General features: G+C 44.5%; 3 protein-coding genes and 1 pseudogene across 10 annotated transcripts; all 4 read left to right on the plus strand.

Annotated features, from left to right (window-relative positions):
* The first annotated feature begins 686 nt into the window (after positions 1–686).
* On the plus strand, positions 687–29,881 carry LOC126072301 (cytochrome P450 4F3-like). Of its 6 annotated transcripts, XM_049877244.1 has the most exons (13): positions 687–3,213; positions 6,833–7,031; positions 10,727–10,871; positions 13,670–13,723; positions 13,816–13,943; positions 15,805–15,926; positions 16,715–16,985; positions 19,272–19,338; positions 19,520–19,649; positions 28,667–28,800; positions 28,892–28,956; positions 29,121–29,203; positions 29,624–29,881. In XM_049877244.1, exons 1-13 carry the CDS (start codon positions 3,176–3,178, stop codon positions 29,799–29,801), a joined length of 1,614 nt encoding a protein of 537 aa, XP_049733201.1. In that variant the 5' UTR covers positions 687–3,175; the 3' UTR covers positions 29,802–29,881. The 6 variants fall into 6 exon arrangements, with proteins under 6 accessions (XP_049733201.1, XP_049733200.1, XP_049733206.1 ...); XM_049877243.1 differs by having other exon boundaries at positions 687–7,031; XM_049877249.1 differs by lacking the exon at positions 10,727–10,871 and adding an exon at positions 12,381–12,522 and having other exon boundaries at positions 687–7,031; positions 13,667–13,723.
* A 14,193-nt stretch (positions 29,882–44,074) lies between these two features.
* LOC126072305 (cytochrome P450 4F3-like) lies at positions 44,075–65,174 on the plus strand. 3 transcript variants are annotated; one of them, XM_049877264.1, is made up of 12 exons: positions 44,075–44,856; positions 48,779–48,923; positions 50,070–50,123; positions 50,210–50,337; positions 52,158–52,279; positions 53,079–53,349; positions 55,780–55,846; positions 56,044–56,173; positions 63,961–64,094; positions 64,201–64,265; positions 64,432–64,514; positions 64,919–65,174. In XM_049877264.1, the coding sequence occupies exons 1-12, from the start codon at positions 44,659–44,661 to the stop codon at positions 65,094–65,096; spliced, it is 1,575 nt and encodes a 524-aa protein (XP_049733221.1). In that variant the 5' UTR covers positions 44,075–44,658; the 3' UTR covers positions 65,097–65,174. The 3 variants fall into 3 exon arrangements, with proteins under 3 accessions (XP_049733221.1, XP_049733222.1, XP_049733223.1); XM_049877265.1 differs by lacking the exon at positions 64,919–65,174 and having other exon boundaries at positions 63,961–64,110; positions 64,432–64,515; XM_049877266.1 differs by lacking the exons at positions 64,432–64,514; positions 64,919–65,174 and having other exon boundaries at positions 63,961–64,110; positions 64,201–64,267.
* A 48,201-nt stretch (positions 65,175–113,375) lies between these two features.
* LOC126071622 (olfactory receptor 10H2-like) lies at positions 113,376–114,382 on the plus strand (annotated as a pseudogene).
* A 24,318-nt stretch (positions 114,383–138,700) lies between these two features.
* On the plus strand, positions 138,701–139,651 carry LOC126071623 (olfactory receptor 10H2-like). Its single transcript, XM_049875835.1, has one exon. The coding sequence runs from the start codon at positions 138,701–138,703 to the stop codon at positions 139,649–139,651; it is 951 nt and encodes a 316-aa protein (XP_049731792.1).
* Positions 139,652–143,603: the final 3,952 nt, after the last annotated feature.

The following is a 143,603-nucleotide window of genomic DNA, read 5'->3' on the forward strand; positions in this document are numbered from 1 at the left end:
GTTGAACGTCTTTTCATGTGCTTGTTGACCGTTTGTATAATCCTCTTTGGTGAAATGCCTATTCAAGCTCTTTGCCAATTTTCTTGATTGGTTTTTTTTTTCTTTTTGTTGCTTACTTTTATAATTGTGTTTTAATAATAAAACTTATACTCAGTGTGAAAAACAAAGCCCTAGAGATGAGTACAAAGTTAAAAGCGTCTTTACCCAATTCTACTTTCTTGAATTCCAACTGTGATCTGTGGATTCATCTGGATCGTTTCCAATGCATATGCAGACATGTACACAGACACACACACTTATAAATTTTGTATATAGAATATACACTCATAAATTTTATATATAAATGAGGATTCACCACATGTCATTCTGAAACTGAATTTTTCTTCCTTTCTCTCCATGTGTCAGATTGAACCCTTGCAATGCCCTGTGAAGTTTTTTTTTTTAATTTTAAAACACCTGTGGTGAAAATACGACACCCATTCAACAATTTCCACACGTAGAATTGATTACTTTGATTATATTCTTCAAGTTGTGCAAGCCTTCTTGCTTTCTTTTTCTGAATCATTTCACCATCATTAACATAAACTCACTGACCCCTGGGCAATAGCTCCCCCTCTCCCCTCCCTCCCACCCCTGGTGACCACTAATAAACTTTAGTTTCTGTATATTTGGTTATTTTCATATGAGTGAGATCATACAGTATTTGTCCTTTTGCAACTGACTTATTTTGCACAACATGATGTTTTCAAGGTTCATCCATGTTGTGACGTGCGTGCATCAGGACTTCATTTCTCCTTATGGCTGAGTCCCTTGTATGGATGGATCACATTTTGTCTATCCATTCATCTGCTGATGGCCATTTTGGTTGGTTCCACATTTTGGCTATTGGGAATAGTGCTGCAGTGAACACTGCTATACAGGTTTCTCTGTGAGGTTTTAATGGCCATTAAAAGACCGAGAAGACGGAGGCTCAGGGGGTGATGGCTGTGCCTGAGGCTGGTCGCTCACAGACGTGTGACCACAGCTAATCTGACACACGTGCCCACTGCCCCAGTCCAGGTAGGGGTAGTTTGGTGCCTGGAAAAAAGACAACCTCAGTTTCCCGTGTGTGCATCCCCTGCCTCCCTACACTCCCTGGCGGACATTATGTAAGTCAAGCAGGTGTGATTTGTCAGCTTAGACGTTCCTTGTTGGATAAGACATTCTTGGAGAATCTCCTGGTTCCTCAGGCATAGATTTCCCAGAAGAGAGTTTTTCCTTAGGGATTCCTCTCCCACTAGCTTCCTTCACCCCTTTTCTGACACCTGATCTGATCCAGGAAGAAGGAGCTCAGCCAATGGATCCTGCCCTCCCCAAGGCTGCAGAGCTCTGCTGGGTTTTGTGCTCTTGCTCCTGGCTAGTGAAAGTTCATCACTGCTTTCCTTGAATGTTACCAGTTGTGCTACCCTCTTGGCTGTCCCGAGGTACCGTGGCTGCATGGTCCAGTACACTGGTGGTCTTGTTACCACAATTTTGCAAGTTAGAGCAGCATGCCACAAATAGCCAATTCTTGAGACAGGGGTGAGGTGGGCAGCAAGTGCTTTATGAGATATACTGGTATATGGAGACAGAGGGGACTGATCTCCTCCTAAAGTTGTCTGTCTCACCAGACTATCTATCAGCTGGGGTTTTTAAGGGAAAAGGGGCCATAAGTTTTAGGGACTTGTGGAGTGTGCACTCCCTTTCTTCTGTTTGGTTTTGGTGGTCATATCTCAAACATGTTGATCTTTTCCTGCCTTATCCCACTGGCTGCTGGGGGAGGGTGGCTGGTGCCATCCTTCTTCTTATTTGACAGGCTTAGATCAATATCACTTGCTTTCCACAGTCTTAGAGGAAACATTGGTTAACACTTAACCATTTGGGGAGCTAACATCAGGATCTTACTTGGAGGTAGGGGTGGGCTAGGAGAGGGAAAGGAGAGAAAGAAGAAAGACGAAGGAAAAAAAATTGGCTCAGGTACTATTCAAGATACGGCTGAGCAGCCTGTTTCAATCGCCCCTTTTTGTTGTAGGTGTCTCAATCTTGGGAAACAGGGCGTCGTGTCTCTCTAGCTGTTTCTTGCTGGATGGGGGCGTAGAGGCCTAAGGGTTAGAGAAGTGGAACTCTTGTGTTGTCTGAGTTAAACTGTTATATCTCCCTTTTATCTATAGTGGCCCTTTATCAGGCTGTTGCCTCTCTTCTTGATGGGGGATGGGTTGAAATTTCTGGGCAACCATCATTTGGAGCTGGAACTTTCGAATCACTTGAAATGACTCTACCCTTCCGGGGAGAAAGCACCAACTCATTAAGGCGTACACCAAGACACATAAGCTTGTCTAGAGAGAGGAACAACACAAGCAAAGGTTAAAATAGAAATTAGTAAAAGGGCTAGAGCAAAAAACAATTCCTAAATACTTCTATAGTACTTATTTTTATGATACTTATTTACTGGTCTTTGTTTTGTCTCTTGAATAGCTACTTAAGTCTTTTTCTGGTTCATATTTTTTAAAAAGGCAAAAGTGGGAAGCAGACAAGCGTGTTGTTAGAATCATGTCTTTTCAAGTCTTAAGAATATTACAAGGTATAATATGAGCAAAACCATTGAAAGCTTTACCTTTTCACAAATTGGCTAGGAAATGTGATCTTATATTTTGAATTGCCATTCTTAACAATCACTGGTACAGGTTTCAGTAACGACAGTCAGGAGGGTCTTTATTGGTCCAACAAATTTCTATTCACTAGACGTTAATAGAAAAAGATAAGAGTGGACAGTCTTTTGTGTTCTGGCTTATGTGAAAGGTTCTCTAAAAGACATTTTCTAAGATTATCCTATTTATTGTCTTTATACCTCAGGGCCCAGTTGATGTGTCTTTGTGAGTCCTTGTAAGCCCAGCTCTAGCTGGGTCACATTCTTTATGTTCAAGGACAGGGAGTAATGACTGTAATATTATTTCTTAAATCACTCCCTCTTTTTGATTGGAGATTGGAGATACCACATTGATGCTCAGTACCTGGACTTAGTTGAGTCCCTAGATGGCAACCATGGCAGGTTCTGTAAAGTCACGGTGCTGGTTTTCCACCGGATACCATCTGGTTCTTCACCAGGATCTTAAAAGCGATGTTCTCATCAACTGCATTGTTAAAATGAGCAAACTCAATGTACATCAACATTTTAGCCCAAGACCTTCTTTTCAGGTATGTAAGACAATAGAAGGTAAGTTTTATTATGCCTAATATTATCAGGATGTAGACTAAGAATATTATTTGTAGTAGTGTAAATAAATCTGGTGTTTGTAAGGATGTTACAGTGTGTAACCAAGTAACTTGTCCAATTCTATTTGTAGATCTTGTTCTTCTCTTGTGTTATTTATCTAAATGTAACAAGAGGTATTTGCTACAGCACATATCACACTTTCTTGGACCACTAAATAAAATCTGAGGCTATTTTGTTATTTCATGTCACCTTGGCTTAATGAGGTCAGAGATCACTGTTGTGTTTCCATCTCACTAGCAACTTTGTCTGTCATTTGTCCCGTAGTGACTGATGACTTTCTTAAAGATTTCCCTAATTCAAATATACCATAAGTGGGAATTAACGTTACCATCCATACCCTGAGTGTTAGACCAATGGGCTTTCTTCTGACTCTCATTTTACAAAGGATAACAAATTAACATTACCTTTCTAGTATTTACTATGAATATCTAAAGATAATCTTAAAGTTCTCAAAGTGTATTGCCCACCCATTTGCTAGGGATCTAAACAAGAGAATATCCATGTAAATTCACTATGAGTTAGAAAGGAATCATTTAAATTAGTATATTTGGATCCACCACACAAAAACATATTTATAAAGCACACTAAGTTTATCTAGAGAAAACAGAAGGTATGGAAAACTTATGTGTGACAGACAAGTTTCGAGTAAGAACACATGATTAGCGAGATAATACAGGATGGACTTCTGCTGGAGGTTTTTAGTTAGTTTCTTCAAAACATACTAAGTGTTCTTCTCAAGGGCAAGCTGTCCCTCTTCGGTGTACCTATGAACAGTCATGGGTCACTTTTTTAGAAGCAGAAGTGAAACCTAAGACAGAGTCATGAGGTCAATCTCTTCTGAGAGCCTGTTTTTTTTTTAAGACACAATTCTTTGTATAGTAAGAAGGTGAGAGTTTGATTACAAGCATTAGACACGTATTTCATACAGTATTGTCTTGAAGACAGATTAAACCGATTACTGATTTACCTTAAACATAAATCTATTTACTGATCTTGGAAGTCAGTTTCTCAAAACAGACTGAATTCTTAAAAAAAAAAAAAAACCACAATGCTCAGAGCCAAAATGGTCTTGGCTAGTTTATCTGGACAATTGTTTGACTCAAAGTGGCCTTAGGAATCAGTTTTTTTCCTCAAGGCTCGAGGTTCAAAAGAATACGCAAAGGTGATGGCCTATGTAGGTTACCCCAACCTCTATGAAAACCAGAAATCTGGATTCCAGGAGAATTGTATACACTTTCTCATGGCTCCCTTCTTTGGATCACAATCTTGTTGTAGAATCTTTGATCAAAAATGTTCAATAAATGGTAATTGGGCATCATCTGGTTTTTAAGATCCTGGGTACCATATAGCCTGTTTCAGTCTCAGGGCCAGTATAAAGGAGTAGGAACCCACTTGCTGGGGGTTCCACTGAGTGTCTCCCCCTCTGAACCTTGCAGGGACCCCCTCTTCATTTGGGTCCTGCTCAAAGACCAACTACTTCTGAAAGCCCTCCTTCACCCCGGCCTACGTTAGGACCCCCCAGGCATCTTTCCCACATTACCTACCACTGTATGATAGGCTCTGGATCATGTGGTCTTCCTGTCTCCCCACTAGATATGAGCCCCTTGAGGGCAGGGACTGTGTCTTAGGGGTCTGCAGAGAAGCAGAACCAATAAGGTCTATTTATATCTATGTCTGTATCTCTGTATGTCTTTGTATCAATATCTATCTCTATATAACTATATCAATATCTATGTAGCGGTAGATACCTATATTGATATCTATCTATATCTCTGTATAAAACCAAAAAATCAACCCTGTTGTGTCAAGTCCATTCGGACTCATAGCAACCCCATAGGACAGAGTAGAACTGCTCCACAGGGTTTCCAAGGAGCGGCTGGTGGGTTTGAACTGCCGACCTTTGGGTTGGCAGCCAAGCTCTTAACTACTACACCACCAAGGCTCCATATTTCTGTACAGATATCTATATCTCTAAATCTATAACTACCTCAATATCTATGTTATGAAAGGTCACAGCTTTGAAAACCATATGGAGCATGGTTCTACTCTGTACACATTGAGCTCATCATGAGTCAGATTCAACTCAATGTTAACTAACAACAACAACACATATTTGCTTATTTCATATAAGTGAGATGACAGTATTTGTCCTTTTGTCACGGAATTATTTCAGTCAATGTAATGTTTTCAGGATTCATCCATGTTGTGGTAGGCATTAAGACCTCATTTCTTTTTAAGGCAGTGTAATATTCCATTTTACATATATACTACACTTTTTTAATCCACTCATCTGTGGATGGCCATTTCAATTGCTCCCACCAGGTGCCATCCTCTTCCCTTCTTCTTTCCCTCTCTTCGGGGCTCTGACCCTTCCCACCTTCCTGTGGAGCCCTCCTCTAAGGTTCCCATCTGATGCCTCATTTCCATGGGAAGACTGAGGCTCAGGGGAGGGCCAGCACAGTTCATAGTCTGAGTAGGGACCCAGTGGACCCCCTCTATCCTCCTCTTCATCCTCCCTGAGCACAGCCTCCAGGTGTCCTGTCCCCACCTGTGCCTTTTATCCTGGAATCTGATTCCAGGTAATCCCCTTGAGGCTGGAATCTTTGTTCCTGCTACCTCCCGGGATGACTGGAGTCAGGATTGGACTCTGGTAGCATTGGGCGGACACGGCCAGCAGCATCCTGTCCTTCAGCCTCCAATTCCTGCTCCAAGAAATGGGTTCATGACCCCCTCGTGGCCCACAACGTTTACAGGAGCCCAGCAGATGTTTTTGGGAAAGAACTCGGCCCTGTGCCCTTTGTCCCTGAACCTTTCAAGTTCAGGTTTTTACCTACTGTTCCCTGGCCAGGGTGGCTACAAACTTGGTAGCTCAGAGTAACCTTTGCCACTCCCCCACAACTGCTCCCCTTCCCGTTGTGGAAGGTATTGGGTCTACAGAATCCAGCACCCTCTTTGTGTGACCTGAGCCAGCTCTTTAGCCTCTTTGGACACCCTTTTTTGGGCAAGTGCCTGGCTGGGGGGAGGGAACAAGGCTTGTGGGGATTGGCTGGCCCGGGTCAGGCCCCCCCTCCCCCCCCCGCCTAGGCTGTCCCAAGGGGGTAAAGAGGTCCCAGGAGGAGGGGAGAGGAGGTTGTGCAGGACAAGCCCCTGAGGACAGAAGGTGCCAGGCTGGCGCAGGGCTGGGAGGGTCCTGGTCCTGGGGGGAGGTGTCCTCCCCTTGGCTGGGTGGCTCCAAGGAGCAAGCTGTTTTGGGGATGGTGATTAATGGGTAACTTGAGCCTCTGACAACCTCCCTGGGGCTTCTGGAACAGGAATTCCTAGATTCCAGCCACCTCTTGCTCCATCTCTCTCTCTCTCTGTCTCCGTACCTCTTTCCCTGGACTTCCCTGGGCTTCCCTCCCCTCTCTGGCAGCTTGTTTGTCCACATTTGCCCCATCCCCTGTCCATGAAGCCCACACCTTTGGCCTTTTCCTCTACTCTGTGCCCATCCTTCCTCCACCTCAAAGCTCACCTTCAGCACCCTTTCTCTTTGGCCTGCAGGATGTCTCTGCTTAACCTATCATGGCTGGGACTCTGGCCCGGGGCAGCCTCCCTGTGGCTGCTCCTGCTGCTGGCTGTGGCCTCCTGGCCCCTGGCCCACTTCCTGGCCCAGACCTATACCTTCTATGACATCTGCCGCCGCCTCCGATGTTTCCCGCAGCCCCCCATGAGGAACTGGTTCTTGGGGCACCTGGGCCTGGTGAGTGGGGCAGCTATACAGATCTAGGGTGTCAGGACCAGGCCAATCTGGGTCAGGGGGCTGGGGTCCAGGAGTGGGTAGGCCTAGGACAGCAGAGAAGAAAGGAAAGCAGAGGAGAGCCCTTCTTTCCTTCCTTACTCCCCAGGTCCACTCCACTACTTTCTGCCCCCACGCCATGACTGAGTCCTTTCTCTCATTCTTCCCTCCCAGCCCCAGCCTGCTTTGGGTCATTTTCCTGCCTGTGTTTCCTCCATTAGTGCACCTCGGGCCCCGCTGGAAGGCTCCCAGGGCAGGCTGGACAGAGCTGGACCTTCTGACTTTCCCACAGTCTCACCCTCAACAGGGAGCTCCTCAGAGAAACAATTCAGGATCCCTCCCCTCTCCACTGGGCCCATTTCTGTTAGCCTCAGGCCAGTACCCACCCCTCTGAGGGCTGGAGTTCTCCACCCTCTCCCCCCATCCACTGGGGCACTGGTGGGCGGGAGAAGAGGTGCAGTCTCCCCAGCCCACTACTTCCTGGGGCCCCTCCTCTTCTTACCTTGCCCTCCACCCCCAAGATGTATCAATGGGCCCGTTTTGAGAGGCACTCCTTCACCTCTGCTGTGGCCCTGCTCATACTTGTAATTAAACAGTTAATTGTCTAGTCATTTTTTTTATCTTCCATCTCTCCCACGTGATTGTAGCTCTAGGAGGCAGAACTCTCGACAGTGCCCAGCCCAGGATCTGGCATACAGTAGGCGCTCAATAAATGTTTGAGGACCCAGTGGTAGAGGACACATCCTGGGCCTGGGTGACCATCATGTCTTTTGGGCATTCAAGGCCAAAGGGACAAGCCCTAGCCTCTCCCCTCCCCCAGACCAGCTTGGGGACAACCATGTCTCTCCAGTTTCCCCTTCTGTGGAGATGAGAACAGAAGTTTGAGGAAGAGCTTCCTGCGATTCTACTGCTTATCAAAACAAAGTTCATTCGGAACGGGATGCTCCCAAGTTTGCCATGAGGTTTCCCGAGATTCTGTGATTTGGGATGTCCTCAGAGAGCCCTGAAGGCCATGGGACTGTCATAGGTCACCTGCAGTCCTGCCTCTCCTTTGGATGGCTTGGTCTGGGAGGCTGATCTGGTCTGGATCACTCTCCCCTTCCTCCAGCCCCTCTTGCTGTGTGAGTTTGGCCTAGTCATTCTCCTTCTCTGGATTGATTCCATCAAACACATTGAATCCTTGGCTCAGGTCCCTTGGGGATTAGGGAGCAGGTCATCAGATGAAAGTGGTTGGAGTAGCCTGTCGGGCACAGCCCGGATGCCCCGAGAACCCAAAGGGGTGTCTTGGGGGTCAGGTGTGAACAGGGTGTCCCTAAGACTCTTGAGAAGATGTCTAAGGTGTCAGGCTTGGATAGACAGGGTGTCCCAGGATGTCCCTGCTATCATTGTGACTGGGGCTTCCCAAGGACCCTAGGAAATGTCTTAGAGCTCATGCTTAGACTGCCCGGGTGTACCAAGGACTGGAGAGATATCTCGCCAGAGACCGTTTCCTCTTCATCGTCTCTGCACCCTGAATGCCCACCCCCCACCTGCCTTTGGCACCATGTCGTTGTTGTTAGGTGCTGTTGAGCCAGTTCCAACTCATAGCGACCCTAGGAACAACAGAACAAAACACTGCCTGATCCTGCACTATCCTCACAATTGTTGCTATGCTTGAGCCCGTTGTTGCAGTCAGTGTCCATCCATCTTGTTGAGGGCCTTCCTCTTTTTTGCTGACCCTCTTCTTTACCAAGCATGACGTCCTTCTCCAGGGACAGATCCCTCCTGATAACACATCTAAAGTATGTGAGATGTAGCCTTGCCATCCTTGCTTCTAAGGAGCATTCTGGTCGTCCTTCTTCCAAGACAGATACGTTCATTCTTTTGGTTGTCATGGTATATTTAGTATTCTTTGCCAACACCACAATTCAAAGGTGTCAATTCTTCTTCCGTTTTCCTTAATCATTCTCCAGCTTTCACATGCTTATCAGGCGATTGAAAAGACCATGGCTTGGGTCAGGTGCACCTTAGTCCTCAAGGTGACATCTTCGCTTTTTAATACTTTAAAGAGATCTCTTGCAACTGATTTGCCCAATGCAACGTGTCTTTTGACTTCTTGACTGCTGCATATGTGAGTGTTGATTGTGGATCTAAGTAAAATGAAACCCTTGACAACCTCAATCTTTTCTCCATTTATCATGATGTTGCTTATTGGTAGAGTTGTGAAGATTTTTGTTTTCTTTATGTTGAGGTTTAATCCATACTGAAGGCTGTGGTCTTTGATCTTCATCAGTAAGTGTTTCAAGTCCTCTTCACATTCAGAAAGCAAGGTTGTGTCATCTGCATAATGCAGGTTGTTCATGAGCCTTTCTTCAATCCTGATGCCCTGTTCTACTTTGTGTAGTCCAGCTTCTCAGGTTATTTGCTCTGCATATATTTTGAATAGGTATGGTGAAAGGATAGAACCCTGAATCTCACCTTTCCTGACTTTAAACCATGCAGTATCCCCTTGTGTTGTTCGAGTGACTGCCTCTTGATCCATGGACAGGTTCCTCATGAGCACAATTAAGTGCTTTGGAATTCCCATCCTCTGCAATGTTATCCATAATTTGTTCTGATCCAAACAGTTGAATGCCTTAGCATAGTCAGTAAAACACAGGTAAACATCTTCTGATATTCTCTGCTTTCAGCCAGGATCCATCTGACATCAACAATGATATCCCTGGTTCCGTGTCTTCTGAATCCGGCTTGAATTCTGGCTGTTCCCTGTCAATATACTGCTGCAGCCACTTTTGAATGATCATCAGCAAAATTTTGCTTGCGTGTGATATCAATGATAATGTTCGATAATTTCTGCATTCAGTTGAATCACCTTTCTTGGGAATAGGCATAAATATGGATCTCTTCCAGTTAGTTGGCCAGGTAGCTGTCTTCCAAGTTTCTTGGCATGGATGAGTGAGTGCCTCCAGCACTGCATCACTTGTTGAAACATCTCAGTTGGTATTCTGTCAATTCTCAGAGCCTTGTCGCCAGTGCCTTCGGTGCAGCTTGGACTTCTTCTGTCGGTACCATTGGTTGCTAACATACGGAACCATGGAGGGGCAAATCTATAGGTTCAGGGAGAGGATGCTTTAGAAGCACCTGAGACCACCCAGTAAGCAGGAAGTGCTCTGTTGTCAGAGTTCACGCCTGGTCCTGGGGAGTGTGTGAGGCTGGGAGATCCCAGGTCTGCAGACTTTCCTGGGTGAAGGATCCAGAGGCCCGGTGTGTACTGCCAGGGCCCAGAGAGAACGTGGGAACAAGCCCCTGTGCTATAGCCCTGAGACCCCACTGCTGCCTTCAGACCTCCCCATGGGGACCTCCCCAGTGACTGTCCCCTGTGCTGCAGCCACACCCAGGATGAGAAAACCCATCACCTGGAGTCAAGCTTTGTGGCTAGAGAGTGTGCCTTCCCCCTCTGCTCTTGGACGCACCCTTGTACTTGGAGACTGCCACAAGGACCCTCCCAACCCTGAGGGACCATTGTTCCTTTTGACAGAGCAGGAGGAAGCAGGAGTCCATCCCTCAGGGCAGAATCCTGACAAGCATTCACAGCAGAAGCTGTGCCACCTCTGGAAGCTGAGAAGGGGTAGACATTTGTGGCTCTTTCTGGAGAAGTGACCATTCCTGGTTGTTTGCAGGTATCCCCCACGGAGGAGGGTTTGATGGAAGTGACTCGTCTGGTAGCCACCTACCCCCAGGGCTTTAAGACCTGGTTGGGCCCCATTAACCCTATCATCACTCTGTGCCACCCTGACATCATTCAGCCTGTTGTTTATGCCTCAGGTACCCATGCAGAGATTGTGGTGGTGGGCGCTGTGGCAGCATCCAAGGGCTAGTACCCCTCTGCCCCCCAGCTTCGGGTGGCTTCTGCAAGACGCCAGTCCTTTCCCCTCTTCTCTCAGCCTTCTTTCTCTTTCTTTCATGCATTCACCAGCCTCCATCTCACCATTTGCAACCTGCCTCGTGTTCTCAATCCAGTGCCCCATCCTGGAGGAACTCCCAATCAGGGGGAAAGGATCTGGACACAGACATCCCCCACCCCATGTTGTCAGGAATAGGTCTAGAGGGAGAGATGGGTGGGAATATCCCAGAGGAGAAGGAAGGCTTCTGTCTGGGCAGGCTGGAAGTTTTCCTGGAGGAGGGGTTGCTGGAACTGGGTGCGGAATATTTCGTAGAAGTTTTTAAAGCGGAGGCAGCATGGTACAGTGGGCAGTGGTGGCTTCTGAGCCTCCTCTAAGGCCTGGCCTTCTCCTTCCCACCCCAGTTGCAGCGCTGTGAGGAGGGGTCTGGGCCACTACTTCCATGATGTCCATCTCTGGTGGGTCAGTCCCTTCTACACCATCCTGTGACTTGTCCATCCTAAGTTCATTCCTTCCCTGTTCCAGACCCCAGATGTCTCTTCTATGATATCCCACCTCATCTCTGCTCCCTTCCTTTTCCCTCTGCCTTTTGCACCCTGGACAGGGGAGTGGGCAGTGTCTGACAGAGAGTTCGACTCTGTCACAAATCTGTTCAGGGATTCTGGGCAGGTATCTGACTCTTTGGTTGTTGGGATCCCTTTCAGTTATGAGTTGTGGAAACTCAACCATGTGCAGTCTAAGCAAAGAAAGAGACTCCATTGACTGAAAAGTCCCAGGAGGGTGGTCTTCAGGCACGGCTGAATCCAGGTCTCAAACAACGCCACCAGGAATCTCTTCATCTCTTCGTTCTACTTTCCTTGTCAGTTTTACCTTCAAGGAAGCTCTTTCCTCACATTGTAAACGATGATCCAAGAAGCTCCATTCCAATGAGAAAGCTCACCTTCCCCCCAGAGTGCCCAATAACTCCCATTGACTCCCAAGACAATTACTGGAACTCTGTTTGCCCAGTCTTGGTGGGTATGGGGTTCTTAGAGCTGTTGTTTTTGGGACATGAGCAACCCAATGCCTCAGAACTCAGGCTCTAGATTCAGACAGACCTGGGCTCAGGTCTTAGGCAGTCACTTACTCTCTGGGGGACCCTGGGCAAGTCACGTCATCATTCAGAGGCTTAGTTTCCTTATCTGGAAAATGGGGGTAGGAAGAGCACCGAGGGGAAGGTGGTATTGGATACCCAAAGGGGAGAGGCCATTTCTGCCCTTGTGACTGAGGGACCCTGAATGGCCATGCGTCAGGCTATGGGGCCAGGAGTGATTTTGGTACAGAGGGGACAAACAGCTGTACAGGGGTCTCATGGTTGAATGGATCTCTGACTCTAGGCCTTCTCTCTGGCACCTACAAGGGCATGAACTTGGTCCTCTTTGTTCCTCCCCAGATCCAGAGCTTGGAGGAGGGTCTCTTGTACACAAAGGGCCTCACCAGCACCTTTGTGGATGTGTGCTGCTGGTGGGTGGGGCCCTGGCATATGGTCATCCGCATTTTCCACCCCACCTTCATCACAACTGTTCTCTTGGTCCCATCTAGATGCTTGCTGCCCACAACTTGCTGGCTTGAGCCATGTGCTGTCTTCAGCTGGCATATGACTGGGTGGGCAGACAGGAGAGCTATGGAGAGGACCTGCTACCCCTGATGCACGTGGACCCAACAGTCTGACACTGGTCTTATCTGGTCATGTCTAGGGTGTGTCTGTGTGACGCCTGCTGTGTGGCCATGTCAGGTGTATATTTGCCCCGGGACCATTTGGAGATGGTCTCAATCACATCTGGGCTCAGCTGTAGCCTTGGGCATCAGGGCCTATCGGGGTCTGTCTGAGATGCCATTTGAGATTGTGTAGGTGTCCCGTGGGGGCCATGTTTGGACTTGTCCTATGTTAAGGCTGGGCTGTGTCTGGGACCCAGGGTCCTCTGTGAAGTGTTTAGGAGGTTATTTTTATCTTCTGTGAGGCAGGTCTAAGGTATGTCCTGTCACACCTGGGCCATATCTGTGGCATTAATGAGACCATATTTAAATTCTGTCTGAGGCTTGTTTGTGGTTTATCCTGAGGTCGTGGAAGATGGCTTTGGTCCATATCAGAGCATGTTATGTCATGTTAGGGACATGTTAGGGTGTGTCTGGTATGTCATGGCCATGGCAGGGCATGTTAGCACATATTGGGCCATGTCAACAATCTCAGCTCCATGTCAGAGCATATTATGTCATGTTATAAACATGTCAAGGTGTGTCATGTTTGTTGTTGCTATGTTGGGACATGTTGGTCTCATGTTAGCTGTTTCAGGTCCACGGCAAGAGATGTCAGAGGAGGTTGGGCTATACCACGGTGTCCTTGGTCCATGTAATGCACTGTATGGTGTTGGGTTGTGATCAGTGTTTCAGAAATGTTGGATGTGGAGGATACATGTCCAGGCATGTTGAGATGTGTTGTGCTTGTTAGGGTGTGTGTAGCATGTTGGGGTATCTTTGTGAGCTCTGCCTTTGCCCTATTTGAGCTGCTTCAGCTTGTTCTGGTCTTCTCTTGCCTCCTCCCTGCTCCCTCTGCCCTTGGTCCCATTCCTGCTGTGCTGGGCTTGGAAGGGGGAGCAGACCCTTGGCTGGGAGCCCACACCCCCGCCCAGAGTCCCTCCCTTACCCCTCTCCATGGCCCCTGATAACACTCATTCATGTCAGCTGCCATCGCACCCAAGAACACGAAATTCTATGGTTTCCTGAAGCCCTGGCTGGGTGAGTAAATGTGGGTAAAGGTGACTGGGAACAACCATGGGATTCAAAGGAAGGTGCTGCCCTTGCCCACTGCCCATGGTTGCCCCTACTAGGGGATGGGCTTCTGCTGAGTTATGGTGACAAGTGGAGCCTCCACCGCCGCATGCTGACACCTGCCTTCCACTTCAACATCCTGAAGCCCTACATGAAGATCTTCAATCAGAGCACGAACATCATGCATGTGAGTCCCGTGAATCCAGAGTCCCGATGGAGCCTTGGGGAGAGGGGCCACAAACAGATCTGGTCTGTGGTTCTGGATCTGCGGGGTGGCTTTGGGGCCATTGCTCTTCCTCTTTAAGCCCCAGTTTTCTTATCTGTAAACTGGGAATAATGATCTCCACTTTGAAGAGTGAACAAGATAACAAAATGGAATCATGTCCCTGGCACAGAATGTGTTAATGTCTATGTTCTCCTCTCTGAATCCTGATACAGTATTGGTGATAATGGTGAAAATTGTATAGTAGCTATTTCTGAGTAATGAACCACGCATTGAAACTCACTGGCTTAAAATAATTCACATTTGCTGTTTCTCATGAGTCTACTGGTCAGTTGGGCCATTTTTTTGGTCTTGGCTAGGTTCCCTCATACATCTATGGTCAGGTGTGGATCAGGTAGGCAGCTTTTCTGATCCAGCCTGGGCTCTTTCACATGTTCGGGGCTCAGCTGGTTACAGGCTGATCTAGGATGACCTTACCTGGGACCACTGGTCCTCTCCATGTGGTTTCTCAGCCTCCAGCTGGCAGTCCAAGCTTGTTCACATGGCTAAAGTCATGGTTCCAAGAGAGTGCTATTAAGCTGCAATGCCTCTTGAGGTCTAGGTTTAGAATTATAGCACCATTATTTTCACCAGGTTCTATTGGCTACAGCAAGTCCCATGGCCATCCCAGAATCAAAGGGTGGGGGAATAACCTGTTTATGGAAGTTGCTGCAAAGTCACATCGAAAAGGGTGTGAACTTGGGAAGAGGTAAAGAATGGGAAATAAGTGTCTGGGTTTTGCAAGCTGATAAATTAGGTTGTTACTATTTCATGTATTCTCCTAGAAGACATGAGTTTCCTGGGCCAGAGACAAAGACATTTTTTATTCACAGCATAGCAGGCAGCATGTGCTTCATGTTGGTTTGCATCCTTTCTTCAAGCCACACAAATCCCTGGGGAGAAACACAGGTGGGCCTAGATGGTTGCAGTATGTTGTAATACTGGGGAGGAACACTGCAACTTTCATAGTAAGCAGAACCATGCCTGATTCTTGTCCAAGGGAAGACATTTCCTCATCCCTTAGGTTGTTCTTTGCAAGCACATGTCCAAAAAATGGCCCAAGTAAAGAGCATAAGGGCCTTGGGTCCTTGATATACCCAGAAAGAATGTGCAGGGATGCTAAGGGCCATGGAGGACTGCCTCTCCTGACACAGGGGGCATTTTTGCAGTCAATCTAGAACAAGTATGATGATGATGAAGATGATGCGAGCTAGCATTTATTGAGCACTCACAATATGCCAGAAACTGTGCGCCATTTCATGACATATATTGACTAATTCGATTCTCAAAGCCCTATGAGGCAGAGACGGTTATTTTTGCTCTATTATAGATGATGATACTATGGCTTAGAGAGATTAGGCAGGTTGTCCATGTTCACTCAGCTAGTAAGTGGGCTAGTGAGTGGTGGAGCTAGAATTCTAACTTGCTTTTTATGACACTGAGGAATGTCGCCTTAACTGTTTAAAAAAAAAAAAAAAGGTGTTAGTGAACATTTAACAGTGGGGAACCAAGGGAGGGATAATGGGTTGATCAAGGGCACACAGAGCATAAGAGGCAGAGCTGGGACTTAAACCCAGGTCTCCTGACTCCCAACAGTGAGGTCTTTACATCTTAATAGTAACAGCTTCCATTCCCACCCAAGCCTGATCCACTCTGGAGATGGGTGCCTTGGGGGTAGGACCTGGAAGTTGGTTTCTGGGTGGAGTTCATCTTGGTGACTGGGGCTAAGGGGGAGGCCCCAGAAGAGACAGAGCTCAGCCCCAGCTCTGCCCCGTTTTCTGTGTAGGCCAAGTGGAAGCACCTGATCTCTGGTGGCAGCACCCGTCTGGACATGTTTGAACATATCAGCCTCATGACCCTGGACAGTCTGCAAAAATGTGTCTTCAGCTTTGACAGCCACTGCCAGGAGTGAGTCCTAAGCCTAGATCTGGGAACTTGGACCATTCACCCAAGGGAGTAAGTGGAGAGGGAGGACTGGCCAGGGCAATCAGAAGTGCCTTCTTGGAGGAGGTGGATCAGAGCTGGGCATTGAAGGACAGGGAATGGGAGAGAAAGAAAGGTCCTTTCAGGTAGGTGGAAATGTTTGAGTAAAGGCAAGAAGGCTAGAATGAGCACAGCATGTGCAACAGATAGTGTGGGGACACATTGGAAAAGAGGTTGGAGCGGTAGGCAGGCGCTAGATCTTCAGGATATTGAGAAACTAGGCAAAGAGGTATTGACTTAATCTTGGGGTCTCCATGGAGTCACAGAAGGCATTTGAGCAGATAAGAGGCATATTCAGAGATGAGCTTTAGAAATTTGTGTTTGTGGAAGAACAACTGTCGTGTGGACACTGGATGGTGTTGACATTGGATAGGAGATCAGGCAGGAGTCTGGGCCCATGCACAAGTTGGGAGAAGATGAAGTGTGAGCTGCATGAACTGGGAAGGAGAAGAGCCTGGTGAGAGCGATGAGCATGATGGCCAAGCTCTCCCTTGTGACTGTCCCCTGGAGGCAGCTCCCAGGGATGGTGATGCAGGGACAGAAGAAAATGTGGACAGTTATATCTCCTGGCTCATTCCCACCATGCATCTTTGGGGCCATCTTTTCCTGGATGCTCTCATCCTGAGAGTCAGAGCCTGGCTCCTAGGTGGGAGGTGCACCCTGGGCTTTAGGTATGTGAAGTTGCTGCCTTCCTTCTTGCCCTCCTCCTGCAGGAAGCCCAGTGAATATATTGCTGCCATCTTGGAGCTCAGCGCCCTTGCAGTGAAACGGAACCAGCAGATCTTATTACACTCGGACTTCCTGTATTACTTCACTCCCAGTGGGTGGCGCTACCGCAGGGCCTGCCGCATGGTACATGGCTTCACAGATGCCGCCATCCAGGAGCGGCGCCACACCCTCTCAGAACAGGGTGTCGATGACTTCCTCAAGGCTAAGGCCAAGGCCAAGACTTTGGACTTCATTGATGTGCTCCTGCTGAGCAAGGTTAGTGTCTGTAGGTTCTGGTTTGAGAAGTGGGCAAGCCTCCTATTTCAAATGTCAGATGGAGGAACTTGAATGTGATCCAGAGGGTACTGGGGAGCCATGGAAGATGCTTGAAGAAGGGAAGGCCATGTATCAGATGTTGTAGAGATGACTCCATAGAATGCAACCTGCTGGGACTGCTAAATCTGGAACTGTGGAGGGCCTGATGTTTTACTCTACTTACAAACTAGTAAGTTACAGAGCCATTGTGTGTGTGTGTGTTTATTTAATATATAGCCTATAAAAACCGAAAACCCACTGCCATTGATTCCCACTCATAGCCACCCTATAGGACAGAGTACAACTGCCCCACAGAGTTTCCAAGGAGTGCCTGGTGGATCTGAACCGCAGCTGTAACTCTTAATCACTATGCCACCAGGTTTTCCATATAACATATAATATAGTTGTTATTAGTGTCACTCCTACTCATATGTATAACCCTTATGTATAACAAAATGAAACGTTGCCCAATCCTGTGCCATCTTCACGATTGTTGGTGTGCTTGAGTCCATTGTTGTGGCCACTGTGTGTTTGGAGTGCCTTCCAACCTAGGGGGCTCATCTTCCAGCGCTGTATTGGAGAATGTTCTATTGTGATTCAAAGGGTTTTCACTGGCTGACTTTTGGACACGGATTGCCAGGCCTTTCTTCCTAGTCTGTCTTAGTCTGAAAGCTCCACTGAAACCTGTCCACCACGGTTGACCCAGTTTAGTATTTGAAATTACTGCACAGCTCCCAGCATCATAGCAACATGTATGTCACCACAGTACAACAGATTGACAGGTGGATACTGGATATACGTGTATATATATAAAATGTCAGAGTAGACCATTTATTTCACGGCACAGCACTCAGAATAGTATCATAGTGCTGGCTCCCCATTTCCAAATGATCCCAAGGGTGACATGATGTGGGCCCAATTATTTGCCTGTACAAACCACAGAGTTTGCACCATAGGAGATGGCCCCTACAGTATCGGTCTTTTAGTTTATACAGAACAGGTGGCACATCTGCCCTCTTCTCCTCCAAAGAGATAGAGGGGGAGTGACCTTTGTTCTGGAGTATAAACAAATCCTCTCCAGAGAGAAGGCTAAGTTTATAACCCCTGATATGTAAACAAATGCCTCTTGGGGAGATAAGGCTGGACTCTATGGACTTGCTACCCTAGCTTGTGAGCAAATGGCTCTGGAGCAACCCTCAGTCTCTAACATCCAGGAATAGTCGTTGTTCAATGTAACCTAAGTTGCCATCATAGCTGTACAATGAGTAAGGAAGACCAAAGAAGAACTGATGCCTTTGAATTATGGCATTGGTGAAGAATATTGAATATACTACCATGGACTTCCAGAAGAAGGAACAAATCTGTCCTAGAAGAAGTACAACCAGAATGCTCCTTAGAGGCAAGGGTGGTGAGACTTCTTCTCGCATACTTTGAACATGCAAATAGTAGGAATCAGTCACTGGGGAAGGACATCATGCTTGGTAAAGTAGAGGGTCATTGAAAAAGAGAAAGGCCCTAATCAAGATGGATTGACACAGTCACTGCAACAGTCGGCTCAAGCATACCAGCGATCGTAAGGATTGAGCAGGACCGGGGAATGTTTTGTGCTGTTGTACATAGGGCTGCGGTGACTTGGAACTGACTCGACAGCACCTAAAAACAACAACAACAACAACAGCAGGGTTTCAGTGATTTTTTTTTTTTCTCAGAAAGCCCTCATCATGCAGAAACATGAAAATACTAATGGAGCATTCAGTAAAACAGGTGGCAAGGAGAAAAGGGAGGAGGCCTGTGGGGAGCGGGCTTTAGAGATGATGAGGAAGGGGAGGACTCTAGAACTGCAGGGTGGGCTTGAGTTTCTAGATGGAAGGTGAATCTTTGGTCTCAGACAGATTGCCAGCTCCCACTCGTGGTGACCCGTGACCAACAAAATGAAACATTTCCCAGTCTTGCATCATCTTCACAATAGTTGGTGTGCTTGAGTCCATTGTTGTGATCACTGTGTATTTTGAGTGTCTTCTAACCTAGGGGACTCATCTTACAGCACTATATTGGACAATATTCTGTCATGATCCTTACGGTTTTCACTGGTTAATTTTCAGAAGTAGATTGCCAGCCCTTTTTTCCTGGTTTGTCTTTGGAAGCTCCACTGAAACCTGACCACTGTGTGTGACTCTGCAGATTAGGCTCAGGGACCTTTACAGCTGATGTGATTCAGGAATAATGGTGGTCTTGCCTTCTCTCCAGGATGAAGATGGGAAGGAGTTGTCAGATGAGGACATCCGAGCAGAAGCTGACACCTTCATGTTTGAGGGTAGGGGTTTCAACATCAGATCGCATTGGGGGCAGGTGTCTCTCATTCCCAGGGACTTGGCGGGTGCACCCCATCCTGCTCCACCCTGCTTTATCCTCCTTGAGGACCTCAATGCAAAGGAGATGTCCATCTTCTGGTGCTGAAGCAGCTCAGTGACCCAAGTCTGCCTGGCTGCCCTCAGGCCATGACACCACGGCCAGTGGCATCTCCTGGGTCCTATACAACCTTGCCAAGCACCCGGAATACCAGGAGCATTGCCGGCAGGAGGTGCGAGAGCTTCTGAGGGACCGCCAACTAGAGGAGATTGAATGGTGAGTGCACGCTCTCGTGACCTGTTCCCCAAGCACTTTTCCTTGGCTCTGGTGGGGACAGGGGAAGATCTTTCTACTGATTCTGTCCTAATTGCTTAGTAAGAATAGGAGCAGAGGCCAGATGCAAGGCCTGGTACCCAGCCTGGTCAGGAGGGGAAAGGTTGTGGCTTTCGAGTCAGTAAGATCTGGTCTGTTGGGAGAATAGTGACAATATAAGAGGGCAGATGTCACTTAGCACGAGTTCAGTAAATGAAGTCACCCTCCACCTCCCTTGTTTTTCTCCTTGAAATCACATTTTTCAAAGATCTTTACTCTCCTAGATGTTTGCCCTTCTTCGGTCCCCTAATTTCTACCCTATCGTCCAGTCCAGGGGTTTGCATGGGACATCTGGGGATGAAAGTCTTCCTTTTCTTGTCCAGGAACACCTGCATCAGTATCCATCCAGTCCTCACCCAGCAGACACTCCCTCACTGTGCCCAACTCAATCTCCATCTCTAGCGCTGTGCTCAGCTCCATTCTGTGTCCTGGAGTCCCAGGAAGGACCCATTCCCAGGTCCCGTGTTCCAAGAGTTCCCAGCCTGGTGGGGGAACAGTCCCAGGCCTGGATAGTCCCAGCTTTCATGGATAGGACTGCGGTTGAGACAGAGAAGAGGCTGGGCTGAGGGTGGAATGGAGAAGATGCCTCAACGGAGTAATCATTTAGGTGCAATTGGGAAGAGTGCTCTAGGCTAGGCCTGGCAAAGGCCAAGGAGAGAGAGACAGAGACAGAGATGAGGGGAGAGGGAAAGGAAAGGAATCTAATTAGTTAGATAAACTACCAAACCAAACAAAAACCAAAGCAGTTGCTGTCAAGTTGATTCCAACTTATGGCGACCCCATGTGTGTCAGAGTAAGAACTACTCATAGGGTTTTCAAAGGCTGTAATCTTTTGGAAGTATTTTTTTTTCAGATTTATTTATAAGAATTATATATTAAAAATTAATCCTTTTTCTGTTTTGCATTGCAGAAGGTGGCCTTTTTACTTTGTGTTAGTTTTTATGAAGTCAAATTTATCCATCTTTTCTTTCCAGTCAAACTATTCATCCATTCTCCAGGGTTTTGTGGGACAGCCTCCTTTACTGGATGTTAAGTTTATACCTAGTCATGTGTCTGTCTTCTAGCTTTCTAGTTGGCCCCTTCAACTGATAACCCTGTTCTTGCAACAGTACCATACTCTTCTGTTTACTACCCCTTTGTAACAGCTGTTAAATCTGGTAGAATGAGTTTCTTCTCTTTAATCTTTAAATTGTCCAAGCTTTTTTTAAAATTGTGCTTTAAGTGAAAGTTTACAAATCAAGTCAGTCTGTCATACAAAAACGTATGTACACCTTGCTATGCTGTTCTCCCCCTAATGAGACAGCACACTACTCTTCTCCACCTTGTGTTCCTCTTGTCCGTTCAGCCAGCTCCTGTCTCCCTCTGCCTTCTCATCTTGCCTCCAAGACAGGAGCTATCCACATAGTCTCACGTGTCTACTTGAGCCAAGAAACTCATTCCTCACCAGTATCATTTTCTGCCTTATAGACCAGTCCAATCTCTGTCTGAAGAGTTGGCTTTGGGAATGGTTCCAGTTCTTGGCTAACAGAAGGTCCAGTGACTGTAACCTCTGGGGCCCCTCCAGTCTCAGTCAAACCATTAAGGCTGGTCTTTTTAGGAGATTTTGAGATCTGCATCCCACTGTTCTCCTGCTCCATCAGGGATTCTCTGTTGTATTCCCCTTCAGGGCAGTCATCTCTTGTAGCTGGGCACCATCTGGCACTTCTGGTCTCAGTCTGATGTAGTGTCTGGTTTATGTGGCCCTTTCTGTCTCTTGGGCTCATAATTACCTTGTGTCTTTGGTGTTCTTCATTCTCTTTGGCTCTGGGAGGGTTGAGACCAATTGATGCATCTTAGATGGCCGCTTGCTAGCGTTTAAGACCCCACATGCGGAATGTTTCCTTAATACATTTTGTTATGCCAATTGACCTGGATGTCTCCTGAAACCATGGTTCCCAGACCCCCACGCTTGCTAATCTTGCCACGAAGTATTCAGTAAACTTCATTGCTTTTGGTTTAGTCCAGTTGTGCTGACCTCTCCTGTATTGTGTGTTGACTTTCCCTTCACCTGAAATAGTTCTTGTCTACTATCTAATTAGTGAATACCCCTCTCCCTCCCTCCCTATCCTGTAACCATCAAAGAATGTTTTCTTCTCTGTTTAAACTATTTCTTGAGTTCTTATAATAGCGGTCTCAGACAATATTTGTCCTTCTGCACCTGACTAATTTCAGTCAGCATAATGCCTTCCAGATTCCTCCATGTTATGAAATGTTTCACGGATTCATCATTGTTCTTTATCATTGTGTAATATTCCACTGAGTGAATATACCATAATTTATTTATGCATTCTTCCTTTGATGGGCACCTCGATTGCTTCCACCTTTTTGCTATTGTAAACAGTGTTGCAATGAACATGGGTGTGCATATATCTGTTCCTGTGAAGGCTTGTATTTCTCTAGAAGATATTGCAAGGAGTGGAATTGCTAGATCATATGGTAGTTCTATTTCTAGCTTTTTAAGGAAGCACCAAATTGATTGCACCATTTTACATTCCCACCAGCAGTGTATAAGTAGTCTCTCCACAATCTCTCCAATATTTATTATTTCGTTTTTTTTTGGATTAATGCCAGCCTTGTTGGAGTGAGATGGTAGTTTTGACTTGCATTTCTCTAATGGCTAATGATGGTGAGCATTTCCCCATGTATCTGTTAGCTACCTGAATGTCTTCTTTTGTGAAGTGTCTGTTCATATCCTTTGCCCATTTTTTAATTGGGTTATTTATCTTTTTGTTGTTGAGTTTTTGCCGTATCATGTAGATTTTAGAGATCAGACTCTGATCAGAATTATCCTAGCTAAAAATTTTTTCCCAGTCTGTAGGTAACCTTTTTACTCATTAGGTGAAGTCTTTTGTTGAGCATTAAGTGTTTGATTTTTAGGAGCTCCCAGTTATCTAGTTTCTCTTCTGGTGTTTGTGCATTGTTAGTAATGTTTTGTGTTCTGTTTATGCCATATATTAGGGCTCCTAGTGTTGTCCCTGTTTTTCTTCCAAGATCTTTATTGTTTTAGATTTTATTATTTAGGTCTTTGATCCATTTTGAGTTAGTTTTTGTGCATGGTGTGAGGTATGGGTCTTGGTTCTTTCTTTCTTTTTTTTGCAGATGGATATCCAGTTATGCCAGCACCATTTATTAAAGAGATTGTCTTTTCCCCATTTAACAGACTTTGGGCTTTTGTCAAATATCAGCTGCTTGTACGTGGCTGAATTTATGTCTGGATTCTCAATTGTGTTCCATTGGTCTATGTATCTGTTGTTGTACTAGTACCAGGCTGTTTTGACTACCATGGTGGTATAATAGGTTCTAAAATCAGGTAGCGTGAGGCCTCCTACTTTGTTCTTCTTATTCAGTAATGCTTTACTTATCCGGGGCCTCTTTGCCTTCCATATGAATTTGGTGATTTGTTTCTCCATCTCATTAAAAAATGTCATTCTTGCATTGTATCTATAGATCACTTTGGTTAGAATAGACATTTTCGCAATTTTGTGTCTTCCTATCCCTGAGCAAGGTACGTTTTTCCACTTATGCAGGTCTCTTTTGGTTTCTTGCAGTAGTGTCTTGTAGTTTTCTTTGTATAGGTCTTTTACGTCTCTGGTTAGATTTATTCCTAAGTATTTTATCTTTTGGGGGGCTACTGTAAATGGTATAGATTTGGTGATTTCCTCTTCGATGTCTCTTTGTTGGTGTAGAGAAATCCAACTGATTTTTGTATGTTTATCTTGTATCCTGATAGTCTGCAGAACTCTTCTATTAGTTTCAGTAGTTTTCTTGAGGATTCTTTAGGGTTTTCTGCATATAAGACCATGTCATCTGCAAATAGAGATACTCTTACTTCTTCCTTACCAATTTGGATACGCTTTATTTCTTGATCTAGCCTAATTGCTTTGGCTAGGGCCTCCAGCAGAATTTTGAATAAGAGTGGTAATAAACGGCATCCTTGTTGGGTTCCTGTTCTCAAAGGGAATGCTTTATCTGGGTTGATATCTGGTTGCTCTGTCTTGTGTTCTAGTCTTGGCTTGATATCTGATGTTATTGATTTTCTAACCAGAGAACTCCCTTTAATATTTCTGTAGTTTTGATTTGGTTTTTGCAAATTCTCTAAACTTTTCTTTATCTGGAAATGTCCTAATTTCAACTTCATATTTGAGAGACAGTTTTGCTGGGTATATGATTCTTGGCTGGCAATTTTTTTCCTTTAGTGCTTTATATATGTCATCCCATTGCCTTCTTGGATGCATGATTGCAGCTGAGTAGTCCAAGCTTATTGTTATTGACTTTTCTTTGTAGGTGACTTTTTGTTTATCCCTAGCAGCTCTTAAAATTCTTTCTTTCTCTTTTGTTTTGGCAAGTTTGATTATAATATGCCTTGGTGACTTTCTTTTGGGATCTACCTTATGTGGGGTTTGATGAGCATCTCAGATAGATATCTTCTTTTTCACAATATCAGGGAAGTTTTCTGCCAACAAACCTTCAATAATTCTCTCTGTATTTTTTGTTCTCGCTTCCTGTTCTGGTACTCCAATCACTCATACATTATTTCTCTTGTTAGGGTTGCACATGACCCTTAGCTTTTCTTCATTTAAAAAAAAAATTCTTTTTTCTGATTTTTCTTCAACTATATTGATGCTACGTGTTTTATCTTCCATCTCACCAATTCTGACTTTCGTTTCCTCAATTCTGCTCCTCTAACTTTCTATCGATTTGTGTAGTTCTGAAATTTTATTTTTAATCTTCTGAATTTCTGATTGCTGTCTCTCTATGCATTCTTGTAGCCTATTAAATTTTCATTATGCTCTTGAATAACCTCTTAATTTCTTCCACTGCTTTATCTGTGTGTTCTTTGCCTTGTTCTGCATTTTGCCTGATCTCCTTCCTGATCTCTTGAAGAGTTCTGTAAATTAATCTTTTGTATTCTGCTTCTGGTAATTCCAGGAAAACATCTTCATCCTGAAGATTCCTTGAATCTTTGTTTTGAGAGCTTGTAGAAGTGATCTTGGTCTGTTTCTTTTTGTTAGTTGACATTAACTGTTTTCTCTGAGCCATCTATAAGTTATTGTATTAATTTATTTAATGTTTGTTTACTGTATCCTAGCTTCTTGCTTTGTTTCATTTTGATATGCCCAGATAAATTGCTTGAGAGAGGTAGCTTGATTGTTTGCACCTTTGACGCTCTAACGTCCTGTCACCACATGGCTAGAGCTGTTACCAGGTCTATAAGCCAAGGAGTCCATTTACTTTTCTTGTATGAATTCAACTCAAGTGTCCAGGTAGTTGGTCACCAAGTGTGTGGTGGAGGCTCTGTCCTACAGTCTTAGAGGTGCAGGGGTGATTGGTGTAGGCACAGGTATCTGGTTGCAGCAGGGGTTCATACTCTGAGCAAGGCAGGGGGCTCACAACTGTTCCCTGAGTGTCTGTGAGGAAACTGCATCCCTGTTCCCTAGAGTGCAAATGTGGGTGAGTTCTGTAGCTGGACCATGGGCACCCAATGCTCTTGGTTGTAAGGACTGGAATGCACCACTTATCCTAGGACCCCTGTCATGGGTGGCTAGGTGGTGTGAGTGGAGCCACTAGTTTTCTGGACCCTGATGTGGGTAGGTGAGAACCCTGTTAAATACACAGAGTGGTGTCAAACATCAAAAACCCGCCTCTTCATTGCACAGCTGAAACACTTAATGTCAGATCTCAGACACATACACTGTTGTAGTCTGCCAACAAGGGCCTAAGCTCCTGAAATGGGCCCACACAGGTCGATGCAGGAGTGACAGGCATTCAAAGTCCATGGACAGTTTGTGCCTGGACAAGAGCCCCTTCTGCCCTGAGTTCCTAGCTTAGTGGAGTTGGCAGATTATCTTTTCCCCAAGTTAATTCATTTCTTCTCCGAGGCTGGGAGAATGGCTCAGGGCTTGCAGCAGGACCTATCTCAGCCCACTGGGGGCTGGGGACTTGGTAAATTAGATGCAAGTACTTAGCTCTTGCTGAGAGGGCTGCTCTCTGATTCTGGAGGTGTGAGTAGACTATGAGGCTCATTGTCACCCCCTGAGGAACTCACATCTCGAACATTGCAAGCCTCATCATGATCACACCAGGGGATTGTGCCTGCTGAGTCAGGTCTGGCAACTTCTCACTGCTTCTGAACCATCTCTCCCTCCCCCTGCCACTCAGTCTGATTTCCTAACTTTGCCTTGGATGTTCAGGGCTCCTAACTTGTCATATATGTAATCACTTCACTTGTTTTTTCTGGTCTTTGGTGTCAGAAGGATCACTGGAAACATCTGATACTCCACCTTCTTGGCCCTACTGTAAATTGTCCAAGTTTTTCATGATCTTTTATTCTTCCAGAGAAATTTTAGAGTAAGTTGGCAAGCTCCTAAGAAAATCAACTAGATTTTTATTTATATTGAATAGATGATCCATTTGTGGAAAATGAAACATTTTGTGATATTAACACACGCTATTACTGAAGATAGAATGGATATCCAGTTATTCAAATAACCTTATCATCTTTTAATAGAGTAGAAAATGTCTGCTTAGAGATCTTACGCATGCTTTATTAAATGAACTTTTGTCACTATGGGAAACAGTATCTTCTCTTGGTATTTCATTTGGATTGAGTGAGGTTTATAAGTGCATTTGGAATATAGAGTTTTCACATTTCTTGTCAAATTTAATCCAGGTATTTTATATTATTATTATTAGCATCTTTTGTTTTCTTTATTACTAGTTAGTATTATTATCTTTTATAACTGGTTAGTATCACACACATACCAGTTACCTATACAGAAAAATTTATGATTTATATATATAAATGTTGTGCCCAGTGAATTTAGTAAATGCTTAGAATGTTGTTTCCTATCTTGGGGAAAATATGGATCATTTAATAAAAAACCCTTGGAACTACTGGGAAGTTGCTTGGAAAAAAGTTAATTCAATCTGCTTCTCATTTTCTTATAACAATATAACATCCAGATGAATGAAAGATTAAAACTGAAAGAGGAAGTGTTAAAAGCTCTGGAAGAAATCAAGTGAAAGTTATTTTACAGTGAAGGTTCTATTTTGACACAAGTTTGAGGAGGTATGCAAGAAGAGATGGATATGCTGTCTAATGAAAAAGATACAGAGCAGTGTGTATGGTATATAGTATGCTATTACACCCTCTCCTGATCTATGAACACTGGTAGTTTCCAAAGACCAGGTCATTATGCAAAGTTGGCATTATGTGAAAATGGAGCATGACCACATCAGATCACAAAAATGGAGGATGATTACATTATTATATAACTGCTAAATTACATCATTACATAACTGGCAAACCTCTGAGAATCATGGCCCAGCCAAGGTGACACATAACCTTAGCCATCAAAACCAGTGTTACTCTTGCCTTGTACCTGGGCATTTATTACTGCCAGACATACGTTGCTAATGTATAAAATAGTCAGATAGTAGATTTTTTACTATTGTAAATACAAAATGCTGGATAATCAGATAGTCCGTAAGTGAGGAGAAGGTGATTATAGTTTTTTTGAGATGTAAAAAAAAGTATCTCTGGAAGGGCACATAAAGAAATAATAACCTGGGCAACCTGTGGGAAGGGAATGTATGCGGTGCTGGGCTACAAGGGCGCTCTTCCATAGTTTTTGGAATTCGAACCATTTGACTGTATTGGAGATTTTAAAACTTAGTCATACAAAAAGAAGGGGATTAAAAAATTTAGCCCACTTACTGAAACTTTGGACTCCCTGGGTGGTGAAAATGATTGACACACTCAGCTGATGACTGAAAGGTTGGAGGTTCAGGTTCACCCAGAGGTACCCTGGAAGAAAGGCCTGATGAGCTACATCTGAAAAATCAGTTATTGAATAGCCTGTGGAATACAGGTCTACTCTGACATACCTGGGGTCTCTAGGAGTCAGAATAACTCAGTGGCAACTGGAACTGGTTACTGAATCCTCACTGTTGGTGAAAGTTTTCCAGTTGATTCTCTCACTTTCCAAGTATAAAACCACTAATTGCCAGTACAGATACATTTTCCCCACATTTCTAATAATTATACTTTTTTCTTGTCTTTTGCATCAGCTAGTATGAATATGTTTACATTGTTTCTTACTCATTTGCCTTTTGATTTTTCTTTTTCTTTCTTTTTTTTTTTTTTTTTTTACCATAAATAGCATTTTGTTTTTCTGCAAATTTTTCTGCCTTTTCAGGGATGGCTTTTGGGTGTTGTGGTTTTCTCAGAAAGGCTGCTAAAAAACACCCAACTAAATTTTGTCTGGAACTTATGTGATTTATTGCTCTTCTAATGCTTAATCTTTTTTTTTTTAATTTTACTGTGGTGAATATATACATAAAACATACACTATCTCAACAGATTCTACATGTATAATTCAGTAACATTGATTACATTCTTCAAGCTGTGTGACCATTCTTGCTATTCTTTTCCAAATCATTTCACCACGATTAACATGACCTCAAGGCCCCCTGAGCAAAAGTTCTCCCCTGTCCCCATCCCTCCAACCCCTGGTAACCACTAGTAATCTTTGGTTTCCATATATTTGCTTATTTCATATAAGTGAGACCATACAGTACTTGTCTTTTTGTGACTGATTTATTTTGCTCAGCATGATGTTTTCAAAGTTCATCCATGTGTGGCATGCATCAGGACTTCATATCTCTTCATGGCTGAGTAGTATTCCATTGTGTGTATATACCACATTTTGTTAACCTATTCATCTAATGCTTAATTTTTGATCAATCTGGAATTTATTTTGTTGTAAGGAGCGAGGGTCAAGAGAGAGGTGGTAAAAAAGTTTCACCAGGTGGCAGAGGCCTGGGAGAGTCTTTGCTCTCAGGTAAATTGTGTGTGTGTGTGTGGGGGGGGGTTTCCTTAGGGACGACCTGACCCAGCTGCCCTTCTTGACCATGTGCATCAAGGAGAGTCTGCGGTTGTATCCCTCAGTCACTGCCATCTCGCGCTGCTGTACCCAGGACATAGTATTGCCAGATGGCCGAGTCATCCCCAAAGGTACCCACAGTGGCAAGGGGGAGGTCCCGGGCAGGAAGGGGAGCCCATCAGGCAGGGGGGATCTCCATCTAACTGCCTCCTCCTCCCACAGGTGTCATCTGCCTCATCAGCATCTTTGGGACCCATCACAACCCCTCTGTGTGGCCGAACCCTGAGGTGCCGCCCTTGCCCACCCATCCTTATCCACTGCAGGAACCTGGGGAAGGGGCGGGGTCCTGAGCTGGGAATCAGACACCGCATCTGGCACTCTACAGGCATCTGCCTTTCCAGAGTGGTCTCTGGGGAGACCTCACCTAGCAGTCCTGTCTCCCCGCCCCCAGGTCTATGACCCCTTCCGCTTCGACGTACAAAACACTGAGAAGAGGTCGCCTCTGGCTTTTATTCCTTTCTCTGCGGGTCCCAGGTAAGATCTGCAGGCGACTGAGGAAAAATGGGGTGAGGGTGGGGCAAAGGGAGGGGGGCGTGTGGGACTTCATCTAGGACTGATTGCCTGTGTGTGGGGAGAGTTTCCGATGGTCCAAGTTCCAGCCACCTTCCCTCTCCTTCCGCGGAGGTTTGGATAAAGACCTGGGGAAAAGAGGTAGGATCCAAAGAGGGGCCCCCCGGTGCTCAGAGCCCCCCCCATCTTCTGTTCTGAGTGGGCGGCTGGAGTCTGGGCCAAGCTCAGGGGACCACAGAGGCTGTCGTGGGCGTCCCGGGTTCAGTCAGCCCTCTCTTTAGCCCTCAGGCTGATCAGGGCGGGGTGGGAGTCCTGGGCCGGTTTCCAAGCGCAGAGGGGCCCAGATGGGGACCTGGGCTAAGTCAGACCCTGCCTTGTCCACAGGAACTGTATCGGGCAGACGTTCGCCATGACCGAGATGAAGGTGGTCCTCGCGCTCACGCTGCTGCGCTTCCGTGTCTTGCCGGATGACGCCGAGCCTCGGAGGAAGCCAGAGCTGATCCTGCGCGCTGAGGGGGGGCTGTGGCTGCGGGTGGAGCCGCTGGGCGCGGGCCTGCAGTGAGCTCCACAGCCGCTTAGCTGATCCCCAGCTCACCCACTTACCTTCACTGACTCCCAGGAATAAAATTCTGCTGTCACTTCTGCCTGAGTCTCCTGGGATTCAGCAAGGGTGCTTGGGGACGGCGGGATCCGGGGTGGGAGTGGCTGGGTGAAAAGGGACCAGTTTTTCTGAGCCCAAGACCCCCCATGCTGCCCTCAGGTTTTCCCAGAGCCGGATCGGATCATGAAATTAACCTGTGGGCAATAGGGAGCCATGGGAGGTGTTAGAGTAGGAGAAGGACCAGGGTTGAGGATGGACTTAAGGGATAAGATTGAGGCCCTGAGTCAGGGGAGGGAAACCCATAGTGGCATGCCTTCCCCTGGGCTGCTGGTGTTCTCCAAGAGGGAGGCCCTTCGTCAGCCCAGCACACAAGGGGAGCGGGATTACCGCACCCCACACCCAGGCAGCCTGTCCAGGACTCTTAGTTCCCTCCTTGCTGTTGCCAATCCTCATGTCTGCCCATCCCAGTCGGTCCCAGGTGACCCACTTCCCATTCCTTCAGGAGCTCTTCCTCTGGCCCCCTGGTGCCCAGGCAGCCTGGCCAATAGATATGAGCGGAGCTCCCTGTGTGCCCAGCGATCTCACAGGAGAGTCAGTGGGAGGCTCATTCAGTCCCTCACCTCCAGGTTTCTCCTTTCCCATGGCAGGATCAGCCCTGGCTCATCTTGGTGTAGCGGGGGCCGGCTATCTCGATAGTCAAAGCCAGACTGTTGGAAACAAAAAATAACCCCAAGAGCATGGGTTGTGAAGCCAGACTGCTTGAATTCAAGTCTCAACTCTGCTGCGTGACTTTGGGCAAGTGAATTTCCCTCTCTGTGCCTCAGTGTCCTTACCTGTATAATGGGATTTATAGCAGTACCTACCTCAGGTGGTCCCAGGGACTGAATGTGAAGGACTCTGAGCTGTGCTTGGCACAGTCACTGCTGAATAAACATGGCCTTTTTTGGTGCGGTTGTTAAAGCGATCGACTGCTAAGTGAAAGCTCGGCGGTTAGAAACCACTAGTTGCTCCACTGGAGAAAGACGTGGCAGTCTGCTTCTGTAGAGATTTACAGCCTTGGAAACCCAAACAGGTTGCTAGGAGTAGGAATTGACTCCACGGAAAGCCTAGATCTTGCAAATCAGAACACTCTGCCTTCTGTGACTATTATCTGTGCATGAGTTTAAAAGTATGATTGGAACTCAATGAGAAGAATTTGAACCTTGGTGCTCCTTGAGTCAGCTCTTCCCCCTGAAGTGCATATAGGATCGTTCGTTTCTGAGATGGTGGGGCACCTGGATAGGTGCAAGGGGTGAGGATGTCAGAGAAACCTCAGTTAATGTCCCAGAATAAGATCCTGCTACAAACGTTGATCTGTTTTTATAGCCTAAGGGATTCTGCATTACTGAGCCCCTACGAACCCCTCCAACCTGCTCTCTGGCTGATCTCCCCTCCCTTATTGCGCTCCACCACCTTGGCCTCAATTCTGATCTCCTGTTGTTAGCTGATGTTGAGTCAGCCCGACTCATGGCGACCCCATGCACAAAAGAATAAAATGCTGTGGGTCCTGTGGCATCCTCACGATCAGCTGTGGAATGGACGGTTGTGATCCATAGCGTTTTCATTGGCTGGTTTTCGGAAGTAGATCACCAGGCCTTTCTTAGTCTGAAAGCTCCACTGAAACTTCTTCAGTATCTTAGTTAGCAACACGCAAGCCTGTATTGACAGACGGGTGGTAGCTGTGCATGAGGTGCATTGCCTGGGGATCGAACCTGGGTCTCCTTCATGGAAGGCGAAAATTCTACCACTGAACCACCATGGCCCTCAGTCTCTTATTTAAAGCAAGAGACAGATTCGTTGTCATCCAGTCAATTCTGGCTCATGATGATCTCCTATTAGGAGAACATATATTATACCCAGTCTTTGTTCTCCCCAGGGCCTTTGCACGTGCTATTTCCTGTGCTTGGGATGCTCTTCTCCCAGATTTTTCATGTCTGAGTTTCATTACTCAGGGCTCAGCTGAAATGTCACCTCAGAGAAATTCTTCCTTGACTCTCTATGTACTATCCCCATCCCAGTTAACTTCTATCCCATTGCTCCACTTATTTTCCTTATAGGTCCTATCATCTGAAACCATCTTTTTATTTGTTCACTATGTGGAATATTTATTAAGTTGAACATAGCCATAGTTAACACTGAATCTACTCGCACCTTTGGTGCTAAGATGGCCCAGAGCCTAGAACTAGATAAAAGGCCCAGGGAATACTTTGACTCCAATTCAAAGATTCAAAACAAGATAGAAATTGCACAGACCTCTAGGGCAGAGTCTGCCATTTGGTGTCACACAAAGCCACCTATTAACAGCTGTCTGGGAAAAAAAAATGGAGCCATCCTTTTATAAGTTTGGAATCCTTGATTTAACGACCAAGGCAAACAAACAAAGGAAAAATGAAAAAAACAAAACCCATTGCCATCAAGTAGATGGTAACTGCACATGTTATAGAGTAGAATTGCTCCACAGGGCTTTCTCGGCTGAAATTCTTACAGAAGCCAATTGCCAGGCCTTTCTTTTGTGGCACCACTGAGTGGGTTCAAATTGCCAACTTTCAATTTAGTTGTGGACACAAACCATTGGCACCACCCAGGGACCTGAGTTAAGCACAAGTAAGTAGATTTCTTTCCTGCAGGACTTCTCAGAGCATTTAAAATTCTAATGTGCACTGGGTGTTTGGGAGAAGGGCCCCCAAGCATGCACTATTTTGCAGATATGGTTGGTAAAGCAAGATGGGTAATGTTTACTGTGTCTCATATGCACTAGTCATGCACTGATACATACAATGAGCTCCAGGTCTCTTAATCATTAAGTGGAAGTAGGATTTGAATGGCATCTGTGGGGAGGCTTGGTACAAAATTAGCAGTCGTGATTACAAACAGTGCCCTGAAGAAATTGCAAATGTAATGTCCACCCATGAGAAGGACAGGAGGGTGCAGTGGGGCACCATCAGGAAATTAATTGGAGGTCCCCTTTAGAACATCTGGAGTAGGTGGGCCTCTCTCCCTAGAAGCTCACCCAAGCAGACTGCAGATCCTGTCTCTGGGCCAAGCCCAGGAATTGCTCTGCAATTCTGCCTAGGTGTGTGTGTCTGTGTCTCTGTGTGTGTGCCTCTCTGTGTGTATGTGTGTGTCTCTGTGTCTGTATGTGTGTATGTGTTTGTGGTGTGTAAGGGTGGAGGGCACTTCTCAGTGGGTGTTGGAGTCTGCGAGAGAAGTTCATCACAGCTTGTGGTTATTCCAGACCTCCACCAGAAGAGAGAAAACAGAACAAAGAACAGCAGACCAAAGGAAATTAATTCACTAAAGACCAGACTCCCCAAGGAAGGTTTTCCTAAATCCAGCAACAGGGAAGGGGGCCTCCGAGTGCCTGCCAGCCCCTGACTCGTGAACATTGATATGGTTATAACCCACCAGACCCACCAATCCACAAAGAGGCCTGATGGGAACAGAAATCTACATACACCAGATAGAAGCAATGCCAACCAACATAAAAAAAAAAAAATAGCCGTTCATAAATACACCAAAAAGAACCATAGCAACAAAACAAACAAACAAAAAAGCCCAAACTTGTTTCCGGCTCATGGCAACTCCATGCGTTATAGAGTAGAACTGCCCCATAGGGTTTCCTTGGCAGTCATCTTTACAGAATCAGATCATCGGGCCTTTCTTCCCTGGTGCCACTGGATGAGTTCAAACAGCAAAGCTTCAGGTTAGTAGTTGAGGGCAGAACATTTGCACCACCTGCAAACATCCACTCATAAATAAGGTACCCCATATTCACCCAACTTTTACCTAATGGCCTGAAAGAGAAAGAGCCACATGAAACAGAACTGACACACAAGTTACAGAGACGATGCAAGAATCTGCTCACTTCTATTCTGCAGAGAGACTTGAGACATGGTGTATCTATAGAAGAAAGTGCTATTAGAATAATCAGTTATCATGAATGAGTTCTCATACATTCTAAACAGAATTACAGAAATTTAGAATTAAATAGAAGGATCCCTAAATTAACCTATAAATTAACTGCAGTAAAAAGAGACCCTAACAGGCTATTCATGGAACTTGACAAGAGGGTTCTAAAGCGCATCCAGGAGATAGAACATTTATAAAATGACAACGAAACTTTGAGAGTTTTCTTGGTGTTGTCCTTGGAGACTCCAGTTTTGCAGGCAAAAGATGGATTTCATTTTCAATGATCACTCTGTAGTGCTTGATTTCTTTGTAACCAGGTTCATATATAACTAAGAGGTCCTTGGTGGCTCATACGGTTTGCACTAGACTACTAACTGAAGGGTTGGAGGCTCGAACCTACCCAGCGGGGCCTTGGAAGAAAGGCCTGGTGATCTGCTTACAAAAAGATTACAGCTAAGAAAACCCTATGGAGTGCAGTTCTACTCTGTAATACGTGGGTCACCATGAGTCAGAATGGGCAATGGGTTCTGTGATTTTTTTTAATATGACTAAACCAAAATAAACAATTTCTTGTTGCTGTTGAGTCCATTCCAACTCATAGTGACCTTATAGGACAAAGTAGAACTGCCCCAGAGGGTTTCCCAGGCTGTAATCTTTATGGAAGTAGATTGCCAAGTATTTTCTCCCATAGAGCTGCTGGGTGGGTTTGAACCACCAACCTTTGATTAGCAGCCGAGCACTTAACCATTTTGCCACCAGAGCTCCTTAAATAAAACCCATAAAGGATAGTAATACCAAAAACCCCACTGCCGTCTAGTCGATTCTGACTCATAGCAACCCTATAGAACAGAGTAGAACTGCCCTGTAGAGTTTCCAAGGAGAACCTGGCGGATTCAAACTGCCGACCTCTTGGTTAACAGCCGTAGCACTTAACCACTATGCCACCTGGGTTTCCAAGGATAGTTATAGAACATGTTATTAGGAATAAAACTCTTGCCTGGCTTACAGATGGTTCTGTGTGATATGTAGGCACCACTCGAGAGTGAACAGTGGCAGCATTTAGCCCCTTTCTGGTACCTCCATGAAGGACAGTGGTGAAGGGACTTTCTCTCAATGGACAGAACTTCTAGCAGTTCACCTCATTGTTTACTTTGTTTGGAAGGAGAAATGGCCAGACATGTGGTCGTATATTGATTTATGGGCTGTTGCCAATGGTATGGCTAGATAGTCAAGGATTTGGAAGGAACATAATTGGAAAAATGGTGACAAGGAGATATGGGGAAGAGGTATGTGGATAGACTTCTCTGAATGGGTCAAAGAAATGAAGATATTTTGTGTCTCATGTGAATGCTCACCAAAGGGTGACCTCAGCAGAGTAGGACTTTAACAATCAAGTGGATAGGATGGTGAGTTCTGTGGAAATCAATCATCCTTTCTCCCCTGCACTCTTGTCATTGCTGAATGGGCACATGAAAAAAAGAGGTCATGGTGGGAGGGATGGAGGTTATTCATGCGCTCAGCAACATGAACTTCCACTCACAAGGACTGAGTTGGCTACAGCCACTACTGAGTGCACAATCTGCCGGCAACAGAGACCAACACCGAGTCTCTGATAAGGCACCTTATCTTGAGGTGATCAGCAAGCAGCCTGGTGGCAGGTTGATTACATTGGACAGCTTCCATCATGGAAAGGGCAATGTTTCATTCTTACTGGAATAGACTTTTACTCCGCATACAGATTTCCCTTTTCTGTACACAGTGCTTCTTCCAAAACTACCATCTGTGGACTTACAGAATGCCTTATACGTCATCATGGTATTCCACTGCCTGAGGTCAAGGGACTCACTTCACAGCAAATGAAATGCAGCAATGAACTCACACTCATGGAATTCACTGGTCTTATCATGTTTCCCATCATCCTGGAGCAGCTGGCCTGGTAGAACGATGAATGGCCTTCTTAAGACACAATGACATCACAAGCTAGGTGGCAATACATTACAGGGTTGCAGCAATGTTCTCCAGGAAGTTGCTTATGCTCTAAAGGAGGATCCAATATACTGTGCTGTTTCTGCCATAGCCACAATTCATGAGTCCAGGAATCAAGGGATCCTGAGACCATATTGGGCTAGAAGAGACAGTCAGGGGATGTGGGAGGTTTGAGGTTTCCCCAACATCCTACCAGTCTCAGAAAGATGGTCTTTGACCCACCCTCTTTTTGGGCATCTCTGCTGGAAACCGCTCCTTCAAACTTTTCCTCATTTGAGACCACTCCACAGGGCAATTCAGGACAAGGTCAAGGGAGGCACACAGCAGGCATGCTTTATGTAGCGTACCTGGTACACCAGAAGCTCGAGTACCAGGTTCCAGCCCCTTCCCTTTTCTCCCTCTCTTTGGGGCTCCTGGCCCTTCCCACCTTTCTGTGGAGCCCTCCTCTGCCTCATTGAAGGCCCCCATCTGATGCCTCATTTCTCAGACGGGAAGACTGAGGCTCAGAGAAGGGCCGACACAGTTCATAGAGTCAGGACCAAGTGGACCCTTCTCCATCCTCCTCTCCGTCTTCCTCCCCATCTTCCTGGAGCACAGCCTCCACGTGTCCTATCCCCACATGTGCCCTTTATCCCAGAATGTGATTCCTGTGATCCCTACGAGGCTGAAGTCTTTGTTTCTGCTACCTCCTGGACTGGCTAGAGTCAGGACTGGATTCAGGTAGTGTTGGGCAGCTGGGGCCAGCAGCTTCCTGTTCTGAGCTTCTGATTCCTTCTCCAAGAAATGAGTACATGACCCCCTGTAGCCCCCAATGTGTATAGGAGCCCAGCAGATGTTTGGGGGAAAGAACTTGGCCCTGTGTCCTTTGTCCCTGGACCTTTAAGTTCAGGTTTTTACCTGCCTCACCATGGACAGGGTGGCTGTAAACTTGGCAGCTCAGAGTAGCCTTTGCTACTCCATCCCTAATACTCCCCTACCACTCATGACCTGAGTTTTTTGTGAACTGAGGAAGCCCTTCAGCCCTTCTGGACACCACTGTATCCTTCGGCCCTTCCTCCCTCCCTATTTTGGGCAGTTGCCTGGCAGGCCCAGCCCAACCCCTCCCAGCTGTCCCAGGGTCAGGGACAGGAGTAAAGAGGTCCCAGGAAAAGGGGAGAGGAGGTTGTGCAGGAAAAGCTGCTGAGGACAGAGGGTGTCAGGCTGGGAGTGGCAGAGCTGGGAGGGCTCTGATCTTGCGGGGAGGTATGCTACCCATGACTGGGTGGCTTCAAGGAGCAAGCTCTTGAAGAAACAGTGACTAATGGGTAACTGGGTCCTCTGACAAACTCCCTGGGACTTCTGGGGAGGAATTTCTGGATTCCAGCCACCTCTCTCTCCCTCTCCTTCCATCTATCTGTCTCTCTGTCCCCCTACCTGTTCCCCTGGCCTTCTCTGGGCTTCCTTCCCTTCTTTGGCCCCATGTTTGCTCTTCTTCGCCCCCTCCAAGCCTACACCCTTGGTCTCTTCCTCTACTCTGTGCCCATTCCTCCTCTGCTTCTGAGCTCATCATTAGACCCCCTCTCTTTGGCCTACAGGACATCTCTGCTCAACCTGTCATAGCTGGGACTCTGGCTCAGGGCAGCTTCCCCATGGCTGCTCCTGCTGCTGGCCGTGGCCTCCTGGCCCATGTCCTGGCCTGGACCTACATATTCTTTAACAACTGCCACTGCCTCTGATGTTTCCCACAGCCCCCAATGAGGAACTGGCTCTTGGGGTACCTGGGCCTCATGAGTGGGGTGGTAGGACAAATCTGGGGTGTCAGGACCAGGGCAATCAGTGTCAGGGGTCTAGGGACCAGGAGGGGACCAGGACAGCAGAGAAGGGAAGAGGCTGAGGGGAACCCTGCATTCCTCCCTCACCCCCAGGTCCACTCCTTTCCTCTCTGCTCCTACCCCCCATGCCTGAGCCTGTGCTCTTATTCCCCACCCCCCTCGCCCCAGGCTTGCTTTGGGTCATTTTCCTGCCTGAGTGTCAGCCATTAGTGTATTTCTGGCTCCCCTAGGGGGCTTCCAAGACAGGCTAGACATAGCTGGGCCTCCTGACTTTCCCACAGTCTCACCCTGAAAAGGGGACCACGTCAGGAAAACAGTCCAGGTTCCACCCTCACCCCCTGCACTCCGTTGCTGCTAGGTCCACCTCTGCTGACTTCAGGCCAGTGACTACCCCTCTGAGGGCTGTAACTCCCCATCCTCTCCCCCCACGACGGGGACACAGCTGGGCCAGTGGAGAGGTGTGGGCACTCTCCCTAACCCATCCCTTCCTGGGGCCCCTTCCTGTTCATATCTTGCCCTGCACCCCTGAGATATACCAATGGGCCCCATTGCTTAACCAGGATAAAGGTTGACCACTTCCCCTTTGAGAAGCCTTCCTTCACCTCTGCTATGTCCAATCGTTTGTTTATCACCCACCTCTCCCACATGATTGTAGCTCTAGGAAGGAGAACTCTATCAGCAGTGCCCAGCCCTTGAGCTGGCATACAGTAGACAATAAATGCTTGAGGACCCAATGGTTGAGGACACATCCTAGGTCTGGGTGACCATCACCTCATTTGGACATTCAAGACCAAAGGGACAGGCCCTAGCCTTTCCTCTCCCCCAGACCACCTTGGTGACAAGCAATCTCTCCAGTTTCCCCTTCTGTGGAGACCAGAACAGAAGCTTGGGAACAGATTCCTGCGATTCTACTGTTCATCAAAGCAAAGCTTATCCAGAATGGGATGTTCCTGAGCTTACCACGAACTTTTCCAGAGATTCTGGGATATAGGGTGTCCTCAGAGGGCACAGGAGGCTGTGGGAATGTCATAGGTCACCTGCAGTCCTGCCTCCATTTCTGATGGCTTGGCCTGGGAGGTTGGTCTAGTCTGGATCGCTCTTCCTCTCCTGTAGCCTCTCTTGCTGTGTTCTGTTGGCCTAGTCACTCTCCTTCTTTATAACAGTTCCATCAAACACGTTGAATCCTTGGCTCAGGTTCCCTGGGGATTAGGGAGCAGGTCATCAGGTGAAAGTGATTTATGTTCACTTGGTTGGAGCAGCCTGGGGGTTAGGCACAGCCAGGGTGTCCCGAGAACTCAAGGGAACGTCTTGGGAGTCAGGCATGAACAAGTTGTCCTGAGGACTCTTGAGATGTCTAAGGGGGCAGGCTTGAATGAATGGGGTGTCCCAGGACTCAAGTGGATGTCCCTGAGATAGGTTTCAACTGGGGCTTCCCAAGGACCCTAAGAAATGTCTTGAGGCTCAGGCTTAGACAGTTGGGGTGTCCCAAAGATCGGAGAGATGTCTTACCAATAACCCCACTTCACCGTCTCCACACCCTGAATGCTCAGTTCCCACCTCCCCTTGGCACCATTGTTGTTGTTAAGTGCCATCGAGTCAGTTCAGACTCAAGTGACCCTATGTACAACAAAACAAAACGCTGCTTGGTCCTGCACCATCCTCACAATTGTTGCTATGCTTGAGCCCATTGGCTACCACTGTGTCAATACATCTCATTGAGTGTCTTCCTCTTTTTAGCTCACTCTTTACTTTACCAAGCATGATATCCTTCTCCAGGGACTGGTCCCTCCTGATAACGTGTCCAAAGTACATGAGATGAAATCTCCCCATCCTTGCTTCTAAGGAGCATTCCGACTACGCTTCTTCTGAGGCAAATTTGTTCATTCTTCTGGCAGTCCATGGTATATTCAATATTCTTCACCAACACCATAATTCAAAGGCATCAACTCTTCTTTGGTTTTCCTTATTCATTGTCCAGCTTTTGCATGTGTGTGAGGCGATTGAAAACACCATGGCTTGGGTGAGGCTTACCTTAGTCCTTAGAGCAACATCTTTGCTTTTTGACACTTTAAAGAGATTTTTGCAGCAGATTTGCCCAATGCAATTTGTCGTTAAATTTCTTGACTTCTTCCATGGGGGTTGATCGTGAATTCAAGTAAAATGAAATCCTTGACAATGTCAATCTTTTTTCTGTTTATCGTAATGTTGTTTATTGGTCCAGTTGTGAGGATTTTTGTTTTCTTTATGTTGAGGTGTAATCCATACTGAAGGCTGTGGTCTTTGATCTTTATCAGTAAGTGCATCAAGTCTTCTTCACTTTCAGCAAACAAGGTTGTACTGTGTGCATATTGCAGGTTGTTAATGAGTCTTCCTCCAATCCTGATGCCTTGTTCTTCTTCGTACAGTCCAGCTTCTTGGATTGTTTGCTCAGCATACAGACTGAATAAGTATGGTGAAAGGATATAAGCCTGACACGCAGCTTTCTTGACATTAAACCATGCAGTATGCCCTTGTTCTGCTTGAATGACTGCCTCTTGGTCTAAGTACAGGTTCCTCATGAGCACAATTAAGTGTTCTAGAATTCCCATTCTTTGCAATGTTATCCATAATTTGTTATGATCCACACAGTTGAATGCTTTTGCATAGTCAGTAAAACACAGGTAAACATCTTTCTGGTATGCTTTGCTTTTAGGGAAGATCCATGTGACATCGGCAATGATATCCCTCGTTCCACATTCTCTTCTGAATCAGCTTGACTTTCTGACAGTTCCCTGTAGGTGTATCGCTGAAACCACTTTTGAATGATGCTCAGCAAAATTTTACTTGTGTGTGATATTAATATTGTTCGATAAATTCCACATTCTGTTGGATCACCTTTCTTTGAAATGGGTACAAATATGGATCTCTTCCAGTTGGTTGATCAGGTAACTGTCTTCCAAATTTCTTGGCATAGGTGAGTGAGCACTTCCAGTCCTGCATCAGTTTGTTGAATCATCTTAACTGGTATTCCGTCAATCCCTGAAGCCTTGTTTTTCACTATTCCCTTCAGCACAGCTTGAACTTCTTCCTTCAGCATCATCAGTTTTTGGTCATATGCTGCTTCCTGAAATGATCGAAGGACAAACTCTTTTTGGTACACTGACTCTGTATATTTCTTCCACCTTCTTTTGATGCTTCCTACATAGTTCAGTATTTTCCCCATAGAATCTCTCAGTATTGCAACTTGAGGCTTGAATTTTTTCTTCAGTTCTTTCAGCTTGAGAAATACTGAGTGTGTTCTTCCCTTTTAGTTTTCTATCTCAAGGTCTTTGCACATTTCATTATAATACTTTTTCTTCTCTAGCTGCCCTTCGAAATTTTCTGTTCAGCTCTTTTACTTGATCTTTTCTTCCTTTTGCTTTAGCTATTCTACATTCAAGAGCAAGTTTCAGAGTCTCTTCTGACATCCATTTGATCTTTTCTTTCTTTCCTGTCTTTTTAATGACCTCTTGCTCTCTTCACGTGTGATGTTCTTGACGTCATTCCATAACTCCTCTGGTCTTTGGTCACTGGCGTTAAATGCATCAAGTCTATTCTTGAGATGGCCTCTAAATTCAGGTGGGATATACTCAGTGTTGTACTGTGGCTCTCATGGATTTGCTGTAATTTTCTTCAGCTTCAACTTGAAATTACACATGAGCAGTTGATAGTCTGCACCCAGGTTGGCCCCTGCCTGGCCTTATTCTGACTGAAGACATAGAGCTCTTCTATTGTGTCTTTCCGCAGATGTAGTCGATTTGATTCCTGTGTATTCCCTCCGGTGAGGTTCACATGTGTAGTAGCCATTTATGTAGGTGAAAAAAGGTATTTCCAAGGAAGAAGTCGTTAGTCTTGCAAAACTCCATCACAAGATCTCTGGTATTGTTTCTATCACCAAGGCCATATTTTCCAAAGACCGTTCCTTCTTCTTTGTTTCCAATTTTTGTGTTCCAATCACCAGTAATTATCAATGCATCTTGATTGCATGTTTGATCAATTTCAGACTGCAGAAGTTGGTAACAACCTTTAATTTCTTTATCTTTGGCCTTATTTTTTGGTAAGTAACTTTGGCTGCTGTGCAAAGTGCTGCAATGAACGTGGGTGTACAGGTTTCTGTCTGTGTTTCTGTTTTCACTTCTTCTGAGTATATACCTAGGATTGGGATTGCTGGGTCATATGGTAGTTCTATGTTCAGCTTTTGGGCTATGTTCTCTTTTAATCCTTACCACAATCTTGTAAGCTGGGTGTATCAGCTTCCTAGGGCTGCTGTAACAAATTACCACAATGTGGGTGGCTCAAAAGTGACAGGAATGTATTACCCTGCAGGTCTGGAGGCTAGAAGCCCGAATTTAGCGTGTCAGCAGGGCCATGTTCTCTCTGAACGCTCTAGGGTAAGAGTCTTCCTAGTCTCTCCCAGCTTCTGGTGGCTCCAGGCATTCCTTGGCTTGCAGCTGCAGCTTAACTCCAATCTCTGCCTCCATCTTCCTTCTGTCTCTCCTTCTGTGTCTCTTCTACTCTTTTATAAGGACACCATTCAGACTGACTTAGGACCTACCCTACTCTAGTACGACCTCAACTGAACATCTTCAAAGTTATCATCTTCAAGGACCCTATTTCAAGCAAGTTCACATTCACAGATACTGGTGGTTAGGACTTCAACGTATCTTTTAGGGGGACACAATTCTATCTGTAACAATGGATACTACTGAAGTGCCCATTTACAGACGGAAAGTAGTGCAAGGTTAATGGTTAAGGGTGTCTCATGGGAAGCCAGGCCTCCTGGGTGGGTTTTTGGCTCCTTCATGTACCAGCTGTATGACTTTGGACAAGTTGCTTAAATATTTTTCTTGGTTTCTTCATCTTTAAAATAAAATAAGACAAAATAAAAAGGTTAATATACCTAAAATCTTAAAACAGATTCAGTGACTAATATTGGCAAACACTGGTGGTGGCCGCCACGCCAGCTATGGGATGCTTGTCCATCCCAGGTACATAGTAGGTCTGCAGTGACCTGAGCCCCGCCCAGGGGTGGGGTAGGGCCCTAAGTCTTTACCTTATGTTTCCCAGGACCCTACCTGGTTTATCAAGCCCTAGTCAGGTCCCTGCCCCAGCCCCAGATGAAGTCTGCCCATGCAGAGGGGGTGGAGATTCTGGGGGCGTCCGTCCTAGGCCAATGAGGGCTCCAGGAACAGATACCCGAATCCTGGATCATATTGGGCTGGAAGGGGCATTGTGGAGGATGAAGGAGGTTTGAGGTCTCCCCAACAACCTATCAGTTTCAGGAAGATCATCTTTCCCCCACCCTCTTGTTGAGCAGTTCTGCTGGGAACCCCTCCTTCAAAATTACCTCATTTGAGACCACCCCACAGGGCAATTCTGGAGAAAATCAAAGAAGGCACACAGTAGGCATGCTTTATGTGGAGTACCTGGCACACAGTAGGTGAGCATTATGAGGAGCACCTGGCTCACAGTAGGTGTGCTTTATGTGGAGTACCTGGTGCATGGAAGGCATGCTTTATGTGGTGCACCTGACACACAGTAGGTGTGCTTTATGCAGAGTACCTGGCACGCAGTAGGCACATTTTATGTGGAGTAGCTGGTACACAAGCAGCTTGAGTACCCTATGCCAATCCTTTCCCTTCTCTCCCTGTCTTCGGGACGCTGACCCTTCCCACCTTCCTGTGGAGCCCTCCTCTACCTCATCTAAGGTCCCCATCTGATGCCTCATTTCCCAGACGGGAAGCTAAGGCTCAGAGGAAGGCCAGCACAGTTCATAGCCAGAGCAAAGACCAAACAGACTCCCCTCCATCCTCCTCTCCATCCTCCTCTCCATCCTCCCTGAGCACAGCCTCCAGATGTCCTGTCCCAACCTGTGCCCTTTATCCCAGAATCTGATCCTGGTAATCCCCAAGTGGCTGGAATCTTTGTTCCTGCTACCTCCCAGGCTGGCTGGAGTCAGGATTGGACTCTGGTAGCATTGGCTGGACAGGGCCAGCAGCTTCCTGTCTTCAAGCCTCCAATTCATGCTCCAAGAGATGGGTACATGACCCCCTCATGGCCCACAGTGTGTAGAGGAGCCCAGCAGATGTTTTGGGGGAAGAACTTGGCCCTGTGTCCTTTATCCCTGAAGCTTCAAGTTCAGATTTTTACCTACTGAACCCTGGCCAGGGTGGCTGTAAACTTGGCGGCTCAGAGTAACCTTTGCCACTCCTCCCAACTGCTCCCCCTCCCCTTGTGGAAGGTACTGGGTCTGTAGAATCCAGCACCCTCTTTGTGTGACCTGAGCCAGCTCTTTAGCCTCTCTGGACACCACTGCATCCCTTGGCCCCTCCCCCCTCCCTTTTTTGGGCAACTGCCTGGCAGGGAGATGGGAGCCAGACCTGTGGGGATTGGCTGGCCTGGGTCAGCCCCTTCCAGTCCCCAGGGGTAAAGAGGTCCCAGGAGGAGGGGACAGGAGGTTGTGCAGGACAAGCCCCTGAGGACAGAAGATGCCAGGCTGGGGATGACAGGGCTGGGAGTGTCCTGGTCTTGGGGGGAAGTGTACATGGCTGGGTGGCTCCAAGGAACAAGCTGGTTTGGGGATGGCGATTAATGAACAAGTAACTGGATCCTCTGATAACCTCCCTGAGGCTTCTGGGACAGGAATTCCTGGATTCCAGCCACCTCTTGCTCCATCTCTCTCTTTCTCTGTCTCTCTACTTTTTCCCCTGGCCTTCCCTAGGCTTCCCTCCCTTCTCTGGCCCCATGTTTGTCCATGTTTGCCCCATCCTGTGTCCCTGGAGCCCACATCCTTGGCCTCTTCCACTACTCTGTGCCCATCCCACCTCTGCTTCTGAGATCACCATTAAACAACAACAACAAAAAACCTATTGCTGTCAAGTAGATCCTGACTCATAGCAACCCTATAGGGTAGAGTAGAACTGCCCCATGGGGTTTCTAAGGAGGGGCCAGTAGATTTGGACTGCCAACCTTTTGGTTAGCAGTCGAGCTCATAATCACTGTGCCACCAGAGCTCCTGAGCCTCCCATCAGCACCCCTTCTCCTTGGCCTGCAGGATGTCTCTGTTCAACCTGTCATGGCTGGGACTCTGGCCTGGGGCAGCCTCCCCATGGCTGCTCCTGCTGCTGGCCATGGCCTCCTGGCTCCTGGCCCGCTTCCTGGCCTGGAGCTACACCTTCAATGACATCTGCCGCCGCCTCAGATGTTTCCCGCAGCCCCCACTGAGGAACTGGTTCTTGGGGCACCTGGGCCTGGTGAGTGGGGCAGTAGGACAGATCTGGGTTGTCAGAAGCAGGGCAATCAGGGTCGGAGGTGGGAGGCCAGGGATGGGTGGGTCTAGGACAGCAGAGAAGCAAGGAAAGCTGAGGGGACCCCTAACTCCCAGGTCCATTCCTCTCCTTTCTGTACCCTCCCCCCATGCCTGAGCCCTTTCTCTCATTCTTTCCCCCCTCCTACCGGTCTGCTTTGGGTCATTTTCCTGCCTGTGTTTCCCCCATTAGTGCACCTCTGGCTCACTTGGGGGGCTCCCAGGGCAAGCTGGACAGAGCCAGACCCCCTGACTTTCCTACAGAATCACCCAAAACAGGAGGCCTCATCAGGGACACAGCCCAGGGTCCCCTCAAACCCCTGGACCCACCTCCGCTGGCCTCGGGCCCGTGCCCACCCTTCTGAGGGCTGCTGTTCCCTACCCTCTCCCCACACCCACAGGGCACAACTAGGCAGGAGGAGAGGTGTGGGCAGTCTCCCCAGTCTACCACTTCCTGGGGCCTCTTCCTCTTCTTATCTTGCCCTCCACCCACAAGATGTACCAATGGGCCCTGTTGCCCAACCTGGATAAAGGTTGGCCACTTCCCCTTTGAGAGGCCTTCCTTCACCTCTGCAGTTAATTGTCTAATCATTTGTTTATCATCCCTCTCTCTCACATGATTGTAGCTCCAGGAGGCAAAACTGTATCAACAGTGCCCAGCCCAGGATTTTTTCTCTCACATGATTGTAGCTCCAGGAGGCAAAACTGTATCAACAGTGCCCAGCCCAGGAGCTGGCACACAGTAGGCACTCAATAAATGTTTGAGGACTCAGTCGTAGAGGCCACATCCTGGGTCTGGGTGACCATCAAGTCCTTTGGGCATTCAAGGCCAAAGAGACAGGCCCTAGCCTCTCCCCTCCCCCAGACCAGTTTGGGGACACCATGTCTCTCCAGCTTCCCCTTCTGTGGAGATGAAAACAGCAGTTTGGGGAAGAGCTTCCTGTGATTCTACTGCTTATCAAAACAAAGTTCATTCGGAACGGGATGCTCCCAAGTTTGCCATGAAGGTTTCCCGAGATTCCGTGATTTGGGATGTCCTCAGAGAGCCCTGAAGGCCATGGGACTGTCATAGGTCACCTGCAGTCCTGCCTTCCCTTCCGATGCTTGGCCTGGGAGCCTGGTTGGCCTGGTCCAGATCCCTCTTCTCCTTCTGTAGCCCCTATTGCTTTCTGACTTTGGCCTAGTCACTTTCCCTCTCTGGATTGATTCCATCAAGCACATTGAATCCTTGGCTCAGGTTCCTTGGGAAGCAGGGAGAGGTTACCCAGGTGAAAGTGGTTTGTGTTCAATTGGTTCGAACAACCTGGGGGTCAGGCACAGCTGGGGTGTCTCAAGAACCCGAGGGGGTGTCTTGGGAGTCAGGTGTGAACTGGGTGTCCTCAGGACAATTAATTGAGGAGATGTCTAAGGGGTCAAGCTTGGATGGATGGAGTATCCCAGGATGCCCTGGAGGTTGGTTCCAACCAGGGCTTCCCCAGGACGCTAGGAAATATCTTGGGGCTCAGGCTCAGATTGCCAGGGTGTCCCAAGGACTGGAGAGATGTCTCGCCAGAAACCTCTTCCTCTTCATTGTCTCCGCACCTGTCAGCCCCCACTTACTCTTGGCATCATGGAGGGACAAATCCATAGGTTCAGGGGGAGGATGCTTCAGACACACCTGTGACTACCCAGCACTCAGAAGGTGCTCTGCAGAGGGGAGCTGCCATATAATGGGCAGTCAGACTTCATGCCTGCTCCTGGACAGCATGCAAACCTGGAAGATCCCAGGTCTGCTGACTCTCCCAGGTGGAGGGCCCAGAGAGGATGTGGGAACAAGCCCCTATGCTATAGCCCTGAGACCTCACTGTTGCCTGCAGACCTCCCCACGGGGGCCTCCCTCTGTGACTGTCTCCTGTGCACTAGCCACACCCAGGATGAGAAAACCCATCACCTGGAGCTAGGCTTTGTGGCTAGAGAGCGTGACTTCCCCCTCTGTTCTTGGATACACCCTTGGATTTGGAGACTGCCACAAGGACCCTCCCATTCCTGAGGGACCTTCGTTCCTTTGGATGGAGCAGGAGGAGCAGGAGTCCCTCCCTCAGAGCAAAATCCTGACAAGCATTCACAGCAGAAGCTGTGCCACCTGTGGAAGCTGAGAAGGGGTAGACACTTGTGGCTCTTTCTGGAGAGGTGGCCACTCCTGGTTGTTTGTAGGTCCCCCCCCATAGAGGAGGATTTGATAGAGGTGACTCATCTAGTGGCCACCTACCCCCAGGGCTTTAAGAGATGGATGGGCCCCGTCAACCCCATCATCAGTCTGTGCCACCCCGACATCATTCGGCCTGTTGTTAACGCCTCAGGCACCAACACAGAGCTTGTGGTGGTGGGCACCATGGCAGCATCCAAGGGCTAGTGCCTCTCTGGCCCCCCAGCTTCTTGGTGGCTCCTGCAAGACCCAGCCCCCTCCCCTCTTCTCTCAGCCTTCTTTCTCTTTCTTTCTTGCATTCACCAGCCCCCCATCTCACCATCTTCAACCCTCCTTGGTGTTTTAGATCCAGTGCCCCATCCTGGAGGGACACCCAATCATGGGGAGAAGTATCTGGACACAGACACCACCAACCCCATGTGGCCAGGAGTGGGGCCAGAGAGAGAGATGGGCAGGAGCATCACAGAAGAGAAGGAAGGCTTCTATTAGGGCAGGCTGGAAGGTTTCCTGGAGGAGAGGTTGCCGCAACTGGGTGTGGAATGTTGCGCAGGAAGTTTTTAAAGCTGGGACATGGTGGGGCAGTGGGCAGTGGTGGCTTCTCAGCCTCCTGCCAGGCCTGGCCTCTGCCCAACCTCCCCCGCCCCCCACCCAGTGCAGCGCTATGAGTAGGACTCTGGGCTACTAATTCCATGACTTTCCCTCTGGTGGGTCAATCCCTTCTACCCCATCCTGTGACTTGTCCACCCTAGGTCCATTCCTCGCCTGGTCTAGACCCCAGATGTCTCTCCTGCAAGATCTTACCTCATCTCTTCTCTCTTCCTTTTCCCTCTGCCTTTTGCATCCTGGACAGGGGAGTGGCCAGCATCTGACAGAGATCTCAACTCTGTCACTAATCTGTTTAGCGACTCTGGACAGGTATCTGACTTTTCAGTTGCGGAGACCTCTTTCAGTTGTGAGTGGTGGAAACTCAACCATGTGTGGCCTAAGCAAAGAAAGGGAATCTATTGACTGAAAAGCTCAGGGAGGGTGGCTTTCAGGCATGGCTGAATCCAGGTCTCAAACAATGTCACCAGGAATCTGTCTTCATCTTTTGTTCTACTTTCCTTGTCAGTTTTGCCTTCAAGGAAGCTCTTTCCTCACTTTGTAAATGATGATCCAAGAAGCTCCATTTCAATGAGAAAGCTTGCCTTTCCTCCCAGAGTGCCCACTAACTCCCAACAACTCCCAAGACAGTTCCTGGAACTCTGTTTGCCAAGTCTTGGTGGGTACGGCGCACTCAGACCTGTTGTTTTGGGGACACAAATAACTCAATGCCTAAGAACTCAGGGTCTGGATTCAGAAAGACCTGGACTCAGGTCTTAGGCAGTCACTTACCCTCTGGGGGGCCCTGGGAAAATGAGGTCATCATTCAGAGGCTTCGTTTCCTTATGTGGAAAATGGGGGTAAGAAGAGCACCGAGGGGAATGTGGTGTTGGGTACCCAATGGGGAGAGGCCATTTCCGCCCCTGTAACTGAGGGACCCTGAATGGCCATGTGTCAGGCTATAGGAACAGGAGAGGGCTTGGTACAGAGGGGACAAACAGTTGTATAGGGGTCTCAGGGCTCGGGTGGTCTCTGGCTCCAGCCCTTCTCTCTGGCACCTACTTACAAGGGCAAGAACTTGGTCCTCTTCATTCCTCCCCAGATCCAGAGCTCGGAGGAGGGTCTCCAGTACACACAGGACCTGGCCAGCACCTTCGGGGATGTGTGCTGCTGGTGGGTGGGGCCGTTGTATCCGGTTGTCCGCATCTTCCACCCCACCTTCATCAAGCCTGTCCTCTTGGCCCCAGGTAGATGCGTGCTGCTCACAGCTTGCTGCTCCTGAGCTCTGTGCTGCCTTCAGGTGCCGGGTGACTGAGCAGGCAGACAGAAGAGCTATGGGGAGGGTCTGCTGCCCCTGACACACCTGATCCCAACTGTCTGACCTTGGTCATGTCCGGTCACATCTAGGGCATGTCTGTGTCACAACTGCTGTGTGGCCATGTTGGGTGTATTTTTGCACCTGGGACCATTTGGGGATGGCCTCAGTCATATCTGGGCTTAGCTGTAGCCCAAGACATCAGGGCCTGTTGGGGTCTATCTGAGATGCCATTTGAGATTGTGCAGGTGTCTTGTTGGTCATGTGGGGGCCATGTTTGGGCTTGGCCTATGCTAGTGCTGAGCTGTGTCTGGGACCCAGACTCCTCTGTGAAGTGTCTGGGAGGTTATTTTAATCTTGTGTGAGGTAGGTCCAAGGCATGTCCAGTCACATGTTGGCCATATCTGGGGCATTAATGAGTCCATATTTAAATTCTATCTGGGACTTGTTTGTGTGATATTCTGAGGTCATGTCAGATGGCTCTGGTCCATATCAGAGCATGTAGTGTCATGTAATGGACATGTTAGGCTGTGTCAGGTATGTTGTGGCCATGGTGGGGCATGTTAGCACATGTTTGGACCATGTCAGCAGTCTCAGATCCATGCCAGAGCATGTTATGGACATGTCATGGTGTGCTATATATGTTGTTGCCATGTTGGGACATGTTGGTTTCATGTTAGCTGTTTCAGGTCCACGTCAGGAGATCTCAGAGGGGGCTGGGCCATGCCAGGGCTTCCTTGGTCCATGTAATGCATTGTAGGGTGTTGGGCTGTGCTTGGCATTTCAGAAATATTGGATGTGGAGGAGACATGTCCAGGCATGTTGAGATGTGTTGTGCCATGTTAGGGTGTGTCTCGCATGTTGGGGTGTCTTTGTGAGCTTGCCTTTGCTCTTCTTTCACCGCTTCAGCCTATTCTGGTCCCGACTTGCCTCCTCCCTGCTTCTTCTGCCCTTGGCCCCATTTCTGGTGTGCTAGGCTTGGAGGGGGGTGCAGACCCTTGGCTGGGAGCCCACACCCCCACCCAGAGTCCCTCTCTTGCCTCTCTCCATGGTCCCTGATGGCGTCCATTCATGTCAGCTGCCATCGCACCCAAGGACGTGGTCTTCTACGGTTTCCTGAAGCCCTGGTTGGGTGAGTAACTGAAGGGGATTGGGGATAGTCGTGGGATCCAGATGAAGGTGCTGCCCTTGCCCAGTGCCTGTGGCTGCCCCAACTAGGGGAAGGGCTCCTGCTGAGTAGTGGTGACAAGTGGAGCCGCCACCGCCGCATGCTGACACCCGCCTTCCACTTCAACATCCTGAAACCCTATGTGAAGATCTTCAATGAAAGCGTGAACATCATGCATGTGAGTCCCATGAACCCAGAGTCCCTGATGGATCCTTGAGGAAAGGGGCCCCAAACAGATCTGGTCTTGAGTCCTGGATCTGCTGGGTAGCTTTGGGGCCATTGTTCTTCCTTCCTAAGCCTCAGTTTTCTCATTTGTAAATTGGGAATAATGATCTCCGCTTTGAAGGATGTTCAAGATGACACAATGGAATCATGTCCCTGGCACACAGTAGGTGCACAGAACATATTAGTGTCTATGTTCCCCACTCTGAATCCTGTTACAGTGTTGATGATAACGGTGAAAATTGCATAGTAGCTATACCGAGTATATGAACCACTTTGAAACTCACTGGCTTAAAATAATTAGCATTTGCTATTGCTCATGAATCTACTGGTCAGCTGGGCCATGTTTTGGTCTTGGCTGGGTTTCCTCATGCATCTGTGGTCAAGTGTGGCTCAGGTAGGAAGCCCTGCTGATCCAGCCTGGGCTCTTTCACATCTTTGGGGTTTGGCTGGCCACAGGCTGATCTAGGATGACTTTGATTGGGACAACTGGTCTCCTCCTTGTGATTTCTCACCCTCCAGCTGGCAGCCCAACCTTGTTCACATGGTGAAGGCATGGTTCCAAAAGAGTGAGATTAAGCTGCAATGCCTCTTGAGGTCTAGGTTTAGAATTATAACACCATTATTTTCACCAGGTTCTATTGGCTACAGCAAGTCCCATGACCATCCCAGAGCCAAAGGGTTGGGGAATAGGCTACACCTCCTAATGGAAGTTGCTGCAAAGTCATTGCAAAGGGTCTGGATATAGGGAGAGGTAAAGAATAGGAAATGAGTGTCTGGGATTTGCAAAATGATAAATTAGCTTATTATTTTATGGGTTCTGCTGGAAGACATGAATATCCTTGGTCAGAGACAAAGGGTCTTTTTATTCACAGCACAGCAGGCAGCATGTGCGTCATGTTGGTTTACATCCTTTCCCCAAGCCACCCAAATCCCATGGGAGCAACACAGGTGGACCTAGATGGATGCAGTATGTTGTAATACTGGGGAGGAACATTGAGCTTAGGGAATCTGCAACTTTCATAGTAAGCAGAACGAAGCCTGATTTTTGTCCAAGGGGAGACATTTCCTCATCCCTCATGTTTCTCATTGCAAACACATGTCTAAAAAATGGCCCAAGTAGAGTACAAGGGCCTTGGATTCCTGACATAGCCAGGAAGAATGTGCAGGGATGCTAAGGGCCATGGAGGACTACCTCTCCTGACATAAAGGACATTTTTGCAATCAGTCTAGAACAAGGATGATGATGATGAAGATGATGTAAGCACTCACAGTAGGCCAGAAATTGTGTACCATTTCATGACATACACTGACTAACTCAATTCTCACAGCCCTGTGAGGCACAGATGGTTATTTTTGCTCCATTACAGATGATAATACTATGGCTCAGAGAGATTAGGCAGCTTGTCTATGTTCACTCAGCTAGTAAATGGGCTAGTAAGTGGTGGAGCTGGAAGGAAAGACACCTTAACTATCAGTGAACATTTAACATTTGGGATCCAAAGGGTGTCAAGGAGCTGATCAAGGGTACATAGAGCATAAGAGGCAGAGCTGGGTCTTGAACCCAGGTCTCCTGACTCCCAGCAGTAAGGTCTTCACATCTTAATAGTGACAGCTTCAACTCCCACCCTAGCCTGGTCCACTCTAAGGATGGGTGCCTTGGATGGAGGACCTAGAATTTGGTTTCTGGGTGGGGTTCATGTTGGTGATTGGGCTAGGGAGGGGGTCTCTGAGGAGACAGAGATCAGTCCCAGCTCTGCCCCCTTTTCTGTCCAGGCCAAGTGGAAGTGTCTGGTCTCTGGTGGCAGCACCCGTCTGGACATGTTTGAGCACATCAGCCTCATGACCCTGGACAGTCTGCAGAAATGTGTCTTCAGCTTTGACAGCCACTGCCAGGAGTGAGTTGAAGCCTGGATCTGGGAACTTGGACCACTGACCTAAGGGAGTAGGTGGGGAGGAAGGACTGAGCAGGGCAATCAGAAGAGCCTTCCTGGAGGAGATGAGTCAGAGTTGGGCACTGAAGGACAGAGAATGGGAGAAAAGAAGGCTCTTTTCAGGTAAGGTAGGTGGAAATGTTTAAGTAAAGATAAGAAGGCTAGGATAAGCACAGCATGTGCAACAGTGAGGGGACACCTTGGAAATGAGGTTGAAGAGGGAGGAAGGGGCTAGATCTTAAGGATATTAAAGAGCTAGGCAAAAAGGTATGGACTTTATCTTGGGGTCTCCATGGAGCCATGGGAGGCATTTGAGCAGATGAGGGGCATGGTCAGGGCTTAGCTTTAGAATTTTGTGTCTGTGGAAGACTGACTGTCGTGTAGACATGTGATGTGTTGATGTTGAATAGTCAGGATACCAGGCAGGAGGCTGGGCCCATGACCAGCTGGGAGAGGAAGAAAAGTGTGAGCTACATGGACAGTTTGTGGAAAGAAAAGGGGCCAGTGAGAGTGGTTAGCAGGATGGCCAAGCTCTTCCTGGGGCCTGGGGCCTGAGGCCTGCAGACAGCTCACTGAGATCGGGATGCAGAAGAGAAAGAAGTGTGGCGCCATCTCCTGGCTCATCCCCACCGTGCATCTTTGGGATAATCTTCTGAATGCTCAGTTTCCTGATGGGAGGTAGAGTCTGGCTTCTGGGTGGGAGGCGCACCCTGGGCTTTAGGTGTGTGAAGTTGCTGCCTTCCTTCTTGCCCTTGTCCTGCAGGAAACCCAGTGAATATATTGCTGCCATCTTGGAGCTCAGTGCCCTTGTGGCGAAACGGCACCAGCAGATCTTCTTGCACTTCGACTTCCTGTATCATCTCACTACCGATGGGCGCCGCTTCCGCAAGGCCTGCCGCCTGGTACACGACTTCACAGATGCTGCCATCCAGGAGCGGCGCCGCACCCTCTCAGAACAGGGTGTCGATGACTTCCTCGAGGCCAAGGCCAAGGCCAAGACTCTGGACTTCATCGATGTGCTCCTGTTGAGCAAGGTTTGTTTTCATATGTTCTGGTTTGAGAACTGGGCAAGACTTTAATTTCAAATGTCAGATAGAGGAGCTTGAAGGTGATCCAGAGGGTACTTGGGAGCCATAGAAGGTTTCTGAGGAAGGGAGGGCTATTGTACGAGTTGTTTTAGAGGATTGTATAAAAAAAAAAATTTTTTTTTTTTCGTGGAATGCAACCTGCAGGACTGCTAAATCTGGAACTGTGAAGGGTCTAAGATTTTACTCTGCTTAACGAACTAATAATTTACACTGCAGTAGAGTATATCTGTGTTTATTTAACATATAATATACATGCTGGTACAGTGGTTAAAATCTTGTCTGCTTACCAAAGTTTGGCATTTTGAATCCACCAGTTGCTCCTTGGAAACCCTATGGGACAGTTCTACTCTGTCCTATAGGGTCATTATGAGTCAGAATGGACTAGATGGCGTTGGACTTTTTATTAGTGTCACATTGGCTCCTACTCATATGTAAAACTATTATGTACAAACCCTTATCTATAACAGAATGAAATGTTGCCCAATCCTATGCCATCTTCACAATTTTTGGTGAATTTGAGTCCATTGTTGTGGCCACTGTGTATTTTTAATGCCTTCTGACCTACAAGGCTCATTTTCCAGCACTACACTGGACAATGTTCTCCTGTGATCCGTAGGGCTCTCACTGGCTGATTTTCAGAAATAAATTGCCAGGCCTTTCTTCCCAGTCTGGCATAGTCTGAACTCTTCCCTGAAACCTGCCCACCATGGTTACCCTGCTGGTACTTAAAATACCAGTAACATAGCTTCCAGCATCATAACAACATGCAAGTCACCACAATAAAACAGACTGACAGATGGGTAGTGGATATATAGATATGTGTATATTATATTATATTTGACTTCTGCGTCAGAATAGGCCATTTATTTCACAGCAATAACAGCATCCAGAGTAGCATCATAGTGCTGGCTCCCCATTTCCAAATGATCCCAAGGGCCACGATGTGGGCCCAATTATTCACCGGTACAAACCACAGAGTTTGTACCATAGGAGATGACCCCCACACTATCAGTCTTCTAGTTTATATAGAACAGGTGGCACATCTGCCCTCCTCTCCTCCAAAGAGATGGAGAGGGAAGAGTGAGTGACCTTTGTTCTGGAGTATAAACAAATCCTCTCCAGAGAGAGGGCTGAGTTTACAACTCCTGACATGTAAGCAAATGCCTCTCGGGGAGATAAGACTGGACTTCCTACTCTAGGTTATGAGCAAATGGCTCTGGAGCAAACCATAGTCTCTAATATCCAGGAGTAGTCGTTCAATGGAACCCAGGGTGCCAGTGGTTTTTTTTCTTCAGAAAGCCCTCATCATGCAGAAACATGTAAATATTCATGGAACATTGAATCCTTCCACTAGGGATGAAAGGAGAGGCAAGGAGAATGACTAGGAGGCCTGGGCGGAAGGGGCTTTAGAGATGGAGAGGAAGGGGGCCTAGCACTGCAGGTTGGGCTTGGGTTTCTGGAAGGAAGATGAATCTTTGCAGATGGGCTCAGTCAGAGTGTCGACTTCCACTCATGGTGATCCTGTGCCCCCCAAAACGAAACATTGCCTGGTGCTCCGCCATCTTCATAATAGTTGATGCGCTTGAGTCCTTGGTTGTGGCCACTGTGTATTTTGAGTGTCTTCTAGCCTAGAGGACTCATCTTCCAGCACTATGTTGGACAATGTTCTTGTTATGGATGGAGCTGTGTCCGCCAAAAGTATCTGTCAACTTAGCTAGGCCATGATTCCCAGTATTGTGTGACTGTCCACCATTTTATCATGTGATGTGATTTTCCTATGTGTTGTAAATCCTATCTCTATGATGTTAGTGAGGTGGGATTAGTGCAGCTATGTTAATGAGGCAGGACTGGATTGTGTCTTGAGCCAATCTCTTTTGAGATATAAAAGAGAGAATCGAGCAGAGAGACGGGGAGACCTCATACCACCAAGAAAGTATAGACAGGAGCACGTGTCCTTTCGACCTGAGGTCCCTGTGCTGAGAAGCTCCTAGTCCAGGGGAAGACTGATGACAAGGACCTTCCTACAGAGCCAACAGAGAGAGAAAGCCTTCCCCTGGAGCTAGCACCCTGAATTCGGAATTCTAGTTTACCGGACTGTGAAAGAATAAATCTCTCTTTTTTAAAGCCATCCACTTGTAATGTTTCGTTATAGCAGGACAAGATGAATAACACAGTTCTGTTGTGATCCAAAAGGTTTTCACTGGTTAATTTTCAGAAGTAGATTGCCAGGCCTTCCTTCCTAGTCTGTCTTTGTCTGCTGAAACCCGACCACTGTGTGTGACTCTGAAGGTTAGGTTCAGGGAACCTTAGAGCTGGTGTGATTCAGGAATGATAAACCCAGTGCATCAGGGATGATAGTGGTCTTTTTTTCTCCAGGATGAAGATGGGAAGGAGTTGTCAGATGAGGACATCCGAGCAGAAGCCGACACCTTCATGTTTGAGGGTGAGGGTCCCAGCATGGAATTGCATTGGGGCCAGGGGTTGTCTCCTTCCCAGAGCTTGGTGGGTGGACCCTAGGACCTCCCCCCGCCGCCCTGGTTTACCTTCCCCCACCCTAACTGAGGACCTCAATGCTAGGGAGCTGTCCACCCTCTGGTGCTGAAGCAGCCCAGTGACCCAAGTCTGCCTGTCTGCCCTCAGGCCATGATACCGCTGCCAGCAGCATCTCCTGGGTCCTGTACAACCTTGCCAAGCACCCAGAATACCAGGAGCGCTGCCGGCAGGAGGTGCAAGCCCTCCTGGAGGACCGCAAGCCAGATGAGATTGAATGGTGAGTGCAGATTCTCATGACCTGTTCCTTGACCACCTTTCCTTGGCTCTGGTGGGGACGGGAGAAAGATCTTTCTACTGATTCTGTCCTAATTGCTTAGTAAGAATAGGAACAGAGGCCAGATGCAAGGCCTGGTACCCAGCATGGTCGGGGGGGAAAGGTTGTGGCTTTCGAGTCAGTAAGATCTGGTCTGTCGGGAGAATAGCGACAACGTATGAGGGCGGTTGTCACTTAGCCCGTGTTCAGTAAACGAACTTCCCCTCCACCTCCCTTGTTTTTCTCCTTGAAATCACAGTTTTTCAAAGATCTTTACTCCCTTGGATGTTTGCCCTTCTCCCCCCCCCTAATTTCTACCCTAATTTCCAGTCCAGGGATTCACATGGGACATCTGGGGGTAAAAGTCTCCCATTTCTTGTCCAGGAACACCTGCATCAGTATCCATCCAGTCTTCACCCAGCAGACACTCCCTCACTGTGCCCAACTCAATATCCTTCCCCAATGCTATGCCCAGCTCCATTCTGTGCCCTGGAGTCCCAGGAATGACCTATTCCCAGGTCCTGTGTTCCAGAAGTTCCCAGCCCGGTGTGGAAACAGTCCCAGGCCAGGACAGTCCCAACTTTTGTGGATAGCACTGGGGTTCAGAGAGAGAAGAAGCTGGGCTGGGGATGGGATGGAGAAGATGCCTTAACTGAGACCTTGAATGATTGTTAGTAGCCGTTTAGGTGCAATTGGGAAGAGTGCTCTAGGCCAAGGAAACAGCCCAAGCAAAGGCCAAGAAAACAGCGGCAGAGAAAGAGGTAGAGGGAGGAAGAGAGAGAGAGGTGAACTTAATTCGTTAGGTAAACTACCCAGGAAAAAATAAAAAAGCAAACCAGTTGCCGTTGAGTTGATATGTGTATAAATTTTTGACCCCATGTGTGTCAGAGTACAAATGCTCATAAGGTTTTCAATGGCTGTAACCTTTTTTTGTGTGTGTATGTATGTGTGTGCTTTAGGTGAAAGTTTACAGCTCAAGTTAATTTCTCATTAAAAAATTTATATGCATATTATTTTGTGACATGGGTTGCAATCCCCACGATGTGACAGCACACTCCCCCTTTCCACCCTGAGTTTCCATTTGACCAGTTCCTGTCCCTTCCTGCTTTCTCATCTTGCCTCTGGACAGGAGCTGCCCATTTGGTCTTGTATATCTGATTGAACTAAGAAGCACGTTCCTCACATGTATCATTTTTTGCTTTATAGTTCTGTCTAATCTTTGTCTGACAAGTGGGCTTTGGGAATGGTTTCAGTTCTGGATTAACAGAGGGTTCCTCCAATCTCTGTCAGACCATTAAGTCTGGTCTTTTAAAGTGACTTTGAATTCTGTTCTACATTTTTCTCCTGCTGTGTCCTCTACTCTCTGTTGTGTTCCCTGTCAGGGTGGTCATTGGTGATAGCTGGGCACCATCTAGTTCTTCTGGTGTTAGGCTGGTGAAGTCTCTTGGTTCATTTGGTCCTTTAGTCTCTTAGGCTAGTATTTTCCTTGTGTCTTTCTCCATTGTGTGTTTTCTCCATTCTCCTTTGCTCTGAGTGGGATGGGACCAATAGATGTATTTTAGATATCCCACTTTGAGTATCGTCTGATTCTAATCTTTGGAAGTATTTTTTTCAGATTTACTTATAAAAATACATTATATATTTAAAAAGTAACCTTTTCTCTGTTTCGTGTTGCAAAAGATTGCCTTTTAATTTTTTTTGAACTTCTTCATAATTTTTATGAAGCCAAATTTATCCATCTTTTCTTTTACAGACAAACTATCCATTCATTCTCCAGGGTTTTATGGGACAGCCTCCTTTATTAGATGCTAAGTTTTTACGTATTCATGTGTCTGTCTCCTAACTTTCTAGTTCCTTAATTGTCCTGTTCTTGCAACAGTGCCTTACAGTGTTGTAATAGGTCTTAAATCTGGTAGAATGAGTTCTGTCCCTTTCATTTTTAATTTTTAAATTGTCCTAGGTCTTCATGATCTTTCACTCTTCCAGAAAACTTTTAGAGTAGGTTTGTCAAGTTCCTAAGAAAATCAGCTAGATTTTTATTTGTATTGACTGTATGACAGATTTCTGGACAATGGGACACTTTGTGATATTAACACATACCATACCAGAGTAGAGAATGGATATCCAGTTATTCATATAACCTTATCTTTTAATAGAGTAGAAAATGTCTGCTTAGAGATCTTATGCATGCTTTGTTAAATGACCCTTTGATACTTTTGTTGCTAGGGGTATAGTGTCTTCTATTGGTATTTCTTTTGGATTGAGTGAGCTTTATAAACGCATTTGGAATATGTTATTGTTGTTAGGTGTCGTAGAGTCACTTCCGACTCATAGCGACCCTATGCACAACAGAGCGAGACACTGCCAGGTCCTGCACCATCCTTACAGAACAATCACTGTTATGCTTGAGCTCATTGCTGCAGCTGCTGTGTCAACCCACCTTGTCGAGGGCCTTCTTCTTTTTCACTGACTCAGTACTTTGCCAAGCATGATGTCCTTCTCCAGGGACTGATCCCTCCTGACAACATGTCCAAAGTATGTAAGATGCAGTTTCACCGTCTTTGCTTCTAAGGAGCATTCCGGTTGTACTTCTTCTAAGACAGATTTGTTCATTCTTTTGGCAGTCTATGGTGTATTCAATATTCTTCGCCAACACCACAATTCAAAGGCATCAATTCTTTTTCGGACTTCCTTATTCGTTGTCCAGCTTTCACGTGCATATGATGCAATTGAAAATACCATGGCTTGGGTCAGGTGCACCTTAGTCTTCAAGGTGACATCTTTGCTCTTCAACACTTTAAAGAGATCCTTCGCAGCAGATTTACCCAATGCAATATGTCTTTTGGTTTCTTGACTGCTGCTTCCATGGCTGTTGATTGTGGATCCAAGTAAATGAAATCCTTGACAACTTCAGTCTTTTCTCCGTTTATCATGATGCCACTTATTGGTCTAGTTGTGAGGATTTTTGTTTTGTTATGCCGAGGTGCAATCCGTACTGAAGGCTGTGGTCTTTGATCTTCATTAGTAAGTGCTTCAAGTCCTCTTCACTTTCAGCAAGCAAGGTTGTGTCATCTGCATAACGCAGGTTGTTAATGAGTCTTCCTTCAATCCTGATGCCCCGTTCTTCTTCATATAGTCCAGCTTCCTGTATTATTTGCTCAGCATATAGATTGAATAAGTATGGTGAAAGAATACAACACTGATGCACACCTTTCCTGACTTTAAACCAATCACTATCCCCTTGTTCTGTCCGGACAACTGCCTCTTGATCTATGTAAAGGTTCCTCATGAGCACAATTAAGTGTCCTGGAATTCCCATTCCTCCCAATGTTATGCATAATTTGTGATGATCCACACAGTTGAATGCCTTTGCATAGTCAATAAAACACAGGTAAACATCCTTCTGGTATTCTCTGCTTTCAGCCAAGATCCATCTGACATCAGCAATGATATCCCTCGTTCCACGTCCTCTTCTGAAATCGGCTTGAACTTCTCACAGTTCCCTGTCAATATACTGCTGCAGCTGTTTTTGAATGATCTTCAGCAAAATTTTGCTTGTGTGTAGTGTTAATGATATTGTTGTATAATTTGCACATTTGGCTGGATCACCTTTCTTGGGAATAGGCATAAATATGGATCTCTTCCAGTCAGTTGGCCAGGAAGCTGTCTTCCATATTTCTTGGCATAGACAAGTGAGCACCTCCAGCACTGCATCTGTTTGTTGAAACATCTCAGTTGATATTCCACCAATTCCTGGAGACTTGTTTTTCGGCAATGCCTTCAGAGCAGCTTGGACTTCTTCCTTCATTACCATCTGTTCTTGATCATATGCCACCTCTTTAAATGGTTGAACATCGACTAATTCTTTTCGATATAATGACTCTGTGTATTCCTTCCAACTTCTTTTGATGCTTCCTGTGTCGTTTAATATTTTCCCCATAGAATCCTTCACTATTGCAACTCAAGGCTTGAATTTTTTCTTCAGTTCTTTCAGCTTAAGAAACGCCGAGGGTGTTCTTCCCTTTTGGTTTTCCATCTCCAGCTCTTTGCACAAAAATACTTTACTTTGTCTTCTTGAGCGGCCCTTTGAAATCTTCTGTTCAGTTCTTTTACTTCATCAATTCTTCCTTTTGCATTAGCTGCTGTACATTCCAGAGCAAGTTTCAGAGTCTCCTCTGACATCCATCTTGGTCTTTTCTTTCTTTCCTGTCATTTCAATGACCTCTTGCTTCCTTCATGGATGATGTCCTTGATGTCATTCCACAACTCGTCTGGCCTTCAGTCACGAGCATTCAATGTGTCAAATCTATTCTTCAGGTGGTCTCTAAATTCAGGTGGGATATACTCAAGGTCATATTTTGGGTCCCGTGGACTTGCTCTGATTTTCTTCAGTTTCAACTTGAACTTGCATATGAGCAATTGATGGTCTGTTCCACAGTTGGCCCCTGGCCTTGTTCTGACTGATAATATTGAGCTTTTCCATCGTCTCTTTCCACAGATGTAGTCAATTTGATATCTGTGTGTTCCGTCTGGTGAGGTCCATGTGTATAGTCACTGTTTATGTTGGTGAAAGAAGGTAGTTGCAATGAAGAAGTTGTTGGTCTTGCAAAATTCTATCATTCGATCTCGAGCATTGTTTCTATGACCAAGGCCATTATTTTCCAACTACTGATCCTTCTTCTTTGTTTCCAACTTTCGCATTCCAATCACCAGTAATTATCAATGCAGCTTGATTGCATGTTCAATCAATTTCAGACCACAGCAGCTGATAAAAATCTTCTATTTCTTCATCTTTGGCCTATTGGTTGGTGTGCAAATATGAATAATAGTTGTATTAACTGGTCTTCCTTGTAGGTGTATAGATATTATCCTATCACTGACAGTGTTGTACTTCAGGATAGATCTTGAAATGTTCTTTTTGACGATGAATGCAACATCATTCCTCTTCAAGTTGTCATTCCCAGCATAGTGGAGTATATGATTGTCCGATTCAAAATGGCCAATACCAGTCCATTTCAGCTCACTAATGCTTAGGATATTGATGTTTATGCGTTCTATTTCATTTTTGACCATTTCCAATTTTCGTAGATTCATACCTCGTATATTCAGGTTCCGATTTTTAATGGATGTTTGCAGCTGTTTCTTCTCATTTTGAGTCGTGCTACATCAGTGAATGAAGGTCCCAAAAGCTTTACTCCGTCCACATCATTAAGGTCGAGTCTACTTTGAGGAGGCAGCTCTTCCCCAGTCATCCTTTGAGTGCCTTCCAACCTGGGGTGCTCATCTTCCAGCAGTATATCAGACAATGTTCCGCTGCTATTCATAAGGTTTTCACTGGCTAATGCCTTTCAGAAGTAGGCTGCTAGGTCCTTCTTCTTAGTCTGTGTTAGTCTGGAAGCAGTGGCATAGCTTCCAGCATCACAGCAACATGCAAGCCTCCATAGTACGACAAAATGACAGACACATGGAGGATTTGGAATATAGAGCTTTCATATTTCTTGTTAAATTTAGTCCAGGTATTTTATATTATAATTACTAGCATATTTTCTTTTATTGTTTTCTTCATTATCAGTTAGTATTATCATCTTTTATCACTGGTATTATGTACAGAGCAGTTATCTACACATAAAAATTTATGATTTATGTATATAAATTTTATGCCCATTGAACTTGGTAAATGCGTGGGTGTCGTCTCATATTTTTTGGGGGATCATTTAATATAAAGCTCTTGGGACTACTGGGAAGCTGCCTGGAAAGAGTTGATTCAATCTGCTTCTCATGTCTTAAAACAAGATAACGTCCAGATGAATCAAAGATTTAAAATTTAAAGAAGTCTTAAAAGCTTTAGAAAAATCATGGGAAAGTTATTTTATAGGGAAGATCCTATTTTGACACAAGTTGAGGAGGTATACAAGAAGAGATGGATATGCTGTCAAATGAAAAAGAAACAGAACTGTGCGTATAGTATATAGTATGCTACCACATCATCGCCTCACTTATCTACACAATTAGGTTCCAAAGACTGGGTCATTATGCAAAATTGGCATTATGTGAAAATGGAAGATAACCACATCAGATTACAAAAATAGAGGATGACTGCACCATTACATAACTGCCAAATTACATCATTACAAGTGCCGGATTACATCTTACATAACTGCCAAACCTCTAAGTATCATGGCCCAGCCAAGGTCATATATAATCTTAATCATCAAAGCCAGAGTTTCTCTCACCTTGCACCTTGGCATTTGTTACTGCCTGACACACGTTGTTAAAGTGCAAAAAGGTTGGATAGTAGATTTTTTACTATTGTTGAATGCAAAATGTTGGATAACAAGATAGTTGATAATTGAAGAGGAGGTGTATATAGATTTTTGAGATGCAAAAAAGTATCTCTGGAAGGGCACATGAATAAATAATAACCTGGACAGCCTGTGGGGAGGAATGTGTATGATGCTGGGCCACAAGGGTGTTCTTTCACAATTTTTTATATTTGAACCATTTGGCGGTATCAGCTATTTAAAAATGGAAATAGTCACACAAAAAGAAGGGGATTAAAAGTTTTAGCCCCCTTACTGAATCCTTGGGAGCTCCTAGGTTGTGAAAGTAATTAGTACACTCAGCTGATGACTGAAGGTTTGGAGGTTCTCGTTCACCCAGGGGTGTCTTGGAAGAAAGGCCTGGTGAGCTACTTCTAAAAAATCAGCTGTTGAAAACCTTATGTAGCACAGCTCTACTCTGACTCACGCTGGGTCTCCAGGAGGCAGAATCTACTCAATGGCAACTGGAACTGCTTACTGAATCCTCACTCTTTATAAAAGTTTTCCGGTTGATTCTCTTGTGCTTTCCAAGTATAAAACCACTATTTGTCAGTACAGATGCATTTTCCACACATTTCTAATAACTGTACTTTTTTTTTTCTTGTCTTATTGCATCAGCTAGTATCTCCAACTCAATGTTAAATAAGAGTACAATTTTGGGTATGTTTCCTTTGTTTCTTACTCATTTGCCTTTTGATTTTTCTTTCTTATTATAAAGAATATTTGATTTTTATGCAAATTTATCAGCCTTTTCAGGGATGGCTTCTGGGTGTTGTGGTTCGCTCAAAAGGGCTGCAAAAAACACCCAGCTAAATTTTCTCTGGTACTTATGTGATATTGCTTTTCTAACGCTTCATTTATTTTTTTTTTAATTTTACTGTGGTGAAAATATGCATAACTACATACCCAACTTGATTTCTGCATGTAGAATTCAGTAACATCAGTTATATTCTTAAAGCTGTGTGACCATTCTTGCTATCCTTTTGCAAATCATTTCACCACCATTAACATAATCTCAAGGTCCCCTAAGCAAAAATTACCCCCCTCCCTCACCCTCCCTCTAGTCCCTGGTAGCCGTTAATAATCTTTGGTTTCCATATATTTGATTATTTCATATAAGTGAGAACGTACAGTATTTGTCCTTTTGTGGCTGATTTATTTTACTCAGCATGATGTTTTCAAAGTTCATCCATGTAGTGGCATGCATCAGGACTTCATTTCCCTTTATGACTGAGTAGTATTTCATTCTGTAGTATATACCACATTTTGTTAATCTATTCATCTAATTCTTAATCTTTGATCAATCTGGAATTTATTTTGTTGTATGGAGGGAGAGTTAGAGAGAGGAGGCAAAAAGTTTCCCCAGGGTGGCAGGGTCCTGGGAAAGTCTGCTCTCAGGTTAATTGTTGGGGGTGGGGGAGGTTTCCCTAGGGACGACCTGGCCCACTTGCCCTTCTTGACCATGTGCATCAAGGAGAGTCTGCGGATGTATCCTCCAGTCACCATCATCTCGCGCTGCTGTACCCAGGACATAGTATTTCCAGATGGACGGGTCATCCCCAAAGGTACCCACAATGAAAGGTACCCACCTCCCAAGGGGGAGGTCCTGGGCAGGAAGGGGAGCTCACCAGGCAGCAGGGATCTCCATCCGACTGCCCCCTCCTCCCACAGGTGTCATCTGCCTCATCAGCATCTTTGGGACCCATCACAACCCCTCTGTGTGGCCAAACCCTGAGGTACCACCCTTGCCCACCCATCCTTATCCACTGTAGGAACCTGGGGAAGGGGCGGGGTCCTGAGTGGGGACTCAGACACTACATCTGGCACTCTACAAGCATCTGCCTTTCCAGGGTGGTCTGTCTTGGGAGACCTCACCCAGCAGCCCTGTCTCCCCACCCCCAGGTCTATGACCCCTTCCGCTTCAACTCAGAAAACACTCAGAAGAGGTCACCTTTGGCTTTTATTCCCTTCTCTGCTGGTCCCAGGTGAGATCTGCAGGCTACTGAGGAAGGATGGGGTGAGACATGGGGGAAGCGCCTGTGACTTTGTCTAGGCCTGATGGTGGGGGTAGGGGTTCAGGTAGGCAAAGTTCCAGACCCCTTTCCTCTCTTCACCCGGAGATTTGGACAAAGATCTGGGGGAAAGGAGGTGGGATCCAAGGAGGGGTCCCTGGGTGCTCAGTGCCCCTCCCTCTTTGTTCTTCTGAGTCTGTAGTTGGAGTCTGGGCTAAGCGCAGGGGACAAAGAAGCCCTCGGGGAGTCCCAGGTTGGGTCAGACCCCTCTTTATCCCTCAGGCTGATCAGGGCGGGGGTGGGGGTCCTGGGCTGGGTTCCAGGCACGATGGGGCCCAGATGGGCGCCCCAACTAAGTCAGACCTCCCGGTCTGCAGGAACTGCATTGGCCAGACCTTCGCCATGACCGAGATGAAGGTGGTTCTTGCTCTCACGCTGCTGCGCTTCCGTGTCCTGCCAGACCGCACAGAACCTCGGAGGAAGCCTGAACTGGTCCTGCGAGCTGAGGGAGGGCTGTGGCTGCAGGTGGAGGCTCTGAACTCGGGCCCACAGTAACTCCCTGACCCTTAGACACCCCAACTCACCCACCTACCTTCGCTGACTCCCAGGAATAAAACTCTTCTGTCGCTTCTGCCTGAGCCTCCCAGGGAGTCAGCAGGGGTGCTTGGGGAACGCGGAAAACTGGGGGTGAGAGTGGCTGAGCCGAGGCGAGGCCAATTTCTGTGAGCCCAATACCTCCAGGTTGCCCACAGTTTTTTCCAGAGTCGAATCATGGAATTAACCTGTGAGCAATAGGGAGCCATGGGAGGTGTTAAAGCAGGAGAGAGACCAGGGTTGAGGACGGATTTAAGGGATAAGATTGAGGTCCTGAGTCAGGGACGGGAACCCATAGTGGCAGATCCTGTCCTCTGGGCTGCCATAGTTGCCCAAGACAAGGCCTCTGGTCAGCCCAGCACACAAGTGGAGGAGGTCCCCGCTGCTCACACCCAGGCCGCCTTTCCAGGACTCTTAGTTCCCTCCCTGCTGTTGCCAAGGACCACCCCTTCCCATGCCTGCCCATCCCAGTCAGTCTCAGGTGATCCTCTTCCCCTGCCTTCAGGAGCCTGTTCCTCCTCTGGCCGCCTGGTGTCCAGGCAGCCTGCCTGGCCAATAGATTCAGGCTGAGCCCTTTGTGTGACCAGTGATCTCACAGGAGAGTCAGCAGGAGGTCCATCCCATCCCTCACCTCCAGGTTCCTCTTTCTTTCCCATTATACGCCAGCAGGATCGGCCCGGACTCATCTTGGGGTAACAGGGACAAAGTATCTTGATATCCAAAGCCAGACCATTGGAAACAAAAAATAACCCCAAGAGCATATGTTGTGGAGCCAGACTGCTTAGATTCAAGTCTCAGCTCTGCTGTGTGATTTTGAGCAAGTGAATTTTCCTCTTTGTGCCTCAGTTTTCTCACCTGTTTAATAGGGATAATAGCAGTACGTACCTCAGGTTGTCCTGAGGACTGAATGTGAAGGACTCTAAGCTGTGCTTGGCGTAGTTGCTGCTGAATAAACCTGGCTTTTTTACCCTCTCAGAAAGCCTGGGCCTTGCAAATCAGAGCATGTTGCCTTTTCTTACTACTGTCTCTGCTGTGAATTTAAAAGTGTGATTGGAATTCAAGGGGAAGAATTTGAACTTGGTGCTCCTTGAGTCAGCTCTTCCCCTTGGAGAGCAATAGGAGCATTTGTTTCTGAGATGGTGGGGCACCTGGAGGTGCAAGGTGTGGGGACATCAAAGAAACCTCATTTAATGTCCCAGAATAAGATCCTGCTACAAAAGTTGATCTCTTTTTATAGCTTGAGGGATTCTGCTTTACTGAGCCCCTGCAAACCCCTCCAGCCTCCTCTCTAGCTGGTCTCCCCTCCCTCACTGCACTCCACCACCTTTGCCTCAATTCTGATCTCCAACTGTCAGCTGATGTTAAGTCCACCCAATTCATGGTGACCCTGTGCACAATGGAACAAAATGCTGCCGCTCCTGTGTCATCCTAGCCATCGGCTGTGAATTGGACCATTGTGATCCATAGGGTTTTCATTGGCTGGTTTTCAGAAGTAGATCACCAGGTCTTTCTTCCTAGTCCATCTTATTCTGGAAGAGTTGCTGAAACCTGTTCAGCATCTTAGCAACACACAAGCCTCCACGTCAGACAGGTGGTGGCTATGCATGAAGTGTGTTTTAGTCTTCTAGTGCTGCTGTAACAGAAATACCACAGTGGCTGGCTTTAACAAACAGAAGTTTATCCTCTCACGATCTAGCGGACTAGAGGTCCAAATTTAGGGCATCAGCTCCATGCGAAGGCTTTCTCTGTTGGCTCTGGAGGAAGGTTCTTTTCATCAATCTTCTCCTGGACTAGGAGCTTCTCTGCACAGGAACCCTGGGTCCGAAGGGCCTGCTTTGCTCCCAGTGTTGCTTTCTTAGTGGTATGAGGTCCCCCTGTCTCTTTGCTGGATTCTCTATCCCAAAAGAGATTGTCTCAAGACACAATCCAATCTTGTAGTTTGAGTCCTGCCTCATTGACACAACTGCCGCCTATCCCACCTCATTAATGTCATAGAGGTAGGATTTATTACACATATGAAAATCACATCAGATGACAAAATGGTGGACAATTGCACAATACTGGGAATCATGGCCTAGCCAAATTGATGTACATGTTTTTGGGGGACCCAGTTCAATCCACGAAAAGGTGCATTGGCTGGGAATCAAACCCAGGTTTCCTGGATGGAAGGTGAAAATTCTACAACTGAACCACCATTGCACTTATATAAAACAAGCAAGCAAAAAAATCCATTGTCATCTAGTAAACTCTGGCTCATGATGATCTCTTATTAGGAGAACATACATTATACCCAGTCTTTGCTCTCCCCAGGGCCTTTGCACATTCTATTTCCTGTGCTTGGAATGCTTTTCTCCCAGATCTTTCGTGCCTGCGTTTCATCACTCAGGTCTCAGTTGAAATGTCACCTCAAGAGATTCTTCCTTAACTATCTATGTACTGCCCCAATCCCAGTTAATTTCTATCTTATTACTCTACTTGTTTTCCTTATATAGGTCTTATTATTTGAAGCCATCTTATTTATTTGTTAATTATGTGGAATATTTACTAAATTGAACATACCCATGATTACACTGAATCCACAAGTGCCTATGATGCTAAGATGGTCCAGATCCTAGAACTGGGTAAATGGCCCAGGGGATACTTCAACCTCAATTCAAAGATTCAAAACAAGATAGAAATTGCACAAACCTCTAGGATAGAGTCTGCAATTCAGTGTTACACAAAACCACATATTAATAGCTGTCTGGGGAAAAAAAAATGGAGCCATGGTTTTAAAAGTTTGGAATCCTGGAGTGAAGCACCAAAACAACCAAAGAAACAAAATCCATTGCCATCAAGTCCATGGTAACCCCCACGGTACAGAGTAGAACTGCTCCGTAGGGGCTTTTTTTTTTGTCTGTAATTTTAACAGAAGCTGTTTGCTAGACCTTTCTTCTGTGGCACCACTGAGTGGGTTCAAACTGCCAACTTTCAATTGAGTAGTGGATGCAAACCATTGGTGCCACCCAGGGACCTGAGTTAAGCACAAGTAAGTAGATTTCTTTCCTGCAGGACTTCTCAGAGCATTTAAAATTCTAATCTGCAGTGTCAGTTTAGAAGAAGAGCCCCAAGCATGCACTGTTTTGCAAATATGGTTGGTAAAGCAAGACGGCTAATATTTACTATGTGTCTAATATGTACCCCATGTGTCTGTCAGTTTGTCGCACTGTGGGGGCTTGCATGTTGCTGTGATGCTGGAAGCTATGCCACTGGTATTCAGATACCAGCAGGGTCACCCATGGAGGACAGGTTTCAGCTGAGCTTCCAGACTAAGACAGACTAGGAAGAAGGACCTGGAATTCTACTCCTGAAAAGCCTTAGCGAGTGAAAACCTTATGAATAGCAGCAGAGCATTGCCTGATATAGTACTGGAAGATGAGCCCCCCCCCCCCGGTTGGAAGCCACCCAAAAGATGACTGGGGAAAAGATGCCTCCTCAAAGTAGAGTCGACCTTAATGATGTGGATGGAGTAAAGCTTTTGGGACCTTCATTCACTGATGTGGCATGACTCAAAATGAGAAGAAACAGCTGCAAACATCCATTAAAAATCAGAACCTGAATATACGAGGTATGAATCTAGGAAAATTGGAAATGGTCAAAAATGAAATGGAACGCATAAACATCGATTTCCTAGGTATTACTGAGCTGAAATGGACTGGTATTGGCCATTTCGAATCGGACAATCATATAGTTTGCTATGCTGGGAATGACATCTTGAAGAGGAATGGTGTTGTATTCATCATCAAAAAGAATGTTTCAAGATCTATCCTGAAGTACAATGCTGTCAGTGATAAGATAAAAAAAAAAAAATTTTTTTTATAAGGAAGACCAGTTAATATGACTATTATTCAAATTACACACCAACCAGCAGGCCAAAGATGAAGAAATAGAAGATTTTTATCAGCTGCTGTGGTCTGAAGTTGATTGAACATGCAATCAAGATGCATTGATAATTACTGGTGATTGGAATGCGAAAGTTGGAAACAAAGAAGAAGGATCAGTAGTTGGAAAATAATGGCCTTCGTCATAGAAACAATGCTCGAGATCGAATGATAGAATTTTGCAAGACCAACAACTTCTTCATTGCAACTACCTTCTTTCACCAACATAAACAGTGACTATACACATGGACCTCACCAGACGGAACACACAGATATCAAATTGACTACATCTGTGGAAAGAGACGATGGAAAAGCTCAATATTATCAGTCAGAACAAGGCCAGGGGCCAACTGTGGAACAGACCATCAATTGCTCATATGCAAGTTCAAGTTGAAACTGAAGAAAATCAGAGCAAGTCCACGGGACCCAAAATATGACCTTGAGTATATCCCACCTGAATTTAGAGACCACCTGAAGAATAGATTTGACACATTGAATGCTCGTGACTGAAGGCCAGACGAGTTGTGGAATGACATCAAGGACATCATCCATGAAGGAAGCAAGAGGTCATTGAAATGACAGGAAAGAAAGAAAAGACCAAGATGGATGTCAGAGGAGACTCTGAAACTTGCTCTGGAATGTATAGCAGCTAAAGCAAAAGAAAGAATTGATGAGGTGAAAGAACTGAACAGAAGATTTCCAAGGGCCTCTCGAGAAGACAAAGTATTATAATGACATGTGCAAAGAGCTGGAGATGGAAAACCAAAAGGGAAGAACACGCTCAGTGTTTCTCAAGCTGAAAGAACTGAAGAAAAAATTCAAGCCTTGAGTTGCAATAGTGAAGGATTCTATGGGGAAAATATTAAACAACACAGGAAGCATCAAAAGAAGTTGGAAGGAATACACAGAGTCTTTATATCAAAAAGAATTAGTTGATGCTCAACCACTTCAAGAGGTGGCATATGATCAGGAACCGATGGTACTGCAAGAAGAAGTCCAAGCTGCTCTGAAGGCATTGCCAAAAAACAAGGCTCCAGGAATTGGTGGAGTATCAACTGAGATGTTTCAACAAACAGATGCAGTGCTGGAGGTGCTCACTTGTCTATGCCAAGAAATATGGAAGACAGCTTCCTGGCCAACTCACTGGATGAGATCCATATTTATGCCTATTCCCAAGAAAGGTGATCCAACCGAATGTGGAAATTATAGAACAATATCATTAACATCACACGCAAGCAAAATTTTGCTGAAGATCATTCAAAAACGGCTGCAGCAGTTATATCGACAGGGAACTGCCAGAAATTTAGGCTGGTTTCAGAAGAGGATGTGGAACCAGGGATATCATTGCTAATGTCAGATGGATCTTGGCTGAAAGCAGAGAATACCAGAAGAATGTTTACCTGTGTTTTAATGACTATGCAAAGGCATTTGACTGTGTGGATCATAATAAATTATGGATAACATTGGGAAGAATGGGAATTCCAGAACACTTAATTGTGCTCATGAGGAACCTTTACATAGATCAAGAGGCAGTTGTCCAGACAGAACAAGGGGATAGTGATTGGTTTAAAGTCAGAAAAGGTGTGCATCAGGGTTGTGTTCTTTCACCATACCTATTCAACCTGTAAGCTGAGCAAATAATACGAGCAAAATAATAGGAGAAGCTGGACTATATGAAGAAGAACGGGGCATCAGGATTGGAGGAAGACTCATTAACAGTTATGCAGATGACACAACCTTGCTTGCTGAAAGTGAAGAAGACTTGAAGCACTTACTAATGAAGATCAAAGACCACAGCCTTCAGTATGGATTACACCTCAACATAAAGAAAACAAAAATCCTCACAACTGGACCAATAAGCAACATCACGATAAACGGAGAAAAGACTGAAGTCAAGGATTTCATTTTACTTGGATCCGCAATCAACAGCCATGGAAGCAGCAGTCAAGAAATCAAAAGACGCATTGCATTGGGTAGATCTGCTGCAAAGGACCTCTTTAAAGTGTTGAAGAGCAAAGATGTTACCTTGAAGACTAAGGTGCACCTGACCCAAGCCATGGTATTTTCAATTGCATCATATGCATGTGAAAGCTAGACAATGAATAAGGAAGACTGAAGAAGAATTGATGCCCTTTGGATTGTGGTGTTAGCGAAGAATATTGACTATAGCATGTACTGGGAAAAGAATGAACAAATCTGTCTTAGAAGAAGTACAACCAGAGTGCTCCTTAGAAGCAAAGACGGTGAAACTGCATCTTACATACTTTGGACATGTTGTCAGGAGGGATCAGTCCCTGGAGAAGGACATCATGCTGGGCAAGGAACAGTGTCAGCGGAAGAGAGGAAGAACCTCAACGAGATGGATTGGCACAGTGACTGCAACAATGAGCTCAAGCATAGCACTGATTGTGAGGATGGCTCAGGAGGTAGTGTTTCCTTCTGTTGTGCATAGGGTTGGTATGAGTTGGAACCGACTCGACGGCACCTAACAACAACAATAATACGTACCAGTCATGCAGCGATACAGACCTTGAGCCCCAGGTCTCCTAGTCCTTTAGGGGAACTACGATTTGAGTGCCATCTGGGGGGAGGCTTGGTACAAAATTAGCAGTTGTGATTACAGACAGTGCCCTGAAGAAATTGCAAATGTAATGTCCACCCATGAGAAGAACAGGAGGGTGCAGTGGGGCACCATCAGGAAATTAATTGGAGGTCCCCATAAAACATCTGGAGTAGGTGGGCCTCTTCCCCTAGAAGATCACCCAGGCAGACTGCTGATCCTGTCTCTGGGCCAAGCTCAGGAATTGCCCTGCAAATACAGGACAGATGCTGCCCAGGTGTGTGTATCTGCGTGTGTGTAACTGTGTGTGCTTATGTCTGTGTGTCTCTGTGTGTTTGTCTCTCTGTGCATCCATATGTGTGTCTCTGTGTATATGTGTGTGTGTCTGTCTGTGGTGTGTAAGGGTGGAGGGCACTTCTCAGTGGGTCTTGGAGTCTGAGAGAGAAGTTAATCACAGCTTGTGGTTATTCCAGACCTCCACCAGGAGAAGAGAGAAAACAGAACAAAGAACAGTGGACCAAAGGGAATTAATTCTCTAAAGCCTAGACTCCCCAAGGAAGGTTTTTCTAAATCCAACAGCAGGGAAGGGGGTCTCTGACTGCCTGCTAGCCCCCCACCCATGGTCATGACCCACCAGACCCGCCAATCCACAAAGAGACCTGATGGGAGCAGAAATCTACACATGCTAGACAGAAGCAACACCAATCAACATGGTCATTCATAAATAAACACAACAAACAAACAAGCAAAAAAACCCAAACCCATTGATTCTGACTCAAGGCAACCCCACGTATTATAGAGTAGAACCACACCATAGGGTTTTCTTGGCAGTCGTCTTCACGGGAGTAGATCACTAGGGCTTTTTTCCTCAGTGCCACTGGTTGAGTTTGAACAGCCAACCTTCAGGTTAGTAGCTGAGGAGAAACCCTTTGCACTACCTGGGGATCTCTATTCCTAAGTAAGTCACCCCGTATTTACCAACTTTTACCTAATGACTCAAAAGAGAAAGAGCCAGATGAAGCAGAACTGACCCACAAGTTCTAGAGACAATGGTAGATACAGAAGGCAACACAAGAATTTGCACACTTCTGTTCTCCAGAAAGACTTGAGACAATAGTGTATTCATAGAAGAAAATGCTATTAAAACAAGGAATCAGTCATCATGAAAGAGTTTCCATAAATTCTAAATGCAATTACAAAAATTTAGAATTAAATAGAAGGACCCATAAATTAACCTATAAATCAATTGCAGTTAAAAGAAAGCCTAACAGAATATTCAGGGAACTTGACAATAGTATTCTAAACTGCATCCAGAAGAGAGAACATTTGTAAAATGGCAACAAAGCTTTGAGAGTTTCCTTGGTATTTTCTTGGAGACTCTAGTTTTGCAGGTAGAAGGGGGATTTCATTTTCAATGATCACTTTGTAGTGTTTGATTTCTTTGTAATCAGGTTCATATATGACTAAGAGTTCCTTGAGGGATGTGAACGGTTTGCACTAGACTACTCACTGAAGGGTTGGAGGCTCAAATCTACTCAGCGGCACCTCAGAAGAAAGGCCCGATGATTTGCTTCCATAAAGATCACAGCTAAGAAAACCGTATGGAGTGCAGTTCTACTCTAACACGTGGGGTCACCATTAGTTGGAATCAGCAATGGGTTTGTGTGTGTGTGCTTTTTTAAAATATAGTTACAGGTGATTGGAATGTCAAAGTTGGAAATAAAGAAGAAAGGTCAGTAGTTGGAAAATATGGCCTTGGTGATAGAAATGATGTCAGAGATTGCATGATAGAATTTTGCAAGACCAACGACTTCTTCATTGCAAATACCTTTTTTCACCAACGTATATGGTAATTACACATGTGGACCTTGCCAGAGGGAATACACAGGAATCACATTGACTACAGGAATCAAACTGTGGAAAAAGACAATGGAAAAGCTCCATATTATCAGTCAGAACAAGGCCAGGGGCCGACTGAGGAACAGACCATCAATAACTCATATGCAACTTCAAGTTGAAACTGAAGAAAATTAGAACAGGTTCCCGAGAGCCAAAGTATGACCTTGAGTATATCCCACCTGTATTCAGAGCCTATCTCGAGAACAGATTGGACACGTTCAACACTGATGACCAAAGACCAGACAAGTTGTGGAATCACCTCAAGGACATCATCCATGAAGAAAGCAAGAGGTCATTAAAAAGACAATGAAGAAAGAAAGGACCAAAATGGATGTCAGACAAGACTCTGAAACTTGCTCTAGAAGGTACAGTCGCTAAAGCAAAAGGGAAATGATGAAGTAAAAGAACTGAAGATTTCAAAGGGCTACTCGAGAAGACAAAGTAAAGTATTATAATGATATGTGCAAAGAGCTGGAGATAGAAAACTAAAAGGGAAGAACACACTCAGCATTTCTCAAGCTGAAAGAACTAAAGAAAAATTCAAGCCTCGAGTTGCAATGGTGAAAGATTCCACAGGGAAGATACTAAACAACGCAGGAAGCATCAAAAGAAGATGGGAGGAATACACAGAGTCATTATACTAAAAAGAATAGGTTGATGTTCAGCCTTTTCAAGAGGTAGCATAGGATGAGGAGCCAATGGTACTAAAAGAAGAAGTCCAAGCTGCACTGAAGGCATTGATGAAAAACAAGACTCCAGGAATCGTCGGAATATCAATCGAGATGTTTCAACAAACAGATGCAGTGCTGGAAGTGTTCACTCATCTATGCCAAGAAACTTGGAAGACAGTTACCTGGCCAACTGACTGGAAAAGATACATATTTATGCCTATTTCCAAGAAAGGTGATCCAACCGAATGTGGAAATTTTAGAACAATATTATTAATATCACATGCAAGCAATATTTTGCTGAAGATCATTCAAAAATGGCTGCAGCAGTATATTGATGGGGAACTGCCAGAAATTCAGTCCAGATTCAGAAGAGGACGTGAAACCAGGGATACGATTGGTGATGTCAGATGGATTTTGGCTGAAAGCAGAGAATAACAGAAAGATGTTTACCTGTGTTTTACTGACTATGCTAAGGCATTCAACTGTGTAGATCATAAAAAATTATGGATAACATTGCAAAGAATCGGAATTCCAGAACACTTAATTGTGCTCCTGAGGAACCTGTACATAGATTAAGAGGCAGTTTTTCAAGCAGAACAAGGGGATATTGCTGGTTTAAAGTCAGAAAAAGTGTGCAGCAGGGTTGTAGCTATTCACCATACCTGTTCAATCTGTATGCTGAGTAAATAATCTGAGAAGATGGACTGTATGAAGAACAGGGCATCAGGACTACAGGAAGACTCAATAACAACCTGCATTATGCAGATGACACAGCCTTGCTTGCTGAAAGTGAAGAGGACTTGAAGCACTTACTGATGAAGATCAAAGACCACAGCCTTCAGTTTTGATTACACCTCAAAATAAAGAAAACAAAAATGCTCACAACTGGATTAATAAGCAACATCATAAAAAATGGAGAAAAGATTGATGTTGGCAAGGATTTCATTTTACTTGAATCCACAATCAACACACATGGAAGCAGCAGTCAAGAAATGAAAAGACACATTGCTTTGGGAAAATCTGCTGCAAAAGACCTCTTTAAAGTGTTGAAAAGCAAAGATGTCACCTTGAAGACTAAGGTGCGCCTGACCCAAGCCATGGTATTTTCAATCACATATGCATGTGAAAGCTGGACAATGAATAAGGAAGACAGAAGAAGAATTGACTTCTTTGAATTGTCGTGTTGGGGAAGAATATTGAATACATCATGGACTGCCAAAAGAATAGATCTGTCTTGGAAGAAGTACAACCAGAATTCTCCTTAGAAGCAAGGATGGGGAGACTACATCTTATGTACTTTGGACATGTTGTCAGGAGGGATCAGTTCCTGAAGAAGGACATCAAACTTGGTAAAGTACAGGGCCAGTGAAAAAGAGGAAGACCCTCAACGAGATGGATTGACATGGTGGCTGCAACAATGGGCTCAACCATAACAGCAATTGTGAGGATGGTGCAGGACTGGGCAGTGTTTTGTTCTTCAGTACACAGGGTCATCGTGTGTTGGTACTGACCCAACGGCACCTAACAACAACAGTATTCCATTGTATGTACCACAGTTTGTTAATACATTCATCTGTTGATGGGCACTTAGATTGCTTCCATCTTTTTGCTATTGTGAATAATGCTGCAGTGAACATGGGTGTGCATATGTCTATCCATGCGACAGCTCTTATTTCTTTGGTGTATGTACCTAGGAATTAGATTGCTGGGTCACATAGTAAATCTATTTTTAAGGAGCACCATCCCCACTCTTCTCTCAGTTTGTCATACTGTGGTGGCTTGCGTGTTGTACCACCAGTATTTCAAATACCAGCAAGGTCACCCATGGTGGATAGGTTTTCATAGTAGTTGTATCATTTTACATTCGTACCAGCAGTGCATAAGAGTTCCAATCTTCCCGCAACCTCTCCAACATTCGTTACATTATTAGTGCCAATAATGGCGGGGCGAGATGGTATCTCATTGTAGTTTTGATCTTCATTTCTCTAATTGCCAATGATCAGGAGCATTTCTTCATATGTATGTCAGCAGCCTGAATCTCTTCTTTGGTGAAGTGTCTGTTCATATCCTTTGCCCATTTTTTAATTGGATTACTTGTCTTTTTGTTGTTTTTGTTGAGGTGTTGAAGAGTTTTATAAATTTTAGAGACTAGACCCTTATTGGATATGTTGTAGCCCAATTTTTTTTCCCAATCAGTAGGTTCTCTTTACTCATTTGGAGAAGTCTTTTGTTAAGCATAAGTGTTTGATTTTTAGGAGATCTTATTTATAGAGTCCATCTTCTGTGCGTGTATTTTTAGTTATATTTGGTATTCTATTTATGCCATATATTAGGGCTCCTAGTGTTGTCCCTAAATTTTCCTCTATGATATTTATTGTTTTAGGTTTTATATTTAGGTCTTTGATCCGTATTGAATTAGTTTTTGTGTATGGTATAAGGTATGGAGCCCGTTTCATTTTTGTACAAACAGATATCCAGTTTGGCAGCACATTTGTTAAAAAGGTTGTCTTTTCCCCATTTAGTGGACTTTGGTCCTTTGTCAAAGACCAACTGTCCATAAGTGGATGGATTTACATCTGGGTTCTCAATTCTATTCCATTGGTCTATGTGTCTGTTGTTGTACCAGTACCAGGCTGTTTTGACTACTGTGGCTGTATAGTAGGTTCTGAAGTCAGTGCGAAGCCTCCTACTTTGTTCTTTTTATATTTTTTTAATTGTGCTTTAAGTGAAAGTTTATAGCTCAAGTTAGTTTTTCATACAAAAGTTTATACACACATTGTTATGTGACCCTAGTTGCTGTTGTTAGGTGCCATCAAGTCGGCTCTGACTCATAGCCACTCTTCGCACAACAGAAGGAAATACTGCCCAGTTCTGCACCATCCTCACAATTGTTGCTCTGCTTGAGCCCATTGTTGCAGCCACTGTGTTAATCCATCTCTTTTCTGCTGACCCTCTTCTTTACCAAGCATGTTGTCCTTCTCCAGAGACTGATCCGTCCTGATAACATGTCCAAAATATGTGAGATGAAGTCTTGTCAAGGAGAATTCTGGTTGTACTTCTTCCAAGACAGACCGGTCCATTCTTTTGGTAGTCCATGGTATATTCAATATTCTTCCCCAACACCACAATTCAAAGGTGTCAATTCTTCTTCGTTATTCATTGTCCAGCTTTTGCATGCATATGAGGTGATTGAAAACACCATGGTGTGGGTCAGGTGCACCTTAGTCGTTAAAGTGACATCTTTGCTTTTCAACACTTTTGCAGCAGATTTGCCCACTACAATACGTCTTTTGATGTGTTGACTGCTGCTTCCGTGGGTGTTGATTGTGGGTTCAAGTAAAGTGAAATCCTTGACAACCTCAATCGTTTCTCTGTTTTTCACAATGTTGCTTATTAGTCCAGTCGTGAGCGTTTTTGTTTTCTTTATGTTGAGGCGTAACCAAGACTGAAGGCTGTGCTTTTTTATGTTTATCAGTAAGCACTTCAAGTCCTCTTCACTTTCAGCAAACAAGGTTGTGTCATCTGCATAAGGCAGGTTGTTGCTTAGTCTCCCTCCAATCCTGATGGACCTTTCTTCATACAGTCCAGCTTCTTGGATTGTTTGCTCAGCATACGGATTAAGTATGGTGAAAGGATACAACCCTGATGCACGCCTTTCCTGACTTTAAACAATGCAGTATCCCTTGTTCTGTTTGAATGACTGCTTCTTGATCTACGCATAGAATCCTCATGAGCACAATCAAGGGTTCCAGAATTCCATTCTCTGCAGTGTTATCAGTAATTGATTATGATCCACACAGTCGAATGCCTTAGCATAGCCAATAAAACAGATGTAAACATCTTTCTGGTATTCTCTGCTTTCAGCCAGGATCCATCTGACATTGCGATCCCTAGTTCTAAGTCTTCTTCTGGATCTGGCCTGAATTTCTGTTAGTTTCCTGTGGATATACTGCTGCAGCTGCTTTTGGATGATCTCCAACAAAATTTTCCTTGCATGTGATATCAACGATATTGTTCGATAATTTCTGAATTTCATTAGACCTCCTTTCTTGGGAATAGGCATAAATACGGACCTCTTCCAGTTGGTGGGCCAGGTGGTTTATTGGCATAGGCCAGTGACTGCTTCCAGCACAACATCCGTTTGTTGAAACATCTAAATTGGTATTCCATCAAATCCCAGAGCTTTGTTTTTCGTTAATGCTTTCAGTGCAGCTTGGACTTCTTCCTTCAGGACCATCGGTTCCTGATCATACATTACCTCCTGAAATGGTTGAACATCGACCAATTCTTTTTTGAATAGTGATTCTGTGTATTCCTTCCATGTTCTTTTGATTCTTCCTGCATTGTTTAATATTTTCCTTGTAGAATCCTTCAGTATGTGACCTTAGTTGCTATCCCTATGATATGTCAGAATACTCCTCTTTTCCACCCCGGATTTCCCATGTCCATTCAACCAGCTTCTGTCCCTTTCTGCCTTCTCATCTCGCCTCTGGACAGGAGCTGCCCATTTAGTTCCACATATCTACTTGAACTAAGAAGCACACTCTTCAGGAGTATCATTTTATGTCTTATAAGCCAAAAAAAAACCCCAAATCTGTTGCTGTCGAGCCAATTCCGACTCACAGTGACCCTATAAGACAGAATAGTACTGCCCCATAGAGTTTCCAGAGGGCCTGATGGATTCCAACTGCTGACCTTTTGGTTAGCAGCAGTAGCACTTAACCACTATGCCACCAGTGGTTCCTTTATGTCTTATAAAACCCGAAAAAACCAAACCCAGTGCTGTCGAGTTGATTCTGAGTCATAGCAAACCTATAGGACAGAGTAGAACTGCCCAATAGAATTTCCAAGGAGCGCCTGGTGGGTTTGAACTGTCGACCCTTTGGTTAGCAGCCGTAGCACTTAACCACTACGCCACCGGGGTTTCCTTATGTCTTATAGTCCAGTCTAATCTTTGTCTGAAGAATTGGCTTTGGGAATGGTTTTAGTTCTGGGTTAACACAGAGTTCAGGGGCCGTGTCCTTCAGGGTTCCTCCAGCCTTGGTCAGACTGTTAAGCCTGGCGTTTTTACTAGAATTGAGTTCTGCACCCCTCTTTTCTCCTGCTCCGTCAGGAACTCTCTGTTGTGTTCCCTGTCTGGGTGGTCGTTGGTGGCAGCTGGGCACCATCTAGTTCTTCTGGTCTCAAGCTGATGGAGCATTTGATTTATGTGGCCCTTTTTGTGTCTTGGGCTAATCTTTTCCTTGTGTCTTTGATGTTCTTCATTCTCTTTTGCTCCAGGTGGGTTGGGACTAACTGATGCTGCTCGCTAACTTTTAAGACCCCATACACCACTCATCAAAGTGTGATGCAGAACATTTTTTTAATAAACTTTGTTATGTCAGTTGACCTAGATGTCCCCTGAAACCATGGTCCCCAGACCCTTGCCCCAGCTACTCTGTCCCTTGAAGTGTTTGGTTGTATTCAGGAAACTTCTTTCCTTTTGGTTTAATCCAGTTGTGCCGGCTTCCCCTGAATTGTGTGTTTTCCTTCCCTTCACTTAAGATAATTCTTGTCTACTACCTAGTTAGTGAATACCCTCTCTCTCTCTCCACACCCTCATAACCATCAAAGAATGTTTTCTTCTGTGTTTAAATCTTTTCTTGAGTTCTTATAATTTCGGTCTCATACAATATTTTTCCTTTTGAGACTAATTTCACTCAGCATAATGCCTTTCAGATTCATTCATGTTGTGAGATGTTTTGCAGATTCATCATTGTTCTTTATTGTTGAGTAGCATTCCACAGTGTGAATATACCATAATTTGTTTATCCATTCATCCATTGATGGGCATCTAGGTTGTTTCCATCTTTTTGCTATTGTGAACAGTGCTGCAAGGAACATGGGTGTGCATATATCTATTTGTGTGATGGTTCTTATTTCTCTAGGATATATTCCAAGGAGTAGGATTGCTGAATGGTATGGTAGTTCTATTTCTAGCTTTTTAAGGAAGCGCCAAATCGATTTCCAAAGTGGTTATACAATTTTACATCCCCACCAGCAGTGTATAAGTGTTCCAGCCTCTCCACAACCTCTCCAACACTTATTATTTTGTGTTTTTTTTTTTTTTTATTAATGCTAGACTTGTTGGGGTGAGATCGTATCTCATTGTAATTTTGATTTGCATTTCTCTAATGGCTAACGATCACGAGCATTTCCTCATGTATCTGTTAGCTATCTGAATGTCTTTTGGTGAAGTGCCTGTTTATATCCTTTGCCCATTTTTTAATCCAGTTATTTGTCTTTTTGTTGTTGAGGTTTTGCAGTATCTTGTAGATTTTAGAGATTATACCCTGATTGGATATGTTGTACCCCCCAAATTTTTCTCAGTCTGTAGGTAGTCTTTTTACTCTTTTGGTGAAGTCTTTTGATGAGCAAAAGTGATTGAGTTTTAGGAGCTCCCAGTTATCTAGTTTCTCTTCTGGTGTCTGTGCATTGTTAGTAATGTTTTATATTCTGTTTATTCCATGGATTAGGGCTCCTAATGTTGTCATTTTTTTTCCTTCCAAGATTTTTATCATTTTAGATTTTATGTTAGGTCTTTAATCCATTTTGAGTTAGTTTTTGTGCATGGTGTGAGGTATGGGTCTTGTTTCATTTTTTTTTGCGGATGGATATCTGGTTATGCCAGCACCATTTGTTAAAGGGTCTGTCTTTTCCCCATTTAATGGACTTTGGGCCTTTGTCAAATATCAGCTGCTCATAGACGGATGATTTTACATCTGGATTCTAAATTCTGTTCCACTGGTCTATGTATCTGTTGTTGTACCAGTACCAGGCTATTTTGACTACTGAGGCAGTATAATAGGTTGTAAAATCAGGTAGTGTAAGGCTTCCCACTGTTCTTCTTCTTTAGTAATGCTATACTTATCTGGGACCTCTTCCCTTTCAAAATGAAATTAGTGGTTTGTTTCTGCATCTCATTAAGAAATGTCTTTGGAATTTGGATCTGGATTGCATTGTATCTGTAGATCGCTTTGGGTAGAATTGACATTTTCACAATGTTTAGTCTTCCTATTCATGAGCAAGGTATGCTTTTCCATTTATGTAGGTCTCTTTTGGTTGCTTGCCTTAGTGCCTTTTAGTTTTCTTTGTATAGGTCTTTTACACCTCTGGTTAGATTTATTCCTAAGTATTTTATCTTCTTGGGGGCTATTGTAACTGCTATTGGCTTGGTGATTTCCTGTTCAAAGATCTCTTTGTTAGCATAGAGTAATCCAACCGATTTTTGTATATTTATCTTGTATCCTGATACTTGCTGAAATCTTCTATTAGTTCTGGTTATTTTCTTGTGGATTCTTTGGGGTTTTCTGTGTATAAGTTCATATTATCTGCAAATAGGCATGCTTTTATTTCTTCCTTACCAATTTGGATGCTCTTTATTTCTTTTTCTAGCCTAATTGCTCTGACTAGGACCTTCAGCACAATGTTGGTTAAGGGTGGTGATAAAGGGCAACCTTGTCTGGTTTCCGTTCTCAAGGGATTGCTTCCAGACTCCATTTAGGATGATGTTGGCCATTGGCTTTGTATAAATGCCCTTTATTATGCTGAGGAATTTTCCTTCTATCCTATTTTGCTAAGAGTTTTTTTTATCATGAATGGGTGTTGAAGTTTGTCAAATGCCTTTTCTGCTTCAATCGATAAGATCATGTGGTTCTTGTCTTTTGTTTTATTTGTATGATGGATTACATTCATTTTTTTTTTCTAATGTTGAACCATCCCTGCATACTTGTTATGAATCACACTTGGTCATGGTGAATTATTTTTTTGATATGTTGTTGAATTCTGCTGGCTAGAGTTTTGTTGAGGATTTTTGCATCTATATTCATGAAGAATATTTGTCTGTAATTTTCTTTTTTTGTGGTGTCTTTACCTGGTTTTGGTATAAAGGTTATGCTGGCTTCAAAGAATGAATTTTGGAGTATTCCATCTTTTCTACGCTCTGAAATACTGTTAGTAGTAGTTGTGTTAATTCTTCTCTGAAAGTTTGGTAGAATTCTCCAGTGAAGCCATCAGGGCCAGGGATTTTTTTTTTGTTGTTGTTGTTGGGAGTTTTAAAATTACCTTTTCAATCTCTTCTTTTGTTATGGGTTTATTTAGTTGTTCTACCTCTGTTTGTGTTAGTTTAGGTAGGTAGTATGTTTCTAGAAATTTGTCCCTTTCCTCTAGGTTTTCATATTTGTTGGAGTACAATTTTTCATAGTATTCTGTTATGATTCTTTTAATTTCAGTTGGGTCTTTTGTGATATCACCCATCTCATTTCTTATTTGGGTTATTTGCTTCGTCTCCTGTTTTTCTTTTATCAGTCTGGCCAACAGTTTATCGATTTTGTTAATCTTTTCAAAGAACCATCTTTTGGTCTTGTTAACTCTTCCAATTGTTTTTCTATTCTCTATTTCATTTAATTCTGCTCTAATTTTTATTGTTTGGTTTCTTCTAGTGCTTGAGGGCTCCTTTTGCTGCTTTCTTTCTATTTGTTTGAGTTGTAGGGTCAGTGTTGATTCTGGCCTTTCTTCTTTTCGGATGTGTGCATTTATTGCTATAAATTGACCTCTGTGCTGCTTTTGCTGTGTCCCACAGTTTCTGGTAGGATGTATTTTTATTCTCATTTGATTCTTTGAATTTCTTTATTCCATTCCTAATTTCTTCTGTAACCCGGTAGTTTTTGAGCAAGGTGTTGTTCAGTTTCCATGTATTTGATTTTTTTTCCTTGCTTTTTTCTTTTATTGATTTCTACTGTTTTGGCTTTATGACCAGAAAAGATGCTTTATAATATTTCAATGTTTTGGATTCTGTTAAGGCTTGATTTGTGGCCTAATACGTCGTCTATTCTGGAGCATGCTCTATGTGTGTTGGAAAAGAAAGTATACTTGGCTGCTGTTGGGTGGAGTGTTCTGTATATGTTTATGAGATCAAGTTGGTTGATTGTGGCATTTAGATCTTCTGTGTCTTTATTGAACTTCTTTCTGGATGTTCTGTCCTTCACTGTTGAAGTCTCCTACTATTATTGTGGAGCTGTCGTTTTCTCTTTGCAATGCTGTTAGAGTTTGTTTTATACATTTTGGAGCCCTATAGTTTGGTGCGTAAATATTTATTATGTTTATGTCTTTCTGCTTATTGATGCTTTAATCATTGTATAGTGTCTGTCTTTATTCTTTGTGGTGGATTTTGCTTTAAAGTCTGTTTTGTCAGAGATTAATATTGCCACTCCTGCTCTTTTTTGATTTTTGTTTGCTTGATATATTTTTTCCCATCCTTTGAGTTTCAGTTTGTTTGTGTCTTAAGTCTAAGTTGTGTCTGTTGCAGGCAGCATATAGAAGGATCGTGGGTTTTTTATCCATTCTGCCACTCTGTCTCTTTATTGGTGCATTTAGTCCTTTTACATTCAGTGTAATTATTGATAGGTATGATTTTAGTGCTGTCATTTTGATGTCTTTGTGTGTGTGCTTTGTTGACAGTTTCTTTGTTCCACTTAATTTTCTGTGCTGAGTCATTTTTCTTTGTGTATTTTCTTTTCATTGTTGTTGATTTTGTAATTGCTGAGTCTATGTTTTTTATTTTGATGTGTGGGATTGTTAGTTTCCTTTGTGGTTACCTTAATATTTACCTCTATTTTTCTGAGTTTAAACCAATCTTTTATTTCTTTGTATCATCTTGACTTCCTCTCCATATGAAAGATCTATGACTACATTATTTAGTTCCTCTTTTTTGTTTTAATGTTGTCATCTTTTACATATTAACGTCTCTGTTTCCCTATTTTCTGTGTTTTATCTTTGATTTATTTTTGTGACTTCCCTATCTGGGTTGATATCTGGTTGTCCTGTCCTCTGTTTTAATCTTGGGTGGTTATCTGATGTTACTGATTTTCTAACTGGAGGACTCCCTTTAGTATTTCTTGTAATTTTGCTTTGGTTTTTACAAATTCCCTAAACTTCTGTTTATCTGGAAATACTCTGATTTCATCATCATATTTAAGAGACAGTTTTGCTGGATATATAATTCTTGGCTGGCAATTTTTTTCCTTCAAGGCTTTATATATGTCATCCCATTGCCTTCTTGCCTGTGTAGTTTCTACTGAGTAGTCAGAGCTTAGCCTTATTGACTCTCCTTTTTAGATGACTTTTTGTTTATACCTAGCGGCGCTTAAAATCCTTTATCTTTGGTTTTGGCAAGTTTGATTATAATATGTCTTGGTGACTTTCTTTGGGATCTACCTTGTGGGAGTTCGACGAGCTTCTTGGATAGGTATCTTCTCCTCTTTCACAATATCAGGGAATTTTCCTGCCAACAAATCTTCAACAATTCTCTCTGTATTTTCTTTTATTCCCTCTTCCCCCATTCTGGTAATCCAGTCACTCATAGATTATTCCTCCTGATAGAGTCTCACATAATTCTTAGGGTTTCTTCATTTTAAAAAATTCTTTTACCTGATTTTTCCTCAGTAAGTTCATGTCAAGTGCTTTACCTTCAATCTCACTAATCCTAACTTCCATAGCCTCAATTCTGCGCCTATGACCTTCTATTGAGTTGTCTAGTTCTGAGATTTTATTGTTAATCTTTTGGATTTGTTTGCTGTCTGTCTATGGATTCTTGCAGGCTGTTTAATTTGTCATTATGGCTTTGTGTAACCTTCTTAAGTTCCTCTATTGTTTTGTCTGTGTGTTCCTTGGCTTGTTCTGGATTTTGCCTGGTCTCTTGAAGAGGTCTGTATATTAATCTTTTGAATTCTACCTCCAGTAATTCCAAGAAATTATCTTCCTCTGGAAGGTTTCTTGATTATTTGTTTTGGGTCCTTGCTGAAGCCATCGTGTTCTGCCTCTTTATGTGATTTGATATTGACTGTTGTCTCCAAGCCATGAATAAGTTATTATATTTATTTATTTTATGTTTGGTTACTGTGTCCTAGCTTCTTGTTTTGTTTTGTTTTGATATGCCAAAATAGGCTAGTTGTGTGAGCTAATTTGATTATTGGTGTCTTTGAAGCTGTCACATCCTGTCACTAGGTGGAGCTGTTACTAGGTATGTGAGTCCAGGAGTCCATTTATTTTTCTTGTGTGGATTCAGCTCAGATGTCCAGGTAGTTGGTCACCAAGTGGTAGTGGTACATGCTGTCACCTACAGTCCTAGGTGGGAGGGGTGATTGCACCAAGCACAGGTATCTGGCTGCAGTAGGGGGTCATGTACTGAGCAAGGCAGTGGGCTGTAGGCTACCCCTGAGTGTCTGGGAGGAAAGCACATCCTTGTTCCCTAGAGCACATTTGTGGGTGGGTTCATAGGTGGACTGTGGACACCCAACTCTGTTGGCTGTAAGGACAGGGAGGACCGCTTATTCTTGGACCCCTGTCATGGGTGTCTAGGTGGCGTGGGTAGAGCCACCAGTCCTCAGGTGCCTGATTGGGTAGGTGAGGACCCTGCTTAATGGACAGCGAGGTGTCAAATGTCACAAATCTGCCATTCCCCCTCATAGCTGATATAGTTGAAAATAGCTTCAGGTATATACCCTGTTTTACTATGCTAATGAGGGCCTACGTTGTTGAAATGGGCCCACATAGGTCTATGCACGAGTAAAAGGCACTCAAACTGGACCTCTTATGCCTGTGCCTAGGCAAATGTGTGATGCCTTTCCTGAGTTGCCAGCTTAGGGGAGCTGGCAGGTTATTTTTTCCTTTTTGTTTATTTGTTCCCGCTCCAAAGCCAGGAGAATGGCTCAGAGTGTGAAACAGGTCCTACTTCCCACCCAGGGGCATGGCAATCGCTGAAGCCGGAGTGGGAACAGATGCAGAGCAGGGAGGGTGCAGGTAAATAGGAAAGAGGTTCTTCCCAAAGGGAGCTTTTTTTTTGATCCATGCAGTAGGTTAGATGCATGTACTTATCTTTTTGCCTATTGAGCACTGCATCTCGCTGGTTAGGGAGGCTTGAGCAGACTCCCCACTGCTTGGTCTCTCCCATTGTGGAAAACACATCCTGAGTGCCACTCCTCGCCTCACCGTGCACGGCAGCTGATCCAGCCTGCAGCATGCAGTGCTGGCCAGGTCAGGTCTGGCAACTCCTCACTGCTTCTGAACCATCTCTCCCTCCCCCTGCTGTTCAGCCCAATCCCTCAAATTTGCCTTTGATGTTCAGGGCTACTAGATTATCATATGTAACAGATTCACTTGTTTTTCCAGTCTTTGTTGTAAGAGGCACCACAGGAAACGTCTGACTACTGTGCCATCTTGGCCCTGCTTCCTTGTTCTTCTTTTCTAATAAAGCTTTACCTATTTGGAGCCTCTTTCCCTTCCATATAAAGTTAGTGATTAGTTTTTCCGTCTTGCTGAAGAATGATGTTGGTATTTGGATCAGGGTGGCATTATACCTGTATATCGCTTTGGGTAGTCTTGACACTTTCACAGTGTTAATTAAGTCTTTCTATCCAAGAGCATGGTATGTTTTTCCATTTATGTAGGTCTCTTTTGGTTCCTTGCGGTAGTGTTTTGTAGTTTTCTTTGTATAAGTCTTTTATGTCCCTGGTTAGATTTATTCCTAAGTATTTTATCTTTTGGGGGGCTATTGTAAATGGTATTCTTTTCCTGATTTCCTTTTCACAGTTCTCTTTGTTGATGTTGAGGAATCCAACTGATTTTTGTATGTTCATCTTGTGTCCTGCCACATACTGAATGCTTCTATTAGTTCTAATAGCTTTCTTGTTGAGTCCTTAGGATTTTCTGTGTATAAGATCATATCATCTGTGAATAGGGATAGTTTAACTTCTTCCTTACCAATATGAATGCCATTTATTTCCTTTTCTTGCCTTATTGCGATTGCTAGGATTTCCGACACAATGTTTGATAAGAGTGGTGATAAAGGGCATCTTTGTCTGGTTTCCATTCTCAAGGGGAATGCTTTCAGAGTCTCTCAGTTGAGAATATCGTTGGCTGTTGATTTTGTATAAATTTCCTTTATTATGTTGAGGAATTTCCCTTCTATTCCCATCTTATCTTACTGGGAGTTTTTATCAGGAATGGGTGTTGGACTTTACCAAATGCCTTTTCTGCATCAATTGATATGATCATGTGATTCTTTTCCTTTGTTTTATTTATATGGTGGATTACATTGATTGATTTCCTAATGTTGAACCAACCTTGCATGCCTGGTTTGAATCCCACTTGGTCGTGATGTATTATTTTTTTGATACGGTGTTGAGTTCTATCAGCTAGGATTTTGTTGAGAATTTTTACATCTATATTCATAAGGGATATTGGTCTCTAGTTTTCTTTTTTAGTGATGTCTTTGCCTGGTTTTGGTATTAGGGTTAGGCTGGCTTCATAGAATGAATTTGGAAGTATTCCTTTCTTTTCTATGCTCTGGAATATTTTGAGTAGAAATGGTGTTAACTCTTCTCTGAATGTTTGGTAGACTTCTTCAGTGAAGCTGTCTGGACTGGTTTTTTTTTTTTTTTTTTGGTGTTGGGAGTTTTTTTTTTTTTTTTTTAATGACCCCTCGATTTCTTCTTGTGTTATGAGTGTTTAAATTTTCTGCCTCAATTTATGTCAGTTTAGGTAGGTGTTGTGTTTCTAGAAATTTGTCCGTTTCCTGTAGGTTTTCAAATTCGTTGGAGTACAATTTTTCATAGTATTCTGTTATGATTGATTTTATTTCTGTTTGTTCTTTTGTAATGTCACCCATCTCATTTCTTACTCAAGTTATTTGCATCTTCTCCTGTTTTCTTTTGTCAATTTGGCCAGTGGTTTGTCGATTTTGTTAATCCTTTCAAAAAACCAGCTTTTAGTCGTCTTATTTTTAGATTCTTTCTATTGTTTTTCTGTTCTCTGTTTCATTTATTTCTGCTCTAATTTTTATTATTCCATTTTTCCTGGTGATTGTGGGCTCCTTTTGCTGCTCTCAGTCTAATTGTTCGAGTTGTAGTGTTGATGTTTTGATTTTTGTCCTTTCTTCTTTTTTCATATGTGTGTTTATTGCTATAAATTGACCTCTGAGCACTGACTTTACACTTTCCCAAAAGTTTTGGTATCTTGTGGTTTTGATCTCATTTGATTCTAGGAATTTTTTAAAAATTCCATCTGCGATTTCTCCATTTACCCAGTTGTTTTTGAGCATTTTTTTAAAAAATTGTGAATTAGGTGAAAGTTTACAGAGCGAATTAGTTTCTCACTCAAGTATTTATACACCAATTGTTTTGTGACATTGGTTGCAATATTTAAAATTGCTTGATATTTGTCCTTTTGCGAGTGACTTATTTCACTCAACATAGTACCTTTTAGATCCATCCATGTTGTCAGATGTTTCTCGAATTCATCATTATTCTTTACCATTGCATGGTATTCCATTGTGTGTATGTACCACAGTTTGTTAATCCATTCATCTGTTGATGGACACTTAGGTTGTGTCCATCTTTTTGCTATTGTGAATAATGCTGCAAAGAACATGGGTGTGCATATGTCTACTCATGCAACAGCTTTTATTTCTTTAGGGTATATACCTAGGAGTAGGATTGTAGGGTCATATGGTATTTCTATTTATAGCTTTTTAAGGAAGCACTGTACTGTTTTCCATAATGCCTATGCCATTTTGCATTCCCACCAGCAGTGCATTAGAGTTCCAGTCTTCCCAAAACCTCTCCAACATTTGTTATTTTTTTTGCTTTTTTGTATTAGAGCCAGTAATTTCTGGGTGAAATGGTATCTCAATGTAGTTTTGATTTGAACATCTCTAATTCCTAATGATCATGAGCATTTTGTCATATGTTTGTTAGTGGCCTGAATGTCTCCTTTGATGAAGTGTCTGTTAATATTCTTTGCCCATTTTTTTAAAATTGTGCTTTAGGTGAAATTTTACAGCCAAAGTTAATTTCTCATACAAAAATTTATACACAAATTGTTATGTGACGTTAGTTGCAATCCCTTCAATGTGGCAGCACACTCCCCTTTTCCATCCTGGGTTTCTTGTGTGTCCATTCAACCAGTTCCTGCCCTTCCTGCCTTCTCATCCTGCCTCCAGACAGGAGCCTCCCATTTGATCTCACGTATCTGATTGAACTAAGAAGCACACTTCTCATGAGTATTATCTTTTGTTTTGTAGCCCAGTCTAATCTTTGTCTGAAGACCGGACTACGAGAATGGTTTTAGTTCTCGATTAACAGGCCATCCAGGGGCCAGAGTTTCAGGGCTTCCTCCAGTGTCTGTCTGACAATTAAGTCTGATCTTTTTATGTGAATTTGAGTTCTGCTCCATACTCTTCTCTCGCTCTGTCATGTTCCCTGTCAGGGCAGTCTTTCGTGGTAGCCAGACACCATCTAATTCTTCTGGTCTCAGGCTGGCGGAGTCTCTGGGTTGGGACCAATTGATGCATCTTAGACAGCTGCTCGAAAGCTTTTTTTTTTATATATATATAATTTTTGTTGTGCTTTAAGTGAAAGTTTACAAATCAAGTCAGTCTCTCACATAAAAACTTACATACACCTTGCTACATACTCCCAATTACTCTCCCCCTAATGAGACAGCCCGCTCTCTCCCTCCACTCTCTCTTATTGTGTCCATTTTGTCAGCTTCTAACTCCCTCTACCCTCTCATCTACCCTCCAGGCAGGAGATGCCAACATAGTCTCAAATGCCAACCTGATCCAAGAAGCTCACTTCTCACCAGCATCTCTCTCCAACCCATTGTCCAGTCTAATCCATGTCTGAAGAGTTGGCTTTGGGAATGGTTCCTGTCCTGGGCCAACAGAAGGTCTGGGGGCCATGACCACCGGGGTCCTTCTAGTCTTAGTCAGACCATTAAGTCTGGTCTTTTTATGAGAATTTGGGGTCTGCATCCCACTGCTGTCCTGCTCCCTCAGGGGTTCTCTGTTGTGTTCCCTGTCAGGGCAGTCATTGGTTGTAGCCAGGCACCATCTAGTTCTTCTGGTCTCAGGATGATGTAGTTTCTGGTTTACGTGGCCCTTTCTGTCTCTTGGGCTCGTAATTACCTTTTGTCCTTGGTGTTTTTCATTCTCCTTTGATCCAGGTGGGTTGAGACCAATTGATGCATCTTAGATGGCTGCTTGCTAGTGTTTAAGACCCCAAACGCCACTCTTCAAAGTGGGACGCAGAATGTTTTCTTAATAGATTTTATTATGTCAACTGACTTAGATGTCCCCTGAAATCATGGTCCCCAAACCAATGCCCGTGCTACACTGCCCTTCAAATCATTCAGTTTATTCAGGAAACTTCTTTGTTTTTGGTTTAGTCCAGTTGTGCTGACCTCTCCTGTATTGCGTGTTGTCTTTCCCTTTACCTAAAGTAGTTCTTATCTACCATCTAATTAGTGAATAGCCCTCTCCCACCCTCCTTCCCTCCTCTCATAACCACAAAAGAATATTTTCTTCTCAGTTTAAACTATTTCTCAAGGTCTTATAATAGTGGTCTTATACAATATTTGTCCTTTTGCAACTGACTAATTTCACTCAGCATAATGCCTTCCAGGTTCCTCCATGTTATGAAATGTTTCACAGATTCCTCACTGTTCTTTATAGATTCGTAGTATTCCATTGTGTGAATATACCATAATTTATTTATTTATCCATTCATCTGGCTCTTCAAAGAGAGCAAGCAACCAGAGGGATATTCCTTTGCCTCTGCCTTCTGTCACTAAGTAAGTAGAAGTCTATGGTTTATATATGATTTTCTCAATTTGGCCTCATACGATAAGTACCAATATGATATTAAAGGCTATTTTGTTGTATCTTCTCTCCAAGGTTAGAGAGTAGTTGAATGGTGCATCTTTTCTAAAGGTTAGAGATTAGAAAGGCTTTTTACAGTTTAGTTATGTCTCAAGGCTAGCTTACAAAGATTAACTATGTATTATTATTATTTTTTATCATAGCATGCAGGGGCAAAGTCAACTTAAAGGTTGTTTACCACATACTTCTATTTTTCTGTTCCTGAGGTTAAAAATAATAATTCAAAAATTGTTGCAGCGATACATCAACTGGGAACTGCCAGAAGTTCCAACCAGATTCAGAAGAGGACAGGGAAGGAGGGCTATCATTGCTGATGTCAGATGGATCTTGGCTGAAAGCAGAGAATACCAGAAAGATGTTTACCCATGTTTTATTGACTATGCAAACGTATTCGACTATGTGGATCATAACAAATTATGGATAACATTGTGAAGAATGGGAATTCTAGAACACTTAATTGTGCTTTTGTGGAACTTTTACATGGACAAAGAGGCAGTCGATCAAATTAAAGGGATACTGCGTGGTTTAAAATCAGGAAAGGTGTGCATCAGGGTTGTATCCTTTCACCATACGTATTCACTCCGTATGCTGAGCAAATAATCTGAGAAGCTGGACTATAGGAAGAACAAGGCATCAGGATTGAAGGAAGACTCATTAACAACCTGCAATATGTAGACGACACAACCTTGCTTGCCGAAAATGAAGAAGACTTGAAGCATTTACTGATGAAGATCAAAGCTACAGCCTTCAGTATGGATTGCACCTCAACATAAAGAAAACAAAAATCTTCACAAGTGGACCAATAAGCAATAGCATGATAAACAGTGAAAATATTGAAATTGTCAAGGATTTCATTTTTCTTGGATCCACAATCAATACCCACGGAAGCAGCTATCAAGAAATCAAATGACTGATTGCATTGGGCAAATGTGCTGCAAAAGACCTCTTTAAAGTGTTCAAAAGCAAAAATATCACTTTGAGGGCTAAGGTGTGCTTGACCCAAGCCACGCTATTTTTAATTGCCTTATATGCATACAAAAGCTGGACAATGAATAGGGAAGATGGAAGAAGAACTGATGCTTTGAATTATGGTGTTGGTGATGAATATTGAATATACCAAGGACTGCCAGAAGAACGAACAAATCTGGTCTTGGAAGAAGTACAGGCAGAATGCGCCTTAGAAGTGAGGATGGTGAGAATTCATCTCATGTACTTTGGACATGTTATCAGGAGGGACTAGTCCATGGAGAAGGACATCATGCTTGGTAAAGTAGAGGGTCAGTCAAAAAGAGAAAGACCGTTGCTGGCATGGATTGACATGGTGGCTGTGACAGTGTGCTAAAATCTAGCAAAGATTGTGAGGATGGCACAGGACCTGGCAGTGTTTTGTTTGTTGTACGTAGGGTCACTATGAGTCAGAATCGACTCGACAGCACTGAACAACAAAGTTAAAAATGTCTAAAAAACTATCTAATGACTTACAAGTTTCTAATGACTTACAGTTAATTGTTAGAGAGTCTGACCTGTTGCTGTTGCATCGATCCCAACTCATAGCGACCCTATAGGAAATAGTAGAACTGCCTCATAGGGTTTCTAAGGAGCAGCTGGTGGATTCGAACTGACCTTTTGGTTAACAGCAGAATGATTAAACACTGTACCACCAGGGCTCCAGAGGACCTGACAAAGGTAGATATACTTCTAAGTTCATATGATGAATACTTATATATGTTTAGTTTGAATATGTTATAGAAGCATACATAACAGTGACTTATAACTATGTGACTTGAGAGCATTACAGAAACATACAGAACAATAATCAAACCACAAGTCCAAGGAGCTCAGAGCACACTGAGCAGTATAATTCTAAGACATGTGTATAGGTGCACACACACATCTAGACACATCCTAGTCAAATTGATGATAAAAAAAGATAAAGAAAAAAATCGTGAAGGTATCCAGAGGAAAAATTACACGTTAAATAACATAAAGTATGTGTGTTCCCTAACAAGGCATTTGATAACTAGAAGTCATCCATAATCGCTACCTTTCTCCTTCTCCATGCTGAAACATGCTCTACGTGAGTTGGAACTGACTTGATGGTACCTAACAACAACAACTACAAATACAAGTATTGGGGAGTGACTTTGGTCACGTGCTCTGAGAAAGAAGGGTCATAAGAATGCCTCTAAGCTTCGGTAAACAGAGCTTTATCTCTGAGAAATGGTGAGATCTTGACGGGAGAAAGTGACCAGAAACCTCAAAGGACAAATGCAACAGGGACCTCGAGGTACAATCCTGGGGCAGCGGCTGTCCTCCCACTCAACTTGGAGAGAAATCAAACTTGGACAGAAATCAAATCTGTGGAAAAAAGTTGTGGCAAAATGCCTTCTCCTGATGCTTATACTCCTCCCCTTGACAGGAACTGATGATAAGCCTTCTAGAGATCCTGGACACTGCTGAGCCAGAAAAGAATCAAGACAGGGTTGATATGGGGTGGGGGGCATTTCCTATAGTAGCGTGAGTGTATCCTCAATAATTACCCTGAGGGCTGTGAACACCTCAGCAGAACAAGCTGCAGGCAGGGCTGAAGTCAGGCACAGGACCTCATGGCAACAGGGGAAAGACCCTTTCCCTTGCCCAGGGAACATGATGAGCCTTGAGGCTAGGGCAAGGGAACTTTCACACACTCCAATGTGATGGGTTAGGGTACAGTTCAGTGCTCTCACCGGTTGGGGACAGAAAGGTTGCTTAGGGGTCCCCATCATTCCTGAGTCCCCACCTCGAAGCCCATTGTCATTTACAGTTCACCACCCCAGTGATGAGTGGTTGAGCCTCCCTACTTCACAGTCTAGGAGTCTTGACTTATCCATCCCTTTTCGAAGCTTCATATACTAACCCTTGCTCCATTCCCCACAAGACAGCAGGATCAAAAGCTGTCCCAGGATGAGCCCTGGAAGTTTTGTGCCTGGCAATGATCCTGATACTGCTTCTGTTGGTCATTAACCTTGGGGTGGCCCTGGCCAAGGGTGAGGTGGCCTGGTCAGTGGGGATGGGGGTCAGAAGGGACCAGGCTTGCAGCCTCCATCTTCAGAGAAGGGTCCCACAGGTCCAAGGTGGAGATCTATCAGAAAGGGGAGGCTGGGCTGTGTTCCCAGTCATATGGTTTTAGAAGTTTGCTGTCATACTGAAAGGAGCCTGGGTGGCACAAATGGTTTGCAATTGACTGCTTGCTGAGAAACCAGTGGTTTGAAAGCACCCAGCACTCTACAGAAGAACGATCTGGTGACTACTTCTGTAAAGATTATTAAAAAAATAGCTAAGAAAATCCTATGGAGCAGTTCTTCTCTGTAACACATGGGGTCACCATGAGTCTGAACCAACTCAATAGCAGTGACTTTTCTGCTTTGTCCTGCTCAAACTAGCCAGGAGGATCTGGGAGGTGCGAAGAGAACCTATCATGGATCTAAAGGTCTAGGAAATATTATCTTCTCCTTCCTCAGTCTTGGAGTTCGAAACTCAGCTGCAGGATGAACTGAATCAACTGAACAACAGATGTGAATGCTGATTGAAATGGTGAGCCTCCTCCCCCACTATGGACCCTTGGCCTTCCAGGTCCTTGATCGACATTTCTCCATGGGTCTTTTAGTTATACAGGGCCTGGCAGATGATAGACACAATCAGGACATCATTCGGGGAGAAACGTTCCAGCTAATGGAGGCTGTGTGAGCTGGGGGTCTGGGTGGGTGGTGGGGAGTGAAGGTTAGGAGAGGGATAGAGTTCTCTCAGCACTGTGGACAGTAGCAGCTCTGCAGGGGCATTTTAGTTACCCCCACCCAGAGCTGATGTGGACATGAAATTGGTGGCCCCTGCACTGTGCTATGCTGCCTCTTGACCATGGCCCCTTGGAGTGGGATACATAGAACACAGCAGGTGAGTCGGGCACAGATCACTCATTGGGCTGGAGGCAGATGCAGTGACCAGTGCAGCCCCACCCCAGCAGAGCTGACTCTTTTTGCCTCCCCCAGGGTCCTCCTGAGAAGCTTGGCCCAAGGACCGTATTTGAGGGCACCTGCTGTTACTTTTCCACTGTCAGACTCAACTGGTTCAATGTCAAGGATCACTGTGCCCAGCAGGAGGCTCACCTGGTCCTCATCAACAGCCAAGCAGAGCATGTGGGCAGGGGGAAGTTGGGTTTGGTGGGTCTTCTTCAAGTCACTGCCGGGTCCTGTCCCCTGCAAAATCCAGTACAAACCCTTGGTCAGCCCTTCATACTACACACCTGCCATTCTGGCATGTACAGTGGCCACCATTCATTCATGTCAAGCTCCTGAGCAATTATTCACACTGGTTCCTCTGTGTGGAAGTCCTTCCCTCTGTCATCTGCATGAAGGATGACTTCTACTCCATCTTCACAGCCCAGATCAGACACTTTCCCTCAGTAGTCTTCCCTGTTCCTCTTCCATCACAGACTCAATACTGAGCCCCACTGCCACCTCTTGTGCTCTTCACCCCACAAAGGAGGAGCCCCCATGCCAAAGGCTGGTCTGGATTCATCTTTGAATCCATAGTGCTTGGAACTGGGCTGGACACAGAGCAGGACTCAGTATTTGTCAGTGGAATCATTTTGATGGCCAGAACCAGTCCCAGTAGAAAGAACCCAAACTCCTTACATAGTCATCCAGTGCCCTTTAATAATACCCCTGTCATTGTTTTTGTCATGTCGACTCCAACACATGGTGACCCCGTGTGTGCACAGAAGAACTGCTCTATAGGTTTTCAAGGCTGTGACCTTTCAGAAGCGGATCACCAGGCCTGTCTTCCAAGATGTCTCTGGGTAGGCTGTACCATTCAGCACCACACCACTTGCATTCACTGAACACTCGGAACCATTGTCGTCGGGGGGAGCTGCTTTTGCTATCCCATTATACAGATGAAGAACCTGAGGCCACAGGTGTCCCTAATGTCCTTGATGACATACACCATAAAAATGGTGGAAATGGAAGTCTATCCATATGTGTCAAGCCTGTGTTCTCAATTGCCACATTGGACAGCACCCCCTGCCTCTGGGTCTTCATTCCTTTTATGGGTTTCCCCAAAGCCCAGTCCCACCTCTGTCCCCATGTGTTTCTTGGCTGAACTTGCCTTCTCCCTGTGTAGCATTTCCTCAGTTCAGCTAAAGATGTGTATTACTGGACTGACCTCACTAAGGAGTATCTGTGGGCACCTACAAGTGGCAAGATGGCTCAGATCCCACCGACACACAGTTTCCCTGTGGAACTCAAGACCCCTCTGCTCAGCCAGGCCCCCCTCTGGAACTTGGGAGACATCTTCCTATAGAGGATTTCCCAATTTTCTCAAAGGTCCTCATTTCATTTATTCGTATCAATCAATTTGCTTGTGACATAAACCTAAATGCCAGTCATACCTCCTGTTGTCATGCTTACTATTATTTTGTTGGCTGCAAAGGTTTCTGTGTGAGTGTGTGTAAACAATGGAGCAAGCAAAATAAACAGGAAGTTCTCTATTGCAGGAAGTCTAGTACCTTCATTATATTCAAGAAAATTGTGCACTTGCAGGAGGGGAATAGACCTGTGTCATTTGTAAAGCTTATTAAGAGGCAGAGCTCTTTTGGGCATAGCATTTGAAGGGTCTAGGTTCTCACAGAGCACACGTGAAGAAACACTGTCTAGAGGATCCCATCTGAACTCAATAACCCACACATTCTGGCCATCACCTCTCTTTGAACTTTCCTCTCCTTCCACTCAGCCTTTACCAGAACAAGACCCCAACCCTCCTGGACCACCTTTGAATATTCCTTCTTCCCTTTGTCACCACTGCTTCTGCCTCAGTTCTGGCCTCATGGTCTTGGTGTTGGAACATTGCTTTATCTCCTAGATCTCGCCATGTCCTGATCAACCTATGCACTATGCAAGCCCATGGCACCATGTTTCCAAATCGTGTCTTTCATATGGCTTTAGAAAACACTCCTGCTCTTCAAGGACACACAGGTGAAGTCTAGATTCTTAAGAAAGGCAACATTCAAAGCCCACACACTGGGTACCATCCATCTTCATCTCTTCATCTCCCACACTTCCACATCCTCTCTGCCTCCTTGTCTTAAGCTAAGTGCTGGGTGACTCACCTTTCCCACCATTGACCTGCACTCTCACCTTCTCTCACCTTATCTCTCTACTCTTGGTGTGCAGTCTACCTGGAACACTTTTTTTTTTTTTGGTCTGGTGAACTGCACTATGTATGTTGAGCTCAAGACAGAGTCCCTCTAGGAGAACTTGTCCTGTGCTGAGAATGAAGTAATCAGGCTCTGTTCCTTTCCCAACAACACTCCATTTACATTTACATGATTGCCTTTATTGTGATCTCCTTATGCCTGTATTTGTCTCCCTCATCAGACTGAATGCTGACTGAGGGCAGAGGGGGGTCTCACTTATCTCTATATCTTTGGTAGCCAGTACAGGACATGGTGCACAGTAGCTTTTCAACCAATAGTTTTGGAGCGAACAAACGAATGTTGCAAGCATTTCAAGGGATATTTGGGAAAGATGGCAGGGTCTCACTTGACCAACTGAGCACCTTTTATATGCCAGACACACCAATGCATCATGTCCTCAACCTTAATCCCACTTGCAAAGAGAGGCACAGAGAAGTCAAGTTTCTTGTCTGCTTGAACCTCATTGAATTCATTCATGATGCAAGCGGTTGGGCCAGATGATGGAAATAGAGCAGTGGTTCTCATCTGTGGATGATTTTGCTTCCCAGGACATTTGGCACTGTCTGGAGATATTTTTGGTTGTCACAACTGTGTGGGTGATATTGGAATTTAGTGGCTAGAGACCAGGGAAGCTCTCAATATTCTACAATGCACAGGACACCCCCTCCTCAGCGATATGGACTCAAATATCCAGAGTGCTGAGGTGGAGAAAACCTGCTGTAAGATCATTGTTTGATGATTTCTTAGGTTTCTCAAGTATCCCAGAAGCTAGACCCTCACGCAGGTGGCCTGACATCATCAAGGACCTTGGTGGTAAGAAGCACAGCTGGGCACAGCATGGTATGCCTTTCTTGCTCTGTGTTAAGGGGTTTTCTGATGCTCGTACATGCCTTCACGTGAATTGGATTCCTAAAGAATCTGTTTTTGATAACTGCGCTCACATGAAGCAATTCAGCATCTGGTCTACTGAAATTTATTCTTGGTACACCCATTGGATCAGTGAGAAGCCTCATATCTGCTGAGCCTGCTTCTCCCCTCTGCTCAAAGCTCTTGGAGATTCTCCTGATATGGGACTTCAGCAGAGAAGGACTTTGCCTCTGAGCCCCAGTCTTCTTGGTAGCCTCTGTGTCTTCTCTTGTCCACTCTCTCAAATTCTGCCAAGGAACAAGAAAAATGACACCGTGATGAAACATGTAGCAAAACATAACATGTAGGACTTTGCACAAGGTTTCCAGGTGGCACAAATGGCTTGCACTTGACTATTAACCTAAAGGTTGGCATATTTTGTAGAAGCCCACCTGGTGGCACCATGGAAGAGAGGCCTGGCAATCTGCTTCAGTAAAGAGTACAGCCAGGAAAACCCTATGGAGCAGTTCTACACTGTAACACATGGGGTCGCCATGAGTCAGGATCAACTGAACAGCAACGAACAACAACAAGGACTTTGTATAGGTCATTGATTCAGTTTTTCCAACAAAGCAATGACACGAATAAAAAAGAATATAGAATAAAAGAGACTTAAGAGACATAACTAAATTAATGTGTGGACCTTGTTTGGATTTGGATTTGAACCAAACAACTACTAAAAGACTTTTTTTTTGTTTTTTGGCGGGGGGAGGGGAATCCCAATATTTGACTATGGATTGTTGTTGTTAGGTGTCGTCGAGTTGGTTCCGACTCATAGCAAACCCTATACACAACAGAAAGAAACACTGCCCGGTCCTGAGCCATGCCCACAATCGTTGTTATGCTTGAGCTCAATCCACCTCGTTGAGGGTCTTCCTGTTTTCCGCTGACCCTGTACTCTGCCAAGCATGATGTCCTTCTCCAGGGACTGATCCCTCCTGACAACATGTCCAAAGTATGTAAGATGCAGTCTTGCCATCTTTGCTTCTAAGGAGCAGTCTGGCCGCACTTCTTCCAAGACAGATTTGTTCCTTCTTTTGGCAGTCTATGGTATATTCAATATTCTTCGCCAACACCGCAATTCAAAGGCATCAACTCTTCTTCAGTCTTCCTTATTCATTGTCCAGCTTTCACATGCATATGATGTGATTGAAAATACCATGGCTTGGGTCAGGCACACCTTAGTCTTCAGGGTGACATCTTTGCTCTTCAACACTTTAAAGAGATCCTTCGCAGCAGATTTACCCAATGCAATGCGTCTTTTGATTTCTTGACTGCTGCTTCCATGGCTGTTGATTGTGGATCCAAGTAAAATGAAATCCTTGACAACTTCAATCTTTTCTCCATTTATCATGATGTTGCTCATTGGTCATTGACTCGACGGCACAGGGTTTTTTTTTTTTTTTTTTTGCTCATTGGTCCAGTTGTGAGGATTTTTGTTTTCTTTATGTTGAGGTGTAATCCACACTAAAGGCTGTGGTCTTTGATCTTCATTAGTAAGTGCTTCAAGTCCTCTTCACTTTCAGCAAGCAAGGTTGTGTCATCTGCATAACGCAGGTTGTTAATGAGTCTTCCTCCAATCCTGATGCCCCATTCTTCTTCATATAGTCCAGCTTCTCATATTATTTGCTCAGCATACAGATTAAATAGGTATGGTGAAAGAATACAACACTGACACACACCTTTTCTGACTTTAAACCAATCACTATCCCCTTGTTCTGTCTGAACAACTGCCTCTTGATCTATGTAAAGGTTCCTCATGAGCACAATTAAGTATTCTGGAATTCCCATTCTTCACAGTGTTATCCAGTTTGTTATGATCCACACAGTCGAATGCCTTTGCATACTCAATCAAACACAGGTAAACATCCTTCTGGTGTTCTCTGCTCTCAGCCAGGATCCATCTGACATCAGCAATGATATCCCTGGTTCCACGTCCTCTTCTGAAATAGGCCTGAATTTCTGGCAGTTCTCTGTCGATACACTGCTGCAGCCGTTTTTGGATGATCTTCAGCAAAATTTTGCTCGCAAGTGATATTAATGATATTGTTCTATGATTTCCACATTCGGTTCGATCACCTTTCTTGGGAATAGGCATAAATATGGATCTCTTCCAGTCAATTGGCCAGGAAGCTCTCTTCCATATTTCTTGGCATAGGCGAGTGAGCACCTCCAGGGCTGCATCTGTTTGTTGAAACATCTCAAATGATATTCCATCAATTCCTGGAGCCTTGTTTTTCGCCAATGCCTTCAGAGCAGCTTGGACTTCTTCCTTCAGTACCATTGGTTCCTGATCATATGCCACCTCTTGAAATGGTTGAATATCGACTAATTCTTTTTGACATAATGACTCTGTGTATTCCTTCCATCTTCTTTTGATGCTTCCTGTGTCGTTTAATGTTTTCCCCATAGAATCCTTCACTATTGCATCTCGAGGCTTGAATTTTTTCTTCAGTTCTTTCAGCTTGAGAAATGCCGAGCATGTTCTTCCCTTTTGGTTTTCCATCTCCAGCTCTTTGCACATGTCATTGTAATACTTTGTCTTCTCGAGAGGCCCTTTGAAATCTTCAGTTCTTTTACTTCATCAATTCTTCCTTTTGCTTTAGCTGCTCGACGCTCAAGAGCAAGTTTCAGAGTCTTCTCTGACAGGCATCTTGGCCTTTCCTTTCTTTCCTGTCTTTTCAGTGACCTCTTGCTTTCTTCATGGATGATGTGCTTGATGTCATTCCACAACTCATCTGGTCTTTGGTCACTAGTGTTCAATGCGTCAAATCTATTCTTGAGATGGTCTCTAAATTCAGGTGGGATATACTTAAGGTCATATTTTTGCTCTCATGGACTTGCTCTGATTTTCTTCAGTTTCAGCTTGAACTTGCATATGGGCAGTTGATGGTCTGTTCCACAGTCGGCCCCTGCCCTTGTTCTGACTGATGATATTGAGCTTTTCCATCATCTCTTTCCATAGATGTAGTCAATTTGATTTCTGTGTGTTCCATCTGGTAAGGTCCATGTGTATAGTCGCCATTTATGTTGGTGAAAGAAGGTATTTGCAATGAAGAAGTTGTTGGTATTGCAAAATTCTATCATTCGATCTCCAGCATTGTTTCTATCACCAAGGCCGTACTTTCCAACTACTGATCCTTCTTCTTTGTTTCCAACTTTCACATTCCAATAGCCAGTAATTATCAATGCATCTCGATTGCATGTTCAATCAATTTCAGACTGCAGCAGCTGGTAAAACTCTTCTATTTTGTCATCTTTGGCCCTAGTGGTTGGTGTGCAAATTTGAATAATAGTCATATTAACTGGTCTTCCTTGTAGGTGTATGGATATTATCCTATCACTGACAGCGTTGTACTTCAGGATAGATCTGGAAATGTTCTTTTTGCCGATGAATGCAACACCATTCCTCTTTGAGTTGTTATTCCCAGCATAGTAGACCATATGATTGTCCAATTCAAAATGGCCAATACCAGTCCATTTCAGCTCACTAATGCCTAGGATATTGATGTTTATGTGTTCCATTTCATTTTTGATGTTTTCCAATTTTCCTAGATTCATACTTCGTATATTCCAGGTTCCGATTATTAATGGATGTTTGCAGCTGTTCCTTCTCATTTTGAGTCGTGCCACATCAGCAAATGAAGTTCCCAAAAGCTTTACTCCATCCACATCATTAAGGTCGAGTCTACTTTGAGGAGGCACCTCTTCTCCAGTCATCTTTTGAGTGCCTTCCAACCTGGGGGGTTCATCTTTCAGCACTATATCAGACAATGTTCTGCTGTTATTCACAAGGTTTTCACTGGCTAATGCTTTTCAGAAGTAGACTGCCAGGTCCTTCTTCCTAGTCTGTCTTAGCCTGGAAGCTCAGCTGAAACCTGTCCTTCATGGGTGACCCCGCTGGTATCTGAATACCGGTGGCATAGCTTCCAGCATCACAGCAACACACAAGCCCCCACAGTAGGACAAACTGACAGACAAGTGGGGGTGACTGTGGATTAGGTATTAGGTATTAGGATATATTGAGGAATTCTTTAAATTTGTTAGGTGTGGTAATGGCATGGTGGTTATATAAAAAAAAGCAGGTTTTATATGTTAAAAAAGATACATAAATAATTATGGGTTAGGTTACATAGTGCCTGGGATTTTCTTTTAAATACTAAAGAAAACTAGTGTGAAGAGCGTACAGAGAAACAAAATTGACCAGATGTTTATATTTATTGAAGCTAGGAGAGAGGAATTCATCATGTATTCTACGTGCATATATTGAAAATTTTAACACACCAAAGTAATCAGTGTCTTTCATCATATTAACTTAACAAAAAAGAAAAACATGATTTTATAAAGAAATTTTTCAAACTTGGAGTAAAAGGGAAGCCCTTTAACCTGAAAAATGTATTTACACGTAAACCTACCATAAATATCCTAATCACCCTTAACAGTGAAGTGCTGAGAATATTCCATTTTAGGTCAGGAAGAACATATGGGGTCCCACAGTTATTACTTCTCACCAACATTACACTAGTGGTGTTAGCAAAGGCACAAGGCAAGAAAAAGAAATAGAAGTTTTAAAAATTGGAAAGGAAGACTCAAAACTATCATTATTCATAGGTGGTACTATTGTACACACAGAAACACAGGAGAATCCATACACAACTTTTAGAATTTGTAAGAATGTATACCTAGTTTGATGCATTAAAAATCAGTGCACAAAGATTAACTGTAGTTTCATACACAGAGAAAAAATTGATAAAAAAATAAAATATTTAGAAAATATTACATGTACAATAGCATAAAAAACTTCAAATGCCTATACTAAATCCAGATACTTCTAGGACATTTAAAGATGCATATATCCCAAGATCCAGCAATTTTACACCTAGGCACATACTCTAGAGAAACCTTTGCCTATGTGCACATAGGAGCGTGCACAAGGCTTTTCACTGTGGCATTGTTTGATGTTGCCATAAATGGAAACAACAGAGATATCCATAATATCAGAACAGATAAATGATTGGAATGAATTTATTCATTGGAATAGTACACAGCCTTAAAAATTAATGCCATTGCCATCAAGTCGATTCCAACTCATAGCAACCTTATAGGACAGAGTAGAACTGTCTCATAGGGTTTCCAAGGCTGTAAATCTTTATGGAACCAGACTGCTACATTTTTCTCCCGCAGCGTGGCTGGTGGATTCGAACCACCAGCCTTTCGGTTAGCTCTTTAACCACAGCACCATCAGGGCTCCTTTAATGCGCTATAACCAAAACATTGCTGTTGAGTCAATTCTCACTCATAGAGACCCTATAGGACAGATAGAACTGCTCCATAGAGTTTCTGAGGAGATCCTGGTGGATTTGAACTGCTGACCTTTTGGTTAGCAGCCATAGCTCTTAACCACAATGCTACCAGGGTTTCCTTATAGCTAGTCACAAAACTATAGATACATTTGACAAGTATAATATCATGTGGAATAAGAAAAAAATATATATTCAAAATTAAAAAGCAGTGATAATAATACATTAAGAAAGCTTTTTACATAAAGGACTTGTTTTCTCAATTGCAAACACATATACTCAACTGCCTATGTGATATACTACATGGATGTCCAACAGGCTTTTTGGTATACTACCAAAACTCAAGTTTTTGAGTTTTATCCAAACCGATCCTCCCACAGACTCAGGAAATGGTATTTAGGGAAGTGAAGAGGGCGGCAGGCTTAACCAGCTGTCACCAAACACCTACAACCCTTTATTAAGTGATGACATAATGCTGTCACTATTACCCTTCCTGTTTGCAGATGGAGCTCAGAGAGGTGAATTCAATTCTCCAAGTCCACACAGACAGAAACTGGCTGGGCCAAACTTTGAACCTGAGTCTGTCTGATTTGAGTCAGACCCTGAAGCACGGGCCTTCCAGGCTTCCATACAAGCCTCCCCTTGCCTATTAACCTGTGCTCAAGAATCTCAACTGAAATGAACAATTCACACTGGAGGCCATCTGGTCTCTGTTCAAAACAGAAAACAGCAGCTCCCCAAAGCGTCCGTTTGAAATAATGCCGTGGGGTCTCCATACTTGCTAATTAGTAGAATCATCTGAACCCGGTCCCCCAGCTCCACCCCCATGCTTCAGCAACGCAGGTCGTGGTCCCTAGGGGGCGCCTTCCTGGAGGACACGTCAGAGATGAACCAGGTGCTCACCTGAGTGGCACCAGAGAGCCCGATGGGACACGCACCTGGCCACCTGCCCAACTCTGCAGGAATAATGGTCTCCTGGAAGCCAATTCCAAGTCTGTGAGTGAGCACGCTACAGGACTTTCAGCGACACCTGGGAGCTCATTAAAACTTGACATAAAGCTCTCTGTTTCCTCTCCATTGTGCCAATTAGAGAATCCCTGGGGTCAGCCTCAGAGTTGCAGGCAGGTGAGCTCTGATCTGTGGATGGGCTGCAGGTGGAGACAGAAACACAGGTTCACCCACTTGGGAAGAATGGTTCCCAGGTGTTTTTAAACATCTTTAAAAAATCATGTACTATGCAATTCACCCATTTAAAGTGTACAAGCCAATGATTTTTAGTATAGTCACAGATATGTGGAAACCCTGGTGATGTAGTGGTTAAGAGCTATGTACAACCATCACCACTGTCTAATTCCAGATATTTTCATCACTTCAAAAAGAAAGCCCTTATCCTTCAGTTACTACCTCCCTATATCCCCAATCCAGCCTTAAGCAACCACTAATCTCCATTCTATCTCTGTAGAGTTCCGTGTTCTGGACATTTCATATGAATGGAATCATATAGTATTCTTGTGTCTGGCTTCTTTCACTGAGCATAATGTTTTTAACGTTCATCCACGTCATAGCATGTATCAGTACTTCATTGTCTTAATGCTTGAATAATATTCCATTGCATGTGTGTAGCAGATTTTTTTAAATAATTTTTATTGTGCTTTAAGTGAAAGTTTACAAATCAAGTCAGTCTCTCACATATAAACTTATATACACCTTACTACATACTCCCATTTACTCGAATATGTCAGCCCACTCCCTCCTTCCAGTCTCTCCTTTTGTGACCATTTTGCCAGTTTCTAACCCCCTCTACCCTCCCATCTCCCTTCCAGACAGGAGATGCCAACATAGTCTCAAGTGTCCACCTGATGCAAGTAGCTCACTCCTCATCAGCATCTCTCTCCAACCCATTGTCCAGTCCAATGCATGTCTGACGAGTTGGCTTCGGGAATGGTTCCTGTCCTGGACCAACAGAAGGTTTGGGGGCCATAACCACCGGGGCCCTTCTAGTCTCAGTCAGACCATTAAGCCTGGTCTTTTTATGAGAATTTGGGGTCTGCATCCCACTGTTCTCCTGCTCCCTCAAGGGGTTCTTTGTTGTGTCCCCTGTCAGGGCAGTCATGGGTTGTAGCTGGGCACCATCTAGTTCTTCTGGTCTCAGGATGATGTAGTCTCTAGTTCATGTGGCCCTTTCTGTCTCTTGGGCTCATAATTACCTTGTGACCTTGGTGTTCTTCATTTTCCTTTGATCCAGGTGGGTTGAGACTCATTGATGCATCTTAGATGGGTGCTTAGCAGATTTTTTTTTATCCACTCATCTGTTGATGGACACTTGGGTTGTTTCCATCTTTTGGCTATTGTGAATAATGCTGCTATAAACATTTGCATACAAGTTTTTGTAAAACATATGTTTCCTTTCTCCTGGGTATACACCTAGGAGCGGATTTGCTAGATTATATGGTAAATCTAAGGCCTGGGTCTTGCGCCTTGGGTGGCACAAACTACTAACCTAAATGTTGGTGGTTTGAACCCACCCAGAGGTACTGTGGAAGAAAAGGCCTGGCAATCTGCTTCCATAAAGATTACAGCCAAGAAAACCCTACAGAGCAGTTCTGTTCTGTAATACATGGGTTGCCATGAGTCGGAATTGACTTGACGGCAACCAACACCACCAACCAACAACACGGTAACTCTATGTTTGACTATTTGAGGAACCACCAGACTGTTTTCTGAACGCCATGTTACACCCCCACCAGCAGTGTATGAGGATCTGATTCCTCCACATCCTCCTCAACACTGGAGAGCAGTCCCCAGATTGCTTTCCCGATGAGTCTCATGCCCACACTTGGGTGTTTGATTAGCAGCAAGGAACATAGGTGGGGATTGGAGGTGGCCTTCGCTCTCACCCAGGCACAAGACTCCCAGTGCTCCAAGCTGCCCAACCCTGCAGCATGCACCAGGGCACCTGGGCAGCAGAACCCAGAAGGCACAGAGTCCTGGTTGCCACCTGTGGCCACGAGTAGTCAGAGCTACCACCTGGACAGAGGCTGGAGGCTCCAGAGCTCTGAGGGCGGCTGTGACTCCCACCTCCTCCATCATCAATCTTACCATTCTCTGCAGTAAAAATTACTTGTTCAGCATCTGGATAGGTGGACCCGAGGGGAGAGGACCACACTGGACTTTCCATTGTGTTCTCACCACCTGGCACCTACTAGGTGCTCAGTCAAGACTTGCTTAGATGGGTTAGGCCTTTCTTTTGAGGCACCTCTGGTGAGACTCAAACCTCCAAACTTTTGGTTAGCAGCCAAGCGTGTTCACTGTTTGCACCATCCAGGGACTCATAATCAGGTAAGGAGAACACCATGTGATGGGAGTTGCAGGGAACACTAGGACCCAGACAGCACCTGACTGTGGTGGGGAGGAATCATGAATGGTGTCTTTGTGACCTAAACCCATTGTCTTCCCATCGATTTCAACTCACAGCAACCTATAGAACAGACTAGAACTGCCCCATAGTTTCCAAGGAGCACCTGGTTTGATTCGAACTGCTGACCTTTTTGGTTTGCGGCTGTAGCACTTAACCACTACGCCACCAGGGTGTGCTGTTTTAATAGAAATTCCAAAAGAGGTGATTTTAAAGAACAGGGATATATTTCCTTATAATTCTGAAGGATAAATATCCACGGGAGGATTTCGGCCATGTCGATTGCATCTGGGGCCGTCTCTCTTACTTTCTGGTGTCTGCTGGTGATCCTTGGTGTTCCTTTGCTTGTAGATGAACTTCACATGGTGTCTGTCTTCCCCTGTGTGTGTCTGTGTCTATTCTGCCCTTTTTATAAGACACTTCCGAGTCATTAGGAGTCCCTGGGTGGTGCAAACAGTTAACATGCTTGAAAACTCAGCTATTGAAACCCTATGGAGTACAGTTCTACTCCAACACATGTGAGATTGCCAAGAGTCAGGGTCAATGCAATAGCAACTGGTTTTCTGAGTGATTAGGTTTAGTATAGACCCCACTCTGGTACGGCCTCATTAACATAACAAAACCCCTCTTATTTCCAGGGTCATATCCACATTTTGGGGGGAACACAATTTAGTACACAATAGAAGGCTTTCTGGAGGAGGTGGCTTGTCACCTGAAACCAACCAGTTGGGGCAGATGTGAGTGAGGGATGCACAGAGGCCTGGGGTGAGAGAGAGCATGGCACAGTCAAGAATCTGAAAATACGCCGGTATCATTGGTGCCTAGAGAGAAAAAGTGGACGTATGGTCAGGTGGAAGTGGGGGCTGGAGTCGAGAGCTGAGATGGGAGAGGCTAGCAGGGACCAGATTCCAGAGCCTTGTGGACTGCAGTATGGCCTTGAGTAGGCACTAGGGAGCCATGGTGGGGTCTAAACAGGGGAAGGATGTCATCTTTGTTTAGCAGGATCCCTCTGGCATTGTGTAGGGGCAAGAGCTGAAAAAGGCAGAGCAGGAAGGGGCCTGGTGCAGTCCTCTTGGTTACAAGAGACATGAGAATATGGGGAAAGATCAGGTTGGGGGTGTGGAGTGGACATTGAGTTCTGTTTTGGGCCCCTAATAGCCTGAGAAGCCTGTGTTGAGTCTGTTCTGACTCACAGTGAACCCATGTATGCAGAGTAGAACTATGCTCCATAGGGTTTTCAAGGCTGTGACATTTTGGAGCCCTGGTGGCGTAACGGTTAAGCATTTGGCTGCTAACCAGAAAGTCAGCAGTTTGAATCCTCCAGTCCAGGCGCTCCTTGGAAACTCTATGGGGCAGTTCTACTCTGTCCTATAGGGTTGCTATGAGTCGGAATCGAATGGAGGGCAACATTTTTTTTTTTTTACCTTTCTGAAGCAGTTTCCCAGGCCTGCTGGGTGGATGCCTCTGGGTAGGTTTGAACTGCCAACTCTTCTGTTAGCAGTCCAGCACTTAACCATCCGTACCACCCAAGGACTCCTTGAGAAGCCTGAGCCACAGAAATCCCAGCTCCAAGCCCTAAGGGCTGGAAGGGGCTGGTCTGGCCTGTCTTCTTCCCTCCCCAGTCTTTCAGCCCCAGGAAGCCTGGGTTCAGAGCTGACCTTGGATAGCCCTATTTGTCCCTGGTCCTTTTGGGGCCTCAGAATAGCCTGGCTCCAAGCTGGGCAGAGAGAGCAGTCGGGGAATACTTCGGGGTTGTATGTGCAAAGTGGTCTGACCAGCCCTCCAAGGGTCCCTGAGGCCCCCAAGGCCTCCTGGGCCCCCAGAGCATCCCTGCCCGCCTGGCCCCCTGGGACGCCCTTGGAATGGGCTGCTGGGAGAGAAGGGGATAAAATCAGGGCGCAGCCTCCTGCTCTGCCCACGCCCAGCCTGAGCTCACCGTGTGAGTGAGGGGCCACCCGACCTTGTCTGCCATCCCTGCAGTGGGCCCCCAGCGGCGGCCAAGACAGGCGAGTGCGTGCCCTGGGCCGCCTTCCTGGAAGAGGTGCCCCAAACCCGGTGGGGGTGAGGAGAAGGGCTTGGGGTAATCAGATGGTTGGGGTGGATTTTGGAAAGCTGAGAACTAGGTCTGAAGCGAGCAGGACTTTGGGGGAGGCGTCTCATTCCAAAATCCCGCTTCCAGGCTCGGCTTTGCCTCCCAGCCTGAGCCCAGCTTCCTGGTAGCCACAGGTCTTAGGGTGAGAGTTGTGTGAGAGGGGATGCCGGTGCTTACCCATTATCTAGGAGTGTCTGCTGTGTCTAACTGTGAGTGTGCGTGTCTGTGCGCACCTACGGGTGTGCACAAGCTTGGGACATGCTGTTGGTGTGTGTACCATCTCTCCCTTGGGGTCCCAGCGCCTGTGAACTCAGGTCTTGTACATGGTGCCCATGTGTGTGGGTTTGCTTCACGTAACAGAGCCTGTAGCCCCTGCATGTGGGGGAAGAAGCAGGGGCTGAGTGTATGTGGAGGTGTGTGGGGCACGTGTCAGTATACGAAACAGTGGGCTCCCGTGTCCCAATGTGTGGATGAATGAGGCCACCCATACCTGTGTAAAGTATCCCTGAGTTGCTGTCCCCTCTGCTCTCAAACACACCTGGGCTGAGCTCAGTGGCTGCCCTGAGTCCATGGCTCCCCCATTCAGACTCACAACATGGACACATGGAGGCAAAGGCCCTATGCATGGGGATGGCACACACACCTATAGTATGCCGCAGGCACGTGCACACCTGTAGGTGTATACAGACATGCACGCTCACGGTAAGACACAGTAGACACCTCCAGATAACAACTGAGCAGGAGGTGGTGATATGGGTTCTCTCGCTCCTGGATAGCCCTGAAGACCCTGGGACCCTCTCTCACCTTTCTGTGGAGAGACTGGTATGTGGTATGTGGACACAGGAGAGACAGGGCGGACGCAGAGGAGGGCTGAGGAAACCCCATTTTGCCTTTTTTTTTTCTTTTTAATTAAGGTAAAATTCAGATAACATAGAACTAGCCATTTTAAAGTGTACAGTTCAGTGGCATTTACTCCATCACAATGTGCAACCATCACCTCTATCTAGTTCCAGAACATTTTGAACCCCCCTATTTAAAAAAAAAAAAAATTTTTTTTTTTTTTTTAAAGGAAACCTGTGTCCATTCCTACCTCCCCCAAGCCACACACCAAACCCAAACCTGTTGCCGTTAGGTCTGTTCTGACTCATGATGACCCCTTGTGTTACACAGCAGGACTGCTCCATAGGGGTTTCTTGGCTGTAATTTTTATGGCAACAGATCGCTAAGTCTTTCTCCCATGGCTCCACTGGGTGAGTTCAAATCGCCAACATTTGGGTTAGCAGCTGAGCACAAACTGTTTGCACCACCCAGGTTAGGTGTCATCGAGTTGGTTCTGACCCATAGAGACCCTATGTATAGCAGAACCAAATGTTGCCCAGTCCTGCGCCATCCTCACAATTGTTGCTATGTTTGAGCCCATTGGTGCAGTCACTGTGTCAATTTATCTCATTGAGGGTCTTCCTCTTTTTCTCTGACCCTCTACTTTACCAAGCATGATGTCCTTCTCCAACGACGGGTCCCTCCTCATAACATGCAAGTGAGAAGTCTCACCATCTTCCTTCTAGGAGCATTTTGGTTGTACTTCCTCCAAGACTGATTTGGTTCTTCTAGCAGGCCATGCTATATTCAATATTCTTTGCCAATACTGTAGACATAGGCAACTACTAATATGCTCTCTGTCTGGATGGATTGGCCTATTCTGGACATTTCCTGCAAGTGGGCTCATGCACTAAGTGGCCTTTTTGTGTCTGGCTTCTCTTTTTCTCTCAGTCAGCATAATGTTTCCAAGTTTCATCCATGTTGTAACATGTATCAGTGCTTCATTCCTTTTTATGGCTGGATAATATTCCATCATATGGATGGACCACCAATCGATACAGCTTGCATTTTTTAAAATTTTGTATTTTCATCAAGCCTGTTTGCAGCCTAGAAAGCAAAGAAATAGACAGGCAGAGAGCAGAGAGAAAGGCCCCTGGTGGACCCAGTACCTGGAACAAGAGCTGCCCTTTTTGGGAGGTGGCGCAGAGGTGACTGTTGCCACTCAGGGAGGGGGATGGGAGAAGCCATGGCTGAGAGCCTTGGTTCCTCCACTAAGCAGGAGAGCAGAGAAAGGAGGGCGGAGGTGGGTGGAGGAGAGCGGGGATTCTGAGAATGGTACCGGGAGGTGGCCAGGGATAGAGGGCCCAGCTGGGGTGGGGAACCGTGACTCCATGATGATGCTAATCACTGTCACCACATTGTGAGGGATGCCCACAAGTTAGACCCAGCAACAACAGCAATGATAATAATGGCTAGGTACTTAATAGGCATCACCTCATTTAAGTACTGTAATAGCCTTGTAAGATAAAGATTGTTGTTGTTAGCTGCCATCAAGTTGGCCCCAACTCCTGGTGACCCTATGCACAACCGAACAAAACGCTGCCCAGTCCTGCACCATCCCCACGATCAGTTGCAGATTCAACTGGTGTGATCCATAAGGTTTTCATTGACTGACTTCCAGAATAGATCACCAGGCTTTTCTTCCTAGTCTGTCTTTGTCTGGAAGCTCTAAAGCCTGTTCAGCATCACAGCAACATGCAATCTTCCACTGACAGATGGGTATTGGCTGCACATGAGGTACATTGGCCAGCATTAGGATCTCATATAGAGAGTGAGAATTCTACCTCTGAACCACCATTGCCTCCTTGAGATGAGGATTATTGCCCTATTTTCCAGATGAGCAGTGAAGCTTATAGAGGTCACATAGCTAGTAAGTGGTGGTGCAGAGAATTTACAAAACCTGTGCCCTTTCCAAGTCCCTGGGTGGTGTATATGATTTGCACTCTGCTACTAACCAAAAAGGTTGGCAATCCAAACCCACCAGCAGCTCCACAGGAGAAAGATACGGCAGTCTACTTCCGAAAGAAATTTACAGCTTTGGAAACCCTATGGGGCAATTCTACTCTGTTCTACAAGATCACTATGAGTCAGAATTGCCTTGAGGCCATGGGTTTTTGTTTTTTTTTTTTTGTCTAACCAAAAGGCTGGCGGTTTGAACCCATCCAATGGCTGCAAGGGAGAAGGGCCTGGAGATTTGTTTCCATAAAGATTACAGCCAAGAAAAACCTATAGGTCAGTCCAACTTTAACACTTAGGATAGCCATGAGTCAGACTTGACTTAATGGCAACGGGTTTTGATTTTGGATTTAGTGCCCTTTCCATGTCACAAGCAAGAGGTGACTTCCAGCTGAAGATAGCCTTTAGGGAGTAGTTTGGCCTTAAAATTCAGACAGGATTTGAACTCATGGAGATGGGGAGAAGCACAGAAGCAGCAGCATGAACAAAGGCTAGCTGGCATAGTATAATAATAAACCAAAACCAAACCCGTTACCGATAAGTCAATTCCAACTCATAGCAACCCTAAAGGACAGAGTAGAACTGCCCCATAGGGTTTCCAAGGAATGTCTGGTGGATTCGAACTGCTGAACTTTTTGATTAGCAGCTGTAGTTCTTAACCACTATGCCACCAGGGTTTCCAGTATAATAATCAAACCCATTAATAGTGATAGTAAATATAGTAGTCATAACAATTATTGTATTGGGCAGATCTGTGGCAAAAGACCTCTTTAAAATCTTAAAAAGCAAAAATGTCAGTTTGATGACTGAGGAGTGCCTGCCCAATCCATGGTATTTTCATTTCCTTCATATGCACATGGAAACTGGACAGTAAAAAAGGAAGACGAAGAAGAATTGATGTATTTGAATTGTGGTGTTGGTGAAGAGTATTGGCTATATCGTGGATTGCCAAAAGAATGAGCAAATCCATCCTGGAGGAGGTACAGCCAGAATGTTCCATAGAAGCAAGGATGGAGAGACTTCTTCTTGCTTACTTTGGACATGTCATCAGGAAGAACCAATCGCTGGAGAAGGACATCATGCCTAGTAAAATAGAGGGTCAGTGAAAATGAAGGAGACCTTCAATGAAACAGGATTGACACAGTGGCTGCAACAATGAGCTCAAACATACCAGCAACTGTGAGGATGGCACAGGACTTGGCAACATTTCATTCTGTTATGCGTAAGGTTGCACTGTACATGCATGATTTTATTTAAACCTCAACACAGCTCTGAGAAGTAGAAAAAGGAACAACACAAGCCAAGCCATTTGCCATTGAGTTGATTACAACTCGTGGTCAGACTAGAACTGTGCTCTGTAGGGTTTTCAATGGCTGTGACTTTCAGAAGTAGATCTCCAGGATTTTCTTCCAAGATGCCTCTGGGTGGATTCAAACTGCCAACCTTTTGGTTAGTAGCCAAGTGCTTAACTGTGCTACCCAGGGACTCCTGTGAAGTAGAGACCATTATTACCAATGACATTTGCAGATGGACTAACCATGGTTTGGAGACATGAAAGAACTGCTCCAGGAACTCCTCCCAGGGAGGGCTCACTGGAAACCTTGTTTTCCTAACCACTGGGATTCCTTTGCTCTCTCCCCTACCAGGTGAGGCTGCCATGCTGGCACAGAACCACAGCACAGTATCTGAGTTCATCCCCATTGGCTTCTCCACCTCCCCCCACTTTCAGCTGATGTTCTTCCTGCTGTTCCTGCTGATGTACCTGTTCACACTGCTGGGGAACCTGCTCATCATGGCCACCATATGAAGCAAGCACAGCCTCCACACACCCATGTACCTCTTCCTGTGTGCCCTCTCCATCTCTGAGATCCTCTACACCTTCGCCATCATCCCACACATGCTGGTCGACCTGCTCTCCACCTGCCATGCCATTGCCTTTGTGGCCTGTGCCAGCCAGATGTTCTTCTCCTTCATGTTTGGCTTCACCCGCTCATTCCTGATCACCGTCATGGGCTACGACTGCTATGTGGCCATCTGCCATCCTGTGCGACAACGTCCTCATGAGGCCCCAGGGCTGCACCTGCCTGGTGGCCTGGTCCTGGGCTGGGGGCTCCGTCATAGGGATGGTGGTGACCATGGCTGTTTTCAACCTCAACTTCTGTGGACCCAATGAGGCCCACCATTTCTTATGTCACGTCCCACCACTATTGAAGTTGGCTTGTGGAGGTAATATGCCAGCTGTGGCCATGGGTGTAGGATTGGTGTGTATCACAGCCCTGCTGGGCTACTTTCTCCTCATGCTCCTCTCCTATGCCTTCATCGTGGCTGCCATCTTGAAAATCCCCTCTGCTGAAGGTAGGTACAAAGCCTTCTCCACCTGCACATCCCACCTTATCGTAGTCATTGTGCACTATGGCTTTGCCTCTGTTATTTACCTCAAGCCCAAGGGTCCCCACTCAGAGGTAGGTGATACCCTGATGGCCACCACCTACACAGTCCTCACACCCTTCCTCAGCCCCATCATCTTCAGCATCAGGAACAAGGAACTGAAGAACGCTCTGAAGAAGACCTTCCTCAGCAAACTCTATCCTTCCAGCACTTGAGTGGCCAGTGTGGAGATGGAGGTGGAATATGGAAATAGGATGACCATCCTCTCATCTGTACAATGGCATGACTACTGCCTACCCTGAAAAACTGGGGTCCCTGGGTGGTGCAAATGGTTAATGCTGTTGGCTGCTAACTGAAAGGTTGGCGGTTCGAGTCCACCTGGAAGCACCTAGGAAGAAAGGCCTGGAAATCTACTTCTAAAATATCAGCCATTGAAAGCCCTAAGGAGAAAAGCACTATACTGACACACATGGGGTTGCCATGAGTTTGAATGACTTGACAAATAGTGGTTACAGGCAACATGAGAGACTGGTGTAAGGATTTGTGTATGGGAAAACACCCATCATATAGCAGGTACTCCATGAATGCTAGAATTTTTTCTTCTTCTCTTGGTCTGTGAGAGCTTTATTGAGATACAATTCACTCATTCAAAGTATACAATTCAATGGTTTCAACCACCACCACAATCAATTTTAGACATTTTTATCACCCAAAAAAGAAACTCCATACCCATTAGCAGTAACTCTTCACTTCCTCTCAATTCTCCTGTTACGGATTGAATTGTGCCCTCCAAAAATATGTGTCCTAAATCCGAACTTCTATGCCTGTTGTTATGATCGCATTTGTGAATGGGTTGTCTTTGTTATGTTAAAGACACAGGATTAGTATAGGGTATGTCTTAAATCAATCTCTTTTAAGATATAAAAGGGATTAAACAAGCAAGTGAAAGGAGCAGAGATGGGGGAAGAGAGATGCCAAGCCACATAAAGATCGCCCAGGAGCAGAAGCTCAAAGAGACAAAGACCTTCATCCAGAGCCAAAAGAGAAAGCCTTTCCCTAGAGCCTGCACCCTGAATTCAGATTTCTAGTCTAAACTGTGAGAAAATAAATTTCTGTCTGTTCAAACCACTTACTTGTGGTATTTCTGTTATAGCAGCACTAGATCCCTAAGACACCCGCCTCCTCAGCCCTAGGACAGCACATTCCTTCACTCCAGTCTCTATTTTCACATCCATTCACCCAGCTTCTGACCCCCTCTGCTCACTCATCTCCCCTCCAGACAGGTCTCATGTGTCCACTTGATCCATGAAGCTCATTCTTCACCAGTACCATTTTCTATCACATAGTCCAGTCCAATCCCTGTCTGAAGAGTTGGCTTTGGGAATGGTTCCTGTCTTGGGCTAACAGTAGGTCTGAGGGCCATGACCTCCAGGGTTCTTCAAGTTGTCTCGGTCAGACCGTTAAGTCTGGTCTTTTTGCGAGAATTTGAGGTCTGCATTCCACTGCTCTCCTGCTCCCTCAGAAGTTCTCTGTTGTGTTCCCTGTCAGGGCAGTCATCAGTTGTAGCCGGGCACCACCTAGTTCTTCTTGTCTCACGCTGATGTAGCCTCTGGTTTATGTGGTCCTTTCTGTCTCTTGGGCTCATAATTACCTTGTGTCTTTGGTGTTCTTCATCCTCCTTTGCTTCAGGTGGGTTGAGACCCACTGATGCATCTTAGATGGCGACTTGCTAGCGTTTAAGACCCCAGACGTCACTGAACTTACCAATTCTTGACACTTCACATAAATGTTGTTATTGTTGTTAGCTTCTGTGCAGTTGGCCCCTGACTCATGGAGACTCCATGCACAATGGAAGGAAACACTGCCTGGTCCTATATCATCCCCATGATCAATTACCGATTGGACCCTTGTGATCCACAGGGTTTTCACTGGCTGATTTTCAGAAGTAGATTGCTAGGTTTTTATCTTAGTCTTAGTCTGGAAGCTCTGCTGAATCCTATTTAGCATCACAGCAACACGCAAACTTCTACTGACAGATGGGTGGTGCCTATGTGTGAGGCGCATTGGCCAGGAATTTAACCTGGGCTCCTGCATAGAAGGCAAGGATTCTGCCTCTGAACCACTACTACCCCCTTAACATAAATAGAATCATACAATATGTGATCTTTTGTACCTGGCTTCTTTCATTTAGCATAATCTTTTTGAGGTTCACCCATATTGTAGCATGTATCATTACTTCACTCCTCTGTATTGTTAAGAAAAATGCATTGTATGGCTATACTGCATTTTTATTTACCCATTCATCAGTTGATGGACAACTTTTAGCTATTATGCATAATACTTCTGTAAACATTTACACAGAGTTTTTGTGTGCACATATGTTATCATTTCTCTTGGGTATATACCTACGAGTAGAACTGTGTGTTGATGTGACACTGAAAGCTATGCCACTGGTATTTCAAATACCAGCAGGGTTACCCTTGGTGGACAGGTTTCAGCAGAGCTTCCAGATTAAGACAGACTAGGAAGAACGACCTGGCAGTGTACTTCTGAAAAAATTGGCCAGTGAAAACCTTATGAATAGCAGCAGAATATTGTCTGATATAGCACCACAAGATGAGCCCCTTAGGTTGGAAGACACTGAAAAGACAACTGTGGAAGAGCTGCCTCCTCAAAATAGAGTCAACCTTAATGACGAGGATGGAGTCAAGCATTCGGGACCATCATTTGTTGTTGTGACATGACACAAAATGAAAAGAAACAGCTGCAAATATCCATTAATAATCAGAACTAGAATGTACAAAGAATGAATCTAGGAAGTCATCAAAAATGAAAAGGAACACAAAAAGATTGCTATCCTACGCATTAGTGAGATGAAATGGACTGGTATTGGCCATTTTGAATCAGATAATCATATGGTGTACTATGCCAGGAGTGACAAATTGGAGAGAAATGGCATCACATTGGTTGTCAAAAAGAACATTTCAAAATCTATCCTAAAGTACAATGCTGTCAGTGATTGGATAATATCCATATGCCTACAAGGAAGACCAGTTAATACAATTATTATTCAAATTTACACACCAACCACTAAGGCCAAAGATGAAGGAATTGAAGATTTTTAGCAAATTCTGCAGTCTGAAATTGATCAAACATGCAATCAGGATGCATTGATAATTATTGGCGATTGGAATGTGAAAGTTGGAAATGAAGAAGGATTGGTAGTTGGAAAATATGGCCTTGGTGATAGATATGATGCTGGAGATCACATGGCAAAATTTTTCAAGACCAATGACTTCTTCAAATACCTTTTTCAACAACATAAATAGCAATTACACATGTGTACTTCACCAGAAAGGAATACACAGGAATCAAATCGACTAAACAAATCATCAATTGCTCACATGTAAATTCAAGTTGAAGTTTAAGAAAATTAGAACAAGTCTATGAGAGACAAAGTACGACCTTGAATACATCCCACTTGAATTTAGAGACTACCTCAAGAATAAATTTGACACATTGAACACTAATGACGACATAAAGTACCTCATACATGAAGAAAGCAAGAGGTCATTGAAAAGACCGGAAAGAAAGAAAAGACCAAAATGGATGTCGGAAGAGACTCTGAAAGTTGCTCTTGAATATAGAGTAGTTAAAGCAAAAGGGAGAAATGATGCAGTAAAAGAGCTGAACAGACGTTTTCAAACAGTGGTTCAAGAAGACAAAGTAAAGTTCAAAGACCTGAAGAGAGAAAGCCAAAAGAGAAGAACATGCTCGGCATTTCTCAAGCTGAAAGAACTGAAGAGAAAATTCAAGCCTCAAGTTGCAATATTGAAGGATTCTACAGGGAAAATATTAAAAGACACAGGAAACATCAAAAGAAGACAGAAGGAATACACAGAGTCACTGTACCAAAAAGATTTGGTCGACATTCAGCCATTTCAGGAGGTAGCATTCGATTAAGAGGTATGTGATACCAGTCATCCTCTTTCTCTAGCCACTCCTGTTATCGCCCAATGAGCTCGTGAACAAAGAGGCCATGGTGGCAAGGATGGCAGTTTTGTATGGGCTCAGAAACATGGACTTGCATTCACCAAGGCCAACTTGGGTACAGCCACTGCTGAGTGCCCAATCTGGCAGCAGAAGAGACCAACGCCGAGTCCCTGATAAGGTCCTATTCCTCAAGGCCATCAGCCAGCAACCTGGTGGCAGGTTGATTACATTGGACCCCTTCCATCATGGAAAAGGCAGCATTCTGTTCTTACTGGAATAGATACTTACTCTGGATACTGATTTGCCTTCCCTGCAGGCGATGCTTCTGCTGAAACTACCAGCTGTGGACTTACAGAATGCCCTATCCCACACAGCATCGTCTCAGATCAAGGGACTCACTTCATGGTAAATGAAGTGTGGCAATGGGCCCATGCTTATAGAATTCACTGATCTTGCCATGTTCCCCAGCATCCTGAAGAAGCTGGCTTAATAGAATGATGAAATGGCCATCTAAAGACACAATTATAGCACCAGCTGGATGACAATACCTTGCAGGGTTGGGCAACGTTCTCCAGGAGGCTGTATATCCTCTAAACCAGCACCTGATATATGATGCAGTTTCTCCCATAGCCAAGATTCATGTGTCCAGGAATTAAGGAGTGGAAATGGGGATGGCACCAATTACTATTACCCCTTCTAGTAGCCCAATCTCAAAATTTTTGCTTCCTGTTCCTGTGACCCTATTCCCTGCAGGTTTAGAGGTCTTATTTTAAAGGGTGGAATGCTCTTACCAGGGGACACATCATGGATTCCATTGAATTGGAAGTTAAGAATGCCACCTGGCCACTTTTGGCTCCTCATGCCTCTGAATCAACAGGAAAGGAAGGAAGTTACTGTATTGGCTGGTTTGATTGATCCAGATTACCAAGAGGAAATTGGATTGATATTAATAATTGAGGTAAAGAAGAGTATGTCGGGAATACAGGAGACCCTTTAGGACATCTCTTAGTACTACCATGCCCTGTGGTTAAAGTCAATGGAAAACTACAGCAACTCAATTCCGATATGACTACTAATGGTACAGACTGTTCAGTAATGAAAGTTTGGGTCACCCCACCAGGCAAAGAACTATGACTAGCTGAGGTGCTTGCTTAGGGCAAAGGGAATATGAAATGGATGGTGGACGAAGGTAGTTCTAAATACGCTATGACCACATTACCGGTTGCAGCAACAAGGATTATTGTAATTGTTATGAGTATGTCTTCTTTGTTTGTGTGCATCAAATATTTTTGTTTTCTTCCCTTATAAAATATAAGATTAATCAGGGTATGTGCATTTTCAGTTGTACGTGAGTTAACTGTATTGTGTTAGCTACAAGTATGACTTTATAATTGTCTTTATTTAGAGATTATGTATGGTTTAATGAGATGTGAAATCCCTCGTTCCACGTCCTCTCCTTAACCCGTCTTGAATTTTTGGCAGTTCTCTGTCCATGTACTGCTGCAACCATTTTTTAATAATCTTCAAAAATTTTTACTTGCCTGTGATATTAATGATATTGTTTGATAATTTTCACCTCCTGTTGGATCACCTTTCTTTGGGATGGGCACAAATACGGATCTCTTCCAGGCGGTTGACCAGGTGGCTGTTTTCCAATTTCTTGGCATAGATGAGTGAGCATCTTCAACACTGCATTCATTTGTTGAGGCATCTCAGTTGACATTCCATCAATTCCTGGAGCCTTGTTTTTCGTCAATACCTTCAGTGCAACTTCGACTTCTTCCTTCAGCACCATCAGTTCTTGATCATATGCTACCTCCTGAATTGTTGAACATTGACCCGTTGTTTTTGATACAGTGAATCCATGTATTCTTTTCATCTTCTTTTGATGCTTCCTGCATTGTTCAACACTTTGCACATAGAATCTTTTAAAATTGCAACTCCAGGCTTGAAATTTTTGTTTAATTCTTTCAGCTTGAGAAATGTCAAGTGTGTTTTTCCCTTTTGGTTTTCTAACTCCAGGTCTTTGCACATTTTGTTGTAATACTTTGTCTTCTCTAGCCACACTTTTAAATCTTCTGTTCAGCTCTTTTACTTGATCATTTCTTCGTTTTGCTTTAGCCACTCTACATTCAAGAGCAAATTTCAGAGTCTCTTCTGACACCCATTTTGGTCTTTTCTTCCTTTTCTGTCATTTTAATGAACTTTTGCTTTCTTTATGTGTGATGTCCTTGCTGTCATCCCACAATTTATCTGGTCTTTGGGCATTAGTGTTCAATGTGTCAAATCTATTTTTGAGATGGTCTCTAAATTCAGATGGGATATACTCAAGGTCGTATTTTGGTTCTTGTGGACTCGTTCTAATTTTCTTCATCTTCAACCTGAACTTTCATATGAGCAAGCTCTTTAGTATTCAGCAGGTGCCTCAATTATCATTTTTAGGTGCTCTTACTCACTGTTGAAAATAAGGGAAGAATCCCCCTCCACCCCTGCCCATTTTTTCAGAATTCACTTTAATAACTTGCCACTACATATTGTTTCTTTGAGTCTTTGAAAAGTATGTATATCTATCTCCTCAAGGACCTGGCAGCCACCTCTTTGAAACGTAACTTCAAGTAACCCTCCCCTACCTTCCTGTTCTGTGAAAGGAGATTATCATAACCTCTAGTAGTCTAGCCCCAAATTGCAAATCTACCTCCTGGCCATTGAAATACTAGAAAATTAACAATTTTATCTTGAAAACATGAATGTAATGGGTTGTGAGAAACCATTTTAATTCTCTTGGAATCCAGATTTCTGGAGTCCGTGGAGTTGGTGTGACCCACCCAGGCCATTTGCCCTTAAGTGTCCTTTTGAATCTTGAGCCTTGAAGAAACTAGTTTCCAGAAGTCACGTTCAAGTCAAACAATAGCCGAGTAGGCGGCTTAGTGGAGACTGTTTTGCCTGAGGCTTTGGGTTCTTTTGGAGGATTATCTATGTGCAGTCAGTTTCAAGAAACAGAACTCCAGGTTTTGACTAGAAGCTGTGCTTTAGAATAAGTTGTTATTATGACAACACTGTTTTGGCCCCATTTCCATGACAATGAAGACGGGGTGGGGTATAAGAGTCTTTGGAGGCTTTCTAATCATCAGAACTCTTATGACCCCTTAGTTAAAATGTTACCCCATTGTCCAAATTGCATATTCAAAAACTTCAATCAATTTCTACTATTGAGTTACTGTGATTTTTATTTGTGTATCCACCTAGCTATATAAAGGGTCAAATTTCTCTCTGTCTTCACACCCTCTTTAGTGGATTGCCTGATGTAATACAGTTTGATTTAATTTTTATTCAGTCATAAAACTTTTCTTTCTCTTCATTTTTGTGGAGAGGTTTTCTGGGATGGGAGTGGTTTTTTTTTTTTTTTTTTTTTTTAGTAACTTTTCCCCAGCAAATGCCATCCTCAGTATTATCTGCTGGAAAATACCTATGTGTCTTTCAAGGCCCTCCAGCTTCAATGGTACCTCTTCCACAAATCTGGATAGTTGGACACGTTCTTCCCTCTAGGTTCTGTCAGCATCTTGGGATCATTCATTCAGTAATACAGTCAATACCTGCTTATTCAGCATCTGTTTTATGGCAAAATGTCCTGGTTGCTAGGGATTGCCCTGTGAGTTTTAATTTTCAAAGAAATTGAAATGCTCAGATTTATCACACATAAACTCATTTAGTTTATTGCAAGGTAGTCATGGCAAGGCAGGCAAATAAGACCAAAAGACATTCAGTTGTGACTGGAGAGTCAGGGTTAACAATTACAATGTCAGTTCAATGGTTAGAGTCCAAGTATTTAGGCTTCAGGCTTTTACCTTTAATGTGGGGTCTTAAGAGGTAAGCTTAATCACCAGTATGTCCTCCATGGAGGTGCCTCAGTGCTAGGGCTTCAGGTCTGTGGAGGCAAGGTGAGGCTGTCTCAGGCAGAGCTCTGGCAGCACTGGGTCTTTGGAGAGCTCCAGAGACTTGATCAGACAAACAGAAGTAGAAACCAGTTGCCTCTGACTTGCTCTCAGTGGAAGGGTGAAAGCCCTTCCTCCCCCCCTTTTTTTTGTATGATTTTAGTCCCTCTTGACTTAACTGAAGGAGCCCTGGTGACACAGATTTTAAGTGCTCTGCTAACCTAAATGTCTGTGGTCTGAACCCATCAGCCACTCTGTGGGAGAAAGATGTGGCAGTCTGCTTCTGTAAAGATTACAGCCTTGGAAACCCTATGGGACAGTGCAGTGGTTAAAGCTCTCAGCTGCTAACCAAAACGTAGGCAGTTCGCACCCGCCAGTCGCTCCACAGGAGAAAATGTGGCTGTCTGCGTCTGTAAAGATTTACAGCCTTGGAAACCCTATGGGCAGTTCTACTCTGTTCTATAGGGTTGCTATGAGTCACCAATGAGTTGGTCTTGCCTGATAACAGTCTGTTAGTGTGGTGCCTGATTCACATGGCATCAAGATAACCTATGTCATAGTTCCATAATCAGGGGTGCAATATAGATAAACTAAAGGCTGTGTCATGTTTGTTAGAGTGAATCAGTTGTGTTACAATGAGGTAGCTGGCTATAATATTAGAGCTCATGCAGAACAACAGAGATGTTTATTCATCAATTAAAATTTAACCTAAATGTCTAAGTCACACCTTGTGTGTTTAACATATTCTATTTCAAATCATCACATTATGTTGAAAATATAATCATGTATTAATTCAGAAGAATAACACAACATTTGATTGTTCTATGATTTAATAAACAATTGGCAAATTGGAGCAATGTTCCCTCATGCAAGAGGAAGCCATTTCCAGAAAACAAAGAATTCACAGACTTAATTAACTTTTGCTTAAAGAATACAAGTTCCCATGGTGATTAAGTATTAAATGCCTACTGAGTCAACATTAAAAAGGAAACTTCATGGAAAATTTGCCCCTTAACCCACCGGTAGTCTCGAGACCTCCAGACATGCTGAGGCCCTAACTCACTGCCTCCTAGCCAGATGGGCAATGTTTACATTTCAAAAAGTTTTGAGTTAAAGCTGATTTAATCTCCTTCCTAACCAAATGGTCAACCTTCACATTTCAAGGACTCCAGCTAAGGTTGAACTGACCTACAATCAATCACTATACCCCCACATCAGGAATGTTTACATGGCTTGCTTTAGAAATATTGCTTTAGTCAATTTGTATTGGGAAATAAGAGATGGATGTTAGGCTGGGAATTGATGTTAAGAAAGTTTGTACTTTGACAACCCCTTGTAAATTTTCCTTCCTTCCCCTGTACCTTCCCCCGTTGATATGAAACCATTCTGCCTTTGTTTGTTCTGTCTGTTAAGTATCTCACTGCTCTCCCCGCAAGACAGAAGACACCCTGCCTCTTGTCTGAGTGCCCGTGTAATTCTCCATTTCCCCAAATGATCTTATTTGTTTTTTTTTTCTTCAGTAAAATTCTTGGTTATAATCTCTAGCAGAGCATCAGTCTAGTGTCTTCACTAGGATGACCCTTTGTACAACAGAATGAAATGCTGCCCAATCCTGTGCCATCCTCACAATCACTGCCATGTTTGAGCCCATTGTTGTAGCTACTGTGTCAATCCGTGTCTTTAGGGTCTTCCTCTTTTTCGATGACCCTCTACTAAGCATGATGTCCTTCTCCAGGGACGGGTCCCTCCTGATAACATGTCCAAAGTAGGTAAGACAAAGTCTTGCCATCCTTTATTCTAAGGAACATTCTGGATTTACTTTATCCAAGACAGATTTGTTCATTCTTCTCGGAGTCCATGGTATATTCAACATTCTTTACCAACACCACAATTCAAATGCTTCAAATCTTCTTCTATCTTCCTTATTCATTGCACAGCTTTTGCATGCATGTGAGGTGATTGAGAATACATGGTTTGGGTCTGGCACACCTTAGTCATAGGTAATTGATTGCTTCCAGCCTTGCATCCGTTTGTTGAAACATCCAATAGGTATTCTGTCAATTCTTGGGGCCTTGTTTTTCACCAAAGCCTTCAGTGCAGCTTGGACTTCTTCCTTCAATATCACTGGTTCTTGACCATATGCTACCTCCTGAAATCATTGGACATTGGGGTAGCAAGTGCAAAAGCTCAGAGTGCCAGAGAAAGGGTGCATTTGGGGCCAGTGGTATATTAGGGTGAACCCTGGAGTGATGACAGAGGTAGAGGGTTTCCATGATATGAAGCCAGAAAGGTGGGAAGGGCAAGAGTACGCAAGACTTATGAAGGCCACTTGAGTTTGTTCCAAGTGCAATAAAACCAAATGAAACCTGTTGGCATCGTCAAAGAGAAAATTAATAACAGACGTCTTACTTTGATTTTAAAGTTTTCTTAACTACAAAGCCAAATATTCACCATAATGAAATTCCTGACAAAAATTAATCCTGCCAGTGGCTTTTATTTCACCCAAAGTTGCTAATCTTTTCTTTCCTATGCCAAGCCAGGCTTACTAAATTTGATTTCAAAGGTGTGGCAGCAGATGAGGGGAGGGCCAGAGACCACCTTGTGACCTGATATCAGTTCACATCAATCAATCATGTCTAGTCAATGGTTGATCTTCCAGTCTTCTTCCTCCTCTTCTCTTTATAAGCCTTATGGTGACTGGTTCACTTGAGTCATTTGTTTTTTTTGGAATCAGAAAGGTCTCCCTATATGCATATAGAATAACTGTTCAGAATAAACCTTACATTTCGATTTTGTTGACTTTTAACACCATCAGGTCGATGTCTACTCATGGTGACCCCATGTGTTGTTACAAAGTAGAACTGCTCCATAGGGTTTTCATGGCTGTAATCCTTATGAAAGCAGGTTGCCAGGCCTTCCTTCCAAGGCACCTCTGGATGGGCCCAAATCACCAACCTTTAGGTTAGTAGCTAAATGCAAACTGTTTATGCCACCCAGAGACCTCCAAAGGCAATGGGGAACCAAAAACATTTTTATACATACAGAAAACAGCTGTGTGAAATACTATGTGTGAACATATTCCTGTGCATTTGGATTATCTCCAGTCTTTAGTGCCTATGAATGGTGTTCTTATGAACATCTTGTACATGTCCTTTAGCAGACAATACTTATGTATTCAATTGAGTCTGTACCTAGGAGTGTAATTAGTGAGTCATACCAAACCAACCAAACCTACTGCCATCGAGTCAATTGCAACTCATAGTGACCCAGTAGCGCAAAGTAGAACTGCCTTATAGGGTTTCTGAGGCTGTAATCTTTACACATCTTTCTCCCACAGGGTGGCTGGTGGGTTTGAACTGCCAACATTTTGGTTAGCTGCCAAGAGCTTAACCACTGCGCCACCAGGGATCCTTCAATCGATTAGTCCCTCCTAATGAATGTTGTTGTTGCTAGCTGACAGCCATCAAGTTGGCCCCCAACTCATGGAGACTCCATGTACAATGGAACAAAACACTGTCCTGTCCTGTACCATCCACTTGATCAGTTGCAGATTGGACTGTTGGGATCCAAAGTGTTACTGCTGAGGGCACAGAGGTCCTCTGGATTCAATGGGTTCTTGGCTTTCTCTTATAAGCATACACAGAGGAGACAATTTTGGGTTCAGCTTTAACAGGTTTATTTTACTCGTGACAAGTAAAAGGAGTCAGTGGGGGCTCATGCTGCTGCAAAAGACTGACTCCGAAAGGGAAGCAAAGGTGAGGGCATATACGGGTTTGGTGGGGACAGTAGAGCAATGAATATTCAGTGGGTTTTTTAAAGGTACGGGTCCTTCTCGGAATGGTGGTGCATACTAATTAGGCTGCAAGTGCATCTGGAAATCCAAGATGGAACCTGCTGATATTCAAGATGGAGTCCTCTCAGCAGCCCTTGGCATCACTTATTATGGGATATAGCACAGATGCACGGATATTCTGCACACATTACCCTCTTTGGTAGGCCAAGGAAGGTCAAACAGCAGTCACACTTTGTTCTTCTGTGCATGTGGAGCCTGTAAAGGGGGGAGGGACTAGAGAAACACTAATAAGGAAGCAGTAATTCACAGGCTGTTTTTAACCTTATCTCACGTTGACAGGATGTGGTTCCTGTTTATCCAACTTCTAGGTGGTAATCTTTTAACAGCTCTTTTATTTCACCAGCACAGTTAACACTATCTGTCTCAATAGAGTTTTCATTATGGCTAGGCCTTTCTTCCTAGTCCATCTTAGCCTGGAAGCACCACTGAAACCTGTTCCGCAAAACACAAGCCTCCACCGTCCAGATGGGTGGTGGCTGCCCATGGCGTGCATTGGCTGGGAATCAAACCCAGATCTCCTGCATGGAAGGAGAGAATTCTACCACAGGCCCACAATTTTCCAAAGTGGTTGTACCATGTACACTCCCACCAGCAGGTGTTGGCTTTAACCAGTAAGCAGCTTGCTCAGGGAGCCCTGGTGGCACAGTAGTTAAGCGTTTGGCTGCTAATCAAAAGATTAGCAGTTCGAATTCACCAGCTGCTCCTTGGAAACCCTGCGGGGCAGTTCTACTCTGTTCTATGGGGTCTCTATGAGCTGGGATTGAGTCAACGGCAACGGGTTTGGTTTTCAGCTTGCTCAGATTCCAGTTTGTAGGGAATTCTCTCTGGCAGCTGTGAGAAGAACAGGCTGTAGTGGGCAGCAGTGGCCTGGGGAGATGCAGGAAGAGGATACAATCTGGGGGAGACATGAGGGCTGCCTGGACTGGGTTGAGCGGTCATAAATGAATTCCATATGCATACACTTTGTTTCTAAAAAAACAAATGACTCAATGCTGGCTAGTTACAATGAGGCTTTAAAGTGAAAGGAGGGAACAGAGTAAAAATTGACCATTGGCTAATCTCAATCAGATTGATTGAAATTGTGACCCCCTTCTGAGACTGGAAACCCTGGTGGCATACTGGTTAAGTGCTACAGCTGCTAACCAAAAGTTTGGCAGTTCAAATCCACCAGGTGCTCCTTGGAAACCCTATGGGGGCAGTTCTACTCTGTCCTATAGGGTTGCTGTGAGTTGGAATTGGGTTTGTTTTTTTTTTTGGTTTTCTGAGATCAGCGGACATCAGGTTATTAGGTGGTTCCTGTGACCGCAATCATTTTCACAAATCCTGGGTATAGTCTGGAGGTTTTAAAATAATAAAGGCAAGGAATTCCAAGGCCATCTTTCAAGGAGGAAAGGAAATTCCCTAAAGTAAAATTCTTTGCACAAGATAAACCCTGAACTAATTTTTGGTTAGGAGTTCCTGGGTGGTGCACAGTTAACTGCCAGACTACCAATGAAAAGGTTGACGGATTGAACCCAACAGCAGCAGTGATTAAGAGCACAGCTGCTGACCAAAATGTTGATAGTTCAAATCCACCAGCTGCTCCTTAGAAACCCTATGCGGCTATTCTACCCTGTCCTATAGGATCACTATGAGTTGGAATCGACTTGACGGCAACGGGTTTTTTTTTTTTTTTGGTGGCACTTGGGAAGACAGGACTGGCAAACTGCGTCCGAAAGCTCACAGCCTTGAAAACCATATGGATGTAGTTCTACTTGGCACACATGGGGTCACCATTAGTCGGAATCATGGGGGCAACTAACAAAATTCCAAGTGCTGTCTTTGAAGAGGCAAGGGAAATTGCCTAAAGTTAAATTCTTTGCACAAGATAAACTCTGAGCTAGTTTATCGTTAACAGGTGTTTTTGTAACAAAGGAAAGGAGCCCTGGTTGCACAGTGGTTAAATCAGTTTGGCTGCTAACTGAAAGCTTGGTGGTTTGAACCCACCAGCTGCTCCACAGGAGAAAGATGTGGCAGTCTGCTTCTGTAAAGATTACAGCCTTGGAAACCCTATGGAGCAGTTCTGCTCTGTCCTGTAGGGTTCCTGGCAGTCAGAAGTGATTTTATGGTAGACTTTATGGTCACTGTGTCTCGACATTATTTCTTTTTTACTGCTCTTGGGTGTATTTCACATTGGTCGGTGACCTTTGTGACGAAAACCTTTGTGAACGCTCTTATAAACTCTGAGGAATCTGTCAATTCCTGATCCTTAGTTTCTTTTTTACCAAGCCCAAGAGAAACCCTTCTCCAAGACCCAGCTCCAAATCACCTGTTCTGAGAACCTTCCAGTTTCCCTCACCCTGAGCCTTTGGGTGGCGATCTTGCTCCCCACTCTGAGCTCCCCCAGTTTCTGCCCTCCCCTTATCTTGCCTGGACCCCGAGGGGTGGAAAACATCTTCCCAGCTCCATCTCCCCCAAGACTGGGACCTCTTTGGGGCTCCCGGGACTTCTGTGGGCAGGAGAGAGGTGGTGAGGAGCCTTTGTTGTGTGCTGATGGAAAAAGGAGAGATAGAGGCTGGTGGGTCGCCAAAGGCTCCCTGAGGTCCTGCCCACTCTCCCCATCACCAGGCACAGCCCCATTGGAGCTTCCAGGCTGGCTTCCTGGAGAGGCCCTCAGGAATGGCTAGATGGGGAGGCCACGGCAGCGATAAGGCAGAAAGCATCAGCACCAGGGGCTCCGAGGTCTGCCCCTACGCCTGTAGGTGCCCCTGAGAGCACAAAGTAGGTGAGACTTTTCTGCTGTTCCCACACTAAGGCATAGGCAGCACGAACCAAGGGGGACCAGGACAGAAAGGGTAGAAACCAAAAACCAAATCTGTTGCTGTGGAGTCTATTCTAATGGTGAACCCAGGCGCACAGAGTAGAACTGTACTCCATAGGGTTTTCATGGCTGTGAGTTTTGGGAAGAAGATCACCAAGCCTTTCTTCCAAGGAACCTCTGGATGGGGTCGAACTGCCAACCTTTTTTGTTAGTAGCCTATGCTTAACCGTTTGTGCCACCAGGGTCTCAACGGACAGAGAAAGAGGACAGAATTGGAGAGTCATGCGGTAGAACCTCCTGGTTTGGGGACTGGAGTGAAGCACTGGGGGTGTCAGAGGTGAAGGGAGAAGAGATAGCATCTTCATCCTTAGAAGGCTTCCCGGGGTCTGCCTCAGTTTACCCGTTCTGGGCGCCTGGTGGTTTATACAGCCTAGGTGCCCACCGCAGCTCTGTTGTTAATTGCCATTGATGCGATTCTAACTTGTGGTGACCCGATGCATGCACAGTAGAACTGCATTACATAGGGTGTTCAAGGCTTTTTGGATGCAGATCGCCAGGCCTTTCTTCCAAGGTGCCTTTGGATGAGTTCAAACTGCCAGCCTTTCGGTTAGTAGCCAAGCCCTCAGCCATCTGCTCTATGCAGGGACTTTCTGCAACTTCTAGGTCAGTGGTTTCACCTGCCTCCCGGGGAACGCTTGGCAATGTTGGAGACATTTTCGGTTGTCATAACCAGGGAGGAGGTTGCTACTGGCATTGTAACAACAAATGCAAATTGAAAATAAGAGGTTTTAGTTCCTCCTGTTGAAAATAAGGGAAGATGCTCCCCTTCTCCAAGAGAAACCATTTCCCCTATTCTTTCAGATATCTTGTAGAGTCCCCAGGTGGCACAAATACTTAAGCTCTTGACTACTAGCTGAAGGGTTTGGTGGTTTAAACCCACCTGGAGGTGCCTAGGAAGATAGGCCTGGCAACCTGCTTCTGAAAGATCGCAGCCATTGAAAATCCCGTGGAGAAGTTCTGCTCTGCACACATGGGGTTGCCATAAGTTGGAATTGACTCCAACGCAACCAACAACTACAAACTTGCAGTCATAAATTCTTTCTCAAATCTTTTTGAAAAGTTTCTTCAAGGACCTGAGCCATCTTTTTTGAAATGTAATCATCAAGGAAGATCACACCTTTCGCTTCGTGGAAAGAGATTAACATAACTACAGGCATCCTGTTGTTAAAGTCACTGTACTAGAAAATTAGCAGTTTTATCCTGAACGTCTGAACGTAATGGGCTGTATCCACTATATACGGAGCCAGATTCCTGTCTGTCTTTGCAGTCTCTTCAGCAGATTGCCCCTGATACAACACATTCTGGTTTATTACTTATTCAATCATAATTTTTCTTTCTCTTCTATTTCTGTGGTGAGTAGGTTTCTGGGTTGGGAGTAGATTATTTTGCTTTAGTAATTTTCCCCCAACAGCATCTAGTGGGTGGAAGCCAGAGATGCTGCTAAATGTCTTGCAGTGTGCAGGACAGCCCCTGCTCCAAAAAATCATCCAACCCCACACGTCCATACTGAGGTTGAGAAATCCTGCTCTAAGTGTATATTAAGCAGCCCTGGTGGTGCAGTGGTTAAAGTGCGCAGCTGCTAACTGAAGGATTGGTGGCTTGAACCCACCAACTACTCTGTGGGAGAAAGATGTGGCGGTCTGGATCTCTAAAGATTATAGCCTTGGAAACCCTATGGGGCAGTTCTACTCTGTCCTGTAGGGTCACTATGAGTCAGAGTTGACTCAAGGGCAATGGGGTTTTTGTTTTGCTTTTTTGGGTGTATCTTATCTCTGCTGTTGTGCTCTAGACTGGGGCAAAGGTAAGCCCTGCTAACCTGGGGGCAAAGTTCTGGGTTGTTGTTGTTAGTTGCGGTGAAGTAGATTCCAACTCATGGTGACCTCATGTGTGCAGAATAGAACTGCTCAATAGGGTTTCCAAGGCTGTGGCTTTTCAGAAGCAGATCACCAGGCCTTTCTTCTGAGGTGCCTCTCATCAAGCTAGTGGTTGATCCCTTAACCGTTTGTACCACCCAGGGACTCATTCAAGGTGCTGGGAGAAGCAGGGATATAGGGATGTAGGCTGGATGCATTAGTGTGATGTTTGCTCATTACGTGTGTGTGAGCCATCCTCCCGGAGACCAGATATAGTCAGAATTTTGTCTACCTGTCTGTCTACCTATCTATATACCTGGGAGCCCAGCCCCAATAGCCTTGGCCACTCCACCAAGCAGGAGGTAAGACGATGGACTGTACAGGTGAAAGAGGGGCTTGAGAAGAAGGAGAAGGTTAGGTCAACTTCTTGGGGGAACTATGTTGAGAAGGCTACTAGGGCCCCCCCTAAAAAAGAAAATCTGAATGATACTATAAGTTGAAGCTTTATTTGGTTTATAAATCCTGTACTTGGGAAGGGTACTCCTTCAAGCAAAGACAGGCTGGGGTTTAAGTTGGTAACAGAAAATAGGGAGAAATAAAATGGAACAAAGCGTGTTTAAAAATATTTTTTTCTGTACTTTGAAGGTGCAGCTGGACATCAATTTTATCATGCTATCAAATCGGTCAAAAGGTAAGGTACACAGAGCAATTAAAACTTAAGCTTATCAGAAGAAGCAGAGAGCCTGCTGAATGTCAGCTTAGAACCACTGAGCACACACGTGGGTTAAAGCTGTGTGTCAGCAGAAATGCTTTGTGTATGTCAAGAAGGTCAAAGGAGATGGGGCTTTTTGTGTGTGAGGTCCCTGAAGTGAATTTGTCCAAGTCCAATTTCCAGAGAATCTGGAAAAGGAAGAAAAGTTTTAACTGAGGGACCTGCTGGGGTCAGAGACTATGAGTTTAGAATAGGGCCAACTGGTATCATCTGGTATGGAAGGAAGGTCCCTGGCTGGTGCAGATGGTTTGCACTTGACTACTAATGAAAAGGAGCCCTGCTGGCCCCGCTCTGCAGGGTAAAGAGGTGGCAGCCTGTTTCTGTAAGATTTACAGACTTGGAAACACTATGGGGAAGTTCTACTCTGTCCTGTAGGGTCACTATGAGTCAGAATCAACTCAACAGAAGTGGGTTTGGTTTGGTTTACTACCCTAAAGGTTCATGGTTTGAACCTACCCAGCAGTGCTGCAGAAGAAAGGCCTGGCAATCTGCTTTCATAGCTATTACAACCAGGAAAACCTTATGGAGCAGTTCTACTCTGTAACACACGAGGTCACCATGAGTCGGAACAGACTTGCTGGCAACGAGTTTGGTTGGTTTGGGTATAGAAGGATACAAACAAATCAGTTCAGAAGATAGAAAATGATAACAAAGACAATGCTATCTACATTTATTGGGGAAAGTGTGTGCTAAGCCCCTTTACACGCCTCATTTGTTTGAATCCTCACCGACCCTCAGAAGACAGTTTCTTAGCTGCTCCCACCTTGTAGTTAGGGAGAGCTGGAAAGTTCTTTCCCCAAAGACACACAGTGAGAGCTGGGGGTTGAAGCCTGTGTCTGATGACTCCACAAAATTGTCTCTGGAAGCCACAGTGAAATGGGAAGAGAAGAGGGGTGGTCGGGGGAGCCTGGGGCAGTGGTCCCCTTGATTTCCCATCTTTTTGTTAACTTGATCCAGGGCAGCCTTTGCTGAACAGAACTACTTAACATTGACATTTGCTTGTCTTTTTAAAGTCACCTTAACATTGATGTTTTTGAAATTGTGTTTAAGAAGGTTTTCCCCATTCCTAGATCACAAAGAAATTCTCCTACACTTTCTTCTTCGAACTCAGTAGTTTTATCTTTAATATTTGTGCCTTGAATTCATATGAGCTCTCTCTTTGCAAGTGATGTTAGGCAGAAATGCAGATTGCGTTTTCTCCCTAATGTGAGCACTGTTCCCACCACAAACTAGTAAACAATCTGTCTCTGTATGAGTGTTATTTATTTTTATTTTTTTATTGTACTTTAGATGAAGGTTTACACAGCAAATGAGTTCCTCATTAAACTAATAAACACATTATTGCTTTGTAACATCGGTTGCCAACCCCTATTACCAGCTTTCCTGTCCCCTCCTGCCTTCTAGCCTTTGCCCCTGTGCTGGTGTGCCCATTTAGTCTTGTTTTATGGGCCTGTCTAACCTTTGGCTGAAAGCTGAACCTCAGGAGTGAATTTAGTACTGAGTTAAACGGGTGTCTGGGGGCCATACTCTCAGGGCTCCTCCAGTTTTTGTCAGACCAGTAAGTCGGGTCTTTTTTTGTGAATTAGAATTCTGTTCTACATTTTTTTTCCAGCTCTGTCATAAACAATCCATTTTGCCCCTTGATTTGGGGCACCACGTTTAGATGTAAATCATACTTTCTGAGATTTCAATCAGTTTTATTGGTTTCCAGGTGTGCTTTCATATGGGCGTCACATGGTTTTCACAATGATCGTGATCCTATAGTATATCTCAGAACCCGGGAGGACATGGGTCTCCTTTTCACTCCATTTTGTAGGTTAGTTTAGTTTTTCATTGACTTTCATTCTTCTGACAGAATTTTAGAATGCTTTTATCCAATTCACAGTTGATCAGACAGGAATTGTAAATGAAATTGCATTGGCATTATAATTTGGGGAAGAAATGTCATCATCGTGATATTAGATCATCCCATCTGCAAGAGGAAGTGTTTTCTTCGTATACTTCAACTAGAAAAATATACCCCCACAGGTTGCAGAAGCAGATACGAGCGTCGAGCTGTCTTCTATTAAGCCAGACATTAGCAGAATCTGCGAAAACGTAGAACAAGGCCACTGTTCTCACTATTTTTGTGTGTGCATGTGTGTATGTGTTTTGGAAAGTGTAGTTACTTTTCAATATATTGTTATTGATATTAAAATGCAACAGGTTTATTATCGTTATTTTAAAATACATTAACGTTGCAAATGGTTTGTGCTTGACTGCTAGGTTGGTGGTTCGAACCCACCTGGTGGTACCTTGGAAGACAAGCCTAGCAATCTACTTCCGTTAAAATCACAGCCAAGAAAACTCTATAGAGCAGTTCTACCCTGTAACACATGGGGTTACCATGAGTTGAAATCAACTTAATACAACTAACAGTAAGAATAATAACAACTTACTCCTGTGTTTTAAAAGCTTCTCAGTTTTAGTTTCAAATATGGTAAATATTAATAGTTAGAACCCACCTACACCAAAATCCCAATTTTTGAGTGTTTAGGGGACCCTGGGACCAAAATATTAGAGAGTTGTTTATAGTTTTTGTGGCTAGTGGGAATGTTACCTTACTTTTTTCTTTTAATAAGAGGTTTTTTTTTTTTTTTTCTTCCCATTGTGGTTCATACACACACAACAAAACACCCGCCAGTTCAAGTTTCTCCAAGCACAATTCAGTGTTATCTTATTTTTTATTTAAATTATATACTTTGCATGATTGTTACTGGTGTAGAGGAATACTATGGTTTTGTAAGTCGATCTTACCTTCTGTAGTGATTAGCTCTTCCTTACTGTTCTGATAGATGGTGGCTCTACTCTCTTAGCTATTCTGGTAGATGATCTTGTCTCTTGTCTTAATCCTCATACATCCTACTTCCTTTTCTTTTCCTTATAGCATCATCCACAGCTTTCAGTTCCATGTTAAAGAACAGCAGAGTGAGTATCCTTCACTTGTTCCCGGTCCTTAAGAGAACGTACCTAAAGTTTCTCTATTTAGTATACTATTTGCTGGTTTTGTGGCATCTAATCTTTAATGGACAGGAGCCCTGGTGGCCATGTGGTTAAAGCATTCGGCTGCTAAGCGAAAGGCCGTCTGTTCGAACCCACCAGCCACTCAGTGGGAGAAAGATGTGGCAGTCTACTTCTGTAAAGATGACAGGCTTGGAAACCCTATGTGGCAGTTCTACTCTGTCCTATGGGGTTGCTATGAGTCAGACTTGACTCAGCTGAGACGGGAATCCGCTCGACTTTATGGTCGCTGTGTCTCCACGTTCTTTCTGTTCTTGGATACATGTCATACTGATGAATGACCATTGTGAATGTTCCTGTACACTCAGAGGAATCTGTGAATTGACTCAACGGCAAGAGGTTTTGGTTTATTCTTTAGTTAAAAGGTCCCTAGGTGGTACAAAGGAGCCCTGGTAGCACAGTGGTTAAGTGCTACGGCTGCTAATCAAAAGGTCAGCAGTTCGAATCCTCCAGCCGTACCTTAGAAACGTTACGGGGCGGTTCTCCTGTCCTCTAGGTCACTACGGATCAGAATCTACTCAATGGCAGTGTTTGGTTTTTTTTTAAGGTGATGCAAAAGGTTTGTGTTCAACTGTTAACCTAAAAGACTTGGGATCTGAACCCACCCAGTGGTGCCATGGAAGAAATGGCCTAGTGATCTGCTTCCTTTAAGTTTACAGCCAAGAAAGCCCTATGGTGCGGTTCTACTTTGCACACATGGGGTCACCATGGTCAGAATTGACTCAATGGCAACTAGCAACAGCAACAATACATTTTTAGTTAAGAATATTCCCTTCTATTTCACGTTGCAAAGAGGCTATTTTTTTTTAATTATACATTGAAGCCGAACTTCAGAAAATGCTTTCCTGCCGTGATTGAAATAATGATATATATTTTTCTTTTTGGCTTCTTCATGCTATGAATCACGTAGGCAGGTTTTCTGATGCTGAGCCACCTTGTCATTCATGGGCTAACCTAACTCTGACTTAATCATGACACACCGCTTTTAATACGCCATAGGTTTGAGTAGGTTATACTTTATTGGGAATTTTATAATCTGTATGAGAAGGATGGGTAGGTGAAGTGGGCCTGTAATTTTCTTTTCTTGTAACATTCTTTCCTGGTTTTAGAATCAAGATTCTATTAGCTTGATAAAATGAGTTGAGCAGTTTTCATAGTTTTTTCTGTGTTTTTTTTTTTTTCCTTTGGAAGAACGGGTCTAAAATACTAATAAACAGTTTCTCTAGAGTTTAGTAAGCTCGCTTGTAATCTCACCAGGGTTGATGATTTTAGGGAGGCAAAACTTTTGACTACAATTTGAGTTTCTTTACAACTTACTTGTATATTCAGGGTCTTATCTTGAATGGAAACCCTGGTGGCATAGTGGTTAAGTGCTACGGCTGCTAACCAAAGGGTTGGCAGTTCAAATCTGCCAGGCACCCCTTGGAAACTCTATGGGGCAGTTCTACTCTGTCCTATAGGGTCGCTATGAGTCGGAATCGACTCAACAGCACTGGGTTTGGTTTGGTTTTTATTCTGGAATATCACGTTTTTCTAGAAATTTATTTATTTCATCCACTGTTTCAAATTTATTAACTTATAATTTTTCTTAATATTCTTATCAATTTTAAAATATCTGTTATCTCTGTGGTTATTTCCCATTTTTATTTTTGTCTTTTATTTACTGACATCTTGTTTCTCTCTTAGTAGTCTTTTCTGATGACCTAATTTTGGTTTTATTAAGCATAATTTTTTTCTTGTTAAAATTTCTTGACAAGTGTATTGAAAACTGTAAATTTCTCCCCAAAGAACTGTTTCAGCTTTAAATTTTGCTGTTAGATTTTTAAATTATCATTTAACTCTAAAATTTTCTTATTTTATGAGTTTTCACTTAAAAGACTATTTAACACTATATTTAGCTTCCAAACGTGTGGGATTTGAAAAGTTATTTCTTCTTTGTTAATTTCTAATTTTATTACATTACGATCTGTATAATGTTTATGCTCTGGAATTGATGGAGGATTCTTTTCTGTTCTAATACAAGGTCAGTTTTTGTAAAAAGTCCTGTAAGTGCTTGAAAAAAATAAAGTTTATTCCCTGTTTGGTGAAGAGTCTAAATATGTTCAGTAGCTACTGTCTGAATATTATTAAATGCATTCTCTGTAATTCTGAACCAAAACCAAACCAAAACCACTGCCACCGAGTCGATTCCAACTCATACTGACCATAGAGGACATAGTAGAACTGCCCTGTAGGGTTTCCAAGGCTATAATCTCTACGGAAGCAGACTGCCACATCTTTCTCTCACGCATCGGCTGGTGGGTTCGAACTGCCAACCTTTTGGTTAGCAGTCGAACGCTTTAACCACTGCACCACCAGGGCTCACACTGTTAAAATTTCTAACTACAAATGCTTAAGAAGCCCTGGTGGCACAATGGTTAAGCACTGAACTGCTAATTGAAAGGTCAGTGGTTCTAACCTACTGGTGGCTCTGTGGGAGAAAAGACCTGGCAATCTGCTGTCATAAAGATTACAGCCTGTGGGCCAGTTTGACTCTGTCATATAGGGTTGCTATGAGTTGGAATCAACTCGATGGCACATAACAACAACAATTGTTTATATATGTATGTATATCTCTATCTATATTTCTATGTACAATTGATTAGTTATTTCTATTTTCTGTCTATCTCAATGAAGTTGTGTTGATTGTTACTTGATATTCTGAGACATATTGTTATACAATTTATGATATTTATCCTGGTTGCTACAATGTTTGTCTTACTAGTATAAAATATTCTTCTTTGTCCCATAGCACTTGTAAGTGTGTATGTGCAAATGTACTTTTAAAATTTCAGAATGCTTTTAAAAACTAAGAATTTTTCCCTTAGAGCCCAAATAACAAGATCACACTTAAAATTAATAATTATTTAATACTATTCATATCTTTTTTTTTTTATTCATATCTAGTCCATAATCAAAATGTTCTCAATTGCCTTAAAAGTACTTCACAGCTGGTTTATCTAAATCAGGATATTCTACATCTCATTTGGTTGTTAGATTCCTTAAGTCTGTCTTCATCCTTTTTGTGACCCTATTTTTGTTGATAAGACCAGACCAATTGTCCTGTGGAGTGTTCCACTTTTTGAATATTTTTGATTGTTTCCAGTAGTGTAGTTTAGTTTATTCCTCTGTCCTCTGTACAATAATTATTCTTTTCGATGCTCAGGCTGTTCACAGTTTTGGTGAAGGGCTATCTTTTCATTCTGGTTTCTGAATGCTTTTAACATGATCCCATTATTTGACAGACATTTCCTTTCATGCTGGCACAAGATATCCTAGACTTACTACTACGTTCAGACCAGGAATTAGCGTTTCTCCAGGGAACTCTCATTTCTTTTTTACTGGCATATGTTACTAGAGACATTATGATCATCATTGCTTCTTTAATTTCCGTTTTGTCTGTTATTAAGATTGCTGCTTCAGCTTTCATTTGATTTGGTTCATATTTGCCTGGTGTATATTTGTACACTCTTTTATTTTGAGTTCAGTACTTTCTGTTCAGTACCTTTAGAGTAATAAATGCAAATATGAAATAAGGTGGAATACATGAGTACCAATAAAATAGTACTACACTAAATATAAGTGGGTTAAGTAATAAATGACAAAGACTCTCAGAGAACTTTTTTTTTTTAACACTCCAAGATCCAAATACATGTTTTCTAGAACAAACATGCTGTTAAAGGGAATCTGACCCTGATCAACCTATGCCTGTCTCTAATGACTCCAAACATGGGACCTATTCTTTATTTTAGTCACCATTAATAAAGCACAATTAGTAGCCAAACTCTGTCCTAAACATTTAATGCATTGATCTCATTTTATCTTTATCTCATCACTTAGTGGTAGGACAATTATTATATACTTCATTTTACAAATGAGGAAACTAATACACAGAGAAGTTAAGCAAGTTGTCTAAAAGCATAGAGCTCTCAAGTTGTCATTTAATCTATGTCTTAACCAGTTGCTGTCGAGGCGACTCCAACTCATGGTGACCCCATGTGTTGCAGAGTAGAACCGAATCCAATAGGGTTTTCAATGGCTGTGACCTTTTGAAAGTAGATTACCAGGGCTTTCTTCCAAGGTGCCTCTGGGTGGGTTCAAACTGCCAACCTTTCTGTTTGTAGCTGAGTGCTTAACCGTTTGCATCACCCAGGGACTCCAGTCTATGTCTAGAGGCTACGTTTTAACTGTTGTTCTTCATTCTGTTTCTGATCTCATCAGATGCAGCATCCATGCCTGGTCAGAACAACAGCACTGTGTCTGAATTCATCCTCATTGGCTTCTCCAACTTCCCCCATCAGCTCATACCAGTTTTCTTCTTCTTGTTTCTGCTGATGTACCTGTTCACTCTACTGGGGAACCTGCTCGTCATGGCCACCATCTGGAGCCAGCACAGCCTCCACACACCCATATACCTCTTCCTGTGTGCCCTCTCCATCTCTGAGATCCTCTACACCTTTGCCATCATCCCACACATGCTGGCTGACCTGCTGTCCACCCGCCATGCCATTGCCCTCATGGCCTGTGCCAGCCAGATGTTCTTCTCCTTCACGTTTGGTTTCACCCACTCCTTCCTGCTTACTGTCATGGGCTATGACCGCTATGTGGCCATTTGCCATCCCCTGCACTACAATGTCCTCATGGGCCCCCGGGGCTGTGCCTTCCTGGTGGCCTGGTCCTGGGCTGGGGGCTCTGTCATGGGGATGGTGGTGACAACGGCCATTTTCAACCTCACCTTCTGTGGACCCAATGAGGTCCACCATTTCTTCTGCCATGTGCCACCCCTTGTGAAGTTGGCCTGTGGGGACAATGTTTCCGTTGTGGCCAAGGGCGTGGGCCTGGTGTGCATTGCAGCTCTGCTGGGCTGCTGTCTCCTCATCCTCCTCTCCTATGCCTTCATCGTGGCTGCCATCTTGAAAATTCCCTCTGCTAAAGGTAGACACAAAGCCTTCTCCACCTGTGCTTCTCACCTTATCGTGGTCATTGTGCACTATGGCTTTGCCTCTGTCATTTACCTCAAGCCCAAGGGTCCCCACTCTCTGGAAGGTGACACCCTCATGGGCACCACCTACACGGTCCTTACACCTTTCCTCAGCCCCATCATCTTCAGCCTCAGGAACAAGGAGCTGAAGAATGCCCTGAAGAAGACTTTTCTCAGCAAACTCTTGCCCCCAGGCTCCTGAAGGGGCTGGTTTTGTGACAGGAGATGTGACACGTAGGAGTATAATTATGCTGGTAACATCTCCCAATTTTTTGAACACTTATCAGTAGTTAAGGATGATTTTTTTTTTAATAACAGCTTTATATCATACAATTCATCCATTTAAAGTGGACAATTCAATAGGTTTTAGTATAGTCACAGATATGTACAACTATCACCACAGTCAATTTTAGAACATTTTCATCACCTTCTTTTCTGTTTATCTATCCTTAATCCCCATCCTACCTGCCCAATACAACCATGGATCTACTTTCTGTCCCTGTGGATTTGCCTGTTCTGGACATTTCATATAAATGGAATCATATGCTAGGTAAGGAGCCTTGGTGGCACGGTGGTTAAGCGCTTGGCTGTTAACCAAAAGGTCAGTGGTTCAAACTCACTAGCTGCTCCATGGGAGAAAGATTTATAGCCTTGGAAAACCTATGCGGCAGTTCTACCCTGTCCTATAGGGCCACTATAAGTTGGAATTGACTCCACAGAAACAAGTTTTAATAGTCTTTACTATTTCCCTGCTCCTGCTCGCAATATACTATGTGACCTTTTGTGTCTGGCTTCTTTCACTCAGCATAATATTTTCAAAGTTCATCCACGTTGTGGACATGTATCAGAGCTCCATTCCTTTTTATGGCTGAATAATATCCCATTATATGGATATACCACATTTTATTTATTCATCTGTTGACGGATATATAGATTTTTCCATCTTTTGTCTATTGTGAATAATGCTGCTATAAACATTTGCATACAAGTTTTAGTGTGTACACGTATTTTCATTTCTCTTGGGTATAGACCTAGGAGGAGAATCTCCTGGTCATATGGTAACTCTATGTTTAACCCTTTGAGGAGCTGCCAGACTGCTTCCAAAGTGACGGCACCATCTTACATTCCCACCAGCAGTGGGTAAGTGTTCTGATTTCTCCACATCCTCGCCAACACTTGTTATTATCTGGCTATTTGATTCTTACCATCCTAGCGGGTGTGAAGTAGTATCTCACCGGGGTTTTGATTTGCATTTCCATGAGCACTAATAACAGATCTTAAGTGCTTAACACACATCAGTTTTTTCAATTTACAAACAAGTCAGAATTATTAGTTCCCTTGAAGATGGGGAAACTGAGATACCAAGAGATTATGTAAGTCAGCTAAAAGTCTTGTCTCTGAAGTGGAGGCACTAGAGTTGACTCTATCAAGTTGGAGCTGGGGACGGAAGCACACATTTCTCAGGAGTTATGGGGAGGAGTCCCTGGGTGGCACTAAAGGTTGAGTACTCAGCTACTAACTGAAAGTTTGGTGGTTTGAATCCACCCAGAGGCACTTCAGGAGAAAGGCCTGGCAATCTACTTCCAAAAGATCAGCTATTGAAAACCCTAAGGCGTACAGTTCTACTTTGACACACAACGATTTGCCATGAATCAAAGTCAACTTAATGGCAACTGGTTTGGGGTTTTTTTTTGGTTTATGGGGAGCACTGTTCAATCTGTACCAGGAAGGAAGGAAGACCTGGATTGGAAAGAAGAGACACATTTTAGCTGGCACCAATGAAAAGAGCCAAAAAACTACAAGAATACCATTCTCAGGGGATTAGGAAGAAACACCCAGTGTTAGAGAGCTGGGGAGACACATCCTAAATTTGTCAAAACTGGCCTTGGTGTTTCTGTGTTTGGTTTTGTTATTGTTGTTAGCTGCCGTTGAGCTGGCCTCAATTCATGGAGACCCCACACACAATGAAATAAAACACTGCCTGGTCCTGTGCTATCCACATTAGTTGCAGATGGGACTGTTGTGATCCATGAACTTTTCATTAGATCTGCTTTTTGGAAGTAGAACACCAGGCCCTTCTTCCTAGTCTGTCCGGAGCTCCAGCAAAACCTGTTCAGCACCGTATCAATACAGAAGCCTCCACAGACAAACAGGCGGTGGCTGCTCATGAGATGCACTGGCCGTGAATCAAACCAAGGCCTCCCAAATGAAGGGCGAGAGTTCTACCGCTGAATCACCAATGCCCCCATGAGGGGAAAAGTGTCATGTTTAAATATTATGTTGTTTGCACTAAAAAGTCAATTTCTTTTAAAGGCAGATTCATGGGTTATATTAAGAAGAACCAGAGCACTCTTTGGGGTCATCCTTTGCCTCCCAGTAAAACGTGGAGGAATCCCTGATGTCATAGATACTAAGAGTTCCCCCAGGAGTTAGCATGGATGAGGGGACGTCTGAGGGGCCAGCACGGGTTCCAGGGTGTAGCCAGTGTTGCATAACTGGCCCTGGATCTGGAGACATCTTGGGATACATATGTCATCCTGAGAAACAGGTAAGAATCAGACGGTGTGGATTTGAAAGAGCTCATGGCAAACTATGAGACAGAGGCTCCTAGGTTATATCCAAGAGTGTCAGTGTGGTTTTCTGTAGTCATCAGAGAAAAACCCAAGCTGCTTTGTGTGATCAAATAATATCAATGCTTTCTGGGGAGGGGGGAACTTTTGTTAGTCCTTTATTGGAAGGAGCCCTGGTGGCGCAGTGCTTAAGCACTCTGGCTGCTAACAGAAGAGGTGGCAGCTCCAATCCACCACCTGCTCTGTGACAGTCTGCTTTAGTAAAGATTACAGCCTTGGAAGTCCTACGGAGCAGTTCTATCCTGTACTATACAGTCGCTATGGGTCAGAATTGACTTGATGGCAATGGGGTTTTTTTGGGGGGGGCGGTTACCTGTTTAAAAGGTCCCTGGGTGGCACAAGCAGTTTGTGCTCAACTACTGACCTAAAGGTTGTGGCTGAGAACCTACCCAGCGGCACCACGGAAGAAAGGCCTGTTGATCTTCTTCTGTAAAGATTACAGCCAAAACTAGATAGTAGACAAGAATCATCTTGAATGAAGGGAAGGACAACACACAATACAGGGGAAATCAGCAGAAGTGGACTTAACCAAAAGCTAAGAAGTTCCCTGAACATAACCAAACCCTTTAAGGAACAGAGTAGCTGGGCCTGCTAAGTCCATTGAGAGATGCCTTGGAAAGGTTGCAGCATCAGTCAGATACTCCCTACCCCCGTCCCCCAGGGACTGTCTTCACCGCCTCCCCCCCCCCCCCATACTCAGCGTTCACTTCCTGAGCTCCTCTCCACCCCTCACTCTTGCCTTTCTGGCTATTTAAAGCCATTCCTTGCTAATGGTCCCCTCTGTGCCATATTCTCTGGTAACCTCAAGGTAGAGCCAGAGCCCAGATAGGTTACTAGAGGGCTCTGAGCCCAGAGACAGGCTGTTGACTTTGGGGGATCCCTCCCTGAGTTCATTGGAGCCCAGCATTTGGATGCTAATTGCTGGAGGGAAGGGCCATCTTGAGCGACCTGTTCTACAACCCTGTTTCTCTGGTTCTTTTCTGAGGTTGGCCCTGACTCCCTTGCTTGTGGTTTGAAATTCAGTCCCCTCAGTAAGGATCCTTTCCCTTTCTCTCCACCCTCTACCCTCCTGGTTGTCTTTGCCCAGCAGCCAGAATTGGTTTTCCTAAGGGGCAGGTATGAAAACTCATCCCTCTGCTTAAGTCCTCCATTTCTCTGAGAATCAGTGTGAACCCCAAAGCGGCCATGGAGACAGGAAGGTAGGTCAGTGCACCAGGCTCCAGAAGATCTGCCAGCCCTCCCCAGCCCTCCTCCCTCCAGCCCTCCTCACCTCTCTAATGCTCCTGCCCTCCACAGCTCTCTATGCTCCAGCTTTCCCCAGCTCTCCTTCTCGACAGTGCTCCCCAGCTCTCCCTTCTCTAGCCTTCCCCAGCTCTCCTCCCTCCAGTCCTCCCCAGCTGTCCCTGCTCTAGCCCTCCCCAGCTCTCCCCCCTCCAGCAACAGCAAGCCCTCCCCAGCTCAGGAGCTTTGCACATGCTGTTGCTCCAATGTGAATACCTTCCCCAGGCCTCTTCCTACACCTCC

Source organism: Elephas maximus, chromosome 3 (assembly GCF_024166365.1).
Source record: "Elephas maximus indicus isolate mEleMax1 chromosome 3, mEleMax1 primary haplotype, whole genome shotgun sequence".
In the NCBI taxonomy this organism is placed as follows: Eukaryota; Metazoa; Chordata; class Mammalia; order Proboscidea; family Elephantidae; genus Elephas; species Elephas maximus.

What these genes read in the sequence shown, in the direction of transcription:
- LOC126072301 (XM_049877243.1), top strand. Translation starts at nt 6,738, where the DNA reads ATGAAGCCCACACCTTTGGCCTTTTCCTCTACTCTGTGCCCATCCTTC. An exon ending in ATGTGCTCCTGCTGAGCAAG is followed by an intron (nt 16,986 to 19,271) that starts GTTAGTGTCTGT and finishes CCTTCTCTCCAG; the next exon opens with GATGAAGATGGGAAGGAGTT. An exon ending in TGACACCTTCATGTTTGAGG is followed by an intron (nt 19,339 to 19,519) that starts GTAGGGGTTTCA and finishes GGCTGCCCTCAG; the next exon opens with GCCATGACACCACGGCCAGT.
- LOC126072305 (XM_049877264.1), top strand. Translation starts at nt 44,659, where the DNA reads ATGTCTCTGTTCAACCTGTCATGGCTGGGACTCTGGCCTGGGGCAGCC. An exon ending in GCCTGTCCTCTTGGCCCCAG is followed by an intron (nt 48,924 to 50,069) that starts GTAGATGCGTGC and finishes CATTCATGTCAG; the next exon opens with CTGCCATCGCACCCAAGGAC. An exon ending in CTGTGTGGCCAAACCCTGAG is followed by an intron (nt 64,266 to 64,431) that starts GTACCACCCTTG and finishes CCCCACCCCCAG; the next exon opens with GTCTATGACCCCTTCCGCTT.
- LOC126071623 (XM_049875835.1), top strand. Translation starts at nt 138,701, where the DNA reads ATGCCTGGTCAGAACAACAGCACTGTGTCTGAATTCATCCTCATTGGC.